The following is a 144,179-nucleotide window of genomic DNA, read 5'->3' as shown; positions in this document are numbered from 1 at the left end:
GTAAGGGCATCAAGGGATATGGCGATAGGACTGGTGAATGGAGTTGAGGCAGAAGATCAGCCATGATCTCATTGAATGGCGGAGCAGGCTCGAAGGGCCGAATGGCCTACTCCTACTCCTATTTCTGATGTTCAGTTTTAGGAGATCTAAACTGGTCTCACCAAAATGTCTCCCTCTGCTGGCGTACATGTCATCTCACAATAGATCTAAACTTTCAGTTGCTTCCATAGTTTTCTTGTCCTTTCTTAGTTCTGCCTTTTCTCTTTCACATTTCCTGGTTTGTTTTTGTTTGAATTATTGTTAAGGCACTTTTTCTGAATTTGTTTCAAGTTCTTACTGGATCCCACTAGTCTTACTATCCCAGTTTCATGGTTGTTTTCCTTCTCTTATCTCATTTGTTGCTCCGTACAGAATATTGAGCCATTCCTCTGCCTTTTGAATTTCCCTCCAGTCTTTCAGCTAGCTGCACCCAGTCTCAAAGTATCAACTTGCTAATCCCATCTTTCAGGCTCTCAATTTCCTGATCTAATTCTATCCTCCAGTGTCTCTTCACTTCCGAATTTAACTGATCCCTCTATTTTTGTTCTCTTTTTTTCACCCATTTTCTCCCCTCCTGACAGCTTTGACTCTTTGCTGCAGTAGTTCCACGGGTACCGGGTCCCAGGCACCTACCCAAATGCCTATTATTCATACATCAGGCTTGACAGCGAACATCGGCTGTCTAAATTCCACTCCTGATATTGGCAAATCTGCAATGAGTTTCATTCAATGCATTGAAACCAGTGAGTTTGGAGATGTCCAGTTACACCTCTCTGGGTGAGTTGGACAAGATATGTAAGTGGGCAGAACAGTGGCAGATGAAATTTAATGCAATAAAGTAAAGAAAGGAAAATGGTTGGTGTATGCACTCCATGAAAAGTGTTGAAATAGCTAAGGATGAAGTTAAAAGAGTCCTAGGCATCTTAGTAGACTCGACATGAAGTGCGTCCAACCAGTGCACAATGGCAATCATCAAAAGCCAGGAGATTCAATCATTCTCATATTTAGACATAGAAGTTGCAACACAGAAACAGGCCATTCAAGAATAGTAAATTTTACATTAACGGCATTGTGGGTCCTGAAATCTGCCTTCTCCTACTTTCTATCTTGACCTTCACAGTGGAGGCAAAGGCAGCTTGTATCCTCTGACGAGCTCAGTGATCCAAACCTTCTCATTTGTTTTCAATGCTTGCTCTCTCGGGTTTCAGAGCTGGTGGATGTAGTTCAGAGTGTGCCTCAATCAAACCAGGTCCCCATCAGTAATGTAATTTTCCTGACAGCAAGATTGCCAGGATTACAAAAAAATCCTTCTCAGAGTCCATCCAATAAGTAACCTGGAAATGTTTTTCCTACTGAGCTTTGAGTTGTAATACAACCAACTTGTTGCGAGTACCACAAGCAGGTGTACAAACAGGGCATTGAATCAAATGTTGTTTTTACATTTCAAAATTGAGCAATACTGCAATTGCTGAACACTGAAAGTAGATTCTACTGTATTGGTTTGTTGCGTAATGTAGTGTATGTAACGTTCCACCTTTAAGAGAACTATTTTAAGGGTTGCACTACTTTATCTTGGCTACTGTATACTGTAATACCGGTGGTGACCACACCGGTATATAAGTGCTGTGTAAGGATTTATTGGGCAGATCCGCCCTGACCTTCAACCAGTAAAGTCCTGTTAAAGTTTACTCTTGTGGTCTGTGTAGTAATTCGCAATATAACACACAGACTTAACAGTGGCGACGAGTTCGATCTTACCCTGCGGCAGAGATACATCCAAGGCAGTTAACGGGCGTCGAGAAGAGGAATCCGCCCTCGTCATTCTGCTGAGAGAAGACTCGAGTCTGCAGAGCAAGGAAGAAGGAAGAATTCTGACACGAAGCCTTCCATCAGCAACAGGCAGTGATCGTCCCTTATATCGCGGTGGTGGGTGAGCCGATCAGCGACGATAAGCAAGTCGGCCACGTTGACTGTGAGTAGGGGAGAAGTTTTTTTTTAAAACAGAGGATAAGGGCGGAGAACTCGACCACGGCCGGGGGAAAAAGAGCCGGACAGAAGTCGGGGCCAGAGGCGCTGAGACTGGGGCAGCGTAAGGCACGGAAGCCGCGGTGCAGGCAAACGCAGCCGGTGTGAGAGACCGGGCTGCAAGCGGGCTGGGAGACGCAACGGCGTCGAGAGCAAGCTCGACCGTGACCGGTAAACAAGGCCGGGCAGCTACCGAGGCCGCGAGGCGCAGCAACCAAGAACCGCTTGCGCGGGGGAAAATAAAACAAATAAAAGAAAACCGCGGAGAACTCAGCCGCAGCCGGGGGGCAAAGGACCGGACTGCAAGAGGGGCTGGGAGGCGCGATTGAAAACTGCTGGGGAGGGCGAACGCAGCAATACGGCAATCGCCGTCACAGCCAGCGGGAGAGCCAGAGCCCGAGCGAGCGGGAGAGATAGACCGAGCGAGTGAGGGCGAACGAGACCGAGCGAGCGAGGGAGACCGTGTGAGTGCGGGAAACCGCCATTTTCAGAGGCGGGGAAGAAGACAAGCGCGGGAAACCGCCATTTTTGGAGGCGGGGAAGAAGGTAAGCGCGGGAAACCGCCATATTTTTTTTTTTGAAAAAAAAAAGTTAAAGAAAAATTTCGTTGTTGTCTCTCAAAAAGATTGCGAAGATGCCTGAGCGTGGTAACATCAACGATTTCGATTCCGAGGTGGAAGATTGGGCCACGTTTGTAGAACGCATAGAGATATATTGTAAGTCAAATAACATATCAAATGATGATAAAGCAATAACCTTACTAAACTCAATGGGTGCGAAGACATACGGGCTATTGAAGCATCTTCTATCACCAGCTAAACCGGCGGATCAGACTTTCGCTAATATTGTTGCTGTCCTGAAGGATCATTTGAACCCCACACCGCTGATGTTAGCGGAACGATTTAAATTTTATGTGAGAACGCAACTGAAAGAGGAAAGCAACGCGGAGTACTTGGTTGAACTGCGTAGGCTAGCAAAATACTGTCAGTTTGGGGAAAATCTGACAGAGGCACTGAGAGACAAGTTCGTGTGTGGGATGTCGAAGGAAGGAACACAAAAGCGACTGCTCGAAGAGAATGATCTTACACTTGATAAGGCTGTCACTATTGCAGCATCGCACGAAGCCGCAGCGAGAGGCACTGCGGAAATGTAGCTGAAGGCAGCGGTACTCAGCGTAGATCAAATGGCTTCGGGTACAACAAAATGTTATCGTTGTGGGAAGACAAAACACCATCAGAACCAATGCTGGTTTAAAAACCAGGAATGTAGAAAATGTGGCAAGCTTGGTCACATAGCTAAAGTATGCCGGTCAGGAAAGAAGACCAGCAACAATAAGTCACCACAGGAGAAGTACAGAAAGGTACATAAGGTGACTGTGAAGAGTTCAGATGAACAGAATTCGGATTCAGACTCCAACAGCAAGGAACTGGGTAGTCTGAGAATTCACAATGTGAGTAAGGAAACTGACCGACAAACTATCTGGGTCACACTGCAGATTGCAAAAGTCCAAGTGAAGATGGAATTGGACACTGGATCGGCGTTGACGGTCATGAATAAGCAAGATTACAAAAAGTTATTCAAACATATTCCCCTACGGGATACGAAGATAGTATTGAAGACATACACGGGGCAAAAAGTATACCCCATCGGAAAGATAAAAGTCAAGGTGTTACACAAGGGCAAAGAACACCAAGGAATGGACATATATGTACTACCCGAGGGAGGTCCACCACTTCTGGGACGGGAGTGGATCAGGAAAATAAATATGGACTGGCACTCCCTAAACACGATAACGGTAGATTCCGGAAAGAAAGATGTCAAACCTGAACGATTGTCCAGAATATTGGATGAGGCTGAAGAGGTATTCCAACAGGGACTGGGAATACTGAGAGGAATTAAGGCGAAAATCAAGATTGCAGAACATGCAACCCCAAAATTTTTCAAAGCCATATCGGTACCTTATGCGATACGACCTGCTGTGGAGGCTGAACTGGAAGAGCTTGAACGTTCAGGGGTACTGTCTAAGGTGGACTGGAGTGAGTGGGCCATGCCCATTGTTCCCGTCATGAAGCATTCATCGAGTAACAAGCCAGGGGAACCGGGAAAGGTCCGCATCTGCGGAGACTTCAAGATCACAGTTAATCCGGTGCTTCACACGGTACAATATCCGCTTCCGCGGATTGAGGATATCTTTGCTTCATTGGCTGGTGGGAAACACTTCACCAAGATAGACCTGGCGAAAGCGTACTTACAGATGGAAGTTGAGGAAGAGTCGCGCCAGTATCTCACAATCAACACGCACAGAGGCTTGTATCGATATAATAGACTGGTTTTTGGAGTGGCTTCGGCTCCAGCAATTTGGCAGAGGGCCATGGAGCAGGTCTTACAGAGAATTCCAAGCACTCAGTGTTACTTGGACGATATCCTGATTACAGGAGAGGACGAGGAGGAACACCTCGCAAATTTGAAACTGGTGCTCACCAGGTTGAAGGAATATGGCCTTCGAGTTAATCGCCAGAAATGTGAGTTCTTCCAGAAACGGATCTCGTACTGTGGTCATGTCATTGACCAAGAGGGGCTGCACAAGTCACCTGACAAGATCGAAGCTGTTGTGAAGGCCCCCGCTCCGGAAAATGTATCCCAGTTGAGGTCGTTTCTGGGGTTGATTAACTATTACCATAAGTTTCTGCCAAATCTATCCACGGTGCTGCACCCGCTGAATGCTCTGTTGCGGAAAGAAGTACCATGGAAGTGGAGCGAGAACTGTAAGAAGGCCTTTCGCAAAAGCAAGGCATTGATCACCTCTGAGGAAGTGTTGGCTCACTTCAACCCAACGCTACCTCTTCGTCTAGCTTGTGATGCTTCCCCTTATGGTATTGGAGCAGTACTCTCACACAAGTTGCCAAATGGCTCGGAAAGGCCAGTCGCATTCGCATCCAGATCATTGACCTCCGCTGAGCGCAACTATGCTCAGATAGATAGGGAGGCTCTCAGCCTTGTGTGGGGAGTAAAGAAATTCAATCATTACCTGCAGGGCAAGAAGTTTACACTGCTGACAGACCACCAGCTGTTGGTATCCATATTCAACCCTAACAAGGCCGTTTCCACGATGACAGCGCAAAGGCTACAGAGGTGGTCCATTTTCCTAGGGGCACACCAATATGACATCGAATACAAAGGGTCCAAACAGCATGGGAATGCTGACGGGTTATCGCGCCTACCGTTGCCAACGGTAGAAGAGGCGCCTACAGTGGACCCAGTGGAGATGTTCCACTCAACCATAGTGGAATGTCTACCAGTAACCAATTCTACGATCGAAAAGGAAACAAGAAATGACCCGACTCTCTCACGAGTCTACGATTTAACGGTGAAGGGATGGCCAGCACATGGCGAACCAATGTTGCCAGCATTTTCGCAAAGAAGAGAACAGCTGTCAGTGTGCCGAGGAACTTTGATGTGTGGATCCAGAGTGGTGATTCCACCCAAACTCCAGCATAAAGTGCTAAAGGAGCTTCACGAGGGGCATCTGGGTGGAGTGAAAATGAAGAACCTAGCCAGAGCGTTTGTGTGGTGGCCAGGTATCGATGGAGACATCGAAGAAATGACCAAGAGCTGTCTAGGATGCCAGAAGGTCCAAAACGCCCCACCACAAGCTCCTCTGCATCCATGGGAGTGGCCCTCATCTCCATGGCAAAGGGTACATATCGACTTTGCTGGTCCATTTATGGACTCAATGTTTTTAATCGCGGTGGATGCACACTCCAAGTGGCCGGAGGTAATAAAGATGTCCTCCACCACCACGGAAAAAACCATCACAGTATTAAGGACCATATTTGCCAGGAATGGGCTGCCGGAACAGATCTGTTCTGTTGATGGACCGCAATTTGTGTCCGAAGAATTCAAGAAGTTCTTAAAAAGCAATGGGGTTAAGCACTACACATCCGCCCCATACCATCCCGCCACCAATGGATTAGCTGAAAGGTTTGTCCAGACCTTCAAGAAGGCCATAAAGGCCATGGGTAATGAAGACATAAAGCTACAACATAAGGTAGATAACTTCTTGTTGGCGTACAGGAATGCAACACATGCGGTCACAAACCAAACTCCCGCCATGATGTTTTTCAATAGAAGACTAAGATGCCGGCTGGATTTGATCAAGCCAAACATCAGAAGGGACGTAGAGAACCGGCAATTTCAAGGCATGAATGAAAAGCCAACTAGAACCTTCCAGATAGGTCAACAAGTTTTGGCCCGGGACTACCGTACAGAGAAATGGCAGCCTGGAACTATTTGCAAATGGCTAGGACCGCTGATGTATACCGTGGACATTGGGGAAAGCATAATAAGGCGCCATGTTGACCAGATCATAGAGTCATCCGAAAAGGGCCAATCTACTCCACAACTCTATACGCCTAATGTTGAAGCAGAGATACCCAGGACATCTACCTCCGATCCGGTAATACTGGAATCAGATGAACCTGACACTGGCCTGCAAGCAGAATCGACCTTGCCAGAAGAACCTACTACACCACCAAAAACTACTACACCACCGAGGCGTTATCCGGACCGAGTCAGGAAGCCTCCAGAGAGACTGAATCTGTGAACTGTTTACATGAAGTTGTGTATATATGTTATGATGTTATGTTTAATGGGAATATATACTGTTAACCTAAAAAGGGAGGATTGTAGTGTATGTAACGTTCCACCTTTAAGAGAACTATTTTAAGGGTTGCACTACTTTATCTTGGCTACTGTATACTGTAATACCGGTGGTGACCACACCGGTGTGTAAGTGCTGTGTAAGGATTTATTGGGCAGATCCGCCCTGACCTTCAACCAGTAAAGTCCTGTTAAAGTTTACTCTTGTGGTCTGTGTAGTAATTCGCAATATAATGTGTTTTTAGTTTTAAAAGGAGTTACATTCTCTTGGAGATGTGGGTGAGAGTGAAGCTTGACTAAATCCTGTTCATATTGTTATTTGAAATTTGCCTGATTTTTATTCCAGGTTTCCTTTAGTCAACTGAAATTATAGGGGGATATAATGCAACTGCTGGAAATCGCAACCAAAAGCAGAAAATGATGAAACTCAGCAAGTCAAGCAGCATCTGTAAAGAACGGAAAATGCTGTCTGAGTGTTTCCAGCATTTTCTGTTATTGTTTGAGATAAAGAATTGGCCACCTCCGATTTCTCAGAGGCGGTGGGGGTCAGAGAGCGCACATCTCAGAGGCGGTGGGGGCCGGAGAGCGCACGTCTCAGTGGCGGTGGGGGTCAGAGAGCGCACGTCTCAGAGGCGGTGGGAATCAGAGAGTGCACGTCTCAGAGGCAGTGGGGATCAGAGAGTGCACGTCTCAGAGGCGGTGGGGGTCGGAGAGCGCACGTCTCAGTGGCGGTGGGGATCAGAGAGCGCACGTCTCAGAGGCGGTGGGGGTCAGAGAGCGCACGTCTCAGAGGAGTTGGGGATCAGAGAGCACACGTTTCAGAGGCGGTGGGGATCAGAGAGCGCACGTCTGAGAGGCGGTGGGGGTCAGAGAGCGCACGTCTCAGTGGCGGTGGGGGTCAGAGAGCGCACGTCTCAGAGGCGGTGGGGGTCAGAGAGCGCACGTCTCAGTGGCGGTGGTGATCAGAGAGCGCACGTCTCACAGGCGGTGGGGATCAGAGAGCGCACGTCTCACAGGCGGTGGGGATCAGAGAGCGCATGTCTCACAGGCGGTGGGGATCAGAGAGCGCACGTCTCAGAGGTGGTGCGGATCAGAGAGCGCACGTCTCACAGGCGGTGGGGATCAGAGAGCGCACGTCTCAGAGGTGGTGGGGATCATAATACCCATCTTAGACTGGGTATTGTGTAATGAGAAAGGATTAATTAGCAATATTGCTGTACGAGGCCCCTTGTGTCGGAGCGATCATAATATGATAGAATTCTTCATTAAGATGGAGAGTGAAGTAGTTGACTCAGAGACTAGGGTCCTGAATTTAAATAAAGGAAACTACAATGGTATGAGACGTGAGTTGGGTAGGATTGATTGGGGAATGTCACTCAAAAGGTTGACAGTGGATAGGCAATGGCAAACATTCAAAGACCGCATGGATGAACTACAGAATTTGTTCATCCCAGTTTGGCATAAAAATAAAACAAAAAAGGTGACTCAACTGTGGCTAACAAGGGAAATTAGGGATATCATAAGATCCAAGGAGAGGACATATAAATTGGCCAGAAAAAGCAGCAAACCTGAGGATTGAGAGCAGTTTAGGATTCAACAAAGGAGGACAAAGGGATTAATTAAGAAGGGGAAAATAGAATATGAGAGTAAGCTTGCATGGAACATAAAAACTGACTGTAAAAGCTTTTATAGATATGTGAAGAGAAAAAGAATGGTGAAGTCAAGCCTAGGTCCCTTGCAGTCAGAATCAGGGGAATTTATAATGGGGAACAAAGAAATGGCAGACCAATTAAATAAATATTTTAGTTCTGTCTTCACAAAGGAGGACACAAATAACCTCCCAGAGATGTCGGGGAACATAGGGTCTGATGAAAGGGAGGAACTGAATGAAATCAGTATTTGTAGGGAAATGGTGTTAGGGAAATTGATGGGATTGAAGGCCAATAAATCCCCAGGGCCTGATAATCTACATCCTAGGGTACTTAAGGAAGTGGCCCTAGAAATAGTAGATGCATTGCTGGTCATCTTCCAACATTCGATGGAATCTGGAACAGTACCCATGGATTGGAGGGTAGCTAATGTTACCCCACTATTCAAAAAAGGTGGTAGAGGGAAAATGGGGAATTACAGACCGGTAAGCTTGACATCAGTAGTGAGGAAAATGCTAGAGTCCATTATAAAAGATGTAATAGCAGAGCACTTGGAAAACAGTGACAGGATCGGACAAAGTCAACATGGATTTACAAAAGGTAAATCGTGCTTGACTAATCTACTGGAATTTTTTGAGGATGTAACTGGTAAAATAGATAAGGGAGAACCAGTGGATGTGGTGTATTTGGACTTTCAAAAGGGTTTCGATGAGGTCCCACATAAGACTTGACTTGGATAGAGAACTGGTTGGCAGACAGAAAGCAAAGAGTTGGAATAAACGGGTCTTTTTCCGAGTGGCAGGCAATGACTAGTGGGGTACTGCAGGGATCGGTCCTTGGACCCCAACTATTCACAATATATATTAATGATCTAGACAAGGGAACTAGATGTAATATCTCCAAGTTTGCAGACGACACAAAGCTGGGTGGGCGTGTGTGCTGTGAGGAGGATGCCGAGAAACTCCAGGATGATTTGGACAGGTTGGGTGATTGGGCAGAAGCATGGCAGATGCAACATAACATGAATAAATGCGAGGTTATCCACTTTGGTGTTAAAAACAGGAAGGCAAATTATTATCTGAATGGCAATAGATTGTGAGAAGGGGAAGTGCAACGAGACCTGAGTGTCCTTGTGCACCAGTCGCTGAAGGTAAGCATGCAGGTGCAGCAGGCGGTTAAGAAGGCAAATGGTATGTTGGCCTTGTTATGTTCATTAATAACTAAACATTCTTATTATGAACACAGCTAGCTTTTGCTAGTTACTTTTATTGAGCATATGTGGACCGGTACAGTATCTGTAGAGGCTTCCATCTTGACTGTTGCCTTGTGGGTAGCCTAGTGCCTCATGTGTAATGTAGTCTTAATATATATACAGCTGGGTAGTGTAGTCTTATACATACAGCTATATCCAGCTCTACACAGCTCTACGGCTCCACCTAGTGTCCACCATTGAATGACATGTTATTGATCGTTACATCCCCCTTTCTTTGAGGTTTAGCAAAATCTATATCAATCAACTTTCAAGAAAACAATAAAGATAATATCAGTAACACTTTTGTTAGTGCTGTATAAACATAAACATTTTCAAAACAGTCAACACATTTTCAAAGCTTTATATTGTACTCAAAGATTAAGTCTATCAGGCTCTTTTACTTCACGTGTGGATCTTCTCAACACGGGTAAGTCTGATGTGTCTTCATGAGATTGTTCTGGCGGTGAATGACAAGATGCAGTTGCGGCATTGTCATCAATCTGCTCTTGTATAGATCGAGGTCTCCTTGCGATCTTTGCTTGGAGAGGGTTTCAGTGTTTCCTTCACTCTTCATGCCATAACTCTCAATGTAGTCAATGCACTCTCGAAAAACTGCTGGCAGCTGGATCCCATCATACAGCATAGTCCTCTCAGCAGCCTCGGCTAATGGAACACCAAAGATTGGCCCGAGGGAAGAAGGATTATCCACCGGAACTGCTTCCTGCTCTGGTGCAGGCTTCTTCTTTTTCTTTTTCTCTTTCCACTGCTTAACAACATCTGCTGCGGTTATATCTTTGGACTTTTTCTCCTTGTGTTTTTCCTCTTTGTGCTTTTCTTCCTTTGGCTTCTCTTTGACCTTAAAGTCTTTTTCTTTCTTCTTGGAGAAACTAGGCTTTTTGAAGACATGGATACCCTTTGGCCTTTTCATCCTTGATGGGCTCTCTGCTTCATCACCTGAGTCATCTGGTCTGCTTATAGCACAGTTTATACGGTAGACTCTCTTGACCAGTTCTAAGTCTTCACAAGCTTTGTCACCTGGTATCGAATCAAGTCTTTCAGCCACAACAGAAAACATGAGATGATGCACTTTGTCTTTGACTGTCACTTTAAGTCTGCATACACCTAAGCTATCTATTTTCTGTCCATTATAGCTTTTCAGTGGTACTGACTTTTTCTGTATTTTGGGCTTTTCTTTCATATTTTTTATGTCACTCATACTGATTAAGTTTGCTTTTGCCCCAGTGTCCAGTTTCAATGTAACTAATGCTCCATTTATCTGCAGTGGGATCATCCATTTGTCCACTTTTACTGCATTGACTTTATGTTCAGCATTGTCCATTTCTGAGGGCTGCACATTTTCTGTATCTTTTTTGATATCGTCACATGACACCATTCCTACAAAAAATGTTTCACTTAAATCAGTGTCCTCAATCACATTAACTTGTTGCCCCTTCATTGTTTTTACTTTTGAAAAGCATTGTTTGGCAAAGTGATTCTTTCCATTACACTTTGTGCACATTTTTCCAAACGCTGGGCATTGTCTTAACTGGTGTTTGTAACCACAGCGTTTTCAATTAAAAATTTCATCCTCCGATTGCTTTTCATTTCTGTTCTGCCCATGTTTCCTCCCCTTGTAGGACACAGCACTGACAGCAGCATTTTCACTCATTACAATCGCATCATTATTGATTTCACTGAAAGTCTTCGCGTGCTTTCGAGCTAGCTCGCTGGCTTGGCATATTTTCACCGCATTTTCCAAATTTAGTTCGGTTTCTCTCAACAGACGTTCCCTGACTTTTTTATCATGAATACCAAACACAATCTGGTCACGAATCATGGATGCTTTCAGCTCAGAGAAATTACATGTCTGTGCTTTCAGTTTCAGATCAGTTATAAAGCTAACAAAAGTCTCATTTTGTTGCTGTGTCCGAGAACGGAAGATGTATCTTTCATACGTCTCATTCTTTTTGGGAGAGCAATGTGCATCAAATTTTTTTACCACATCTTCTAATTTTTCTCTGTTCTCCGCTGGATTAAATACAAATGTATTAAATACCTCTATCGCCTGTGGGCCTGCAACCGTGAGCAGCAACGCTATCTTCCTTGCGTCTGGCTTCGTACCGAATCCGATGGCTGCAATGTAGAGTTCGAATTGCTATTTAAAAGTCTGCCAATTGTAGTCGATTTTTTCTGTGAGATTCAAACGCACTGGTGGCTTCAAATTCTCCATGTCGCTTTTCACAATTTTCAGCAGATCTTCACCACCCTGGTACCATGTTATGTCCATTAATAACTAGACATTCTTATTATGAACACAGCTAGCTTTTGCTAGTTACTTTTATTGAGCACATGTGGACCGGTACAGTATCTGTAGAGGCTTCCATCTTGACTGTTGCCTTGTGGGTAGCCTAGTGCCTCATGGGTAATGTAGTCTTAATATATATACAGCTGGGCAGTGTAGTCTTATACATACAGCTACATCCAGCTCTACACAGCTCTACGGCTCCACCTAGTGTCCGCTATAGAATGACATGTTATTGATCGTTACAGGCCTTTGTAGCGAGAGGGTTCGAGTACAGGAACAAGGATGTCTTGCTGCAGTTGTACAGGGCCTTGGTGAGACCACATCTTGAGTATTGTGTGCAGTTTTGGTCACCTTCTCTGAGGAAGGATGTTCTTGCCATGGAAGGAGTTCAGTGAAGATTCACCAGGCTGATACCTGGGATGGCAGGAATGACGTATGAGGAGAGATTGGGTCGATTGGGCTTATATTCGCTGGAGTTTAGAAGAATGAGAGGAGATCTCATTGAAACTTATAACATTCTGACAGGACTGGACAGACTAGATGCAGGAAGGATGTTCCCGATGGTCAGGGAGTCCAGAACCAGGGGTCACAGTCTAAGGATAAGGGATGAGCCATTTAGGACAGAAATGAGGAGGAATTTCTTCACCCAGAGATTGCTGAACCTGTGGAATTCTCTACCACAGAAGGCAGTAGAGGCCAATTCATGAAATATATTCAAGAAGGAGTTGGATATATTTCTTAAGGCTAAAGGGATCAAGGGATATGGGGAGAAAGCAGGGGCAGGGTACTGAATTTGGATGATCAGCCATAATCGCACTGAATGGCAGAGCAGGCTCAAGGGACCGAATGGCCTACTCCTGCTCCTATCTTCTATGTTTCTATGTAGAGGCGGTGGGGGATCAGAGAGCGCACGTCTCAGAGGTGGTTGGGGATCAGAGAGCGCACGTCTCAGAGGCGGTTGGGGGTCAGAGAGCGCACGTCTCAGAGGCGGTGAGGATCAGAGAGCGCACGTCTCAGAGTGGGTGGGGGTCAGAGAGCGCAAGTCTCAGAGGCGGTGGGGGTCAGAGAGCGCACGTCTCAGAGGCGGTGGGGGATCAGAGAGCGCACGTCTCACAGGCGGTGGGGATCAGAGAGCGCACGTCTCACAGGCGGTGGAGGTCAGAGAGCGCACGTCTCAGAGGCGGTGGGGGTCAGAGAGCGCACGTCTCAGAGGCGGTGGGGGTCAGAGAGCGCACATCTCAGAGGCGGTGAGGATCAGAGAGCGCACGTCTCAGAGTGGGTGGGGGTCAGAGAGCGCACGTCTCAGAGGCGGTGGGGGTCAGAGAGCGCACGTCTCAGAGGCGGTGGGGGTCAGAGAGCGCACATCTCAGAGGCGGTGAGGATCAGAGAGCGCACGTCTCAGAGTGGGTGGGGGTCAGAGAGCGCACGTCTCAGAGGCGGTGGGGGTCAGAGAGCGCACGTCTCAGAGGCAGTGGGGGATCAGAGAGCGCACGTCTCACAGGCGGTGGGGATCAGAGAGCGCACGTCTCACAGGTGGTGGAGGTCAGAGAGCGCACGTCTCAGAGGCGGTGGGGGTCAGAGAGCGCACGTCTCAGAGGCGGTGGGGGTCAGAGAGCGCACGTCTCAGAGGCGGTGGGGGTCAGAAAGCGCATGTCTCAGAGGCGGTGGGGGTCAGAGAGCGCACGTCTCACAGGCAGTTGGGGGGTCAGAGAGCGCACGTCTCAGTGGCGGTGGGGGTCAGAGAGCGCACGTCTCAGAGGCGGTGGGGGTCAGAGAGCGCACATCTCAGAGGCGGTGAGGATCAGAGAGCGCACGTCTCAGAGTGGGTGGGGGTCAGAGAGCGCACGTCTCAGAGGCGGTGGGGGTCAGAGAGCGCACATCTCAGAGGCGGTGAGGATCAGAGAGCGCACGTCTCAGAGTGGGTGGGGGTCAGAGAGCGCACGTCTCAGAGGTGGTGGGGGTCAGAGAGCGCACGTCTCAGAGGCGGTGGGGGTCAGAGAGCGCACATCTCAGAGGCGGTGAGGATCAGAGAGCGCACGTCTCAGAGTGGGTGGGGGTCAGAGAGCGCACGTCTCAGAGGCGGTGGGGGTCAGAGAGCGCGCGTCTCAGTGGCGGTGGGGGTCAGAGAGCGCACGTCTCAGAGGCGGTGGGGGTCAGAGAGCGCACATCTCAGAGGCAGTGAGGATCAGAGAGCGCACGTCTCAGAGTGGGTGGGGGTCAGAGAGCGCACGTCTCAGAGGCGGTGGGGGTCAGAGAGCGCACATCTCAGAGGCGGTGAGGATCAGAGAGCGCACGTCTCAGAGTGGGTGGGGGTCAGAGAGCGCACGTCTCAGAGGTGGTGGGGGTCAGAGAGCGCACGTCTCAGAGGCGGTGGGGGTCAGAGAGCGCACATCTCAGAGGCGGTGAGGATCAGAGAGCGCACGTCTCAGAGTGGGTGGGGGTCAGAGAGCGCACGTCTCAGAGGCGGTGGGGGTCAGAGAGCGCACGTCTCAGAGGCAGTGGGGGATCAGAGAGCGCACGTCTCACAGGCGGTGGGGATCAGAGAGCGCACGTCTCACAGGTGGTGGAGGTCAGAGAGCGCACGTCTCAGAGGCGGTGGGGGTCAGAGAGCGCACGTCTCAGAGGCGGTGGGGGTCAGAGAGCGCACGTCTCAGAGGCGGTGGGGGATCAGAGAGCGCACGTCTCACAGGCGGTGGGGTTCAGAGAGCGCACGTCTCACAGGCGGTGGAGGTCAGAGAGCGCACGTCTCAGAGGCGGTGGGGGTCAGAGAGCGCACGTCTCAGAGGCGGTGGGGGTCAGAGAGCGCACGTCTCAGAGGCGGTGGGGGTCAGAGAGCGCACATCTCAGAGGCGGTGGGGGTCAGAGAGCGCATGTCTCAGAGGCGGTGGGGGTCAGAGAGCGCACATCTCAGAGGCGGTGAGGATCAGAGAGCGCACGTCTCAGAGTGGGTGGGGGTCAGAGAGCGCACGTCTCAGAGGCGGTGGGGGTCAGAGAGCGCACATCTCAGAGGCGGTGAGGATCAGAGAGCGCACGTCTCAGAGTGGGTGGGGGTCAGAGAGCGCACGTCTCAGAGGCGGTGGGGGTCAGAGAGCGCACGTCTCAGAGGCGGTGGGGGTCAGAGAGCGCACATCTCAGAGGCGGTGAGGATCAGAGAGCGCACGTCTCAGAGTGGGTGGGGGTCAGAGAGCGCACGTCTCAGAGGCAGTGGGGGATCAGAGAGCGCACGTCTCACAGGCGGTGGGGATCATACATAGATACATACATAGAGATAGGAACAGGAGTAGGTCATTCGGCCCTTCGAGCCTGCTCCGCCATTCAATGAGATCATGGCTGATCTTCGTCTGAGATCATAGCTGATCTTACCAGTTCAGTACCCCGTCCCCGCCTTTTCTCCGTAACCCTTTATCCCCTTAGCCTTCAGAAATATATCCAATTCTCTCTTGAAAATATTTATTGAATTAGCCTTCACAGCCCTCTGTGGCAGGGAATTCCACAGGCTCACCACTCTTTGAGTGAAGAAATTCTTCCTCATCTCTGTTTTAAATGATTTGCCCGCTATTTTTAGACTGTGGCCCCTGGTTCTGTGCTCCCCGGCCATTGGAAACATTCTCTCTGAATTCAGCCTGTCCAGGCCTGCCATAATTTTATATGTTTCGATGAGATCCCCTCTCAATCTTCTAAACTCCAGTGAGTACAAGCCCAAACTATTTAATCTCTCTTCGTAGGTCATTCCCGCCATTCCAGGTATCAGCCTGGTGAATCGCCGTTGCACTCTTTCCATGGCAAGAACATCCTTCCGCAGATGGGGCGACCAAAACTGTACACAATACTCCAGATGCGGTCTCACCAGCACCTTGTACAGCTGTAGTAAGGTATCCCTATTCCTATACTCGAACCCCCTTGATATGAAGGCCAACATACCATTTGCCTTCTTAATCGCCTGTTGCACCTGCATGCTCTCCTTCAGTGACTGGTGCACAAGAACACCCAGGTCCCTCTGCACTTCCCCATCTCCCAATCTATTGCCATTTAGATAATAATCTACCCTCCTGTTTTTACCCCCAAAGTGGATAACCTCGCATTTATCCACATTATAGTGCATCTGCCACGTATCCGCCCATTCCCCCAACCTGTCCAAATCGCACTGTAGCCTCCTGACATCCTCATCAGAGCCCACCCCTCCTCCTAGTTTAGTGTCGTCAGCGAATTTGGAAATATTGCATCCAATTCCCTGATCCAGATCATTTATATATATTGTGAACAGCTGGGGTCCCAGGACAGATCCTTGCGGCACCCCGCTGGTCACTGCCTGCCACTCCGAAAACGAGCCGTTTATTCCAACTCTCTGTTTTCTATCCGCCAGCCAGTTCTCTATCCACGTTAATACTTTGCCCCCAATCCCATGAGCCTTAATTTTGCATGATAATCTTTTGTGTGGAACCTTATCGAAGGCTTTCTGGAAGTCAAGGTACACCACATCCACTGGCTCTCCCCCATCTATTTTACCAGTTACTTCCTCAAAAAATTCCAGCAGATTAGTCAAACACGATTTACCCTTTGTAAATCCATGTTGACTCTGCCCGATCCTTTCCCCATTTGTCAAGTGCTCCGCTATTTTATCCTTAATAATGGACTCTAGCATTTTGCCCACAACCGATGTAAGGCTTACTGGTCTATAATTCCCTGCTTTCTCTCTACCCCCCTTTTTAAATATTGGGGTAACATTAGCTACCCTCCAATCCACGGGTACTGTTCCCGAGTCAATGGAGTTCCGGAAGATGATCCTTAGAGCATCTGCTATCTCCAGGGCCACCTCCTTAAGTACCCTAGGATGTAGTTTATCAGGCCCCGGGGATTTGTCGGCCTTCAGTCCCCTCAACTTACCCAACACCATATCCCTAGAGATACTAATTTCTGTCAGCTCCTCCCTCTCATTAGTCCCTATGTTTGCCGATATTCCTGGGAGGTTATTTGTGTCCTCCTTTGTGAATACAGAACCAAAGTATGAGTTTAATTGGTCTGCCATTTCCTTATTCTCCATTATATATTCTCCCGAATCGGACTGCAAGGGACCGACTTGGGATTTTACCAGTCTTTTCCTCCTGATATACCGATAAAAGCTTTTGCAGTCTGTCTTTATGTTTGCTGCAAGTTTACTTTCGTATTCTATTTTCCCCTTCCTGATTAATCCCTTTGTCCTCTTTTGCTGTATCCTGTACTGCCCCCAATCTTCCGGTCTGGTGCTTTTTTTTGCCAGTTGATATGCCCTTTTTTTTGATTTTATGCTGTCCCTAATTTCCCTCGTTATCCACGGTTGAGTCACCTTTTTAGGTTTATTTTTATGCCAAACCGGTATAAACATGTTCTGGAATTCTTCCATTCTATCTTTGAATGCTTGCCATTGTCTATCCACTGTCAATCCCCCCAGGAACACCACCCAATCAATCTTACCCAATTCCCGTCTCATACCCTCGTAATTCCCTTTATTTAAGTTCTGGACCTTAGTCTCTGATTCAATTTCCTCACTCTCCATCTCGACTGAGAGCTCGATCATATTATGATCGCTCTGACCCAAGGGGCCTCGTACAAGAAGATTGCTGATAAGTCCCTTCTCATTGCACAATACCCAGTCTAAAATGGCCTGATCTCGAGTCGGCTCCTCGACATATTGGTCCAGATAACCGTCCCGAAAACATTCCAGGAATTCCTCCTCCTCAGAATTTTTACTAATTTGGGTAGTCCAATCAATATGTAAATTAAAGTCACCCATGATGACAGCTGTGCTCTTATCGCACGCTTCTCTAATTTCCCTTTTTATGCCTTCCCTCACCTCCATATTACTATTTGGAGGCCTATATATCACACCCACTAACATTTTCCTCCCCTTGCTATTTCTCATTTCTACCCATACAGATTCCGTTTCATCCGAGTTAATATCCTTCCTTTCCATTGCATTAATCCCCTCCTTTACCAGCAATGCTACCCCACCTCCCCTACCTTTTTGCCGATCCTTCCTAAATATTGTATATCCCTGGATGTTAAGTTCCCAGCCTTGCCCACCCTGCAGCCACGTTTCTGTAATCCCAATCAAATCATACTTGTTTACCTCTATTTCCACAACTAATTCATCCACCTTGTTCCTAATGCTTCTAGCATTAAGATACAAAGCCTTCAGGCTTGCTTTTTTCACACTCTCATTATGAATTAGTTTGGCCCTTTGTGTTTCTCTCCTTTGCTTATTGCTTCTCACCTTTCTACCATCTATTTCTGACTTCATATGACTTCCCTCTTTTCCACTACCTAGGTTCCCATCCCCCTGCCAAATTAGTTTAAATCCTCCCGAACCGCCCTAGAAAATATTACCCCGAGGACATCGGCTCCCTCACAGTTCAGGTGTAGACCGTCCCCTTGGTACAGGTCACTCCTCCCCAAGAACTGGTTCCAATGCCTCAGGAATTTAAATCCCTCTCCCTTGCACCACTGCTCAAGCCACGTATTTAGCTTATCTATCTTACTCTCTCTAAACTTATTAGCTCGTGGCACTGGTAGCAATCCAGAGATTACTACCTTTGAGGTCCTACTTTTCAATTTAGCTCCTAACTCCCTAAATTCAGCTTGTAGGACCTCCTCCCTCTTTTTACCTACATCGTTGGTACCTACATGTACCACGACAACTGGCTGATCCCCCTCCCCCTTCAGAATGCTCTGCACCCGCTCCGAGACATCCTTGACCCTTGCACCAGGGAGGCAACATACCATCTTGGAGTCTCGGTCTCGGCCACAGAAACTCCTATCTATCCCCCTTACAATTGAATCCCCTATCACTATAGCCCTATCCCTCTTTTTCCCGCCCTTCTGTGCAGCAGAGCCAGTCATGGTGCCCTGAACCTGGCTGCTGGTGCCTTCCCCTGATAAGTCATCTCCCCCAACAGTACCCAAAACGGTAAACCTGTTTTGGAGGGAGATGACCGCAGGTGACTCCTGCACTACCTTCCTGCCTTTACCCTGCCTTTTGGTCACCCATTTACTGTCTGAGCTAGCCTTTACCTGCGGTGTGACCAACTCACTGAATGTGCTATCCACAAGATCCTCAGCATCGCGTATGCTCCAGAGTGAGTCCATTCGCAGCTCCAGCGCCGCCATGCGGTCCGCTAGGAGCTGCAGCTGGACACACTTCCTGCACACATAGTTGTCAGGGACAGTGTCCCTGATTTCCCACATGGCACAGGAGGAGCATGGCACGGGTCCGAGCTGCCCTTCCATGACTTAACCCTTACAATACCCTTTTGTTTACTACGATTTAGCTTAATTATTGAATTCTACTTAGAATAAGTTTGTGAAAGTACTCACCAACCAGTCACCTACCTGTTTTCTGGTGTTGTATTTTCACTGCCGCCTCCTGTCCTGGAACCTTTTCCACCTAGGTTAGGCTCCTGAAATAAAATAAATTGAACCTACCTTTTCAACTTCCCCTAACCCCTAAAAGGTTAGAGGAGGTGGAAGGGTGGGAGACACTACACTGTAGTGTTTCGGGTTTAGCAACAGCTCCACCTATATAAGAGTTACTGGCCTCCTGCTCTCCTGATGGCACCAGCTGTGAAAGAAAAAGCCCGCGAAAGGTGAGCTTTTAAGCTCTCCCGCCTCGGGCTGCTCAGAGAGCGCACGTCTCACAGGTGGTGGAGGTCAGAGAGCGCACGTCTCAGAGGCGGTGGGGGTCAGAGAGCGCACGTCTCAGAGGCGGTGGGGGTCAGAGAGCGCACGTCTCAGAGGCGGTGGGGGTCAGAAAGCGCATGTCTCAGAGGCGGTGGGGGTCAGAGTGCGCACGTCTCACAGGCAGTTGGGGGGTCAGAGAGCGCACGTCTCAGTGGCGGTGGGGGTCAGAGAGCGCACGTCTCAGAGGTGGTGGGGGTCAGAGAGCGCACATCTCAGAGGCGGTGGGGGTCAGAGAGCGCACGTCTCAGAGGCGGTGGGGGTCAGAGAGCGCACGTCTCAGAGGCGGTGGGGGTCAGAGAGCGCACGTCTCAGAGGCGGTTGGGGGTCAGAGAGCGCACGTCTCAAAGGCAGTGGGGATCAGAGAGCGCACGTCTCAAAGGCAGTGGGGATCAGAGAGCGCACGTCTCACAGGCGGTGGGGTCAGAGAGCGCACGTCTCAGAGGCGGTGGGGGTCAGAGAGCGCACGTCTCAGAGGCGGTGGGGGATCAGAGAGCGCACGTCTCACAGGCGGTGGGGTTCAGAGAGCGCACGTCTCACAGGCGGTGGAGGTCAGAGAGCGCACGTCTCAGAGGCGGTGAGGATCAGAGAGCGCACGTCTCAGAGTGGGTGGGGGTCAGAGAGCGCACGTCTCAGAGGCGGTGGGGGTCAGAGAGCGCACGTCTCAGAGGCGGTGGGGGTCAGAGAGCGCACATCTCAGAGGTGGTGAGGATCAGAGAGCGCACGTCTCAGAGTGGGTGGGGGTCAGAGAGCGCACGTCTCAGAGGCGGTGGGGGTCAGAGAGTGCACGTCTCAGAGGCAGTGGGGGATCAGAGAGCGCACGTCTCACAGGCGGTGGGGATCAGAGAGCGCACGTCTCACAGGCGGTGGAGGTCAGAGAGCACACGTCTCAGAGGCGGTGGGGGTCAGAGAGCGCACGTCTCAGAGGCGGTGGGGGTCAGAGAGCGCACGTCTCAGAGGCGGTGGGGGTCAGAAAGCGCATGTCTCAGAGGCGGTGGGGGTCAGAGAGCGCACGTCTCACAGGCAGTTGGGGGGTCAGAGAGCGCACGTCTCAGTGGCGGTGGGGGTCAGAGAGCGCACGTCTCAGAGGCGGTGGGGGTCAGAGAGCGCACATCTCAGAGGCGGTGGGGGTCAGAGAGCGCACGTCTCAGAGGCGGTGGGGGTCAGAGAGCGCACGTCTCAGAGGCGGTGGGGGTCGGAGAGCGCACGTCTCAGAGGCGGTTGGGGGTCAGAGAGCGCACGTCTCAAAGACAGTGGGGATCAGAGAGCGCACGTCTCAAAGGCAGTGGGGATCAGAGAGCGCACGTCTCACAGGCGGTGGGGAATAGGATTGCCAACTCTGGTCGGATGTATTCCTGGAGATTTCATCACGAGACCTTCTGCCTCCAACCACCCCACCCAGTCAAGCAGCTTTACTTCCTCTTATCCAATATTTTTATAACTAATAAATGAAAGTGCTCAAAGGAAATGTAAAAAACACACATTGTTTTTAATGCCCCTATGGCTTTTCTCCTGGATTGCTCACAGCAGTGTCTACGAGGTTATTCTTTAATTCCAGGAGACCCCAGGGCAATCCTGAAGGATTAGCGACCAATGTTCCCGCTAATTATTTTGGCCTGCGCAGCCCCCTCAATAGGCTGCATGGGCCATTCAAAATTCCGCGCATGCGTGCGGTTTTTCTATTTAAAAGCCAGCTCACCAGAGGAGTTGGGGATCTGCAGAGCGCTAAAGGGAATATTGTTAGCAACCCTAGGGATCCATTCATGGGGGCACTTGGGAAATTTCCAGATACCCAGTCTCTCCCTACCAATGAGCAAAAACTTTTTCTTAGACATACGGTGAAGGAAGACACTGAACTACAAGGCTCAACCTTTAAATGCAATAATATTTGCAAACTGTGGACAAGTGTCACATGATCAAACCTCCAAGAATATGCCCAATCAGAGTTGACAACCCTACATCTAGATACGAGCAGTGGAGACAAAAACCTGGAATCATTTAAGAAATTAAAAGATTTTTTACAATGGAGTAGTGATATGAGCTATCTGGATGGATTACATAGAATTTCAATGGCCCAGAATTTGTGGTTGTAATGACAGCAAAATAGTCAGTGTTCACTGTCATTACAACTGTGAGTCTGACAGCAAGTTCTGGTGTCCGCACATGTGCAGTAAAGGCGGAAATCCAGAAGTTGCAGTCAGTCATTCCCTGCTTCTCCACAGGGCGCACTGTTGAGCTCCCCTCAGCCAGCAATAAATTGAAATCACTGAACTGATGAGAACTTAAGCTTTTACGCTGGAATCTCGCTGTTAAAAACTCCTGAAAAGGTTAAGCCTTGTTGAATGAGGTGTAACTGTGTTTCTAAATGGTGTACTGAGTCATAATTACTGCTGAACAACTGTTCTGGCCCTGAAAAACTAATTTTATATCTGTGGAAATATTGTGAAATTTTTCCATTATGATAAAAAATTCCATGGGTTTTTATAATTTTTTTAAAAAGTTTGTTGAAGATATTTCAACTTCTACTTTAATCCCATGTATATGTCCCAATCTTTATTTCGCTCTCTGTAAAATGATTAAAAAGTGAAGGATAATCAGTGCTTTTTACTTCTTGGTTTGCGGGCTGTGAGAATTCTTCAATGTGATTGGCTGCTTAGCAAGCTCGATGACATCACTTGCAGGACGCTGTCGAACCCCTAGACTTGGCGTCAGATACAAAATAACATCGGGAGAGCTGAAATCCAAGCCACAGAAATTGCGCTTTCTTCAAGGTCTCTTCGCTGCTGACCGCAAAATAAGGGCCATAGAATTTACAGCACAGAAACAGGCCATTCGGCCCAACTGGTCAGAGCCTCCTCCCACCCCTCTTCATCCTATGCAGATCCTGCTATTCCTGTCTCCCTGGTGTGTTCCTCTCGCTTCCCTTTCAATGCATCTATGCTATTGTGATGCTGGGCTGAACGTCCTTCCTCCTCTGTCATTATCCTGTGAGGCTGAGGTTGCGGCAGGCAGAAACTGCAGTCGCCTTGGCAACAGCCCGGGCCTTGCGCACCGCGATATTGTGTCCGGCCGGACAGCTGGAGGCGGCGCCTGAAATATTAATAAATCGAGGGGTGAAGTAAAGCACGTTAGCCGCCGCGTTAGCAGAGCGGGAGGCGGCTTTCCAATCGGGAGGAGATTATAACAACGAAACGATGAAAATAAAGTAGTCTTGTATCGTTTAATTAAACAACCATTTTTAATTGTTTTTCCGCGTATTTTCTCCCTGAAAGCGGCGATAATAATCTCCCGCACTACTTAGAATCGTCTGAATAAGTAAATAAACGCACAGTGAGTGAGAGAAGGGGGGCCCGGCTGTCTCTCGGAACCAGTGGGCGGTTGCCTGTGGAGGCCGGACGGGAGTCGGTGGGCGCCGGGTAGCTGTTTCCGCTCACGTTGTCTCGGTGCGGCGGCAGCAGCAGCATCATGGCCCGGGACCGCCGAGCTGAATCCGAGACCATGTCGGACTCCGAGGGATCCGACCTGTCCGACTTGGAGGTCAGTGTCATCGCGGGGCCGGCGCTGGGTTTATTTGTCCGGGAGCCGGAGACACGGGCCTGGTTCACCAGTGCCGCCTGCTCGGAGGAGGGGGAGAGCGGGAGCAGTGCCCGGGCTGCAATTGTTCACCGTTTGAAGGTCGCCTGCTTCTCGTAAAGGGGGCACGATGAGTAAATTATCTGTGAATGAAAACTTCCCCCACCTCACAAAGTTTTCCTATCATTTAAATTGGTTCAGGACCCCAATTCCCTGAAATTCATTCTTATCTGAGGAAGGATGTTCTTGCCATGGAAGGAGTGCAGCGAAGATTCACCAGACTGATACCTGGGATGGCAGGGATGATGTATGAGGAGATGGAGTTTCGAAGAATGAGAAGGGATCTCATTGAAACTTATAAAATTCTAACGGGACTAGACAGACTAAATGCAGGAAGGATGTTCCCGATGGTCGGGGAGTCCAGAACCAGGGGTCACTGGCTAAAGATAAGGGCTAAGCCACTTAGGACAGAGATGAGGAGGAATTTCTTCACCCAGAGAGTGGTGAACCTGTGGAATTCTCTACCACAGAAGGCAGTGGAGGCCAATTCATTAAATATATTCAAGAAGGAGTTAGATATATTTCTTAAGGCTAAAGGGATATGGGGAGAAGGCAGGGACAGGGTACTGAATTTGGATGATCAGTCATGATCCCATTGAATGGCAGAGCAGGCTCGAGGGGCCGAATGGCCTACTCCTGCTCCTATCTTCTATGTTTCTATACCTATTCACAAATTACAGTGGTTGGTTGGTGGGGGTGGATTATTTTTGTGCACTGGTGTAAGTTAGTTCAGTGGTGCAAATCTTGCCAGAGCGGCTTGTACACTCAAATTCTGTTGGTCACATTAATCACAGCCATAGATTGCAATTTGGACACAAGACTTATAGGAGTTGAAGATTGCCTCCCAAGTAAAATTTAAAGGGATACCAGGCATGAGAGGTGCTCGCTGCCGACCCTGCTAGTATAAGTACCTACAGACAGAGGTGACCAGATCGCTCATTTGCAGGTGATTAATACCTGTAGAAGTTCCTATTCCCAAAGAAAGCTGGGCCACCAATAGCATCAGTGTAGAATTGCTTGACTTACTGTAATATTGGACAGTACAGTACAGTTACTGATTTTTTTTAAGCTTTATTTGAACATAGTACAACAGCAAAAAGAAACATCCAAGTAGTGGATAGGACAAATCGGCTATATTAGTAACTTCATACAGCATATTGATTTGTAATTTGGCATTGCAGAAATGTTATTGTAATCTTCATAGCCATAATAGCACTTGAAAAATATCCCACAGGTTATTCTGTGAAAGGATGTTTGAGACCTAACCTCATAAATCACTTGAAAAAAGTTACTTCAAGTATTCTTTAGACTGTTTATGATTTGTTGTGAAAATGAACTTCAATAATGGCTTAATTAATAACATTTAAGTATTCATCACAAAAGCTCTATAGTACTTGTCCAAAAATGAATCCATAACTTTTGTTTTAGCTCCTACGATAGATCAATAAAAAAATGTATCACAATGTATCTGGTCATTCATACTTCATTGATAGAACTTGGAGTGAATTGTGTTCAGGTTTGCATTGAGAGGCCTCATTCAGGACACAATCTGAGCTGGTGGGGTTTTGTTAGAGGCATCACTATATGTGAGCAATTTTCTAACCTAAAAACATTTTTTAGCTTTATTCCCTAGGGGGAACAACCAAATATGGCATTGCCCTATTTTCAAACAGTTAACATTTTGCCATTACCATGGAAGATGCCTTTCTTGCAAACCTTTTGAGTATCTGGATATGTGTGTTCACTAAAGTAGATTTAGATGCAGAATAATGAAGGGCAGAAATTAAAAGCTATTAAACGTTGTTGTTCTGTCAGCATCCTCCTTTTATCTTTGCCCATACTCTAATGGGGGTTTGGTTTAACTTCCCACATCTCAGCAGTGAAGTTTGATTGACATCTGATGTAAAGCACTTGGGTTTTCACTTAAACCAGTTATATTAAGTGTTCATTTTATTACAGCTTCAAGATGCATATTCAAAGGGTTTGCTCAAACCTGGTTTGAACGTAGTGGAGGAGTTAGAGAAACAATGTGTCAACAACGTGGTAAGGTTTCTTTTTATTTTCTTTTACATTAATCTCTTAATTTTTGCACTATGCACAGTAAATTTGAATATCTGTCAACCAGCAGCCTGAGCCCTAAGGTAACTGAAACAGTTGCCATAGTTTCCTAATGCAGCAGAGATTTAGCACAACTCGTGGTGCAAAACTGATTTGGTCAACTATAGCCAACAAGGCTTGAAAGTCCATTAGAATTAGATAAATCCATGCTTTAAGTTTTAAAATGGGAGCTTCTGAAACAATAATCCAATCCTAATAGTTGCAGCTTAAAACAATCCTTTGAAACATCTGCATGAATGTGCATTTTTGTTGATTTCCTTGCTATGAATTTAGTTGAGCAAGTCCAAAGGAACTAGGGTGTTTTTACTCTATTATTGTAACTAGGTTTTTGGTTATTGCCCAATTATTCTGCTGAAAGGAGCAGTCAGAATATCCAAACATCGTCCCCATAGTTGGTATGGATTGCACTCATTATCCTACTGAACCAAATTGATTTTGCAGTAGTTAATGTGTTACACACAGCAAGTTTGTAACTAACTTGCAGAGAAACATATTGGGAAAGCTAGCATATGGTGGGGGGACCATTTCATCCTCTTCAGAAAAGTGAAACTTTTGTAAACCTCTTTCTCGTCTCCTCCTTCAACGTCCCCCCATTCCTAACTTCCTAACCAGAAACCAATGGCTACCCATTGTATGCTTGCTCCTCAATAGTACCAAGCTGTTTACATAGTAATACTCAGGAATATAATAGTTTCCACCGATGCATAGACCAATCCACAGAAAGAAGTGATTTACTTCGCTTCCGGCTACTGATTTTTATGGAGTTTACACAGTCACAGCAAATTTGTAACAAAACTAAATTAGATGTAATACCTGGAGAACACTGCCACTTTCACTGATGTGGTGAAATCTTAGCAGAGCCTTTACTTTCTATATGAAAGTGGTTATAATGTCCCTGAAATATGGTTGTGATTACATATTTATATATATTTTTTGAATCTTCAGGTGGGCTTGAAACAATGCTTAGAAGACTTCAAGAAAGACCTGGAGTGGGTGGAGAGGCTGGACATGACGAATGGCCCAGCTGCTGACATCATAGCAAAGGCTGAAGGCAAACCTGTAGGACAGGAACGTTCAGATATTGACCCAGATGATGACTTTCAACGTGAGATGTACTTGTAGGTATAAGGTTTAACAATTAACTTCAAGCTGTTGGGGATATATATGTATCTGTAAGAAGCTTTTCTTATGGAGTTTTCAAAAGAAATATAAAAGGCTACAATTAATCAAAGTTGGATGATCTCGCCATTTTTTAAGTTAAAATTACTCTTTTTCATTGAAACATCTATTAAACAGAATGTTTTCACAATTTGCAGTAATATTCTTATTTTGTCAAGGTGGACTCATTCCTCCAATATACCTCGTCCCTTGGAGATTTACAGCGCGCATATCTTGTTGCATTAAGGTCCAGACATTGCCCGTATGGGCACAAAATACTTCTTGCTGAAGGATGGTGTAATGGCGTTGCATTTGTATCGTGATGAATTTCTGGCACAACGTGGCAAAATGACAAGTACAAGTGTTCCCTGTACATTGTGTATATATATTTCCTATCTTTAAAAAAAAAAAATTAATTGAAATTTTCAGTATTTACACGTACACATTTTTGTGGAACCATTGTACATTTTGAAATGCACGGTGCGCAATGCTTTTGGGAGTGGGAAGAATACATTGATATATTGGCTTTCTTGGCATTACTACAGCCTTCACTGGGAGCAATGCACTTTTGAAAGTTGAGGCTAATTGTTTGGACTTGGTCTTGGTCCTCTGTTCCATTTACCTAGGTGGGATGGAAACAGGGGTTCTGTTTAGCTAATGGTTCTATTGGGGGTGACTGACCATGTTCAAAGAGGTTTACCACTGTTGTCCTTTATCCAGATTATTTTCAAAGAGTACTGCACAGCACTGCAATGTGGTGTGGAAGGCAAAAAAAGAATAAGTTTGGTGCCAAAAGCATTCTAATGTATTGCGAGTTTAAAAGGTTAGAGATTACAAACAGGAAAAAAAATAGTAGTAATGAAATGGAAGTAAATTAAGATGTCATTGTAAGTAACAGGAAAAAAAGGTTTTAAACTAAGGCTAATTGTATACTAAAAGGACTGGTATGAATGAGTTATCTTGTCTGGCCCCTGGCTTCTTTTCCCCTCCAAGTTGCAGTTAGTTTTGAAAATAATTTAGAATTAAATACCAAGAATTGAAATTGTGTAGTTTTGCATTTCATGACTTGAGATGAATTGATTCTTTTGCATCCATTTCAAAGTAAATATTCTTTTTCAGTGCAGCTTCTGCCAAACTGAATTTACAAAGTCCTTCTATTTTCTTTTAATAATTTCACTTTTTGTTTAGTTATCGCCAGGCACAGGCCACCGCATTGGATGCATTGCCTCTTCTACAGCAACTGAAAATTGCAACAAGGAGACCAGATGACTACTTTGCAGAGATGGCCAAATCAGACCAGCAAATGCAGAAGGTGAGTAGCTATCCGTCTCTCTTTACATATTAGAGCGATTTAGCTTTAACTGAACATTGAGGGTTAATGTAGGAATCTGTCGTGCAATTTCTTAGTACAGTAAGTACTTGATGTAAATCAAAGATACTTTTTCAAGGCAACTACTTATCCCAAAATTTTAGACCAGGAAGAGATGGAGAATGTCCAGGAAACAATCTGTAACATTGCTCAAATATGCTTCATGGCAGTTCACCCACACAATAATGTTTGAGGTGCATTTGGTAGATCAACCTACCATTCCTAGCTTAAGAAATTAGCATGGATGCCAATGGCTGGCTCAGTGGGGGGTTTGAAACATAGAAAGATAGGAGCAGGAGTAGGCCATTTGGCCCGTCGAGCCTGCTCCGCCATTCAATGCGATCGTGGCTGACCATCCAAATTCAGTACCCGGTCCCTGCTTTCTCCCCATACCCCTTGATGCCTTAAGAAATATATCCAACGCCGCCTTGAATATATTTAATGTATTGGCTTCTGCTGCCTTCTGTGGTAGAGAATTCCACAGGTTCACCACTCTCTGGGTGAAGAAATTCCTCCTCATTTCTGTCCTAAATGGCCTACCCCTTATCCTTAAACTGTGACCCCTGGTTCTGGACTCCCCGACCATCAGGAACATCCTTCCTGCATCTAGTCTGTCCAGTCCTGTCAGAATTTTATAAGTTTCAATGCGACCCCCTCTCATTCTTCTAAACTCCAGCGAGTACAAGCCCAATCGACCCAATCTCTCCTCATACGTCATTCCTGCCATCCCAGGTATCAGCCTGGTGAATCTTTGCTGAACTCCTTCCATGGCAAGAACATCCTTCCTCAGATAAGGCGACCAAAACTGCACACAATACTCAAGATGTGGTCTCACCAAGGCCCTGTATAACTGCAGCAAGACATCCTTGTTCCTGTACTCAAACCCTCTCGCTACAAAGGCCAACATACCATTTGCCTTCTTAACCGCCTGCTGCACCTGCATGCTTACCTTCAGCGACTGGTGCACAAGGACACCCAGGTCTCTTTGCACTTCCCCTTCTCCCAATCTATTGCCGTTCAGATAATAATCTACCTTCCTGTTTTTACCACCAAAGTGGATAACTTCGCATTTATCCATGTTCTATTGCATCTGCCATGCTTTTGCCCAATCACCCAACCTGTCCAAATCATCCTGGAGTTTTTCGGCATCCTCCTCACAGCACACACGCCCACCCAGCTTTGTGTCGTCTGCAAATTTGGAGATATTACATCTAGTTCCCTTGTCTAGATCATTAATATATATTGTGAATAGCTGGGCTCCAAGGACCGATCCCTGTGGTACCCCACTAGTCACTGCCTGCCACTTGGAAAAAGAGCTGTTTATTCCAACTCTTTGCTTTCTGTCTGCCAATCAGTTCTCTATCCAAGTCAATACCTTGCCCCCAATCCAATGTGCCTTAACTTTACACGCTAATCTCTTATGCGGGACCTTATCGAAAGCCTTCTGAAAGTCCAAATACACCACATCCACTGGTTCTCCCTTATCTATTTTACCAGTTACATCCTCAATAAATTCCGGTAGATTAGTCAAGCACGATTTACCTTATGTAAATCCATGTTGACTTTGTCCGATCCTGTCACTGTTTTCCAAGTGCTCTGCTATTACATCTTTTATAATGGACTCTAGCATTTTCCGCACTACCGATGTCGGGCTTACTGGTCTGTAATTCCCCGTTTTCTCTCTACCACCTTTTTTGAATAGTGGGGTAACATTAGCTATCCTCCAATCCATGTGTACTGTTCCAGATTCCATCGAATGTTGGAAGATGACCAGCAATGCATCTACTATTTCTAGGGCCACTTCCTTAAGTACCCTAGGATGTAGATTATCAGGCCCTGGGGATTTATCAGCCTTCAATCCCATCAATTTCCCTAACACCATTTCCCTACAAATACTGATTTCTTTCAGTTCCTCCCTTTCATCAGACCCTATGTTCCCCAACATCTCTGGGAGGTTATTTGTGTCCTTCTTTGTGAAGACAGAACCAAAATATGTATTTAATTGGTCTGCCATTTCTTTGTTCCCCATTATAAATTCCCCTGATTCTGACTGCAAGGGACCTACGCTTGACGTCACCAATCTTTTTCTCTTCACATATCTATAACCGCTTTTACAGTCAGTTTTTATGTTCCCCGCAAGCTTACTTTCATATTCTATTTTCCCTTTCTTAATTAATCCCTTTGTCCTCCTTTGTTGAATCCTAAACTGCTCCCAATCCTCAGGTTTACTGCTTTTTCTGGCCAATTTATATGTCCTCTCCTTGGATCTTATGCTATCCCTAATTTCCCTTGTTAGCCATGGTTGAGTCACCTTTTTTGTTTTATTTTTATGCCAAACTGGGATGAACAAATTCTGTAGTTCATCCATGCGGTCTTTGAATGTTTGCCATTGCCTATCCACCGTCAACCCTTTGAGTGACATTCCCCAATCAATCCTACCCAACTCGCGCCTCAGACCATCGTAGTTTCCTTTATTTAAATTTAGGACCCTAGTCTCTGAGTGGACTACTTCATTTTCCATCTTAATGAAGAATTCGATCATAATATGATCGCTCCGACCCAAGGGGCCTCGTACAACAAGATTGCTAATTAATCCTTTCTCGTTGCATAATACCCAGTCTAAGATGGCCTGATCTCTGGTTGATTCCTCAACATATTGGTCCAGGAAACCATCCTGTAAACACTCCAGGAATTCCTCCTCCACAGTATTGTGACTAATTTGGTTAGCCCAATCTATATGTAGATTAAAGTCACCCATGATGACTGCTGTGCCCTTATTGCACGCTTCTCTAATTTCCCTTTTAATGCCATCCCCAACCTCCGCATTACTGATTGGAGGTCTGTATACCACACCCACTAATGTTTTCAGCCCCTTGGTATTTCTCAGTTCTACCCATACAGGTTCCACATCATCAGAGCTAATATCCTTCCTTACAATTGTGTTAATCCCTTCTTTAACCAGCAATGCTACCCCACCTCCCTTTTTGCCTATCTTTCCTGAATATTGAATAACCCTGGATGTTGAGTTCCCAGCCTTGGCCACCCTGGAGCCATGTTTCCGTAATCCCATTCAATCATATTCGTTTACTTCTATTTGCGCAGCTAATTCATCCACCTTATTACGAATGCTCCTCGCATTAAGACACAAAGCCTTCAGGCTTGTTTTTTTAACGCTCTTAGACCTATTAGAATTATTATTTACTGTGGCCATGTTTGATTTAAACCGTTGATTTCTCTGACTGACACTTTTGTTTTTCTCCTTCCTATCTTTTGCTTTTATCCTTGTTTCCCTTTCCTCTGTCCCCCTGCCATTTTAGTTTAAACCCTCCCCCAGAGCACTAGCAAACACTCCCCCTAGGACATCGGTCCCGGCCCTGCCCAGGTGCAAACCGTCCAGTTTGAACTGGTCCCACCTCCCCCAGAACCGGTTCCAATGTCCCAGGAATTTGAATCCCTCCCCCTTGCACCATTCCTCTAGCCAAGTATTCATCTGAAATATCCTTCTATTTCTGCGCTGACTAGCACGTGGCACTGGTAGCAACCCTGAGATTACTACCTTTGAGGTCCTATTTTTTAATTTACCTCCACCTCCCTATATTCAGCTTTTAGGACCTCATCCCGCTTTTTACCTATATCGTTGGTACCTATATGCACCACGACAACTGGCTGTTCACCCTCCCCTTCCGAGATGTTCTGCAGCCGCTCTGAGACATCCTTGACCCTTGCACCAGGGAGGCAACACACCATCCTGGAGTCTCGTTTGCGGCTGCAGAAACGCCTATCTATTCCCCTTACAATAGAATCCCCTATTACTATAGCTCTACCCCTCTTTCCTCCCGTCCTGTGCAGCAGAGCCACCCCTGGTGCCAGGAAGTTGGCTGCTGCTGCCTTCCCCTGATAAGCCATCCCCCCCCCCCCCCAACAGTACTCAAAGTGGTGTATCTGTTTGAGAGGGGGATGTCCACAGGGGACCCCTGCCTGTGCCTAGTACTCTGTCTGTTGGTCACCATTCCCTTTCTTCCTGACCAACCTTTGCCTGCGGTGTGACCAACTGATCAAACGTGCTATTCACGACGTCCTTAGCCTCGCGAATGGTCCAGTATGTATCCAATCGCAGCTCCAGCACCGCAATGCGATCTGCCAGTAGCTGCAGCTGGATACACTTCCTGCACGCATAGTTGTCAGGGACACAGGAAGTGTCCCCGAGTTCCCACATAGCGCAGGAGGAGCATACCACGGCACCGGGCTGTCCTGCCATGACTTACCCTTTAATTAATTGCAATTAAATTAAATCAAATCAATCCCACCAGTTACACTACAGTTAAATGGTATATTTAAGGGCCCTGGTTTATAAACAGTCCCCGCTACACCACAGACACTTTAGAAACTATAAACCACAGAGTTAAAGTTTATAAAGAGAGAAATACCAACCAATCACTTACCTGCTTTCTGGTGACGTCACACTTCGATTACTTTTTACTTCTCTCCCTCTCTGAGATTGGAGATTAGTACGCTCTGAGGCCTACCTGAGCCTCTGGGGCCTTTTTATATCACCGCCGCCGCCGAGATTCCTCCCGCTGACGCTTTAAGCAATAGGGCCTTGTATAAATCTCGGTTAATCTAATGATTTTTATTGAGAGCCACAGGATGCTGCATCTAGAGTGTGTCTTTTGTATTCTTGACTCAGTTGGTAGCAGTCTCACTGCTGAATCAGAAAGTTGCAGGTTCAAGCCCTACTCCGGGTCTTAAGTACGTAATGTAGGTTGACACTTCAGTGCAGTACTGAATTGCCAGAGGTGTTCTCCTTCCAATGTAATGTTAAGCAGAGATCCTGCCAGTCTCTTCAGTGGTTCAAGTGGATGTTAAAGATTCCATATGACTATTTGAAGAAGAGTATGGTGTCTTAGCCAGCATTCTTCCCTAAAACAACACTACTAAAAACAAATTAACTGGTTAATCAGCTCATTGTTGTTTGAGGCACATTTGCCTACATACCACTTTGAAGCAGTTCACTGTATGTGAAGCACTTTGGGACATTTCTGATCGGTGTTATATGAATACATATTTTTTTCCTTAATTTTTTTGGTTTCTGTCAGATTCGAGAAAAAATGATATCGAAGCAGCTCTCCATGGAAAAGTCTGAAAAAGCGAAACAGCTCAGAGCATTGCGAAAATACGGCAAGAAGGTATTTGCTTTTTTTTGTGTGTGTGAACATCCAGAATTTGACTCTTCCTGCATGATTGTTGTATGATTTTCATCTTCAGTGGAGAATATGTTAATTCATGCCCCCTGACTTATCCTGGGAAAGTTGGTGGTCGCAGTTTTGTGCTTACTACTTGATTTGCTTTAGGAATACTGTAAATGAGCGTACCTTGGTTTTGTAAATGTTTTATTTCTACCGGTTGATAAAATTCAGTTACATCTGCAAAATATTTTTGAGGTCTTGCAAGAGTAGGCAATGGTGCGTAATTTGAATCCAGAAGCTTTTAGTGCAGCGTTGATTGATGGCTATCTCTTGTCAAAGAAGCTGTGTTCGTGTAAAAGCTCTAAGAATAGGTATCTTATTCTAACTGAATTTTAACGGTCATTTGATTGAGGCTTTTAGGATTTTGAAAGGAATTGATAGGGTAGATAGACAGAAACCTTTTCTGCTGGTGGGGGAGTCCAAGACAAGGGGACATAACCTTAAAATCAGAGCCAGACCATTCAGGAGAGAAGTTAGGAAACTTATTCACGCAAAGGGAATTAGGGGTTACGGGGAGCGGGCAGGAAATTGGACATGAGTCTAGGTTCGGAATGGTCATGGCCCTGTGGGTAGTGGAGCGGGCCCAGGGGCCGTGTAGCCTGGTTCTGCTCCTACTTCTTGTGTTCTAATTCTGTATTAGATTTCAGGAGATGGTTTTATTCCTGTTCCTGGCTGGGGCGGAGATCGCCTTTACAGAAGGTAAGTACTGTAGAAAATATAGGGACAGAGTGATCTCCTGGAAGAGTTTCGATCGCCTAGATGGGTCAGAGAGGAATTTCCCAGATCTTTTCTCCCAAATTGGCCATTGGGTTTTTTATCTGGTTTTTCGCCTCTCCCGGGAGATCACATGGGTTCGGGTGGGATGGAGAGTGATAGAAGATTTGAGGTTAGGATCAGATCAGCCATGATCTTATTGAATGGTGGAGCGGGCTCGAGGGGCCGATTGGCCTACTCCTGCTCCTATTTCTTATGTTCTTATGTAAAGTGTGGAACTCTCTCAAACAAAAGCAATAGCTGCTAGCTCGATTGATCATTTTAAATCTGAGATTAATTTTCTTTTGCTAGCCCAGGGTATTAAGGGATATGGAGCCAAAGCGGGTGGATGGAGTTAGGATACAGATCAGCCATGATCTCATTGAATGGCGGAACAGGCTCGAGGGGCCTACTCCTGTTCCTAATAGTGTTAGAACACAGTTTTGTTCAAACAGCAAGTTTATCATCTTAACTGCATTGGAGATGCTGAGCAGAGGATAAATGCTTAAGATGGAGAAAACTGAAGGGATAATTACCCTTGTCGGCTATCCAGCAACTGGATTTATAGCAGCATTGGAAAAAGGTGTTCTGTTTGGTAGTGGCTAGGTCATGCAAGACTCAAGGTGACCAAAGGAGAGAAAATAAGTGGTGCTATTTGTAATGCATTTGAATGTGGCCATACTAATTGGGAGATGCAGTTGTTCGATTTGAGAATGAGGATATTTAGGGGTGCTTATTCTAACTGAATATTTCAGGGTTGGGCTGGTCGTGTGTTGCACCTATCTGGCTGGACATGCTTTGTCTCAACTTTCACACTCTGCCTAGTAATCACTTTGATTTTATTTCACCTTTTCAAACTGAAACTATTTCTGGTTACTATGTTTAGGGAACAATATTTTTTTTCTACAGGCTAGTTTTAAAAACAAAGTAGCACCAAGCTGCCAGCTTGACAAAATGCCTCCTGAGAGCCTCAGTGACTCTTTGAAAGAGCTGATTCAGCTCTCAAATTGATAAATTGGAGAAATTTAATGTGCCGTACCTTAACAATAAGGCATTCGAATATATTCGACATGTCAGTTTGTAATATGCAATGCATTATTAAATATATGTTACATAAAGGAGTACTAACTTGGTCAAATATGCGAAGTGTCTTGTGACTAAAATATAATAACTCATAAAACTCAGAATGCAATTGTTGGACCGATAAAGGCCAATGCGCTGTTCCTGGATTGCAAAATATCTTGTGATGTAATATGTTCTTATCTACCATGAAAATAGCTATTAGCAATTTGTTGAACTACAGCAATGATTGTAATTATCTATATGAAGGACTGGCCATTTGTTTCACCTTAGTTCTCTGCAAACTCGTCAAATATTTATTCTATTGTATTCCCATGTGTTCTTCAAAAAATAAAAAATAAAATTATTCATTCATGGGATGTGGGTGTTGCTGGCAAGGCCAGCATTTATTGCCCATCCCTAATTGCCCTCGAAGGTGGTGGCGAGCCCACTTCTTGACCCGCTGCAGTCCGTGTGGTGAAGCTACTCCCACAGTGCTGTTGGGTAGGGAGTTCCAGGATTTTGACCCAAAATCTGGTTCTCTGTTAACACAATTTTTCTGGCTGCTATGTTATCTAAACTGGATTTTTTAAAATTTAATGTGTAGATATGTAAAAATAAAATTACACAATTTTCCCTAGTCTCCCAGCAACAGTTAGTGGCTTTGGGATAATATGCCATGGAGGCCAATAGCCTTCCAGTAGCTGGTCCAAGTGGCAGTTCTTCATATGTGAGCCGAGGCAGTGAGTGCTGGCCCTCTATTCAACCACAGAGAGTATCAGAGTGGAGCCTGATCCTGTCCTCTCCAACATCCACACAAATGTATTTTCCAGTAGGAGTCACTGAATAACAATCAGGAGCTGAGTTCCTGGTTGTGCTTTGTTTCCTTCCCTCCCTAGCACAGGAATGTCCAGCAGGATACTCGTAGTTACAATGTTGATGGAAGCTCTTTTCACATTTACATTATTCACAATTTTTTATACATCCATGCTTTACTTATATGAGAACATGGATTATTCATGAAAGCATCTCTTTGTTGCAGATTATTCATGAAAGCATCTCTTTGTTGCAGACAATGTCATAGTGCAGTGATTGGGAGGGGAATGAAAAAATAGAGGAAAAAGAGGCAAGCTGTTGTATTTTAATATCTAAACAAAACACCAGGGAAGGTACTAGCACCAGCAAAAAGTTGTGAACCGCAATCTTGAAACAATTATACATTGCTAGAAACATTGAGGGGAGTTTTAACATGGGGGGGCGGGTGGGGTGGGGTTAAGTGGCCAAAAAATGGGAGTGTGTCGGGAAGCCAGTTCCAACCCACCAACTTCTGGCTTTTACTGAGACGGGAAAAGGAGCAGGCAGCCAAGCGGGTTGGCATTTTAAATATGTTAATGAGGCTGGAAGCCTCGGATTTAGCCTGCTTTGCGGGTTTAACTGTGACCGGGCCTCTGAACACGGCAGCTGTAGGAAGGCGAGGATAGCTTTGGGGTGCACTCCTTGTGGGCCAGGAGGAGCAGGAGTGCTTCCTCCGGGCATTCCCCCCCACCCCACCCCACGGGGTAAGGGTTCAGACCTACCTGGCCCTACCACCTCTTCTCCAGCATTGACAGGCTTGGCTTCCAGTCAGGCAGGCAATCAGGCTGACTTCCAGGTGGGGAACTCCACCTCGTGCGGGGAAACCCGGTAGGAGCGGCATCCAACATTGAAGAAACCCTCCCTTGTAGTGGGTTTGCAATATAAATGCACCACTAGTATTCCAACCACCGGCATAAGCTTGGATATGCGCTTAAAGTGCCGTAACCTACAAAGCTATGGACCGCCAAGAACTGGAAAGTGGGATTAGGCTGGTTAGCTCTTTTTCGGCCAGCACACACACAATGGCCTCCTGTGCCATAAATTTCTATCATTCTATAAGCTTGTTCATTCGTGATTTAGTTTTGCAGATGAAGAAAATTTGACATTGGTAGATAAATATTCAGCTTCAGAATTCAAGCTCTGCTGAAATAAGTTTGCGTATATACTGATATCTGAAAAATGCAACCGTTCCTTAAAGTATAAGCATTGCGTGGCTCATTTTTACTTTTCAATCTAAGAATGTACTGCCCTTTCTGTCGAGGTGATTTGCAACTTGTCAACGAATTCTATTCTTTTGGCCATAGGTTCAAATAGAAGTTATACAGAAGCGTCAAAAAGAAAAGAAAGCCATGATGACAGCAGTGAAAAAGTACCAGAAAGGTTTGTTTTGTGTTTTTGTACCTACGTGTCAGTAGATTTGGGATTTTTGTCGCAATTTTAACCCTGTTTCACCAGAACTCAAGAGGTTGGAACAAACCAGATGTACGTGGAGGTGTTTTTGTTTTACTGTTTACTCACTAGTGTAAAAGTACAGGTGAATGAGATTTTGATTCTGCATTCTTTGATCTTCAGGACTTTCTGACAAGCTGGATTTCCTTGAGGGTGATAAGGCTTCTTCAAAAGCAAAGAAAGAAGGTGGTGGAGGATTACCAGGTGGAATTGCACAGCAGAAGAAAGGGTAAGAGATTATATTGGTGAGAAGTTCACCCTCAATCTTTGTTGTGTTTCTGTTACCAGGCGCACTTGAGCAGAAAGACTGAAAGGGCTGGCAGGTAACCTTTCACTATACACATTTGGAGTCAGTTCACGTAATGCCATTAAACACAGTTTTAAAAAATAGTTTGCAACCTCCTGACTGAAGGTTGGAAATCAAAGTCAGCAACGCAAGAACCTACCCTTTAAAATGGTGGGGGAGGGAAGTATATGTTGCACCCCTAGGGACAGGGACCATAAAACCCTGTATGACTTGTATAGCAGAACTTGAGCTTTTTTTATTAATATATAATATCTGGAATAGACTGGTGCCGCATATGTATTCTTGTGTGCCAATTGGTAGCCAGTTCAAGATTGCTTTTCATAGGAGGCCTAGGACCAGGTTACATGCTTGTCCTATAGGAATGGTGTTGCCACATGATGGACTTAAATAGAGGACGAACCTTCAGAAAAGAAAACAATCCAGTAACCCACCCACAGGTTATTTTATGCATCTGTGTGAATTAGTCCTGGACTTGTCGAGGTGAGAGTTTAAGTAGCCCATAACTATAAAACTGTAGGACCTACTAAATTGGTTATTGACAGCCAATTGTTCATTTTTTAAACCCAGAACAAATGTGAAGAGGAAATATAAAAATGAGAAGTTTGGTTTTGGAGGAAAGAAGAGAGGCTTAAAGTGGAACACCAGAGACAGTCACAATGATGTCTCCAGCTTCAGATCAAAAGTTGCACATTCCAAAAACAAGAGTTTTGGAAAAGGAGGAAAGAAAAATGCAAATGTGAGTACATTTTCTATGAATATTACAGTTCCTGCAATGAGGTGTTTACCATTAATAAAACAATATCTATTAATAGCAAAGTCGCCAGTTCCTCATGAATGTTCTGTGTGTATGTTTACATGCATTCTGCCAATTTAATTCATTTTGTCTATGCTTGCTCTTTGCTAGAGCAATCCAAAGTTTAATCCCACTACCCTGCATTCTCCCCATTGTCCAGATCTTCCTCTGCTTCAAATATTTATCCACTGAGCACTGACCTCTTTTAGTACAGCAACAGTCAAAATCTGACGAGTGAAATTCTAGAACAGGGATGTTGGGGAGTCTATTTCCCTTCTGAAAAGCATCATTCAAATAAAGAAAATTTAGAAACTTTTGGGAATGGGGCTGACTTTTCTAGTCTTCCTATTTTATCAGATATCAATACTTCTCCATGAATATCCTCATCCAATGCATGTCAAATTGGGAACTGAGGGAAACAGAACTGGAAGATTTGTCTATTCCTACTATGTTGGTGCTAAGAGTTAGTGCACTTAGAACAGATTTTAAATGGAATGTAAATCTTATTGATGGCATTTGTAGTTGTGTTTTAGGTAGTAAGCTGAACCATTCATTTGAGGTATTTAGGTTCTATGCTTAGACAATTTTAATTAAATCTATTGAGGAAAACACTGACTATTTTAAGCTCTTCCAATGACTACCCAATATTGCCAAGACCAGTTTCTTTTGCAATGAGGACCTAGGCTTCCCATCATGATTTTGTTACAATAATGCAGTGACTTGCATTTTTTTTTATTTAAAGAAAAGTCTTACTGGAAAATGCTAAAGACATCTACAATGGTAACATGGGGGGTGGGTATTAGATACTAGAGGACTATTGGCACCATGGAACCAAACTGAAGCCTGAGTTGCTGCCTTTAGTGGAGGAGCAGAGAAATCAGAAGAAAAACTCTTTAGTGAAGCTACACTTACAGTATATATGTCCTCTTCACTTTGATGTTTCTGTCTTTTGGAGTAGCTATTGTTCCTTCCAATCAGATCACAATTTTTCTGTTCTTTTTGGGAGGGCAGAGAAGAATGGAAAAAACCTGCTCTTTTAAAATGTGAATTAGTTTGTAATACTGTATGTCTTTTTTTCATTTGCAGAAGCGTCCTGGCAAAAGGAATAGACAGAAGATGAAAAACCAGGCACGATAATGAACTGAAAATACAGAGATGGATCTTGCTATCCTGTTTCCCCACAGTGTGGGGTTTAATGAACTTGGTTTTGCTCTTTTGTATCCGTATACAGATTTTTACATGAGGATACTGAATGTCACCTCTAGAAGAAGAAAATCTGCTTTTGATTATTAAGATTTTACAACATTATTGGTTGAAGCTTGTTTGGTTTGGATGGTATCAATGTCTGGAAATTGTTGACTTATTAAATGTAGGTCAGAAATGTTTTTGTAATCACTTCAGAAATTACTGTTAAAAGTAAAGGTTTCTACCTATGACCAGCTAACTTTAACCGTGGACAGATTGCAACGTTTACTTATCACTAGGTATCTTGTGTTAAAATAACTTCCAAAATTGAGTGTATGAAAGACCAGTGACTTGTTGGTATTGGATCCTAGGATAAGCATGTACATTTATAGTAATCATAGGACTGTTAATGCAAAAATAAATCCCAACATCTTTTCCATCTTTTGGCCTGAGTGTTTACATAATGTAACGTTTACTTTGGATGCAGTGCAGAAAAAGTGGTGCTTGAGCATTTGGAATCTGTTGCCCTCTAGGGCAGGGGGATTTAGATTAAATCTCTCCTACCCTCACTAAGAACCTTCATGGTGGCCACAGGAAATTCTATGACGGATTCTCTTCAGTGTATCAGGGTGACGAAGAACAGCACGAGGGTAGTAACTGAGTAAACAAGCTAGCCAAATCATTCCATTAGTAATTCTCCCACAATTTACATCCTCTGGACAATTTTTTGTAAAGACTCCAGTGAAAGTAAGAATAACAATTTGTCAGGGACCAAACTTAACATTTCTTTCTTTGTTGTTTTCATCTTCTGTTTTCATATAGCTTATTCTCTTTAATCAGTTTTTTATTTCATGCCCATTAATCCAGTGATCCAGAAATGCTGCCGTGGGAAGGAGTGGGTGAGTGAGTGTGAAGGCTAGTAATGGTGTGTTGTTATGAGTCCAGATTAGGAGAAAAACAAGTGTTCATTAACTGTATTTATATTTATGGTACTGTATCATGATACAGGAAACTCGCTTTACCGGCACCTAAATAACCGGAAATCTCTGTTAGCTGGCAGAATTCAGGAGTAAGTTCAGGTAAGTTTTACTTCATATTAGTGGCCGTTCCTGGATCTGTGGCTGTGTAACCGGGGTTCCTGCACCTGTTGCTAAGCAACAGGGACGGCTGGATCTTGTGGCCGGGGTTCCTGCACGTGTTGCTAAGCAACAGGGACGCCTGGATCTTGTGGCCGGGGTTCCTGCACCTGTTGCTAAGCAACAGGGAAGCCTGGATCTGTTGCTGTGTACGGGGCTCTCGTACCTTTTACTATACCTCTCTGTAATCCGGACTTTTTGATAAACCGGCGTCACGCCGGTCCTGTCGGTGCCGGATTAAAAAAAAGTTTCCTGTACTGGCCCTTTCCCCATAGCCCTGCAAATTTTTCCCCTTCAAATATTTATCCAATTCCCCTTTGAAAGTATTGAATCTGCTTCCACCACCATTTCAGGCAATGCATTCCAAATCAACTCGCTGTGTTTTTTTTTTAAATAAAAAAAAAATTCTCATCTCGCCTCTGGTTCTTTTGCCAATTAGCTTTAATCTGTGTCCTCTGGTTACCAACCCTTCTGCCACTGGAAACAGTTTCTCCTTATTTACTCTATCAAAACCCTTCATGATTTTGAACACCTCTATTAAATCCCTTAATCTTCCCTACTCTAAAGAGAACAACCCCAGATTTTCTAGTCTCTCTACATAACTGAAGTCCCGCACCCCTGGTACCATTCTAGTAAATCTCAGCACCTTCTCGAAGGCCTTGACATCCTTCCTAAAGTATGGTGCCCAGAATTGGACACAATACTCCAGCTGGGGCTAACCAGTATATTTTACAAAGGTTTAGCATAATTTCCTCGCTTTTGTACTCTCTGTCTCTGTTTATAACACCAAGGATCCCATATGCTTTTTTAACAGCCTTCTCAACTTGTCCTGCCACCTTCAAAGACTTGTGTATGTACATCCCCAGATCTCTGTTCCGGCACACCCTTTAAGATTGTACCATTTAGTTTATATTGCCTCTCATTCATCCTACTAAAATGCATCATTTCACACTTTCCTGAGTTAAATTGTATCTGTCATGTGCCTGTCTATGTCCTCCTGAAGTCTGTTACTATCCTCCTCATTGTTTACTCGTTTTCTGAGTTTCATGTCATCTGCAAACTTTGAAATTATATTCTACATACCCAAATCTAGATCATTAATAATATATCAAAAAGAGCAGTGGTCCCAATACCGACCCTTGGGGGACACCACTGTATACTTCACTCTTGTCTGAAAAACCACTGTTACCACTACTCTGTTTTCTGGCTCTTAGCCAGTTTTGTATCCATCCTGCCACAGCCCCTTTAATCCCATGTGCTTCAATTTTGCAAAAGTCTATTATGTGGTACTTTATCAAACACCTTATGAAAGTCCATATACACATCAACCACACTACCCTCATTAACCTTCTCCATTACTTCATCAAAGAACTCAATCAAGTTAGTCAAAGACGATTTGCCTTTAATTAATCCATGCTGGCTTTCATTTATTAACTGTCTAAAAGAAGCCTGACTAGGACATCACAACCACCAGCATATTCTGCACAAGAGTTTTGCAATAAATAGAATAAACAGGTATAGTGCGGGAAGGAGGGAAGTCTTGCCTAACAAAATTTGCCTGTGAATAGAGCTGCATCAACGTGACGAGGTCACCAAAGGGACAATGGTTGGTGCTGGGGCCATTGTGGTTAAGATTGATTTAGAGCTGGAGACAGGAAAAAAAAGCTGTCTGCTTTTGTAGAACTCTAAATACCAATTTAGAGTGGAGGTCAAAAAGTAGGGAACAAGTATAAACTCAATAAAAAGGGATCTGGATTCTTGTGAAGAACAGCTAATTAGTGACAAATTGCATTTAATGTGGTCAAATGCATGGTAATGAGATTAGAGTAGGGAATCTAAACTAAGTTAGCTATAGGCTAGAGGACAGGGATCTGGAAGTATTGGTGGATAGTTCACTGAAAAGCTCTGGCAACAGGAAGGAAAGCTTCCAGTTGGAAGATATAACCAGAGGGCTACAGCACAAATCCCAGGAGGTGATGGTGAGTATGTACCAGACACTGGTACTACCAAGCAGCGTGTGCATTTCCAGGCATGGAAGGCAATGCAGCAAAGCACAATTAATTCCTCGTTTATGGTATTTGGCAATGAGGAGAGGTTGAAATGCCTGGGATTGTTTACTGTGGAAGAAGGCTCAGAGAGATATTACTCAAGATTCTTAATGGCCTAGATAAATTGAACCCTGATATGTTTAAAGTTGCCAGAAGCTCTAGAACCAGGAGACACAATCTCAAGCTTGGCAGAGGGAAGGGGCGCCAACAGTTTAGATTACATTTTTGCAGACGGTGATAAATGTGAGAAATGGACTGCCCAGGGAGACAGAGAATGTGGAAAATTTATACAGGAGAATTGGATAGATATTTGAGGGAGTGGGGTCTTGAGAGTTAATTGTTTTTAGGACCAGCACGATGGACTACAGAGTCTTTTCTAGTGCTGTACTTTCCTATAATGATTAATGGAAGGGGACGAGTGCTGGAATGCACCTTTTTTTAATAAAGTACTGCATATGTTGACCATATTGCAGCAGATTTTGTTCTGCTCCTTTAGTTTCCAGACAGCATAATTGTATATGGTATGTTTAGTATCCGGGTAATGTAAACAGTGCATCAGCGGGCCAATGTGGCATTATCCACAGAAAAAAAACACTCATTTTTCATTGACGGTGATTGTGGTCATTACCCAAAACACACTGAATAAAGAAGCAGGGGCATGCCACCAGTGCAATACTAATGCCCGAGTTATGCTGGCACATACCCAGAACATTTGGCAAAGGATGTAAACTTGAATTTTAATTGTAACCTTAATTCTGCTTTAAAATTGCTGAGATTTTAGCACACAAACAAAAAAATTTCCATCACAGTTTGTGATGATGTGGGATCTGTATGGGTAGAACTGAGAAATAGCAAAGGGCAGAAAACATTAGTGAGAGTGGTGTATAGACCCCCAAACAGTAATGCAGCGGTTGGGGATGGCATTAAAAGATAAATTAGAGAAGCGTGCAATAAGGGCACAGCAGTCATCATGAGTGACTTTAATCTACATATAGATTGGGCTAACCAAATTAGTAACAATACTGTGGAGGAGGAATTCCTGGAGTATATACGAGATGGTTTCCTGGACCAATATGTCGAGGAACCAACTAGGGATCAGGCCATCTTAGACTGGGTATTATGCAATGAGAAAGGATTAATTAGCAATCTTGTGCAAGGCCCCTTGGGTCGGAGCGATCATAATATGATAGAATTCTTCATTAAGATGGAGAGTGAAGTAGTTGACTCGGAGACTAAGGTCCTGAATTTAAATAAAGGGAACTATGATGGTATGAGACGCGAGTTGGATAGGATTGATTGGGTAATGTCACTCAAAGGGTTGATGGTGGATAGGCAATGGCAAACATTCAAAGATCACATGGATGAACTACAGAATTTGTTTATCCCAGTTTGGCATAAAAATAAATCAAAAAAGGTGACTCAACCGTGGCTAACAAGGGAAATTAGGGATAACATAAGATCCAAAGAGAGGACATATAAATTGGCCAAAAAAAGCAGCAAACCTGAGGATTGGGAGCAGTTTAGGATTCAGCAAAGGAGGACAAAGGGATTAATTAAGAGGGGGAAAATAGATTATGAAAGTAAGCTTGCAGGGAACATAAAAACTGACTCAAAGCTTTTATAGATATGTGTGAAGAGAAAAAGATTGGTGAAGTCAAGCGTAGGTCCCTTGCAGTCAGAATCGGGAATTTATAATGGGGAACAAAGAAATGGCATGATGCATTATTAATTACTCATAAAAGACGGAGAGTTAGGAGAGTAACTAAAAGGCTTTTATTAACAAAGAACAGAGCATGCCTCTCGTGGTTGACTGGTTTCCAAGAAGGCAGGGGGCTGCAGAGCAGTCACCTTTATACCTGGGCATGTGGGTGGAGCCAGGGGCGGAGCCAGCTGAGGCATGCATAGATACAACAGTGTGCAACAACAACAACAACGGTGAACAACAATAACCGTGGTTTACCACATTCACCCCTTGTTTAGAATTGAGTCCGGCGGGGTGAAGTGTACTAAAGGTTCGTGTAAGTAAGTCTATCAGGTGGCCTTGTATGCCGTCCTGATCGTCGTGGTGGCGGCGGTGATGGTGCAGCATCCAACGTTGAATCTGGCATCTCATTGAGTGGTTGGGTGGTCAATGACGGGTCCTGGGGCTGCGGCATGCCGTCTACAGGGGTTGGGTTGTGGATGGCAATGGTAGTGTTTCAGGGGCACCCGAAGGTGCGAGGTCTCGTATGGAGACTGTATCCTCCCGCCCGTCCGGGTACGCCACGTAAGCATACTGGGGGTTGGCGTGGAGGAGGCTCACCCTCTCGACCAGGGGGTCCGTTTTATGAGACCTCACGTGCTTCCGCAGTAGGACGGGTCCTGGAGACGTCAGCCATGTCGGTAGCGAGGTCCCCGATGTGGACTTCCTGGGGAAAGTGAACATTTTTTCATGGGGGGTGGCATTGGTGGCCGTACAAAGCAGTGACCGAATGGAGTGGAGCGCCGCAGGGAGGACCTCCTGCCAGCGAGAGGTCGGAAGGCCCTTAGATTTTAAGTTTAAGAGGACGGCCTTCCAAACCATCGCGTTCTCTCTTTCCACCTGGCCGTTCCCCCGGGGGTTGTAGCTGGTGGTTCTGCTTGTAGCAATACCTCTCGTGAGCAGGTACTAATGGAGTTCGTCGCTCATAAAGGATGAGCCCCGGTCGCTATGGATATAGCTAGGGAAGCCGAACAAGGCGAAAAGGTCATTCAGACCTTTAATGACCGTGGTACTGGTCATGTCTGGGCAAGGGATGGCAAACGGGAAACGGGAGTACTCATCAATTATGTTGAGGAAGTACACGTTGTGGTCAGAGGAGGGGAGGGGCCCTTTAAAATCGATGCTCAGGCACTCAAAGGGGCGAGTGGCCTTGATCAGGCTTGCTCTGTCTGGCCTATAAAAATGCGGTTTGCACTCGGCACAGATTTGGCAGTTCCTGGTCATGGTCCTGACCTCCTCGATGGAGTAGGGCAGGTTACGGGATTTGATGAAATGGAAGAACCTGGTGACCCCTGGGTGGCAGAGGTCATTGTAGAGGGTCTGCAGTCTATCAACCTGCGCGTTGGCGCATGTACCACGTGATAGGGCATCTGGGGGCTCATTGAGTTTCCCGGGCCGGTACAAGATATAGTAATTGTAGGTGGAGAGTTCAATTCTCCACCTCAAGATCTTGTCGTTCTTGATTTTGCCCCTCTGCTTATTGTTAAACATAAAAGCTACTGAACGCTGGTCAGTGAGCAGGGTAAATCGTTTTCCGGCCAGGTAATGCCTCCAATGCCGCACCGCTTCCACAATGGCCTGGGCCTCCTTTTCGACAGAGGAGTGTCGAATCTCGGGGCCCTGGAGGGTCCTTGAGAAAAAGGCCACGGGTCTCCCCCGCCTGGTTAAGGGTTGCAGCTAGGGCGAAGTCGGATGCGTCGCTCTCCACTTGGAAAGGGATGGACTCATCCACTGCGTGCAGTGTGGCCTTCGCAATATCTCTTTTTATGAGTGAAGGCTGCACATGCCTCTGCTGTCAGGGGGAAGGAGGTGGACTTGATGAGGGGTCTGGCTTTGTCCGCATAGTTGGGCACCCACTGAGCATAGTAAGAGAAAAACCCTAGGCATCTCTTCAGTGCTTTTTGGCAGTGGGGGAGGGGGAGCTCCATAAGGGGGCGCATTCTGTCGGGGCCGATGACTCCGTTCTCCACTACGCAGCCAAGAATGGCGAGGCGCGTGGTGCAAAACATACATTTGTCCTTGTTGTATGTTAGATTCAGCCGCTGGGCCATACGGAGGAATTTCTCTAGGTTAACGTCATGGTCCTGCTGGTCGTGGCCGCAGATGGTGATGTTGTCTAGATAGGGGAAGGTGGCCTGCAGCGCGTTCTGGTTAACCATTCGGTCCATCTCCCTTTGGAAGACCGAAACCCCGTTGGTGACGCCGAAGGGGACTCGGAGGAAGTGGTAGAGACGACCGTCAGCTTCAAAAGCTGTGTACTGGCGGTCCTCAGCCCTGACGGGGAGCTGGTGGTATGCCGACTTCAGATCAATCGTCGAGAACACCCGGTATTGTGCTATCTGATTGACCATGTCAGATATGCGGGGGAGTGGGTATGCATCTAACTGGGTGTAGCGATTGATCGTCTGGCTGTAGTCAATAACTAGGCGCTGTTTTTTGCCAGTCTTCACTACCACCACTTGTGCTCGCCATGGGCTAGTGCTACCCTCAATAATCCCTTCCTTCAGGAGTCTTGCTACTTCGGATTTAATGAAGCTCCTATCCCCGGCACTGTACCGCCTGCTTTTGGTAACATTTCGGGCCCTTGGACATCGCTGCAGCAGTTGGTGCCGGGGGTGGCGGTCCCATGACCCAAGGTTGCGGCGTCCACGGTGCGGAGCGGTTAGGGGAGAATGCGTCCATATTCCGGTGGGCCGCGTCTAGCAAGAGCGCGAGGGACACTGCCTTCTTCAGGTCGATTTCGCCCTTCTCCAGCAGTCTCTGCCGGGAGTAGTCGGACTTGAGGCCCGCAACGAAAGCATCTCAGATAAGTCCCTCCGTGTGTGTCGCGGCCGATACCTCTTTACAATCGCAGGCTCGGCCAAGTATCTGTAGTGCCCGTAGGAATGCCTCCACCGATTCCCTGGACTGCTGTTTGCGGGATCCCAGGAGGTGTCTGGCATAAACCGTATTTACCGGGCGTGTGTATTGTCCTTTTAGCAGATCGATAGCCGCCGCGTAGGTAGTCGCGTCCTGGATGAGCGTGTAGACTTGGTGGCCCACCTTGGAGGCCAGGATTTTTAGTTTGTTTCCATCTAGTGTCACGGCTGAGGCTTCCAGGTAAGCTTTGAAGCAACGCAGCCATTGTGCGAACTTGGTAGACGAACCCGCCTCTTGAGGGTCTAGGTCTAGGCATGTTGGTCTGAGGGCATGCAGCAGCGCCTGCTGCTCAGCGTTTGGTGCCGTCATTTGCTGCAGCGCCTGCTGCTCAGCGTTTGGTGCCGACATTTTGTTTTTGTTAATAAAATTGATGCGCTATTAATTACTCATAAAAGACGGCGAGTTAGGAGAGTAACTAAAAGGCTTTTATTAACAAAGAACAGAGCATGCCTCTCGTGGTTGACTGGTTTCCAAGAAGGCAGGGGGCTGCAGAGCAGTCACCTTTATACCTGGGCATGTGGGTGGAGCCAGGGGCGGAGCCAGCTGAGGCATGCATAGATACAACAGTGTGCAACAACAACAACAACGGTGAACAACAATAACCGTGGTTTACCACATGGCAGACCAATTAAATACATATTTTGGTTCTGACTTCACAAAGGAGGACACAAATAACCTCCCAGAGATGTCGGGGAATATAGGGACTAATGAGGGGGAGGAACTAAAAGAAATCAGTATTTGTAGGGAAATGGTGTTGGGGAAGTTGACGGGATTGAAGGCCGATAAATCCCCAGGGCCTGATAATCTACATCCTAGGGTACTTAAGGAAGTGGCCCTGGAGATAGATGCATTGCTGGTCATCTTCCAGAACTCGATAGACTCTGGAACAGTACCAATGGATTGGAGGGTAGCTAATGTTACCCCACTATTCAAAAAAGGTGGTAGAGAAAAAGCGGGGAATTATAGACCGGTAAGCCTGACATCGGTAGTGGGGAAAATGCTAGAGTCCATTATAAAAGATGTAATAGCAGAGCATTTGGAAAGCAGTGACAGGATCGGACAAAGTCAACATGGATTTACAAAAGGTAAATCATGCTTGACTAATCTACTGGAATTTTTTGAGGATGTAACTGGTAAAATAGATGAGGGAGAACCAGTGGATGTGGTGTATTTGGACTTTCAGAAGGCTTTCGATAAGGTCCTGCATAAGAGATTAGCTTGTAAAATTAAGGCACATGGGATTGGGGGCAAGGTATTGACTTGGATAGAGAACTGGTTGGCAGATAGAAAGCAAAGAGTTCGAATAAACGGCTTTTTTTCCAAGTGGCAGGCAATGACTAGTGGGGTACCGCAAGGATCGGTCCTAGGACCCCAGCTGTTCACAATATATATTAATGATCTGGACGAGGGAATTGGATGTAATATCTCCAAATTTGCAGACGACACAAAGCTGGGTGGGAGGGTAAGCTGTGAGGAGGATGTCGTGAAACTCCAGTATGATTTGGACAGGTTGGGTGATTGGGCAGAAACATGGCAAATGCACTATAATGTGGATAAATGTGAGGTTATCCACTTTGGTGGCAAAAACAGGAAGGCAGATTATTATTTGAATGGCAATAGATTGGGAGAAGGGGAAGTGCAAAGAGACCTGGGTGTTCTTGTGCACCAGTCACTGAAGGTAAGCATGCAGGTGCAGCAGGCGGTATGTTGGCCTTCGTAGCAAGAGGGTGCGAGTACAGGAACAAGGATGTCTTGCTGCAGTTGTACAGGGCCTTGGTGAGACCGCACCTTGAGTATTGTGTGCAGTTTTGGTCGCCTTATCTGAGGAAGGATGTTCTTGCCATGGAAGGAGTGCAGCGAAGATTCACCAGGTTGATACTTGGGATGGCAGGAATGACGTGTGAGGAGAGATTGGGTCGATTGGGCTTGTACTCACTGGAGTTTAGAAGATTGAGAGGGGATTTCATCGAAACCTATAAAATTCTGTCAGGCCTGGACAGACTAGATGCAGGAAGGATGTTCCCGATGGCCGGGGAGTCCAGAACTAGGGGTCATAGTCTAAGGATAAGGGGTAAGTCATTTAGGACTGAGATGAGGAGGAATTTCTTCACCCAGAGAGTGGTGAACCTTTGGAATTCTCTGCCACAGAAGGCAGTGGAGGCCAATTCATTACATATATTCAAGAAGGAGTTGGATATATTTCTTAAGGCTAAAGGGATCAAGGGATATGGGGAGAAGGCAGGGACAGGGTACTGAATTTGGATGATCAGCCATGATCTCATTGAATGGCGGAGCAGGCTCGAGGGGCCGAATGGCCTACTCCTGCTCCTATCTTCTATGTTTCTATGTGCTCCCATATCATTCTTTTATGTTTTTTTTAATCAAAGATGATTTTCCAATTCCTGGTGCTAGTTGCTTATATTCCTCTCTTGCTGCATATCCCCAGGCCAATATCAGTTTACTGAACCTTACATTCAACTGAAGACAGATTTTACCTAATTAGCTATCACAATGTTACAGCTTTATACTTGTTACTAGGTAGCCAACGCTTAATGAGTTCCTTGCACATCAACTATGTTTTGCTGCTGATCAGGCAAAATAATTAGCATGCATTGCTACCTTAATTTCTTCATTTTCCTGTTATATTTATTTTTAGAGGGGCTGTAAAATGTGCTTAGATACCATAAATTAAAAAGCATTATTAGCAATAGGACAGCTCACTAGTTTTGGCTTCCAACAAGCATCCCAAACCCAATTCCTAATCATGTCTTTCATATGACTGCCTGTTCTTATTGGGAAAACATCATCACGTTCTGAGTGCTCCATTTGAAGGAAAGGGAGGAGACTGTTCTGGATTGGTCCAGATAACTAATATTAGAACTGGTATCTTTAAAGAAGACCATAACTATTTGCTTGTCAAAGTGAGGGATGTGAATGCTGGCAAAGTTTTTTTTTAAAGTCCACATTTTTGACCCAGCTTCTTTATACATTACCAAGCCAGATACAGCACAGGTAAGCTCAGGGTAAAGCTCCTTCTACTTTATCCTCCAAAGTGCTTTAATACTAAGTTCAGGGCAGTACTACTTTACCAGTGTTGGGCATTACAATTTCACAAACCAGCCATCCATGCTACACTTCTAAGTAAGCCTGCCAATTTAGTGCCAAATTATGCTCAGATTGTGCTGTGGTCTTGCAGCTATTAGGAGAGATGAAAAGACAAGTTTTGTATTTTGTAAAACTAATTTTATGTTGGCACGGTCAATTATTGTTATATCAGTTTGTGTTTTTTCTAATCCTAATTAGTGGATTTCCTGTTGGGTAGTTTTTAGTCTGCAGCAAAATGATGTTTAGCTCCTTACCTGTCCCCTGAAGGCCAAGCTGAAGTATTGCCTGCGAGAATCCAGGCTATTATAGCTATTTATGATTGGCAATTGAGAGCAATTAGAGGTCAGTAAATTTTAGGTTCCAGGTCAATGATTGGCTTTTTTTCTTGGGAGATCAACTAGTAATAATATTATAAAAGCAGTACACCCGAATATGTTTCCTGTGAGACACCCTTTGGCAACATTCTTTCTTATATGCAAATTGTTCATATGCAAATTTCTTAGCGGTTTGGCTCAAATTTGATATTTGTAAAAGGTTGATAAATCAGAACTCTAACTCTAAGAAGTGATGAAATTCTATCAAAGAAAAACAGAAGCTGAACCAATTAAAAGACTCAACAGCTTTTCAAAAAACTTTCATCCACCATTTTTCTTTCTCACAAACTCAAATAGCAAGGGCTTAAAATAAGGTGTCTAACATTTTTTAATTACACATTTCATAACATCATTAAACTTGCCTATAACATTGTCGTTTGTGTCTTTGAGTACTTTATTGCCATTTTTACTCAATGGCCTCAGCCTTGCTCAAAAGCCTAGGCTTTGAGCTGATATTTTATTGGTGCTACCAACCCGTCAGCTGAGTAACCAATCACACCTGCGACAAGAGGACAACCTCACCATGAGCAATGCCATAGGAGATCTGCTAGTAATATGGTACATCACACTCAGTGCTGGGAAACCAACTTTTAAATGCAGAGACACCATTAAATTGTCAAGACTCTGGCTCAGTGTCAGAAACTTAGCAGGAACAGGCAAGGGCATATTTTGTGGGATAGCTGATGGTGGCCAGCAGAAGGCCTGAGGTCCTGAAGCACTTTAAATAAAGTGGGACTGGGAGGCCAGATGGTGGGAAGATGTGAGCAGGTAAAGAATGTATTTGAATTTCAGGGTGGAATGGAAGCACGATAGGGTAAACAGAATGATGGCACACCAGCCAAATGCTGCTGGAGAGAGACTGGTGGTGGAACAGGCTGAGCAGGCAGGGGTAGAGCAGCTGCAGAACAGAATGGGACATGGAGCTAGGAAAACCACATCGGGCGTTCGTGGCGGCCGTGCTTTCAGCTTTCGCGACCCCGCACTCTAGAATTCTCTCCCTCCACCTCCCTCTTTCAAACCCATCTCTTTGACCAAGCTTTTGGTCACCCCTAATTTCTCCTTCTTTGTCTCGGCATTCATTTTTGTCTGATTATGCTTCTGTGAAGCACCTTGGGATGTTTTTCCTTTGTTAAAGGAGATATATAAATTTAAGGTGTTGCTGTTGAGTGATGTGGGAAGAATGAGGCAATCAGTAGTAAACAAGAACTAGGGCTAAAAATTGGAAGTTTTAGAATGACAGAAAGTAGCCCCAGAAGTGTGTTACAGGAAGCATTGTTACACTGAGAGGAACTGTGTGCTATATACAAGACATGTAATACATGTCTTCCAAAATTCGATAGACTCTGGAACAGTACCCATGGATTGGAGGGTAGCTAATGTTACCCCACTATTCAAAAAAGGTGGTAGAGAGAAAATGGGGAATTACAGACCGGTAAGCCTGACATCGGTAGTGGGGAAAATGCTAGAGTCCATTATAAAAGATGTAATAGCAGAGCATTTGGAAAACAGTGACAGAATCGGACAAAGTCAACATGGATTTACAAAAGGTAAATCGTGCTTGACTAATCTACTGGAATTTTTTCAGGATGTAACTGGTAAAATTGATACGGGAGAATCAGTGGATGTGGTGTATTTGGACTTTCAGAAGGCTTTCGATAAGGTCCTGCATAAGAGATTAGCGTGTAAAGTTAAGGCACATGGGATTGGGGCAAGGTATTGACTTGGATAGCGAACTGGTTGGCAGACAGAAAGCAAAGAGTTGGAATAAATGGGTCTTTTTCCGAGTGGCAGGCAGAGACTAGTGGGGTACCGCAGGGATCGGTCCTGGGACCCCAGCTATTCACAATATATATTAATGATCTAGACAAGGGAATTGGATGTAATATCTCCAAGTTTGCAGACGACACAAAGCCGGGTGGGAGTGTGTGCTGTAAGGAGGAGGCCGAGAAACTCCAGTATGATTTGGACAGGTTGGGTGATTGGGCAGAAGCATGGCAGATGCAATATAATGTGGATAAATGTGAGGTTATCCACTTTGGTGTCAAAAACAGGAAAGCAGATTATTATCTGAATGGCAATAGATTGGGAGAAGGGGAAGTGCAACGAGACCTGGGTGTCCTTGTGCACCAGTCGCTGAAGGTAAGCATGCAGGTGCAGCAGGCGGTTAAGAAGACAAATGGTATGTTGGCCTTCGTAGCGAGAGGGTTCGAGTACAGGAACAAGGATGTCTTGATGCAGTTGTACAGGGCCTTGGTGCGACCACACCTGGAGTATTGTGTGCAGTTTTGGTCGCCTTATCTGAGGAAGGATGTTCTTGCCATGGAGGGAGTTCAGCGAAGATTCACCAGGCTGATACCTGGGATGGCAGGAATGACGTATGAGGAGAGATTGGGTCGATTGGGCTTATACTCGCTGGAGTTTAGAAGAATGAGAGGGGATCTCATTGAAACTTATAAAATACTAACAGGACTAGATAGACTGGATGCAGGAAGGATGTTCCCGATGGCCGGGGAGTCCAGAACCAGGGGTCACAGTCTAAGGATAAGGGGTAAGCCATTTAGGACTGAGATGAGGAGGAATTTCTTCACCCAGAGAGTGGTGAACCTGTGAAATTCTCTCAGAAGGCAGTAGAGGCCAATTCATTTAATATATTCAAGAAGGAGTTAGATATATTTCTTAAGGCTAAAGGGATCAAGGGATATGGAGAGAAGGCAGGGACAGGGTACTGAATTTGGATGATCAGCCATGATCGCATTGAATGGCGGAGCAGGCTCGAGGGGCCGAATGGCCTACTCCTGCTCCTATCTTCTATGTTTCTATGTTTACACTAAAAGGTATAGATAGAGAGGATGTTAGAATCGTACCTATACTATGTTGTTAGCATCAGTTTCAAGTACTGAACTGGTGATAAATTTTGTGCAGAGCAAGATTTCTATCGTTTGTTCGACAGATTTTCCATTTTTGCCTACATGAGCACATTTTGCAGTTATAAAGAGCAGGTAGATGTCCATGTAACACCAGCCGGACACAAAAAATGGCCTGTTCAGTTCCACGTCAAATAAGATTATAAACTTCAGAAGGTCAGTGTCACCTGTTCAATTATAGCAGATGTATTCAGAATTCAATGAAGAGAACAGAGCAGACAAACAGATAATGAATCAGCCTTTTTCCTGTGAAGAAAGTGAAGGTTGTACGTATCGGAGAAAGTCATCAGAAGGACATTGACGATAGCGAGAGGAATCATTGGAAAACTGAGTATGGGAATTGATGATAAGTGGAGGAAGTCACTAATAGCTAGAAAGAACAGGGCTAGACATCAGACAGTGCCCTAAAGAATGCCTGAATTCATGGTAAGGACTATAAAAGGGTATGGAGCCAAGGCAGGTGGATGGAATTAAGATACAGATCAGCTATGATCTCATTGAATGGTGGAACAGGCTCGAGGGGCTGAATGGCCTACTCCTGTTCCTATGAAGAGTTTGAAGCTGAATCTTTGTGTTGTTATTGGATTTACTATAGTTACAAACAAAAATAGTATGTGATTCACTGCTAGCCAGAACCAATTGCAAAACATGTAATCAGTCATTTTAGCATTTAAAGTCTCAAAATGAGTTGCAGGGATAATGATGGGTTAATTCTTTGATCTAGATTTTCCACATCATTTTTGTAGATATGTCAATGTCGAATCAGGGCAGGTAACTTTTTTGGCAGCATGATGAAACAGAAGCCATTTACACCAGTTTTCCGTTCCAAAATTGCTCCTCCCGGATTTTCTTAATCATTTTGGACATTCCTGAAATCCACCCACTAAGTCCCGAGTGAGCTCATTTACATATATTATAATGACGGTCAGTGGCTCAACAGCTCTGAGTTTCTTGCTTTTACCTTTGTAACATGCTCAGGGTAAGTTAGAATGAGAATCCTATGATTCCGTCGCCAGGATCAGAGACAGGTGCAAGTGAGGGTTTTATGAGCAGAAAGCGTGTGGAGATTAGTGATTTCTGCAGCTGGGAACAAACTTTTGCAGTGACTTTTTGGTAATCTGTAAACAGACTTGGATTTACTTCTGACTGTTTCTGAGAATGTGAGACTACTGGGAGATTTTGACTCCAACCCATTACACAGGAGCAGATATGGCATTCCCTTTGGGCATACCCTTGTATGCCATTATCATGGAGGAGAATGAAGAGCAGCACAGGATGAATATTTAAGGAAGGTGGGCACTGCCAGATATTACCCACCCCGCAGAGAATAAATAGGCAACGCAGGTCATAAGAGGACCATAGTGAGATGTGTACATGAAGTGTGCACTTCACCAAAGCGGCAATCAGAGAGCTCTGTTACAATAACGCAACTTGCATTTATATAGCACCTTCAACATAGTAAAACATTCCAAGGCGCTTAACCTACCACATCAGGGCCTACAGTCTCTGTGGCTATGAAGGTGATGACTGCACTCAACGTTTAAGGTACAGGGTCATTTCAGACAGCCATGGAGGATTTATGTAATATTGACCAGAGTGTAATACGGCAAACATTCATCCGGTAGAACTGAAGTCATTCACAGAAGAGCTGAGGATTTCATCACAGTAAAATAGGATCATCCAGTTTTACAGGGTTGCTGGCATTCCAAAGGTCTAGGGTGCAATAGTTGGAATCAAAGTTCCTCCATATAAAGGGGCTTCCACTCCCTGAATACACAGATTGTGTGTGGCAAGATACATTGGATCATACGTGTTAACATGAAATATGCTGGAAGTTGTCACAATTAATTCGTGTTTAAAATTTGGCCCTTCCTGACCTCTTCAGGGAAGAAAATCATGTCAACAGATGGCTTGTGGATGACAAATCTTACTCCCTGTTCCCATGGATAATGACCCAACTAAAGTAGGCCAAACAGCAGCAGAGAAGCATTACAAAGAGGACATGTCTCCACAAGAGTGGTTATCAGGATCTTAAAGGGGCTGCTTCATTGCCTAGACAGGTTGGGAGAGGCTCTGGTGTATGCTCTACCTTGTATGTCATGGACAGTTATAGCCCCCTGTGCCCTGCATAAATGTGCCATACAAAAAGGCCTGGACTTGGACAATCCTGGGGAGGGGGCACTTGCTGCTTTGTATACAGAATTACATGGAGAAGAGCATCACAGTGACCTGCACTCAGAGGACTCCTGAGTGACAGCTGCAAAGGATATCGGAGCACATTTCATCACTGAAGCTTTCTCTTCTGTTTAGCACAATCTGCCTTTGACACCAGCGCCATATCTCCTCCTAACCCACCTTCAAATAAAGGAACAATCCATACTAAAACATTACAATATTCAGAACTCTTTTGTCGCTACGGGACCATGCCAATAATAATCACAATTCAATTCATTATCAGAAAATAAGTGCATCTTTTCCTGTATGATTCTAAGCTCCATGAATAACAACGTATGATATAAATGCACATTCTATTAAAATACAACAAAGTCCAAAGTGAACACAAGCCCACCTACACTTTCTTAACACCATGCGTCCCCTGGATGGCTACATGTGTCTTTCTTTTCCCTATTCTAGTGCTTCTTTTCCCTACTGCCATCAGTGCTGCAGTCTGTGCTTCCGTGAAGGTTGAGGCACTGACTGTTCCCTCACTGCTTCTTAGGCGGGGGGTCTGCTGCTGATTCCAATGAAGCTGGCACACACTCGATTGATGTTTGCGATAAAGAAAATGCTTCCATGATGTTGCCACATATGAGAACTGTAAACTCGAGAATTGCGCCTGTCAATTTGCCGTACATCCTCAGAGACTGACCTCAGAGCCTGCACGTAGGTGTGATGTTCTTTGAACATTCTTCTTTTCAGACGAGTACCTATGAGTTCTGGGCCCCCCGACTCCACAGCTATGAGCAGCCTTATCCACAGAAAGGTGGAACATATTCATCACTCTTCCAGCTATTGTGTGCTCTGCGAATTACGCAGTACTGCTTCCTTGCTATCTAATTCCTCCAGATGAAAGTATTTGAGTTGGTTTGTGGGAGTAAAGAAGCGAGGAATGCAAAGGTTGAGGCAGGGAAGTCTCCGCGTGAACTCATGGGTGGGCTTGAATCCAACTTCATCTCCTTTTCTAGTCCTCCTCGTCTATCTCATCATTATAGTTGCTCAAGAGGTAGCTGTGTCTCTATTCCTCTTCATCATCACAAGAACATAAGAATTAGGAGCGGGAGTAGGTCATACGGCCCCTCAAGTCTGCTCCGCCATTCAATAAGATCATGGCTGATCTTTGATCTCAATTCCACTTTCCCACCCGATCCCCATAACCCTAGAGTCCAAAAATCTATCTATCTCAGCCTTGAATATATTCAATGATTCAGCATCTGCAGCCCTTTGGAGTAGAGAATTCCAAAGATTCACAACCCTCTGAGTGAAGAAATTCTTCCTCATCTCAGTCTTAAATAGCCGACACCTTATCCTGAGACTATGCCCCCTAGTTCTAGACTCTCCAGCCAGGGGAAACAACCTCTCAGCATCTACCCTGTCAATTCCCCTCTCAATCTTAAATGTTTCAATGAGATCACCTCTCATTCTTCTAAACTGCAGAGAGTATAGGCCCAATCTACTCAATCTCTCCTCATAGGACAACCCTCTCATCTCAAGAATCAATCCAGTGAAGCTTCATTGCACCGCCTCTAAGGCAATATATCCTTCCTCAGATAAGGAGACCAAAACTGTGCACAGTACTCCAGGTGTGGTCTCACCAAAACCCGGTACAATTGTAGCAATTCATCATCTTATTTCTTTCCTTCTCCTGTGCCCCCTGATGCTATTGTGGATTTGCAAGAAAGGAGCGTACACACTAAGAGTGAGTCAGCATTACAGCCTTGGGATTAAGGAAACAGAGAAAGGGATGGAAGTTTGTGGCTGTGTGGTTCTTTACAGGGACACCATGGTGACAGTGTAGGTGTTCAGTTACTAACCTGCACTAGCACCATGGCCCCAACCTCGCCATCTCTCACAGCAAGACAAGAGGGCCTCTTCATGCCTCTCGGTGGCCTGCTCCATAAGGCGTGAGGTGTTTCAGATTGGCGATGCATCCTCTGATGGCCTGCCTCTCTTGGGCATTGTGCACCATTTTCTCCTGCAACAAGATTGAGTAGCTGGGGTGAAGACAAGCCATTGAGGAGTGTATGCCAAGTGGCATGGGAGAGCTGAGGTAAGGGATGTGGCAGTATCACCTTGCTAGAATGCAGGAAGGTGTTTTAGGGTTGTGCATCTAAGTAATTGTTCTTACAGGAGATGGGGTAGCCATATTGGATCCCAAGTTATATCAATAACTCAAAAGACTGAGATTAAGCGAGTAATTAACAGGCTTTTATTAACAAGAGAATGAAGGTGTGCCTCGAGTGGTCGACCGGTCCAGAATACAAAGGGGCTGTGGAGCAGTCACCTTTATACCTGGATTCGTGGGAGGAGTCAGCCGAGGCATGTACAGGCATGTACACAGTGGAATACAAACAGTGGTTTACCACATTCACCCCTTGTTTAAAATTGAGTCCGGCGGGGTGAAGTGTATTAAAAGTTAGTGTATTAGAGTCTCTCTGGAGGTCTTGTCTGCCGCTGTGATCGACGTGGCGATGGCAGGGGTAGTGAAGCTTCCGGCGTCGAGTCCCGCGTAGGCTGGGGCACTGGTGTGTAGTCCTCGTAGATATCGAGCGGGTCGCGGGGCCCAGGCCTGCCGTCTGCTGGGGCTGGATATCGGATCGTGGGGGGGGGGTGGTAGTGGGTAGTGGGTTACTGCGGCCCCCGAGGGTGCGAGGTCTCTTATGGAGACTGTGTCCTCCCGCCCGTCCGGGTACGTAATGTAAGCATACTGGGGGTTGGCGTGGAGGAGGTCGACCCTCTCGACCAGGGGGTCCGTTTTATGGGTCCTCACGTGTCTTCTCAGTAGGACCGGCCCTGGGGACGTCAGCCATGGCGGTAGCGATGTCCCCGATGTGGACTTCCTTGGGAAGACAAACATTTTCTCATGAGGGGTGGCGTTAGTGGCAGTGCAGAGCAGTGACCGAATAGAGTGGAGCGCATCGGGGAGCACATCCTGCCAGCGGGAGGTCGGAAGGCCCCTAGACTTTAAGGCAAGCAGGGCGGCCTTCCAAACTGTCGCATTCTCTCTTTCCACCTGTCCGTTCCCCCGGGGGTTGTAACTGGTGGTCCTGCTTGTGGCAATACCCCTAGCTAGCAGGTACTGACGGAGTTCGTCGCTCATAAACGATGAGCCCCGGTCGCTATGGATATAGCTGGGGAAACCGAACAGGGTGAAGAGGTCGTTCAGACATTTAATGACCGTGGCACTGGTCATGTCCGGGCAGGGGATGGCGAATGGGAAACGGGAGTACTCATCAATAATATTGAGGAAGTACACATTGCGGTCGGAGGAGGGGAGAGGCCCTTTAAAATCAGCGCTCAGGCGCTCGAAGGGGCGAGTGGCTTTTATCAGGTGAGCCCTGTCTGGTCTATAAAAGTGCGGTTTGCACTCAGCGCAGACTTGGCAGTTCCTGGTCATGGTCCTGACCTCCTCAATGGAGTAAGGCAGGTTGCGGGCCTTGATGAAGTGGAAGAACCTGGTGACCCCCGGGTGGCAGAGGTCATTGTGGAGGGCCCGCAGTCTATCGATCTGCGCGCTGGCGCAGGTGCCACGCGATAGAGCATCCGGGGTTCATTGAGCTTCCCGGGCCGGTACAAGATCTCGTAATTGTAGGTGGAAAGTTCGATTCTCCACCTCAAGATCTTGTCGTTTTTGATTTTGCCCCTCTGCTTGTTGTTAAACATGAAAGCAACTGAACGCTGGTCAGTGAGCAGGGTAAATCGTTTTCCGGCCAGGTAGTGCCTCCAATGATGCACGGCCTCCACAATAGCCTGGGCCTCCTTCTCAACAGCAGAGTGTCTGGTCTCCGGGCCCTGGAGGGTTCGTGAAAAGAAGGCCACGGGTCTCCCCGCCTGATTGAGGGTAGCGGCCAGGGCAAAGTCGGACGCGTCACTTTCCACCTGGAAGGGGATGGGTTCGTCCACTGCGTGCATGGTGGCTTTGGCAATGTCTTCCTTGATACGGTGGAAGGCTAAGCGGGCCTCTGCCGTCACGGGAAAAGAGGTGGACTTGATCAGCGGACAGGCCTTGTCCGCATAGTAGGGGACCCACTGGGCGTAATAAGAGAAAAACCCCACGCACCTCTTCAGGGCCTTGAGGCAGTGGGGCAGTGGGAGTTCCATAAGGGGACGCATCCAGTCAGGGTCGGGGCCGATGACTCCGTGTTCCACAACACAGCCAAGGATGGCGAGGCGGGTTGTGCGGAATATGCACTTCTCCTTGTTATACGTCAGGTTGAGGAGTTGGGCGGTGCAGAGGAATTTTTCAAGGTTTGCGTCATGGTCCTGCAAGTCATGGCCGCAGATGGTCACATTGTCCAGATATGGGAAAGTGGCCTGCAACGCATTTTGATCGACCATCCGGTCCATCTCCCTTTGGAAGACGGAGACCCCATCGGTGACGCCAAAGGGAACCCTAAGGAAGTGATAGAGGCGGCCGTTTGCCTCAAAGGCAGTATACTGGCGGTCCTCAGGGCGGATAGGGAGCTGGTGGTACGCTGATTTCAGGTCAATGGTCGAGAAGACGCGGTACTGCGCGATCTGGTTGACCATATCAGCTATGCGGGGGAGTGGGTAAGCGTCCAGCAGGGTGTAGCGATTTATTGTCTGGCTGTAGTCGATGACCAGGCGCTGCTTCTCGCCGGTCTTAACGACCACAACCTGGGCTCACCAGGGGCTGGTGCTGCCCTCAATAATCCCTTCCTTCAGGAGCCGCTCCATTTCGGTTTTAATGAAAACCCTGTCCCCGGCACTGTATCGCCTGCTCTTTGTGGCGATGGGCTTACAGTCGAGGGTGAGGTTAGCAAACAGTCGGGGGGGGGGTGACTCTGAGTGTGGAGAGGTTGCACCTGGTGCGCGGCGGGCAATTTGGAAGCTGCTGGCTGCGGACTGTGAGTGGGGGGAGGGGTCCACCGTACGCCATCGTAACACTTTTAAGGTGGCACTGAAAATCTAACCCCAGTAGAACGGCAGCGCAGAGGTCGGGCAGGACCAGAAGTTTAAAATGATCGTACACAGTCCCGTCTACTACGAGTGTCACCACGCAGTAGCTGCCAATGTCTGCCGACTGGGACTCGGAGGCCATAGAAATCCGCTGGTGCGCAGGCAGGACTGGGAGAGAGCAACGCCGCACCGTGTCGGGGTGGATGAAGCTCTCCGTGCCCCCAGTCAAAAAGGCAGATTGTTTCGTGACCATTTACCTTAATGTCCATTGTGGAACTGGCCAGCTGGTGCGGTCTCGCTTGGTCCAGTGTAACGGAGGCCAGCGTAGGGGTCGGTGTGTCGCTGCGGGTATCAGATGAGGCGGTGTTGGGGGCCTGCTGCGTCCCGGCTGTCGTCCAAGATGGCGGCATCCATGATCCCCATGTGGCTGGAGGCGTCCAAAATGGCTGCTGTTCCGGTGGTTCGCACATGGCTGGGGAGACCCAAGATGGCGGCCCGCACGGCCCACACGCGGCGCTGCTGGGGTTCGGTGTGGCTTTGGCCCTGCAGACGCTGGCGTAGTGTCCCTTCTTCCCGCAGCCCGAGCAGATCGCATTTTTCGCCGGGCAGCGCGCTCTGGAGTGTTTGGCCTGGCCACAGAAGTAGCATTTCTGGCCTTGGGGCACTGCTGTCTGGCCTTGGGACACTGCTGCGGTAGTTGGGCCGTTGCTGGGATGTGGCTGGGGTGGCACGGCGCTATGAGACGGTCCTACCGTGTCCCAGGCTGTCGTTCCCCGCGGCGTCCACGGTGCAGAGGAGTAGGCATCCATGCCCCGGTAGGCTGCGTCCAATGATAGTGCGAGTTCAGAGGCCTTGTTGAGGTCGAGGTCACTCTGCTCCAACAGTCGTTGTCGGGTGTAATTGGACTTGTGGCCCGCTACAAAAGCGTCCCGGATAAGTTCCTCTATGTACACGGCGGCCTTTACATCCTTACAACCACAGGCCCGGCCAAGCACAGACAGTGCCTGAAGGTATTCCTTGGTCAATTCCCCAGGCTGTTGTTTACGACTCCCCAGAAGGTGCCTGGCGTACACTTCATTCACTGGGCGCGTGTACTGGTCCTTGAGGAGCTTGATAGCATCCGCGTACGAGGTCGCGTCTTGGATGACCGAGTACACTCGGTGGTTCACTTTGGAGGTCAGGACATCCAGTTTGTCCTCGTCCGATTTGATTGCAGCAGAGGCGGTCAGGAATTTTTCGAAACACCTAAGCCAGTGAGTAAACTTGGTGGATAAGTCCGCCTCCCGATGATCTAAGTCCAGGCATGCTGGTGTGAGGATCTTCTCCATTATAAAAATCTTGTTAATAAAATTGATGCACTATCAATAACTCAAAAGACTGAGATTAAGCGAGTAATTAACAGGCTTTTATTAACAAGAGAATGAAGGTGTGCCTCGAGTGGTCGACCGGTCCAGAATACAAAGGGGCTGTGGAGCAGTCACCTTTATACCTGGATTCGTGGGAGGAGTCAGCCGAGGCATGTACAGGCATGTACACAGTGGAATACAAACAGTGGTTTACCACAGGCATTGTGCACCATTTTCTCCTGCAACAAGATTGAGTAGCTGGGGTGAAGACAAGCCATTGAGGAGTGTATGCCAAGTGGCATGGGAGAGCTGAGGTAAGGGATGTGGCAGTATCACCTTGCTAGAATGCAGGAAGGTGTTTTAGGGTTGCGCATCTAAGTAATTGTTCTTACAGGAGATGGGGTAGCCATATTGGATCCCAAGTTAGTGGCCCCTTTAAGGAGAGTGTATGGTAATGAGTTAGCAATACAGCTGTTACTCTTATAGGGTGCAGAGTGTGCAGGTGCTGAGGGTGTCCAAGAAAGAAAAAGGAGTGGTAAGGAAAACAAAAATCAAAATGGCAGCAGTTATTCCCAAATGTGTGCTCCACTTAGGAAGAAAGAATTTGCATTAATATAATGTGTTTCATATCTTCAAAATGTCCCAAAGTGCTTCACTACCAACAAAGTATTTTGAAGTAAAAACAGAAATGCTGGAAATACTTAGCAGGTCAGACAGCATCTCTGGAGAGAGGAACAGAGTTAATGTTTCAGCTCGATGACCTTTCGTCAGTTCTGAGTATTTCCAGCATTTTCTGTTTTTATTTCAGATTTTCAGCATCCACAGTATTTTGCTTTGGTAAAAGTATTTTGAAGTGTCATCACTGCTATGTAGGCAAAATGCAGCAGCCAATTTGTGCACAAAATGGCCAACTCATAGCAAATGAGACAAATGGCACAGTATGCAGAAAGCACTGCTTCGCTATAAAGCAATCGTGGCACCGTCATCGGGTGGTTATACAGCAGAACCAAGATCAAATCTGCAGATTCCGAGATTTTCAGACATAAACTCAGGGAAAAAGAGAGATAAATGGAGACTGAGAGAAAAAAGTAGTATCTCCCACACTCCAGCTCCCCCACTCCCCTGCACCCTCCTCCCCGCACACCCTCCCCCTCCCACCTCATTTCCTCCCAACCCCCTTACCCCGCTCCTCCCCCAATCCCCCTCCTCCCCTCCACTCCCACCCCCCTCTCCACACCCATCCTCTTCCCAACCCTTCCTCTCCCCCACCTCCACCCCCACCATTCTTCTCCCCACCCCCTCCCCTGTAGTGTATGTACCCGTCTATCTTTAAGGGAACTATTGAATGTAACCGTTCACCTTTAAGGGAACTACTTTAGGTGTGGCACTATTTGTTTGGCTTCTGTATATTGTAATACCGACAGTGACCACACCAGTATATAAGTGTTGTGCCAGGAGTTATTGGGCAGATTCACCCGGACCTTCGAATAGTAAAGACCTGTTTTGTTTGTTACTTCTGAAGTCTGTGTATTTATTAACTGCACAACCCACAGACTTTACAGTGGCGACGAGTCCGATCGTACCCTGCGGCAAGATTACCAAAAGCAACGAAGAGCGTCGAAGAGAGACAACCGCCCTCGTCGTGCTACCAAAAGAAAACACGAGGCTGCAACAACAGAAAGCAGGAAGACTAACAACAAAAGCTGTATCAGCAATAGGCACTGACTACCCTTCTGCCACGGTGCGGAGTGAGCCGACCAGCAAGAAACAAGGCGGCCGAAGAGACTGTGAGTAGGGGAAGGGGTAGAAGTATCCGGAGGATAAGGGCAGAGCACTCGACCTTGGTCGAGGGGGAGCTGTGCCGGCCAAAAGTCGGGTCCAACGGCGTCGGGTGACAGCCGGACCGCGATCGGCGGGAAAAATCCGGGCAGCGACCGCAGCCACGAAGCGCTGAGCCTGCGAGTAGGCGCGGGAAGAGAAACCCAGCCACAGCCGGGGAGGGAAACACCGGTCTGCGAGAGGGCTGGGGAGGCGAACGGGAACCGTGCGGGTGAGAGCCGGGTGCGGAGAGAGAGACTGCGAGGAGCCAGTCCAGCGGCTGAGCTGTTCTCCACCAACGGGGTACTCAGAGCCGGCAAAACCGAACGTGCGGGAGTGGGTGAGAGACACAGCCGAAAACGGGGTGAGAGACTGCGCGAGAGCCAGTCCAGCGGCTGAACTGTTCTCCACCAACGGGGTACCCAGGGCCGGTAGCACCGAACGTGCGGGTGAGAGAGCGACAGAGCCGGGTACGGAGAGAGAGACTGCGCGAGAGCCAGTCCAGCGGCTGAACTGTCCTCCGTTAACGGGGTGTACCCAGCGCCGGTTGGGCCGTGCGGGCGGGAGGAAAAGACATAGCCGAGTAAGGGGAGCTGTGCGGAAGCCAGCCAGCGGCTGAACCTGTCCGCTGTGGGGGAAGCGTACCCCTTCCACCGGGAAGAAACGCGGGAAGCCGCCATTAGGCGGAGAAGACGCCAGAAGCGGGAAACCGCCATTGAAGTGGGCGGGGCGAGAAAGGAAGAGCGGGAAACCGCCATTTTCACGGGAAAACCTCCATCTTGATTGACATACCGCCATTGAAGTGGGCGGGGAGAGAAGGAAAGAGCGGGAAACCGCCGATTCCGCGGGAAAACCGCCATCTTAGAAACAAACAAATAAATAAGAATACTTAAAGAAATACTGGTGCTGCTCCCGAGGGAAGAAAAATGCCTAAGCGAGGGAATATTAACGACTTTAATTCGGAAATAGAAGACTGGGCCACGTACGTGGAACGCATAGAGATCTATTGCGAAGCCAACAAAATAGAGGAAGACGACAAGGCGATAACATTGCTAAACTCGATGGGGGCAAAAACATACGGGCTCTTGAAGCATCTAATAGCACCAAATAAACCAGCGGATCAGACCTTCGAAGAGATTGTGGCTGTGCTGAAGGACCACTTGAACCCCACACCACTGATGCTGGCTGAACGATTCAAATTCTACGCAAGAACGCAGAAGAAAGACGAAAGCAATGCGGAATACTTGGTCGAACTGCGTAGGCTAGCGAAATACTGCCAGTTCGGAGGGAATCTGACAGAAGCGCTGCGGGACAAGTTCGTATGCGGATTGTCCAAAGAAGGGACGCAGAAGCGACTACTGGAAGAGAACGACCTCACACTGGACAGGGCTGTCCTTATAGCTGCATTGCACGAAGCCGCAGCAAAAGGAACGGCGGAAATGCAACTAAAGGCGGCGGCACTTGGGGTGGACCAAATTACTTCAAGCACAACAAAATGCTACCGTTGTGGGAAGACCACGCATGACCAGAATCAATGCTGGTTTAAGAACCAAGAGTATAGGAAATGTGGCAAACTGGGTCACATCGCAAAGGTATGCCGGTCCGGGAAAAAGACCAATAATCAAAGGAAGCCACCACAAGAAAAGTACAACAAGGTACACAAGGTGGCTGAGAAGAGTTCAGACGAACAGAATTCAGACTCAGACCCAAACAACCAGGAGCTGGGTAGGCTGAGAATCCACAATGTGGGTAAAGAAACGGATCTACAGGCCATCTGGGTCATACTAAAAATAGCTGGAGTCCAAGTAAGAATGGAGCTGGACACTGGATCAGCTCTATCAGTCATCAACCGAAGGGACTACCACCGGCTATTCTCTCACATACCTTTAAGAAATACCAAGTTCGTATTACAGACATACACGGGGCATAACGTATACCCCGTGGGGAAAATAAGAGTCAAGGTGAGAGATAGGGGTAAAGAACACCCAAGAATGAACTTGTACGTATTACCTGAGGGAGGACCACCACTTCTAGGACGGGAGTGGATTAAGAAAATAGACATGGAATGGCATTACCTAAAAGCCATAATGAGGGAGGACTCGGTGCAAGCTATTAGCTCAGATTCTGAAATGGATGATGATAAGACCAAGTCGAATATGGAAGACAAGGCTAAAAGGGGCTTGCCGACGATGGGAAAGAAAACGAAGACATGCAGAAGGACTTATGGTACCAAGAAGAATAAAGCTGCAGAGCAGAACTCCAGGTTGACAGAGAATTCTGAGCCTGTTCAAGCAAAGGATTCATCCATGACGGAAGAACACCGAGCTCGGACGCAAACTTATGTCAAAGTACGACAACAATCAGAACAGTTGAGTGACCGTCTCGTACAAGAGATGAAAAATATGGAAAGGTTCTGGGACACCGAATGGGAGAACCTGGAAAGACTACAGAGACAGCTAGCTCAAGCAGAGAGCGACCATAGAGCCATCGTGGTCAAATACCAATCACATTCCCCTGATGCTGTTCAGGAACTAGAATATTTACAGAATGAACCAAAGGAAGAGGAATCTTCAGGGAGCCAGGATTTTATTCCAGTTCTTCTCTACGACTCCTTACAAGCAGAGTGTGAGAAGTTGAAAGAACAGTATGAACAGGCCCAGGCTACAATTCTGGAGGGGGTTATCTCGGCAGCCTCCGAAAAGCTAGTTTCAGTAGAAGCATATGAACAACTAAAGGTTGAACATGAGCAAGAAGTCCAAGAACTTATAAAAACATTGAAGGACACCCAAGACAAATATGAGGCGGCAATGACCGAGGTTCAACAACTTGAAGAGCAGATTCAACTGGGAATCCTTTCAGTGGAAGAACAGGACACTGTAAGGATGGTCCCTGAACATGAACTAGAGAGCATCAGGGCGCAACTTTTCCGAGTGCTGAAAGCCAAAGTTCAAGAGGAACGTAAGGTGGAAGTATTGGAGAAAGAGGTGGAGGAAATGGAGAAGACTCTGATCCACCATGTTCCCAGGGAAGAGTTAACGGTCAGCCAACTCCTTCATATGCTGAAGGACAAGACTCTGCAAGGGGAACAATCTGAACACGAGCTTCAATCTTCAGGGGGAACGAGTTCGGAGCTCTCAAAAGTCACGGAGATAGCTGAGGTGGCAACACAAATTTTACAAGGATGCCAAAAGTACGTTGAATCACGTCAAGGTGAACAGAAGAATGTGGAAACCGTTACTTCAGTAGAAGGGTTAAATAGCCTGATAACGCAATTACCGATGGAAAGGAAGGTATTGAACTCACAAATGAGGTCCGTCGTGAAGGAATGGCAGATAACCCAGGAAGAGCGGGATGAATATGAATGCATGAAGAAGGCTTTTCAAGAAAGATGTTTAGGGAAGGAACCACCGTCAGCTAACGTCCAGACGGGTGAGGAGGAAGAAGAAGTCTCTCTCGCTGGCCTAACTCAGGACGAACCCGAATATTACCATGACCTGTTGAGTGACACTGAATATTACGAGGATGTGGTCTGCCCAGCTTGTGATGAGAACTCTCAAAGTGCTGAAATCCGGAGGAAGCACTTAAGGTCTAAGGAACATAAAGAGTTGGTGGCGCTACAGCTGGCAGCCGAGAAAGGAGCTCCGAGAGTTTCAAAAAGGCAGAAAAGAAAAAGAAGAAGCAGAAGATAATAACTGTCTAAAATATTAGCACTTCTACCATTCCAGGCGGGACATTACGAAAGGAGCTAAATTAGTTGAAAAACTGGAAAATGTCAAGACAGCCAGTTGGTTGTAAAAGTCCGCACTGCTGGTTCAACAGGACGAAGGTTCAAGCTGTTACGTCAAGAAAAAGGCTATGGAGGAGTCACGCTAGCCAGGTAATCCGGCTACACCAAAGAAATGTTGTTCGGAACGAGTCAAGATCAGAGACTGAATCTATGAACTGTTTCCGCAGAGACCGAACCTGTGAACTGTTTCCACCGAGATTATATTTGTAAATTGTTTTATATGACATTGACTCCACCGAGATTATATCTGTAATTTGTTTTATAGGAAGTTGAAGATATGTATGTTTAACGGGGACTCTAAGTAATAAGCTAAAAAGGGAGGATTGTAGTGTATGTACCCGTCTATCTTTAAGGGAACTATTGAATGTAACCGTTCACCTTTAAGGGAACTACTTTAGGTGTGGCACTATTTGTTTGGCTTCTGTATACTGTAATACCGATAGTGACCACACCAGTATATAAGTGTTGTGCCAGGAGTTATTGGGCAGATTCGCCCGGACCTTCGAATAGTAAAGACCTGTTTTGTTTGTTACTTCTGAAGACTGTGTATTTATTAACTGCACAACCCACAGACTTTACATCCCCCACCATTCTTCTCCCCACCACCTCCTCTCCTTCACCCCCTCCTCTCCCACAACACCACCCCATCTCCACCACTCCCTACCCCCTCCTCCACTACTCTCCCCAACCCCTCCCCTCCTCTCCTCTCCCCAACCCCTCCCCTCCTCTCCTCTCCCCAACCCCTCCTCTCCCCTCCTCTCCCCACCCCCTCCTCCCCCCTCCCCACCCACTCCTCTCCCCTCCCCACCTCTCCTCTCCCCTCCCCACCACCTCCTCTCCCTCAACCCCAGCCCCCTCAACTACCTCTCCCCCACTCACTACCCCCTCCTCTCCTCACCCCTCCTCTACCCAACCCCTCCCCTCCTCTCCTCTCCCCACCCCTCCTCTCCCCACACCCTCCTCTCCCCTCCCCACCCCCTCCTCTCCCCTCCCCACCCCCTCCTCTCCCCACCCCCTCCTCTCCTCTCCCCACCCCCTCCTCTCCTCTCCCCACCCCTCCTCCCCTCTCCCCACCCCACCCCCTCCTCTCCCTGCCCCCTCCTCTCCCCACCCCACCCCCTCCTCTCCCCACCCCCTCCTCTCCCCCACCACACCCCTCCTCTCCCCCACCCCTCCTATCCCACCTCTCCCCTTCCTCTCCCTCCTCTTCCGACTCCTCCTCTTCCTCACCCCGCCTCTCCCTCCCCCCCTCCTCTCCCAAAACCCCACCACCCTCACCACCCCCTCCTCCTCCTTACCCCCATCCTCACCCATTCTCTCCCCGCCCCTCCTCTCCCCACCCCCTACTCCCGCACAACCCTCACCCCCCTACTCCTTCACCCTCTACCTTCACCCTCTACCTTCACCCTCTTTAATCACCCCCCCAACCTCACTCCCCAACCTCAACCCCCCACCCTCACACCCCCTACTCCCCCATCCTCACCCCCCTACTCCCCCACCCTCACCCCCCTACTCCCCCACCCTCACCCCCCTACTCCCCCACCCTCACCCCCCTACTCCCCCACCCTCACCCCACTACTCCCCCACCCTCACCCCCTACTCCCCCACCCCCTACTCCCCCACCCTCTACTCCCCCACCCTCACCCCCCTACTCCCCCACCCTCAACCCCCTACTCCCCCACCCTCACACCCCACTCCCCCACCCTCACCCCCCTACTCCCCCACCCTCAACCCCCTACTCCCCCACCCTCACACCCCACTCCCCCACCCTCACCCCCCTACTCGCCCACCCTCACCCCCAACTCCCCCACCTTCACCCCCTACTCCCCCATCCTCACCCCCCTACTCCCCCATCCTCACCCCCTACTCCCCCATCCTCACCCCCTACTCCCCCATCCTCACCCCCCTACTCCCCCATCCTCACCCCCTACTCCCCCATCCTCACCCCCCTACTCCCCCATCCTCACCCCCCTACTCCCCCATCCTCACCCCCTACTCCCCCATCCTCACCCCCCTACTCCCCCATCCTCACCCCCCTACTCCCCCATCCTCACCCCCTACTCCCCCATCCTCACCCCCCTACTCCCCCACCCTCACCCCCCTACTCCCCCACCCTCACCCCTCTTACTCCCCCACCCTCACCCCTTTTACTCCCCCATCCTCACCCCCCTGCTCCCCCATTCTCACCCCTCTTACTCCCCCATCCTCATCCCCCTACTCCCCCATCCTCATCCCCCTACTCCCCCATCCTCACCCCCCCGCTCCCCCATTCTCACCCCTCTTACTCCCCCATCCTCATCCCCCTACTCCCCCATCCTCACCCCCCTACTCCCCTATCCTCACCCCCCTGCTCCCCCATCCTCACTCCCCCTACTCCCCTATCCTCACCCCCCTGCTCCCCCATCCTCACTCCCCCTACTCCCCTATCCTCACCCCCCTGCTCCCCCATCCTCACTCCCCCACTCCCCCACCCTCACTCCCCCACCCTCATCCCCCACTCCACAATTCTCACCCCCCTACTCCCCCATCCTCACCCCTCCCACTCCCCCATCCTCACCTCACCCACTCTACTCCCCCACGCTCACCCCCCAACTCCCCCACCCTCACCCCCTACTCCCCCTCCCTCACCCCTACACCCTAACCCCCCCTCATTCTCAGCCCCCACACCCCCTCCTCTCCCCAAGGTATGCAGAAAGCACTGCTTCGCTATAAAGCATTCGTGGCACCATCATCGGGTGGGTAAACAGCAGAACCAAGATTAAATCTGCAGATTCCTAGATTATCAGACATAAATTCTGGGAAATAGAGAGTAGATACATAGAAGATAGGAGCAGGAGTAGGCCATTCGGCCCCTCGTGCCTGCTCCGCCATTTAATGAGATCATGGCTGATCGTCCAAATTCAGTACCCTGTCCCTGCTTTCTCCCCATATCCCTTGATCACTTTAGCCTTGTAGGGGGTTTTGCTCTGCCCAATTACAGGGGTCTTTAGTGCCTGTTAATGTATTGGGCCTCTGTCTCCTTTATACCCTTGCAGCTTATGTTAGCCTGCAGGTCGGGTGTCACTAAACACCCTCTAAGGAGATAGAGAACAACAGCTTATAGAGGAGGACTAGAATACGGTGACGACCCGCACAGTTTATACCTAATCTGCGGGGTACTCCTGAGCCCAAGGGCTCCTATAGTCCTCTCTCTTTTTCCCTAGCCGGCTGTTCCCTTGTTTGGTGGGTTCGAAGCACCCTAATGCCCCTATCTGGTTCTAACTCCAGAATTTGGATGGAGAATGATGCACTTTAAATAGACACTCGGAGACAAGTAGTCCTTGGAAAAAACAGGTGAGAACCAATTTTATTTGGTTCTACCACGAACGTAATAAACACACACACTCTATAACTCTAAATAAAATATGAGAGAGAACGGACATAATGAGAATGTTTTACACTGTTTTAACTTTACCAAGTCCAATCCCACCAACCCACTTTCCTACCTAGACTAGACTGACAGTTGCAGGCCCTTGGATTATACTCACAGCCTATTTTGAGTGCGGTTGCTGGGTTGTTGCTGTTGTTGGTTGGTTTGTGCTTGATGGAAAAGGCTCCCGAAATAGCGGGAGTGAATGCCGTCTTCCACAGCCACTTCGGTCGTTGGTGTCTTCTTGTTGATGTCCCCGGGACGGGAGTCGGTATACGGTGCGGTTTCTTGCAGTGATGTTGCGCCGTCTGGTAGCGGAGTAAACTTTCAGTATGCCAATTGAGTCTGGGGCCTGATGGTGGATCTTCTCATCAGCGTGGTTGGAGTTCTTTAGATGGTAGTTCGTCCCAGCTCGTCTCTCCCTCAGCTTCTTAACTCGCTCTCCTGCTCTTTCTTTTCTGGTCCTTTTAATAATCTCTTGGTTCTGTATTTTATACCCAATTCCATTTCGGCCTATTCGCGCCCAATTAAATTGGTGTTTACAAGTGTGAGGGCAGGGGTATTGTTTTGAGTGCACAGTGGCTCCTCCAAGCCTGCTGTCCCATTGTGTTAGTCCTGGGACTTGATTATTTTGGGCCACCTCTTAACTGTAGTGATCCCAAAACTATTGTCCCTAGTCCGAGTTGATTAAGGTGATGATGGCCTGTACTCATAGCTCGATTAGGGGTGAGTCACATATTCAAACCTGGGCCGGGTCGTCCCCATTGGCCGGGGATTTCCTTGCATCAGGCCTGACTCAGTCCCCTGATTGGCCTTTGAGAATGCACTTTGTTTTGATTGGCCGACATCTATGGCTCGCTTCTGAGCCACAGTCCCCTGTATTCAGATATCCCAGCCTGCTTTTCGGGACCACTGCATTGGCCGAAAATGTTGGTTTTAAACTGTATAGGGCAATCCAATTTTGGTCACCTTGCCCTTAGAGGGCTCCAATAAAACGTGGTTGTGGATTTTCAAACCCTACAGCCTTAAGAAATATATCCAACTCCTTCTTGAATATATTTAACGAATTGGCCTCTACTGCCTTCTGTGGTAGAGAATTTCACAGGTTCACCACTGCCTGGGTGAAGAAATTCCTCCTCATCTCAGTCCTAAATGGCTTACCCCTTATCCTTAGAATGTGACCCCTGGTTCTGGACTCCTCCACCATCGGGAACATCCTTCCTGCATCTAGTCTGTCTAGTCCTGTTAGAATTTTATAAGTTTCAATGAGGTCCCCTCTCATTCTCCTAAACTCTAGTGAATACAAGCCCAATTGACCCAATCTCTCTTCATACATCATTCCTGCCATCCCAGGTATCAGTCTGGTGAATCTTCACTGCACTCCCGCCATGGCAAGAACATCCTTCCTCAGATAAGGCGATAAATGGAGACTGAGAGAAAAAAGCCCCCACACCCTCTCCTCTCCCCAAGGTGGCATTCCCCTTTATGTCATTGTCAGATATATAATCACATGAACCTGCCTTCCCCCACCCCAGGAATGTTGTATTAATGATAACATAAGATGCCAAAAAATGACAAAACACTTACCTAGGTCATCACAAATGTAAACAGAAGTAATTCAGCAGGTGAGCTGCAATTACTTATTTTTAATTTAAAATAAAAATTCATTTTAATTTTAAATAAATAACGACTAGGATTCATATTATTTGAAGGGGTATTATCTTCAAGAAAAAAATGTTTTGCAAATCCTTATTCGTTTGTGTGCATAATGTGTCAAAACACATCACAGCTTGCGTGACATCATAACGAGACAACATAGCTCTTCTCCCTCCTCCCCTCCCCCACTTGTCCAACGCAATTTCAAGACAATGATGACCGTAACACAGAAAGTTTAGCTAAGTGCATTCATGCTTTCCCACAATTTTATTTGTTGGAAATTCACAAACGTCAGGGTTTGGGTGACGTTACAGGATTTCATCTGGATTCTGGAGCCTCTGGTTAGCTGCACTTGCCTCGTAATTCACGAATAACCACTACTCGTCATTACCAGCAGGGACATTGAAAACACCCGTTGAGACACGATGTATATTTAAGACGGTAATGTTTCTTCTAAATGAATACAGGCGATTGCAAATACACCCCCCCCGTAAAATATTTCTCACTCGCAGAGTACGGATCTGTGATGAAATGTAACCCTCCCTTTTATGGTAGCCATTCCCATAGTGCTGTGCACTTTCTTGCCACGGAGCCATATTGAGTAGGGATTCTTCATAAACAGGCTGAATGGGAACCCGAGGTTTTTTTATTTTGTCATTTTAAATGAGGTTGTCGGCGATTGATCAGTTTAAGCATTCCGTGTCGAAGGAGCATATTATTTTACCAATACGATGAAAAGGTAATAAAACCTAAATATTAGGAAACTCTGTCCTGACAACTCTGCTTTAATAGTAGTCGGCATTATTGGCAACAGAAGTCGAAAGACGTGATCGAGAGGCATTTTGCTGCCGAATGTTGATACATTTCGTTACAATGTTTCCATTGTGTTCCCGGAGATCCCGTATTGGTCATTTTGAGGCGACGCGTTCCATTTTCGAATGTTTTGGATTTTGTTGTGGTGTGAAATTGACACAACTGCCTGGTAACCAGGGTTGTTACCTATCAGCCTGGCCTTGTCCCACCATGTAGTCGGCAATTACACTTTCTTGTGATTTTTCCAGCAACTTTAATTAAAACCTCGCAACATATTTGACTTGTAATCGTTTTATTCTCTGACAAGGTAGACTTGTCTTCCGGATCTGTTTCCGAATTTGTGTGTGTGTGTGTTTACAATTTTTTAAATTTGATGTGTATATATTTAGTAGTCGTAGCACAACTCCCTTCTTGAGTGCTGGGAACTTTTTCGAAGGGTTTGGAGCGGCTAGTTGAAGACTGAGAGAAGTACATGTGTGAACGTTGAGCTAATTACGAACGTCGCTTACCAGTCTGTTTGGTTAGTGGACCCTGGGAAGGAAATACTCATGTTTCGTGCGAGCGTTTGAATTGAAAAAAAAATTCTGGCGTGTGGAAAGTAAGATGGTTACATCTCGAATTCTGGACATTGGCTATTACTTACTGATCTTTTCAATTCCATTTGTGGCCGGATTTCCAGTACATTCTGGGCTTTGACGCTGTCATTTTATATTTCGCCACTTTTCTTTATTCTGCGGGTATTTAATTGAATTTTAAAATATTGGCAAAGCACATTTTAAGATTTCCTATCTGCCTCTTTAAGGTAGCTATACCATTGTACCATACTACTGAATAAAGTATTAATTATTAATTGTTTATAATATATGCTAATTAGTCAATCCAGCTTCATTTGCGTCAGGAATTGTTGTGTACTTATGAGTTATTTTAACTTTAGATGGCCTATAAGCATAAAGAAAACCTCTCAATTGGGCTCTGCGGCCAGTGACGTCTCAGTTTTATTATTTACTAACAGATCTCTTGTACATAGGGAGTCAAGTAAAGTCTGCATGTGAAGTGGGGCTAGGGGCGAGGGGATAATTGAACCAGAGTGTGCATCTGTAATTCAGTCCCCATTTTAAAGTCGTACAGTTTTTGTTTTTCTCTTTTATATTCCTGTCCACATTTATAATGACAACTGCATATGTAAACTTGTCACATTGTAATTACAGCCCCTCACCAGTTGTGGTGCTAAAGTGCCATCACTAACAGGAGGGTGTAATTACAGCGGGACAAGTTTACAGATAGTTTCCATTACAAATGTAAGAAGTCACACAACACCAGGTTATAGTCCAACAGCTTTATTTGAAGTCACAAGCTTTCAGAGCGCTGCTCCTTCGTCACCTGACGAAGGAGCAGCGCTCCGAAAGCTTGTGACTTCAAATAAAGCTGTTGGACTATAACCTGGTGTTGTGTGACTTCTTACATTTGTCCACCCCAGTCCAACTCCGGCATCTCCACACCATTATAAATGTAGACATAGGAATTTAAAATGGAAAAGCTAGACCAGATATGCATGCAGATGTAGGAATTTTCATATAGGCGTGGAGGAAAAATGTTTCCAATTTTAAAGTGTACTATGTTATGTGGAGGAGAGCTAGTTGATATGGTTTGTCAGAGTCCCATGTATCTGCAAATATTTCTTTGATTATAACTCCCACTATTCATAGCAGGGAATTCAGTAAATAAAAATGGAATGGGGTGGAATGAGAACCAGGAAAACTAAACTGAGATGAGAATGGAAGAGGGAGAGATGAGAAAGAGGGACTGCATACAGTGAAAGAGTGATTGGAAAGAAAGTGAGTAACTGCCAGCTGAGAGGTTCATTGAGGCTGGTTGGAGCATACAGAATAGAGTTGCACAATAGTGGCACATGAACCCAGTAAGTTATTGCTGTAAGTTTATTTGTCTACCAAATAGCAGTAGGAATAATTAGAACTGGTACTGACTACTCCTTAAGCTGCCCTCCTCCCCCGTAATGCTCAGTGAGCTTATGTAGATTCGATGACTGGACTTGGCTGCATTAACTGAATTCGACTGTGATGGTGATAGTGGCATTACAGCTGGCCTCCGCACTCTTGGGCTAGGGAGGGGGAAATCATTGTGGGTTCCTGCTCCTGATTACTACATTGCTGGCAGTGCCCCTGTGAGCACATGATTAGATTAGATGTTATGCCCCTCCGTCGAGTAGCTTGGCAATATGTATGGATACTACAATACTGCAGGAATAATTGCCCCTTGGGTGAGATACTGAAGGGCTGTAGGCACTGTGAAATCATACCACACTAAGGAGTCAACAGCTTTAAGTGTGGGGGGGGGGGGGGGGGGAGGAGAGAGAGAATTGCCAGAGAGAAAATATCAATGCCCACTTTAATTTTTTAAAAAAAGAGACTCTCTTAAGTGATTTTCTATCTCTCTGACTGAGGCTCTGCTCCCAGACCATTGCCAGTTCCACTCTAAAACAAGCCTCTAGGAAATGCATGAGTGCCCTGGTGCGACGACACTCCCTTGAATTTTCCCTTTTCTCCTTTTGTAGAATTGCCTGGGTACTGTGCTGATGCGAGAGCGTAGAGTGGTGGTCCAGTGCGCTAGACAGTCGCACTGATCATGCAGCTCAACTCTTGGACTGATTAAGCATTACAGTATATATATGTGTGTGTAAAAAAAAAAAGGCAAACCTCACGTGACACTAGCGATTAGAAAGATCTTTTTCCCCCAGAGTAATGACATAGAATATATACCTAGTTACTTATTGCAACATCAGTACATTTTTTAGAATGAGCTAGATAAACATCTGTTTAGGAATGGGATTGTAGGTTATAAGATGGTGAAATATTTTGCGGCACAAAGTGCTTCATGTTGCAGAGATTTGGAATGTCATTGGTCAAAATTGTATGTGTGGATTTTAAAGTTAGAATAGCATCCTGGAGTTGCTTTTGATTACTTTTAGGAATCGGGGAGAAATTTCACAGTATTTTATCTTCTTGGAGGTTTATTTGTGATTATTCTGAAATTGAATAGATTTGAGTAGTGTTCACGATAGGTGGGTAGAGTCAACGATATGACAGTGTACACAGTCTGTGGAAGAAACAGGCTTGATGACCTGAATGGTCCTTTCTCATGTTCTTAATTTGTGTATAAATGCTAAATGTGAAACCATATACTGTAGTGAGAATATGGAATGTTTCCTCTGTGGCCACATTGATTTGTATTATGAATCCTCTTGTATACAATAGATCAGGACTGAGAAGATAGTTACATAGAAGAGAATAGCTATACCATTGCCCTTTTATAGTCCGTAACCAATTAAATATGAGAATATTGGAAATTTGTACATCTGCTTAGATTTATGATTTTACTGTACACAAACTATTCGAAGATACTGGACATGATGATATAATTTATTTTGGTTATTTGAGGTTTTGCTATGTGAAGGCAATATCCAAAAAGACACTTGCATTTCAATTTAAATGCCTGTGCTTTATAGAATTAATTTAAGTGATGCCACAAGGTGAACTTGTGCAATTTAGGGATAAGCACGGTGAAGTGCACAATCCGGGCAAAGAGTCATTATTTTTATACAAATTAATACTAGTGTTGAAAATGGAATTGTATTTTATGTTTCTTTGCACTTAAATGGAGTTAACCATGATTATATAATGTCCATAGTGAAAGGGTTTTTTCCCCCTCATTTAAGTTGATTCTTTTATCACAGAAGTCCAGGACATCAGTTCTTGGAATAGTGTGTGTGCGCTCTTTCATTTGAATTAAATAAATTATTTTTGGCCTTTCTTTGGATTAAGCAATTTGAATGTTGTGCAAGATCATGTCCCAGTTAAAGCAATGATCCAGGAAGGCCATCTGTACAATGTCAAATATATTCCATAATATTTAATTTCCCTGATTCATTGTATCATTTTTTTTATATGTATCTAGCCTCCTGATTTGAACTACCATTTTCTCATCATTCACATGCTGCAGGACAGATGATCGAGAGTGATGCCTCAGTGCCTAGCACAGGTTATGTAGTGTTTTCTTTTTAACTTGCTATTCTGTAGTCAGAATAAAGGGTTTAAATGGCATAAAATTTACAGAATTATTTAAACTTAAAAATAACTCACATTATGGTAATATGGGCAAATCCTGCACTAAGTGAGGTAGGATTCTGTGACTGTCCAGTGTAAATAACAACCAGATCCAGTAGAAGATTACATTATTTTGTGCTGCAATAGAATTTGATTTAATAATGCTGGCCACTTTGAAATGTTATTGTGAGGCCAATTTTATATAGAATAGTCTGACTGACTAACTACACTGGGGCTTGTGAAACTTTTCATTATAAAGGGAGTTTTCATTATAACAGGCTTTCAGTAACAGAAAACTGTTAGAATGCAGTCTTAAATACTTCATGATTATCGGCTATGAACATCCTGGTAACTCCAGTAGCAGAACACTGAGAACCATTTAAAGGACCAGAGTTTGCACTCCCAACTTCAAGTGGCATCCAGATTTGTCTTTCTTTTATAAACAAATTTTAGTCAATTTTTTTCCACAAATTGCTCTATCTTGGTGGGGGTAGGGGAGAGGAAGAGATGGAAAGAGTTGTCAAGGGGGCTTAGTCCCACTTTTGAGTGATTCTGCTGAGCGATGATGGGACCAACAGTGATAATTCTAGAACCGACTGCTGCCCAAACTAGCCTGGACTCTCGACTGACTGAGGACAGTTTTTGCAAGAGGGAAGATGGTGAAAGGAGAGAGAAGGAGGAAAATGAATTCTAAACCAGGCAATGAGTAGTAAATGTTGCTATTCTGATTACAAATTATTTGCAAGAGTGAATTAAACATTTTAAAGTACTGCATTCCTGAATGGTATTGACCCCAACCAGTAGTAACCAGAGACTAAGCATACCAATTATTGTACTGCTGCGCTTTATACTCGAGTGTGTGAAGAGAATCGAAAAGGCAAGATGTAACGGTGAATCTATGTAAAACATTAGCAAGGCCACTGTTGGAGTACTGAGTCCATTTTTGGGCTCCAGACTATAAGAAGGATGTTAAGGCAATAGAGTAGGTACAGCGCAGATGCACTATGGTGCTGCCTTATTTGAGGAGATACAAATGCAAAGAAAGATTTGGAAAAATTGGGGTTGTTTTCATTAAAACCGAGGAGAATAGGGGGTAATTGGATAGAGTTGTTTAACTTTATGAAGGGAAGGGACAGATTAGATCGAAACTGACTGACTGTTTCCAGTAATTGAGGGGCCTGGAATGAAGGGAACATAGATTATAGCATTAGATGCAAGAGATTTAGGACAAAGAGCAAGAATGCACTACTGGAGTTTGTGATTGAAGTAGAGACCATGTCAACATTTAAGAATGGGTTGGATATGGTTGAAGGAAAGGGAAATAAAGGGATGTGGGAACAAGGCAGGCACATAAGATTATGACTGTTGCTTGTATGGAGGATAAACGCCAAATGGATTGGTTGGGCCAAGTGGCCTGTTTGTTGTAATTTCTATGTAGACGGTGGAAATGCACATACACCAAGAGGTGTCACTTTATACTGAACTTGACCTGAGTATCACTGGCTTAGTTTAAGTGGCTTACTTCTGAAACTGGTATTTTCTGGCGTATGAAAATAGTTGACACATGTGCATACCTCATTACAGCAAGACTCAATCTAACATTTTCTATTGCAATGAATTGCGACAGCGTCCATCTATGAACAACTACTGTAGTAGAATACAAACGTTGGCCACTACAAGCTATGTGCATCTGCCTTCACACTGAAACTACCAGCTGCTACAGGACCACTTCCTTGTCTACATCAGATGCTCCCCAAGTACATTCAAAAGCTTCTCTTTGTTGGAACTTTTCTTTCTAGTTCGTGAAACACTGGACCCGGAAGCTTAGAACATTAATTCAGAAGGAGACGGCTGATTCGGCCTGAAAGTGTCCGCTTGGCTCAGTGGCCGCACTCTTGCTGCTGAGTCAGAAGGTTGTGGGTTCAAGCCCCAGTCTAGGACTTGAGCACCTAATCTAGGCTAACGCTTCAGTGTAGCAGTGAGGGGGTGCTGCTTTTTGAGATGCTGTCTTTCAGATGAGATGTTAATCAAGGCCCAGTCTGCCTGTTCTGGTGGAAGTAAAAAATCCTATGGCATTATTCAAAGAAGCGCTGCGGGTCTCCCAGTTTCCTGGCAAACATTTATCATTCAACCAACACCACTGACACAGATTATAACTGGTTCTGTATCTCATTTGCTGTTTGTGGGACCTTGCTGTGTGGAAACTAGCAAGTCATTCATTGGCTGTGAAGTGCTTTGCGATGTCCTGAGGGTGTGAAAGATGCTATATAAATGCATGTTTGTCCTTCCTTTGAGATAAAAAAAGGCTAAAAGGGTCATCTGTACAACAATTCACATTTGGGAAGTGGGGGAGGGAAAGAGTGTTTTTGTTGAAGATTCGGACTCTGCTCCACTGGGAGCACTGCTGAAGCAGTGATTGCCAGATCAGGTACATGATGCTCCTGCCAATATTTGAATTCTTGGACATCCATCCCACCTATTTGCATTTATAATGGGAGCATCAAGCATAGCTGAAGTGTGCTTGCAGGCATCGGGACTGATGGCTGCATCAGCCATTTTTATGGGAAAGGCCCCTTTAGGAGCACTGTGCAGCTGCCGATAGCATCACAGCCTTATAGAGTTAACTACTAAGAATGACTACACTCCAGCAGGCTTATTTATGAGTGGGCCTAGATTGAGAAGACGCATGTTTTTACCTACCATCGTTGTTGTATCAAATGACTCCCTTATGGCTGTGCAGCTCCCTAGTGAAGCAAATGAGCCCAAGAAAACCTGCTGAGCAAGAGGAGCATTTTCAGGCCAGTGATTGCTAAACTCCACCGTGTGCAGCATCTCACGAGATTTTCCTAGGCTGTCGGCCTACTTTACAATACTGCAACAGCATTTAATTTAAATCTACATTTTCACACAAAAAAACTGAGACTAGTACCACAGCATTCTGCATCAATCCAAAAAGTCTGTGCAGAGTATCAGTGGAGAAGCTTTAGACACTGCTCCATAACATCATTGTTTTTTCTCCCCCCCCCCCCCCCCCGCAAACACAGAGGCTGGACCGTGTTTGTATGTCTTCTGCATTTTGTGCAACGTTCATTTTGGTCATGTTGTAAACTGAACAATGTCAGCACGTGGAAAATCTTGTAGGGTCGCAATTGTGTTTCAAAACCAATATGTATTTATCCAAAAAGTGACGATCTTTATTAGTTTCGATGCATAATTGTGTTTTCTTTTTGCAGGAATGCAAATTAGGAAAGGCTGCAGGGTGACTGGGAGTTCATATCCTCTAGTGACTGATAGTGTTATCTGCTCTGGTGCTGCTGATTCCCTACTCTATTCACGCTGTCACACATATACCACAGAACTATGGACCAAGAATATGAGCGGAGGCTTCTTCGACAAACACATTTCCAAAATGTCTCTGACAATATGCTTTCCCCGGTAAGTGAAAATGGAAATGGAGTTATGATAAGTTATAGTTAGCCTCAAAAGAGAGATTCATATTTCACTGCTGGAGAGATGTACTATGTGCTTGTAGTTTGAAAGTTAATTTATTTTTCCAGCACATCATTAGCAGAGTAGAGATATATATTTTTTCAGTACCCAGGATAAATTAACCAGCAAGGTTGACATGTACTTGGGATTCTCACAGAAATGTCATAGTTTTGGTATTTAACATTATGAATTGTGCTTTTGTAAAGTTGGGTTTTGCAAGATAAAACCAGTATTCTGATTCCTCACTTTGCCACAACCCTAACGTAGAATATACGCTTGTAGCTCACCTTCTGATAGAAACCATTTCATACAGTTCTCCGTGATTAAACAATCCCCAAAGACTGGATGGGATCCTCACATGCACCTGAACCATATAATTAATCTGAGGGTGTGGCCATCATATTCTGTGGATGATCTGAACTGCATTCTCCCTGGAATTTTTTTGTTATTGTAAATTGGTGTGTTTTTGTGCATTTTGAAAGAAAGCATTTCTATGCCCCTCGGATGCCTTGGTGAACTTATCCAGTTGAGCAGTTGAACCATACAGAGCAGGACACATCCAGTTGTGATCTCTGGTTTGTGCCGAGTTAGTTTGCCCTGGTTAGACCACATCTGGAGTACTGTGCACAGTTCTAGGCATCGCACCTTCAAAAGGATATATTGGCCTTGGAAGGAGGGCAGCGCAGATTCACCAGAATGTTACCAGGGCTCCAAGGGTTAAATTATGAGGAGCGATTACATAAAACTCTTTCAAAAATGCACACCAATCAAGTAAATCTTGGAGTTGTTCTAATACTTGCCAGACTTTATGAAAGACATTCTCTGGAATATAGTAGGTTAAGGGGTGATTTTGATGGAGGTTTTTAGGATTTTGAAAGGAATTGATAGGGTAGATAGAAATAAACTTTTTCTGCTGATGGGGGGAGTCCAGGACAAGAGGAGATAACTTTAAAATCAGAGCCGGTCCATTCGGGAGAGAAGTTAGGAAACACTTCTTTACACAAAGTTTGGCAGAAGTGTGGAACACTCTCCCACAAGAAGCAGTAGATGCTAGCTCAATTAATAATTTTAAATCTGACATGGATAGATTTTTGCTAGCCAAGGGTATTGAGGGATATTGAGCCAAGACGGATGGATGGAGTTGGGATACAGATCAGCCACGAATGATGAAACAGGCTCGAGGGGCTGAATGGCCTACTCCTGTTCCTGTGATAGCTGATCTAGACCAGGGTAGCAGTAGAGATGCTACAGTTGGCCTAAGTAATCCCGGCTTACAAAGCAGCAAACCAGCTAACACTCCTGTTTGTGATTGCTTTTCATCAACTCCTGCTGGAATTGCACATGTGTGATATGTTGGGTGAGAAGAGAATTGGGTTCAGCTTGAGGTCAAATGCCCTGCTGATAATTGCTGTAAAATCTCACCTGAATATTGGCTACTTTGGTGAGATACCCGAGGGTGTAATTGGTGAACATGGAACTGCACTCCAGCAGAGTGGCTTCAGGAGAGCAGGAGAGAAAATTTCCGAGTTGGAGCAAAATGTTTCTGAATCAATGATGAGCTTTCCAGCGGGAGCCCGGAGCATGAGATTGTAGTCTCGTGCGTGTATGCATTGTGCTGGTAGCATGTCTCTCGCTGAAATGGGTGGGAATATCCCATCGTCCATCGCAGTAGTGAAAGCCCACTTCAGAGTAGCTTTAATAGAAGACTTTCACTGCTGCTGTGGATGTTGGGATACCCCAGCCTTTGCAGCGCTCTCCTGCTCGCTGTCGTTTACCAGCAAGAAAATGCAGGAGAAAACCTTTGAGCCTCAAACACAGGTGAGCTGTAATGAGAGAATGAGGAGGGAAAATCTGAGAAGGCGGCCAAGAGAAAGAGGGAAAAATACATTCATGGTACTCGGCCGCCAGCTATGCTTCATAGGCTTCAAATTAAGACACCAAACAATTTCTTTTTGATACAGATAATGTTTTTACATTTGGAAATATAATTTTGTAATGTCAGTTTTTTTCCAAAATAGCAATACTTGAAATCTTTAATTTTCTTTGGAAGAGAGCTTGTACACACTCTGCAATCAATATGTTTGTGAATGATAGTTTGTTATGTGAAGTAAATATCTATTAACTAGGACATAATTATTCTTGCCACTCCATTATTAAAATTAATGTTTTTGCCTTTACCTGATTGCTTGCCTCAATGCTACTTTCACACTTGTGCCCTCCCCCTCTTCCCACCCCCACACCAACGTTCCCACTGTCAGTCAGTCACAGCACCTGCGCCCGATACTGGGACAGACCACATCTGCCACATGTTTAGCACCACTTCTCTCCCTGCCACCCCCCCCCCCCCCCCCCCAATTTTGATTCAGAATGTGAAACCTTGTTTCATTTCGGTCATTTGCAGCTTTTAGCAAGTGAGCAAATACCAAAGTCACTGGCCTCTGTAGCTGATTTTCTGTGATAGTGGATTGGCGGTTAGGATCAGATCAGCCATGATCTTATTGAATGGCGGAGCAGGCTCGAGGGGCCGATTGGCCTACTCCTGCTCCTATTTCTTAGTTTCTTATTATAGAAATAAGAAACTGAGATAGAGGCAGAATTTCAGAAGGGTGTTTGGAAACCTCTGAACTGCACTCCCACTCTCTTTCTCCTGCCCACCTGCCCACCTACACACTGGCCTGCTTGCTGGAATTTTGAGGGTACTTTTACTTTTCATCAGTAAAAAGGTGAAATTCCAATTTTGTGCAGTTCTATTGCAGATTATTACAGAATAATATTGATCTGAATTGTAATGTGTGCGTCATGTAAGACTACTAGCCGTAGAAAAGAACAGAAGCTGTATTTCATTTCCGGTAAAGTGGCAAAATGTTTGATAGCTCAGTATTCCTCACACTATTACCATAGAAACAATCTCCATGCACATTAACCACAGCATCAAACTTGAATGCCATGGTAATATCGAGGCCGGTGCTGGAAATACAAGTGTGCAAACAGAGGTGTTTTTTTTGTTTCCATTTTCAAAGTGTGTCGTCCATTCTAAAGCTTTTTTGAACAATCCAGTTTAAAATAAGTACAAACCTCCATTTCCTGCAGCCATCTTTGGTATTTGATTGACCGCTCTCAGCAGCATGTAACCTTCTCAATATGCTGCTGTCTAAATGCCACGTGACTGGGGATATCCAACTCCAAATGAGAAATTACTGATCGCACTGTCCTTTAAGTGAGCTGGTGCATCATCCCTGTGTGTTGCTGGGCTAGGAAGGACTGAAGAGGGGCTATAAGCTTCACCAGTTACAGTTTTTATCTTTTGTCTCAATACTTTTTTTTTCTCTCAGTCTCCTAAAAATCGGTGTCAACCTAGGAGAGTTTGCATTAGGTTTGTAATTTGCAGTTGACCATTTTACATGGTTTTTGTTCATTATTCTCATCATCACATTTGGACATGCCTTGTGAATTGTTTCTGGAACCACCTTCCCCCGCCACTTGTGGGATTTTTGTGAGCATTGTTCACTGTTCCTGTTTTGGATGGAGCAGTGCTGGCGAGCGGGACGAGGCAGGTTTAAGCTTGTAGTAATTAGCATTGTGAATTCCCGATATCTGCAGTGATGTCAGGGGAAGGGTCTGAAGGAAAGACTGGTGCACTGCAGAGAGGTGACAACCAAAAGAGCAGAGGAAAAATAACCAAAACTTGTGTGCAGGTCAAATTTCAGTGGTTCTGTGGCTAAGCAGACGATTGCTGTTGCTTTCCCTCTGGGCTGATGCAATTGTGTGTATCCAGTGGAAACCAAATAAAACTTTTCGAATCAAATGGGTACTTTAACATACTCGGTGACATTAACCATTCAGATCTTTTCAGGGTTTGACTGTCCCTTGTTATGTAGAGTGGCCTGGGCTTTCGACAGATCATAAGTGGATGGACAATCCCATCTGCCAAAAGTGTGCTCTGCTGACCCCGAGCTGTGTTCTGGGGTCAGCTAACTTGAATATCGATTGGTGGACTCCTGTCCGAGATCTACCCGTCATTGGCCAGGAGCGTATGGTGGGCAGGGAACATGTGTCTGGGAGCGCTATTTAAATGTTTGCGGACAGAAGAGCCAACAGCAGGCAAAGGAGCTAGATGGAGAAGGTGCCCAGCCAAAGGAGAGGAGGAAACTGGTCTGGAAATTTCAGGGAGAGAGCTGGAGGTATGGCTGGGAGAAGAAGGGAGAGTTTGTTTGGAGGAAGGGAGAAGCGTGCAATTTCGTCAGTGGCTGCAGCGAAATGGAAAGAGGTGGCATTAGCTGTTGTCGTCCTCTCCAACACTTGCACAGCATTTCAATGGCATACGGAGTTAAATTAAGTTCAGAATTCAGTGGTGAGGCCACAGTTGCAAATAACGTGCACTGTTTTGGTACACTATTTTAGGAAGGTCATGGAGAGCTTTTAGATAAAGTTCACAAAGATGATACCAAGGATGAGGAGAGACTGGAGAATATGGTGCTTTTTTCATTAAAGCCTTGATTGTGATTAGTGGCTGCGAGGGGTATTTAGTTTAACCTGAACTTTATTAACTAGCCAACTTCTTTTGACTTTTTACTGAAAACATTTGAGTCTAGACCAATGCGTTTCAGTGAACACTGGACCCAGAAGCAAAAGTTGCACAACAGTAAAGACTGAAGACTATGGGGGAGAAATTCAGCATCGTCCCGTTTGGGGCGCAATTATCGGCCGGGTACAAAATATAGCGCCTGGCGCTAATTATTGCCTCCGACTGCAAACTTGGCTTCTATCACCCCTGGAGGTGATTGGCGTGCTAAATCAGGCACTTCACACCTCTCTTAAGGCGCTAACGCCGAGGAGCGAGGCGCTACCTCAGAGTGCTGGCGAAGCTCATGTGATGTCAGTCAGTAATGGAACACAGACACAATGCCAGTTCTTAAAGGGGAGGGTCGATCTTGCTCTCCATCCACACCTTGCTCATTGCAACCTTGAATCACGGCCTGGAGAGACCTGTACATCAAATCTGCTGGAAAGAACAATGGAGAGGCCCAGGAAAAGAGCTCGGAGTGCAGCCCCCACAGTCTCTTCTAAATCGATGCAAGGAAGATCAAATCAAAATGAACCTGCAAAGTGCTGCTCAGTACCCAAAACTCCTCAACACAGCGTTGAATCTCTCCCGAAGTCTTTCTCTCTCTCGCAGAATGCGTGGTGCAAAAATGTCGCAGACAAAAAAGGCAGGAAGCGGTCGCCTTTAAATAGCGCTCCCCCAGGCCCTTCCCGACTACAAAACGCTCCCCTCAACCTGTCGTTGCTAGCGGCAGGCGGTAAGGCGGGGGCACCACTCAATATCTGGCCCGGGACACTACCCGGGTGTTGCACACTCGACTGACGTCACGATCTGCGGGCGCAAGAGATCGTGGCGGTAGTGTTTAGCACTGCCACAAAATGTCTGGTCAATTTTGCAAGTGGCGCAAACTTCGCTGCACCCGGGCGCTAGTCTTTGCGTCCCATTCGCGAGGGCGCTAACAGAAGGCGTAAAGCAACCAAATTTTTCCCCCCTTTATCTTAACCTCTATTTTCTTTTTTTATATTCGTTCCTGGGATGTGGGTGTCTTTCTTGTAAACTAAATAAAGTAGATAAAAAGGTGCTAATTAAATATCCAAAGTAAACTTTGTCCTGGGGAATTACATGAATTATTTATATAACACTATGTAAAATGTACCCATATGCATGAGGAAGCCATAACTAATATGTTACATTTGAGGGTGTAGGTATTGGAAGAGGTTTTATATTTTAAGATTTTGATAAGTGTCTTTAAGCTGATGTTTAGCACTGAATGGAATCAATAGTTGCACTGCTGTTAATTGCTCTGTGTTCAGTGTATTATAGTTCACTGATTCATTCAGTTCTTCCAAATGCAAATACTTTCTATCTATAATGCTCAGGATCTGATGCATTTTGAGATCATTTCTACCTCTCTTTTAATAATCTGCTGATGTGAACATATATTTTTTTTAAACAGTCTGCCTTGAGCACAAGACCTGTAACCTCAAACTCGCCAGCAACCCTTCCTCGCAAGACAGGTGACCGGTTTATCCCAACCCGGGCCAGTTCCAACTGGAGCATCAACTTTCATACCATAAATGTAAGAGAATGATGATACTCTTGTTATAAAAATAAGTTACAATGATTGAAACAGTATCATAAATGATGTAAGTCAGTGTAGTAGACCCTCTGTAAACTGATGATGAGGGTCACTGTTTATAAATATTGACATTAGTAATGACTTTTTAAAACAAAACTCCTAATGATGTTGACACATTGACCTGTGAGAACTGGTCTTGAATCCAGCCCAGACTGGTTGGATCAGAGTTTCCAGTCTCTATTGGCTGTAAAGATTGTTGGTGAAGCAAGTTTTGACAGCTCAACCTGTTCCAACTGGGCACAAGAACAACCATAATTTAGCAAAAATTGACAGTAAATTGGAAATCTCACTCCCGTCACAAGCTTAACATGTTTGTCCATCTTGTGGCCACTGTGCTTTAGTGAAGTTTTCCACTTTGGAGGGTTTGGGAAATGGCACTACATGTCTTGGTCAGTTTTTAAGTTGTGCCATTTTGCAGAAGACCAAGTCTCAGATCTGCCATCTGGCATTGTGCATTACATATGATTGTGTCAAGTGGCTGTAACTGGCACAAAATGTCAGGGAAATGCATGCTAAAACAAATATGGGAAATAAAAACATTTATGCCAGTGCAGTTAGGGGTTTAAGGCAGTGGTTCTCAAACTTTGGGTCAGTGAAACATTGACCAATCATTAGTTGGTAAAGGTTTCTGGTTCATTACAGTCTGCAATTTTTCAATGAGGATTGGGGAGGAGGCAGGACCAGAGTGTTCACGTTCGGGTTCCTTCCAATTGGGGGTTCACACGGGTCCGTAAGAAGATTTCAAAGGGTCCACCAAAATAGCAGGCAGAGCAGTGCTGCTCCTTGGTGTTAGTCCGGGGATTCCCAGTGCCGGGTCAGTTTGCCTCTTGTGATGGGCGACAGGGGCTGATGTGTGAATGACAGGAAGAAACAGGATGGTTACGGGGGCACGCTCTGTGACTGAGTGAACTCTGCTCTATTCAGCACACGGCTCTGACAGCGCGGGTGTTCAGCTTTTATATAATGCAGGGAGAAACTTTAAAGCGTAATGGTTTGTAACTCAGCAGAGAGTGGGACTGAGCTCTGCAGGGCAGCGATTGGAGCCATCTGTCCATTTTAATGTTCACTCATCAGCCCTATTTTACCATCTGTGCTCCTGTTCCAGGCTCTACAGTCATTTACTTTCAGTTTCACTGGAGGCCTAGTTTATTAAACCGGGGCAGATTACAGTCTGCATCAGATCCCAGGGAGGGTACTGAACCGGGTCATAATGCAAGGGATGGTCCGGGATATAAACTCAGGGGAATGTACTGAACCAGGTCATAATACAGGGATGGTCCGGGATATAAGTAAAACAAAAATAATAATGAAATATTTATGTTTAATTGCATAACTAATTTTTATACAGAAAAAATACTTCTGTTGTTACAGGGGATCTGTCGAATTGTTATGACACTGGGGGTGGGTGCGCACTTTCATATTGAGTATTATAATTTAGATGGGGGGGGGGGTCCATGATTACTAATCAATTTTGAAAAGGGGTCCTTCAGCCAAAAAAGTTTGGGAACCACTGGTTTAAGGTACCTTGTTGGGGCAGAGTTAGTAAAACTGCTTGTATTACACATGACCTGGGCTGGGACAGTGAGGGTGGGACTTTCAACACCCCACACCACAGGCAGTTTTCCATCTATTAATATTAATGGATGGAAAATTGCTCAGCTCACCCGTGATTTTCCAGTGAGCCGCCTGCTACTTGCAAGGACCCATCGATGACACGGGGCCTCCGAAAATCCTTTTGTTAAAAAGAAAGGACAATTTTTTTAGTGACATTTAGTTTTGTGAGAACTTTTAATTAACTTTTAAAAATCATTGAGAAATTCTGATTATTGCCTCTAAATTCAAGTATCATCTTCTTTGAAACTTTTCACAAATTGCATTGCAAAAGCTGCTGCAGACTCTAATTCATCACAATAAATTTGTGTTGCTAAAGATTCTTGCATTGTGACCAAGCACCTTAAGCCTTGCTGATAATTGCAATAACATATCTGCACTACTATTTAAAACACATCTGTAATTTAGCTTCAAATAATGCTGGAGAGTGTTACCTGCTCTAAGGATCCTTTATCGTTTTTGCTGGTTCTCCTGTATCAATTGTTCACATTTAACACATGTTTGCATCAACGTTCCCTCTAATTTTTTTTTTCCGTGGTCACTTTAGTGGGGCCGCACATGCCCAGTATCTCTTCCAGCTTGTGAGCAGCCTGCGCGGGATCTCTGGATTGCTGCATGCCCACACAGCTTACGGGGAACATTGGTTTGGATGCATACAGTGAGAGCGAACGTGTATCTAGGAAGACGCCATGGTGGCACAGCAAGTTGGTGTACCAACCTATTGTGCCACAATCAATCAGTGTGATGATGGCAGGGAAGGAAGGGGGAACAAGTCAGTCCTGTCACTCATTCCAAAAATACCAATGAATGCGGAACAAGCATTCATGATGGGAGGCATACCTTTGTCACTATTCAACAACACATTTGATCCCTTTAAATTGAATTACAACCTTGTAATAAACACTCCAAGCTACCTATTAGTCTATTACTAATAATGTTCTGGCATTAACTATACTGTGTTAACATTTTTCACTAATTTGTGTAATGTATGGAGAGAGGGAATGTTCACTCAGTAAAGACTTTGCTGTGTTTTTGGTCTTTATCAGGAAAATGGAAAGTCCCCCAACCAGAATCGAAAAACAAAGGAAGCGAACTCTGATAATGGGAAAGGTACGGTACATGTCTATCCTGTTGTGTTTTTGAGCTTTTGCAATGGATATTTCTTTGGGTTCAGTGTCACTCTTGTAAAGGAACCTCGTGTCCCTATGACCCAGAGTGCATTATTATCTGCCTGATATCTTGGAAACTGTAGCAAGACCCAGGGGTTGAATAGAGAAACCTTTCTGTGGCTGACTGAAGTATATCACGTACCATAACATGACCTCCTCAACTTTGGAAGATGGAAGGACAATCATTGAATGTTGGAAATTAACTTTGTCCAGCTAGCTATTGTTGACAATGCTGGATAGAATGACCCATGACCCCATTGATCCTGCATTCAGCAGATAATAGCATATTGAGCCCCCTTTTGTTTAACAAGAATACACCACAGATGCATATTAATATTTTCAATAAAACAGACTGCAGTGTATATCCTCTACAACTTGGGGGAGAAAACAGTTAGCAGTGATTGTCTTTTAGCCCAATGTGTGCTGTGATCAGCAAGAGTAAAATCCAATAATTAAACCATCATAAATAAAAATATTTCACTTTTGTCACAGTTGTATTATACTGTACTAATTAACAGCATAGTTTCATTTGTAATGTAATACCAGGGGCAAGATTTTCTCTGTGCTAGTTATAACAAAATTCTAAACATGCTCCTTATGAATGGGTTATGTATAGTGCATAGAGGAGAGATTCCGCCTCAAGGTTTAAACTTTTCAGAAAGAGAATGATTTAAATCTTGTCCCATTAATGCAGTTTGGTGACCCAGTTGTAGCGACCTTGACCCAAACCCAGCCAGTTACAATACTGAGTCCCTAGAGTGCGCCTGGCTCAGTTGGGTGTGTTTTGTCCATCTGTATTGTATTGTGCTTTTACATCTTGGGAAATGCCATTGCAAGCCTTGCCCAAATTTTACGCTGATGCTAATCGGAGTGACATTTTGCAGAAATCCATCACTCGGATTTACCAATGGGCTTTGGATATGGTGGTGGCAGCTGGCCTCTACAAGAGCAAAATGGCAGCAAAATTAATCCTAAAATAAATTTGTGTTTCGGTTATTCTTGTGTCCTTGGGTGTTGTAACGCAATCAAATAAGATGACTGAAAAATTATAGAGTTATGAATAGTATATAGAAAGAGCTAATTGAATTGTCTGGCAAGGTGTCATGTATTTCAATATGCAGTCATTGGACATTGACATTTGCTATCAGGAGGATGAATTCCTAAGGGAATTTGCACCTGCATTACATTCTTCTCAACTTCCTTCACTGGTTCTGTTTTTCCAAATAGTAACATTCTTATAATGAACCTGTTTCAGAGTTCATATTAGTCTAAGATTAAATAGAAAATATATATACAGTATACAGCAACTCTCTGCAATTTGGCTAATGTTAAAAGAAATCCATCTTCACTGCTTTCTGTTTAAAGAAATCTGCCTCTGTCTGTTAGCTAATTGACACATTGTCAGATACTGATAAAGGAATGTCTCAAATATTCACACTTAAACTGATTAGAGAATCCTAGAACGTTACAGCACAGAAACGAGCCATTTGGTACAGCAAGGCCTTCACATGAACCACCCATTCTAATCCCCACTCTCTGGCTTGGTTCCTATACCCTTTAATGTTCAACTTTTCAAGCAACTGTCTTAATTTTTGTTTTTAAAGGAATTGATGGACTTTCCTTCCAGTAACAATTTGTGGCAGAAAATTTCACATTCTAAGCACCCTCTGTGTAAACACAATTTTCTAACTTCCCCTTTAATTATTTTCAAATTGTATATCTTGATTTTTTTTTTCCTCCAGACTGCCATCTGGCACAATGCTATTCTGTTTGAGCTGAAACGGTTACCATTGCATGAAGGTGCAGCTGGTCTGTGACCATAGCAACTGAATTGTGTTCTTGAATGTCAATTACCCTGGCAGCTCCCATGATTCCTTCATCCTACGGTAGTCAATGTGCCAACGTTATTTTAAGGGCCGCAAATGTTGCAGGGATGGCTGATTGGGGCCCAGGAATATGCACTGCAGGCGTGGTTGATGACATCCAAAAACAAGGCCTGAGGAGAAGTACAATTTGGTGCATGCTTCCACCAATGGGGAGCTGAGCTCGCAGGAAGCGTGGGCGGAGAATCAAGACGACAGTGTTGTAGACTTATTTCTGGCCAGCACTGCTAGTGAGCGCGGCACCGTGTTAGTACAGGATCACAGAGTTACCCATTGTAAGTAAGTGGTGCCCCCCAGGGTTCGGTGTTGGGACCACTGCTCTTTTTGATATATATTAATGACCTGGACTCGGGTATACAGGGCGTAATTTCAAAGTTTGAATATGACACGAAACTCGGAAACATAAACAGTGAGGAGGATAGTAACAGACTTCAGGAGGACATAGACAGACTGGTGAAATGGGCAAACACATGGCAGATGAAATTTAATGTAGAGAAGTATGAAGTGATTCATTTTGGTAGGAAGAATGAGGAAAGGCAATATAAACTAAATGGTGCAATTTTAAAGGGGGTGGAGGAACAGAGAAACCTGGGGGTGTATGTACACAAATCTTTGAAGGTGGCAGCACAAGCTGTGAAGGTTGTTAAAAAGGCATATGGGATCCTTGGCTTTATCAATAGAGGCTTAGAGTACAAAAGCAAGGAAGTTATGCTAAACTACTAAACACTGGTTAGGCCCCAGCTGGAGTATTTTAGCCAATTTTGTGCACCACACTTTAGGAAGGATGTCAAGGCCTTGGAGAGGCTGCAGAAGAGATTTACTAGAATGGTACCAGGGATGAGGGACTTCAGTTATGTGGAGAACCTAGAGAAACTGGGGTTGTTTTCCTTAGAGTAGAAAAGGTTAAGGGAAGATTTGATAGAGGCGTTCAAAATCTTGAAGGGTTTTAATAGAGTAATAAGGAGAAACTATTTCCAGTGGCAGAAGGGTCGGTAACCAGAGGACACAGACTTAAGGCGATTGGCAAAAGAACCAGAGGCAACATGCGGAAACATTTTTTTTTACGCAAGTTATGATCTGGAATGCACTGCCTGAAAGGGTGGTAGAAGCAGATGCAATAACAACTTTCAAAATGGAATTAGATAAATACTTGAAAATGAAAATTTTGCAGAGCTATAGGGAAAGAGCAGGGGAGTGGGACTAATTGGATTGCTCTTTCAAAGAGCTGTCACAAGCACGATGGACTGAATGGCCTCCTTCTGTACTGTATCATTCTGTGATTGTATCGCTCAAACTTACTCTTAGTACATCAGGTTTTCTCCTTCCTCAAAATTGAAATTATTCAAAACGTTTAGTGAGTCTTCTCTAATCATTTAGAAAAATGAAAACTTCTGTCTTTTCGCCTTTCACATCTGCTCCAATAGATGCAACAAACAATTAAAACAATTTTCAACACCTTTTTTGCCAGTTTTTGCAAGACTTTAGTGGGCTGAAGATTGCAACCTCCTTGGTTATACTCTTGATTTTACTGCATGAGGTTTCGCTTTTCTTTTACTTACTATGATTATTTACTCTTGGTGTCTTTTCTCTATATCTGCCAGAAAGTTGTGTAAAGGTTTTTTTTTAAATTTTGAATTAGAATCTCCTTAAGCAGAGAAGGTTAAGAGGAGATTTGATAGAGGTGTTTAAAATCATGTAGGGTTTAGATAGGGTAAATAAAGAGAAATTGTTTCCAATGGCTGAAGGGTCGATAACCAGAAGGTACAGATTTAAGGTGATTGGCAAAAGAACCAGAGGCGACATGAGGAAAACGAGTGGTTAGGATTTGGAATGCACTGCCTTCTAGTGGGGTGGACACAGATTTAATAGTAGCCTTCAAAAGGGAATTGGATAAATACTTGAAGGAGAACAAATGACAGTGCTCTAGGGAAAGAGCGGGAGAGTGGGATAACTGGATTGCTCTTCAAAAGAGCCGGCACAGACTCGATGGGCCGAATGGCCTCCTTCTGTGTTGTATGATTCTATGTTTCAGGTTTCTTTTGTAATTCAAGACTGAATAAAAAAGAATAACTAAGGTTTGGCCCGGTGGGCATGGGGAAGGAAGGGAAGTGGCAGAGGCAGCTGATCGGATGGTCTCAATCTTAGAGACAAAGAAGTCCATGAGCTCCTCATACTTGTTGGAGGTGAGGGTGGAAGAGACTGGAGAGGAGTTTAAGAAGACTGTTAGCAGTAGAGAATAGAAACCGGGGGTTATTTTTGCATTCCACAATGATCCTGGAATAGTGGGTAGTTTTGGGAGACGCGAGCAGGACCCGATAATGCTTTACGATCGCAAAATACTGCAGATGCTGGAAATCCGAAATAACAACAGAAAATGCTGGAAAAACTCAGCAGGCCAGGCAACATCCGTGGAGAGAAATTAGAGTCGACGTTTCGGGTCTAACCCTTTTTCAAAACTGGAAAGGAAATGAAATAGATTGAAAGGCAGGGCCCCAAACACCCCTTCCAGGTGAAACAGCGATTTACTTGTACTTCTTGCAATCTAGTAAGCTGTATTCGCTGCTCACGATGTGGTCTCCTCTACATTGGGGAGACCAAACGCACATTGGGTGACTGCTTTGTGGAACACCTCCGTTCAGTCCGTAAGGGTGGCCCCGAGCTTCCGGTCGCCTGTAATTTTAATTCACCGCTCCATTCCCACTTGGACCTCACTGTCCTTGGCCTCTTGTATTGTTCCACGGAAGCTCAACGTAAACTCGAGGAACAGCACCTCATCTTCCGATTAGACACTTTACAGTCTTCCGGACTCAATATCGAGTTCAACAATTTCAGATCATAACCTCGGCCCCTATTACATTTTTACTTATATTTTTTATCCACACCTTTGTTTTGGTTTTTCCCTCCCCCACCCCCCCCCTTTTTTTTTCTCTCTCCCACATGGCAGCTGTCTCATTCTGCCAGAACATTTCACACCTAATCTGAGCCGTCCTTTGTCTCCACTAGTCCTATCACCATCTCGTCTCGTTTTGAATACCTCTTAATGTCTCTTCACTTCTTTTGTTCTCTTGCAGCCCTGCCTTTCGATCTATTTAATTTCCTTTCCAGTTTTGAAAAAGGGTTAGACCCGAAACGTCGACTCTAATTTCTCTCCACGGATGTTGAGTTTTTCAGCATTTTCTGTTGTTGTTCCCAATAATGCTTTATGTGGTCCAGTCAGATCTGGCGGTGATATCTGTCATATTGGGCAGAAACAACAAAAACCCAAAGCAAACTCAATTGCTACTTGGCCCTAAACAGACAATACAACATGGCTGATTACCTGACCATGGTAAAGGATAGCAAACTGAGAAAAACCTTGACAATGTACAGACTTAGTGAACATAGCCTGGCGATCGAAAAAGGTAGACACAGGCAGACCTGGCTACCAAGAGAGGACAGGATATGCTCTCACTGCAGTCAGGGAGTGGTGGAGACAGAGATGCACTTCCTCACAGCTTGTAGAAAATATCAAGGCATAAGGGAGAATTTCTACCCAAAATTCACAAAAATATGCCCGGAATTCAGAAATTTGAATGACGACCAAAAACTCCCATACCTACTAGGGGAAGAGAGAAATTGTGTAACATTAGCGGCACACTATGTTACAGCTTGCCATAAACAGAGGGACAACCACTAAATATAAGAAGAGTATATAGAAATTATATGAATGTACATTTATACACTCGGAGATATCTGTTTATACACTGTATGGATAGATCTGTATTTTTGTGTACAACCATGAATGTTTTTCGATGCTTTGGCAACATAAGATGTATCTTGTCAATAAAGCGATTTGAATTGAATTGAATTGAAAATTGAATGGCTAAGCCAGTTGTCCGCCATATCCGTTCAAGTCTGCGTCCCTTGGACTTAAGGGAGTGAAGATGAGGGCTCTACCAGGGGGAACAACCAGGGTGAGGGAGAGTAATGGTTTTAATGGGGACTAGGGCATCAGAGGTAGTGGTGAGGGTGTGGTTGAGCAGACCGGTAGCTGCAGAAATGTCACGGTGAATGGAGGGCCAAAGGCTGGACAGTTGAGATTTCGTAAGTGCAGTTGTAAAAGAGTTGGGAGAGAGTTTTTTTCCAGGGGTGGACACAGAAGGAAGTAGGGGGGTGGGGGGAAGGGGGATGTGGGTGAAGAGTGATATGAGGAAGTGGTCAGAGCTGGCCCTGTCTGCGATTGACATGATGGGAGTAGCGAGGCCATGAGCGATGACAAGATTGAGGGGGTGGCCGTGAATATGGGTTGGGGAGTTTACATGGAGGGAGAGATTAAGGGAGGATAGGAGGGTAGCGAACTCGGAGGAGAGAGACATGATGAATTGAGATGGTGGTTGAAATCACCGTGGATGAGAAGTCGCTCGGTGCAGAGACTGAGAGGAAAGCAGTGAAGATGTCTCGGTGATAACATTTTTATGGTACTTGGGTGGGCGATAGAGAACGAGAATTTTAAATGAGGTGAGGGGGTGGAACAAGGTGAATTGCTCAAAGGAGGAGTAAGTGCCGGAGGAGTAGGGGGACAGACCAAGGTGTGATTTGGTGATGAGAGCCACACTGCCACCACGGTGGTCTGAGCGGGGCAAGTGGTGGAAGGTATAGCCAGGTGGGGAAGCTTCATTTAGGGGTAAAGTATCATCAACCCTCAGCCAAGTTTCTGTCCGGGCTGTGATGTTGAGGCAATCATCCATAATAAGCTCATAGATGGCAAGGACCTTGTTCACAAGTGAACGGATATTCTGGAGGGAGATGCAGAGAGGGTCGGTAATGGCTGCCCCACTGCCAGCATCCACAGGGTCAGCACTGGGAGGGTTGAGTTGGATGGGGAGAAGATTGATGAGATTTGCCCCCAGCGGGCAGGAAGGTCGGTGAGAGAGTAGCATGGGACACTTGGGGTTGCTGCTTGTGAGGAGGCAGCAACGAGTGCCACGGTGGACCCTTCGGAGGATGCCAAGAGAGGCACAGAGGGAAGCTGTAGCCTTATCTAAGAGGGAGTCAAGCCTGGGACGGTGGCAGGAGAGTAGGAAGGTCAAAGAGTAATGAAGGGTTGGGAAGCAGAGTACCTGAGAGGAGAGATGAAAGGAGACATGACGACAGGAGAGAGCGGTCAGGGAGGGATAGAGAGAAAAGAAAAATGGGGATTAAAAAGTGGAAATAGAAGTGATCAGCTCGGGTCCGGAGCGGTAGCCAAAATGCGCACACGAATGGACACACGAAGGAACTCGTTATGTAGGCCTGGTTATGCACCAATTATTGTGATACATATTTCCTGGTAGTAATGGGATAGGTTGGAGACAATAGTAGGGACGGTACACACATACTGCAGTCACAGAACGTGATCTCTCCATAAATTAAAGTGCCTCAGTGAGTTCACCCATTCTACTGGTTGAAAACAGGAGACTGACACCCCTCCCACCAATCGGAACCCACCCACTGCATAGCCACGCCCACTTTATTGACTGATCGCAGGGCAGTTCAGGGTCACGCGGCTCCTGATTTGAACATGCACCTCGGGGATGAGTTTGCTAAACCGGGCCTCTTTCCCTCATCCGGGGTCTGTCCCCGTAAAATGGGGACGTATGTGTAAAGTCTGTGGGTTGTTTAGTTAATTAATACACAGACTCCAAGAGTAACTTAAAACAGGACTTTACTATTCGAAGGTCAGGGCGAATCTGCTCAATACTTCCTGACACAGCACTTATATACCGGTGTGGTCACCGTCGGTATTACAGTATACAGAAGCCAACAAAGTAGTGCAACACCTAAAGTAGTTCTCTTAAAGGTGGACGGTTACATACAATAGTTCTCTTAAAGGTAGACGGGTACATACACTACAATCCTCCCTTTTTAGCTTACAACATACTGATTCCCCATTAAACATACATTATAACATATATACAACTTTATGCAAGACAGTTCACAGATTCAGTCTCTCTGGAGGTTTCCGGACTCTGCCCGGATAACGCCTCGGTGGTGTCGTAACTTCCGGCGGGGTAGTAGGTGCTTCTGGCAAGGTCGATTCGGCTTGAAGGACAGTGTCAGGTTCATCTGATTCCAGTATTACCAGATCGGAGGTAGGTGTTCTGGGTATCTCTGTCTCAACATTAACCGTGTAAGGTGGTGGAGTAGGTTGGCCATTTGTGGCTGACCCTATGATCTGGTCAACATGGCGCCTTATTATACTGTCCCCAATGTCCACCGTATACATCAACGGCCCTAGCCTTTTTCCGATAGTTCCAGGCTGCCATTTCTCTGTACGGTAGTCCCGGGCCAAAACTTGTTGACCTATCTGAAAAGATCTAGTTGGCCTTTCATTCATGCCCTGGAATTGCCGGTTCTCTACGTCCCTTCTGACGTTTGGCTTAAGCAAATCCAGCCGGCATCTTAGTCGTCTATTAAAAAACATCATGGCGGGAGTTTGATTTGTGACCGCATGTGTTGCATTCCTGTACGCCAACAAGAAGCTATCCACCTTATGTTGTAAGTTAATGGCTTCATTACCCATGGCCTTTATGGCCTTCTTGAAGGTCTGGACAAACCTTTCAGCCAATCCATTGGAGGCGGGATGGTATGGGGCTGACGTGTAGTGCTTAACCCCATTGCTCTTTAAGAATTTCTTGAATTCTTCGGACACAAATTGCGGTCCATTATCAGAACAGATCTGTTCCGGCAGCCCATTCCTAGCAAACATGGTCCTTAACACTGTGATGGTTTTTTCCGTGGTGGTGGTGGACATCTTTATTACCTCCGGCCACTTGGAGTGTGCATCCACCGCTATTAGAAACATTGAGTCCATAAATGGACCAGCAAAGTTGATATGTACCCTTTGCCAAGGAGATGAGGGCCACTCCCATGGATGCAGAGGAGCCTGTGGTGGCGCGTTTTGGACCTTCTGGCATCCTAGACAGCTCTTAGTGATTTCTTCGATGTCCCCATCAATGCCTGGCCACCACACAAACGCTCTTGCTAGGTTCTTCATTTTCACTCCACCCAGATGTCCCTCGTGCAGCTCCTTTAACACCTTCTGTTGAAGTTTGGGTGGAATCACCACTCTAGATCCACACATCAGGGTTCCTCGACATACTGACAGCTGTTCTTTTCTCTGCGAAAATGCTGGCAGCGTTGGTTCGCCCTGTGCTGGCCATCCCTCCACCGTTAAATCATAGACTCGTGAGAGAGTCGGGTCATTTCTTGTTTCGTTTTCGATCATCGAATTTGTTACTGGTAGACATTCCACTGGATGAGTGGAACATCTCTACCGGGTCCACTGTAGTTGCTTCTTCTACTATCGGCAATGGCAAGCGCGATAACCCATCAGCATTTCCATGCTGTTTGGACCTTTTGTATTCGATGTCATATTGGTGTGCCCCAAGTAACACGGACCACCTCTGTAACCTTTGCGCTGTCATGGTGGAAACGGCCTTGTTAGGGTTGAATATGGACACCAACGGCTGGTGGTCTGTCAGTAATGTGAACTTCTTGCCCTGCAGATAATGATTGAATTTCCTTACGCCCCACACAAGGCTGAGGGCCTCCCTATCTATTTGAGCATAATTTCGCTCCGCGGAGGTCAATGATCGGGACGCGAATGCCACTGGCCTTTCCGAGCCATTTGGTAACTTGTGTGAAAGTACTGCTCCAATTCCATAGGGGGAAGCATCACAAGCTAGACGAAGAGGTAACGTTGGGTTGAAATGAGCCAACACTTCTTCAGAGGTAATCAACGCCTTGCTTCTGCGAAAGGCCTTTTTACATTCCTCACTCCACTTCCATGGTACTTCTTTCCGCAACAGAGCATTCAGCGGATGCAGCACCGTGGATAGATTCGGCAGAAACTTGTGATAATTAATCAACCCCAAGAATGATCTTAACTGTGATACGTTTTCCGGAGCGGGGGCCTTCACGACAGCTTCTATCTTGTCAGGTGACTTGTGCAGCCCCTCTTGGTCAATGACATGACCGCAGTACGAGATCCGTTTTTGGAAGAACTCACATTTCTTGCGATTAACTCGAAGGCCATATTCCTTCAACCTAGTGAGCACCAGTTTCAAATTTGTGAGGTGTTCTTCCTCGTCTTCTCCCGTAATCAGGATATCGTCTAAGTAACACTGCGTGCTTGGAATTCCTTGTAATACCTGCTCCATGGCCCTCTGCCAAATTGCTGGAGCCGAAGCTACCCCAAAAACCAGTCTATTATAACGATACAAGCCTCTGTGTGTGTTGATGGTGAGGTACTGACGCGACTCTTCCTCGACTTCCATTTGTAAGTATGCCTGTGCCAGGTCTATCTTGGTGAAGTGTTTCCCTCCAGCCAACGAAGCAAAGATATCTTCAATCCGTGGAAGCGGGTATTGTACCGTGTGAAGCACCGGATTCACTGTGATCTTGAAGTCTCCGCAGATGCGGACCTTCCCCGGTCCCCCTGGCTTGTTACTTGGTGAAGACTTCATGACGGGAACAATGGGCGTGGCCCACTCACTCCAGTCCACTTTTGACAGTACCCCTGATCGTTCAAGTTCTTCCAGTTCTGCCTCCACAGCAGGTCATATTGCGTAAGGTACCGATCTGGCTTTGAAAAATTTTGGGCTTGCATGTTCTGCAATCTTAACCTTTGCTTTAATTCCTCGCAGTGTTCCCAGTCCTTGCTGGAATACCTCTTTAGCTTCGTCTAATATTCTGGACAACCGTTCAGGTTTGACATCTTCCTTTCCGGAATCTACCGTCATGGTGTTTAGTGAATGCCAGTCTATCTTTATTTTCCTGATCCACTCCCGTCCCAGAAGTGGTGGACCTCCCTCAGGCAACACATACAGGTCCATCCTTTGGTGCTCTTTGTCCTTGTATCTCACCTTGACTTCTATCTTTCCGATGGGGTATACTTTGTGCCCCGTGTATGTCTTCAATACTAGTTCCGTATCCCGTAGGGGAATATGCTTGAATAACTTTATAATCATGCTTATTCATGACCGTCAACGCCGATCCGGTGTCCACTTCCATTTTCACTTGGACTTTTGCAATCTGTAGTGTGATCCAGATAGCTTGTCGGTCAGCTTCATTACTCACATTGTGAATTCTCAGCCTATCCAGTTCCTTGCAGTTGGAGTGTGAGTCCGAATTCTGTTCTTCCGGACTCTTCCTAGTCACCTCATGTACCTTTCTGTACCTCTTTTGTGGTGACTCATTATTGTTGGTCTTCGTCCCTGACCTTAGCTATGTGACCAAGCTTGCCACATTTCCTACATTCCTGGTTTTTAAACCAGCATTGGTTCTGGTCGTGTGTTGTCTTCCCACAACGATAGCATTTCGTTGTACCCGAAGTAATTTGCTGCACCCTGAGTGCCGCTGCCTTTAGCTGCATTTCCGCCGTTCCTTTCGCTGCGGCTTCGTTCGATGCAGCAATAAGGACAGCCTTCTCAAGTGTAAGATCGTTCTCTTCGAGCAGTCGTTTTTGTGTTTCTTCCTTCTACATTCCGCACACGAATTTGTCTCGCAACGCCTCTGTCAGATTCCCTCCAAACTGGCAGTGTTTCGCTAGTCTACGCAGTTCGACCAAGTATTCTGCGTTGCTTTCGTCTTTCCTTTGCGTTCTCGCATAGAATTTGAATCGTTCCGCCAACATCAACGGTGTGGGGTTCAAGTGATCCTTCAGAACAGTCACAATCTCATCGAAAGTCTGATCCGCCGGTTTAGCTGGTGCTAGTAGATGCTTCAAGAGCTCGTATGTCTTCGCGCCCATCGAGTTTAGCAAGGTTATAGCTTTGTCATCTTCTATTTTATTGGCCTCACAATAGATCTCAATGCATTCCACATACGTGGCCCAGTCTTCTACCTCAGAATTAAAATCGTTGATGTTACCCCGCTTAGGCATCTTCCTCTCTTCCTGATAACACCACGAATTATTTCTTTAATTTTTTTTTTCCAAGATGGCGGTTCCCGCGAAAATGGCGGTTTCCCGCGCTTATCTTCTCTCCCCGCCCACTTCAATGGCGGTTTCCCGCTTCTGTCTTCTTCCCCGCCTAATGGCGGCTTCCCGCGTTTCTTCCCTAGCGGGAGGGGTACACTTTCCCCCACAGGCGACGGCCGCTGGCTTTCAGATTCACAGCCTGCGCGTCGGCTTCAGTGCTTTCCCTTTTCTCGGCAAGGCAACCGGCGCTGGGTACACCCCGTTGACGGCGAACAGGTTCAGCCGCTGGGCTGGCTCTCGCTCAGTTCCCCTTGCTCAGGCTCGGTCTCTCTCCTGCTCTCTCGGCTCTACCGGCGCTGGGTACACCCCGTTGACGGGGAACAGTTTCAGCCGCTGGACTGGCTCTCGCGCAGTCTCCCTTGGTCGGCGCTGCCTCTCCCGCTTGCTCGGCTCTACCGGCGCTGGGTACACCCCGTTGACGGAGAACAGTTTCAGCCGCTGGACTGGCTCTCGCGCAGTCTCCCTTGGTCGGCTCTGCCTCTCCCGCTCGCTCGGCTCCCAAACGCCTCTCCCAGCCGTCTCGCAGTCCGGTGCTTCCCTCCCCGGCTGCGGCTGAGCTTTTATATCTTCCCGCGCCTACGCTCCCGGTCGCAGCGCTTCGTGGCTTCGGTCGCTGCCCGGCCTTTTTCGCCGGTCGCTGTCTCACGACGCCGTTGCGTCCCCAGCCTGTCTGTACCGCGGCTTCCTTGCTCCACGCTGCCCCAGTCTCAGCGCCTCTGGGCCCGACTTCTGTCCGGCTCCTTTCCCCCTCGACCGTGGTCGAGTGCACCGCCCTTATCCTCCGGTTATTCTTTTTACTTTTCCCTTACTCACAGTCACCGTGGCCGCCTTGCTTCTCGTGCTGATCGGCTCACTCCTCACCGTGGCAGAAGGGACAGTCAGTGCCTGTTGCTGATGGAAGTCTTTGTCTCTGAATTCTTCCTCCTTTCCAGCTCTGCAGACTCGAGTTTTCTCCCAGCAGAATGACGAGGGCGGTTGCCTCTTCTCGACGCTCGTTAACTGCTTCGGAATTATTGTTGCCGCAGGGTACGATCGGACTCGTCGCCACTGTAAAGTCTGTGGGTTGTTTAGTTAATTAATACACAGACTCCAAGAGTAACTTAAAACAGGACTTTACTATTCGAAGGTCCGGGCGAATCTGCTCAATACTTCCTGACACAGCACTTATATACCGGTGTGGTCACCGTCGGTATTACAGTATACAGAAGCCAACAAAGTAGTGCAACACCTAAAGTAGTTCTCTTAAAGGTGGACGGTTACATACCAATAGTTCTCTTAAAGGTAGACGGGTACATACACTACAGTATGGTCACCCAGTATTAAGATGAGATTTGATTAGGACTGTTTTGGATTCTAACTGTTGCTCTGTGTGTTCACTTGTTGTCTGTAAGAGAAAGTAACTTAACTGTTCGTATCTGGCCTTGTCAGTAAAGTTGCACCCCGGGTTATGCTATCATGATTTGGATATTGAGCAGTTATTGTACACCCCTTGATATACCTTAAATAACTACAGAGACTGGTAGTTATAACTCAAACAGTTGGCTTTTATTAGCTTAGAACTGGACAGAACAGAACACACATGTTAGCTCACAGACCAGCTTCTCAGAACTGCCAGGAGGCGGAGCCAGGGGCGAAGTAATAGTATCAGGACAATCAATGGCACAGCAGAGTGGTATACAGTACATCAGCATTCCTGGCCAACCAAGAAAGCCGCAGGGTTACAATAGATTACAATAGGAAACTATACACAGGTAGAATAAGGTATATACTTATGACTTATTTCACCACACCCCTGAATGTAAGACACTCGGAGTGAGTAGAATCACTGAACCCAAAAAGATATCTAAAGCAGACCCAGAATTTGCAACAGTGGATCTGCCTGAGACTTTTCATTAAGCAATGATGTGTACAGAAAGTATTGTGGCTGGAATCTGGAGCAGCAGTGTGCTACATTGAGGCTTTCTAAACTGATGCTAAAAACTCATTTATTTTTCTGTTTCTCTGAGAATGCTGTAATAACAAAACATAAACCATTTAGTGATTTATTAATCAGGCTACTTTTAATAAGCAGGAGTATCACGGAAAATCCTGGTTCTTTTCTTGTCCAAAGTTCACGCAGGAGTTCCTGAATAGTGGTCGGGAATGTGAACCATGGCTGAATTTCTTGTATTTATAGAGTGCCTTTCACGACCTCGGGACATCCCAATGTGCTTTACAGCCGATTTAAGTACTTTTGAAGTGTCGTCACTGTTGTAATGTAGGAAATGTGGCAGCTAATTGCACGCAAGCTCCCACAAACAGCAATGTGATAATGACCAAATAATTTGTTTTTGTGATGTTGATTGAGGGATAAATATTGGCCAGGTCTCTGGGGATAACTCCTCTGCTCTTCAAAAATAGTGCCATGGGATCTTTTACGTCCACCTGAGAAAGCAGACGGGGCCTCGGTTTAATGTCGCATCCAAAAGACTGCCTCTCCGACAGTGCAGCACTCCCTCAGTACTGCACTGATTTTTGTGATCCAGTCTCTGGAGTGGGACCTGAACCTACAACCTTTTGCCTCAGAGGAGAGTGCTACCAACTGAACCACAGCTGACACCAAGTGTGATGGTGCATTTATCCACTGAGCCATCAGGGCTAGGACATCTTCTGTGTCAACACCTATGGCAGCCTCTGTTTTCCTCTTACTGACTATTTATCTTCTTAAAGAATTAAATGACCCGGCAATGGTTCAAAGAGCAAGATGACTTTTGAAGCACTGCCTTGCAATAGTTTTCGATGACTGACTCTGGTTTGTAGGTAGTAAGCTGTTGGGAAGGGAGTTTATCAGACTTGCCAACATTCCTGGAAGCTCTGTTTAAGATTGAATCTCCAGCCTGGAGTAAAACTTTTAATCTTGGTATCAGTCAGAAAGATTGTTGAGTTCTAGCTGTATTTTGAGCTTGTGTCCACGGAGAAGAAAAGGAGTACAGAGCTCCTTTCAGTTGTGGCATTTAGCTGTTGGAGGAGTGAACCTCCCTTGTGTTCAGATGTAGATTTCAAGTGGTGAGGAGTTAAAAAGATGATCTGAAATGACTGTGTTGCTGATCTTCATGGTAGGAATGGGATAGTTGCATTGCAGTAATGGAGTTTGTCCTGTCCAATGACAGACGGTGTAGCGTATGCTGCCTTGCTGAAGAATGAGCTACTGGGAGCAGGCATTGAAAAAGTGAGTGATCCTCAGACTGAAGATCGGAGATTCCAGATGCCAATGCAGGAGCGGCGGAATCTATTCAGAGTAAGTACCCAGTATGAACAAACTCGCCAATAATTCAGTTGTTTAATGGATTGGCTGAATTGGCTCCTTTTTTCTATAGACATCCAGATTGTTCTGTGCAAAATTGGAAAATATTTTCCCGAATTGTATCACTAACTTAACAGTAGTAAAATGAGAGTAGAGTTAGGAGGGCTGTCGGGAGTCACCATGTAGTTCAGTTCTCTGCCCCCTCCCCCACCAGTTCTGTTGCATACAGGATATATTCTGGGAAGAAAGTGACGAGTTTTGCTTGTCTTTCAAACAGCTAAAGAGTAATTCTAAAGCTTTCTCCTATTTGGGAGCCCTTCAGTTACAATAACTTTAGAAGCAAACCCCTACAGATAATTACATTCTGCCGCATGTTTCTTCTTCCTTTGCTTCTGAGACAGATGGTTGTGGATTCAAGCCTCACACCAGGACTTGAACGAATAACCTAGGCTGGCATGTTAGTGCAGTACTGAGGGAGTGCTGCATTGCCAAAGCTGCCAACCTTCAGATGAGATGTTCCAGAAGTTCAAGTGGATGCTAAGGATCCCAGGCACTCTTTGAAGAAGAGGCAGGACTTTTCCCAGTATCCTGGGAAACATTCTTCCTTCTATCAATGACATCAAAAATAGATTAACTGGTCGTTCATCTCATTACTTTGCACAAAATGGCTGCCTCATTTGCCAACATAACTATACTAATTGCACTTCAAAGTAGTTCATTGTATGTCAGTTGCCGTGGGATGTTTTAGTGATGTCATGAAGTCCTACATAAATGTAAGGTCTTTCTCGTTTTGATTTTTTTTATCCTATGGTTATTTAATCTCCAAATAGATTGTATAGGCTGGGGTTGTTTTCTTTGGAACAGAGGAGGCTGAGGGAAGACTTGATTGAGATGCATAAAATTATGAGGGGCCTAGATAGAGTGGATAGGAAGGACCTATTTCCCCTAGCGGAGAGGTCAATAACCAGGGGGCATTGATTTAAAGTAATTGTAGAAGGATTAGAGGGGAGTTGAGGAGAACTTTTTTCACCCAGAGGGTGGTGGGTGTCTAGAACTTGCTGCCTGAAAGGGTGGTAGAGGCAGAAACACTCATCACATTTAAAAAGTACTTGGATGTACACTTGAAGTGCCGTAACCTACAAGGCTACGGACCAAGAGCTGGAAAGTGGGATTAGGCTGGATAGCTCCTTTTCAGCCGCCACGGACACGATGGGCTGAATGGCCTCCTACTGTGCCATAAAATTCTATGATTGTATGATTCTGTGAAAGGGAGGCAGGTAAATTGAGATTCCTTGATGGTGAAAATTGTCCATAGGTCAGTGAAAGTAGTGGGCTTGCTGAGCCGTGTTGTACACATTCTTGTGCTCTTGTATTTCTCTTGTGTTTTGGATTTGTGAAGCTTTCAAGAGGTTTCTGTTTTCTTGAGCTGAAAGATGGACACACTGGGTACAAGTAATTGAATTTTTCTTGAATAACTGTTGATTTGCATCAGGCTGCTGAAGATTAGTGTGACCAAAGGCAAAGTGGTCAAATATTGTTAATTTCATATTGATGGCCGATTATCAAAGGTTCTTCATGAACATAGCACAAAATTAAAAACAACTGGAATAAATTCAGTAAACATTCCATTGCAATATGCCTATCTTGTGATTTAATTCTGCGGTACTTTACTCCTCTTCACTGAGTGCTGTTGATTGTGGCAGAACGTAGCTTTAATTCCACGTTTTAATCTAGCCTGCGTGTTGTCTTCTTTGCAGTATGCCTTGAGCACAAAGAGGTCTACCACTGAAAGTGGGAATGAGATTTCTCCATATTCATTGTCCCCCGTCAGCAATAAAAGGTAATTTGTGTCTCGCCAGGTTAAGGACCATTTTTAAAGAAAATAGTATAGAGGTTATAGATTAACTTTGGGAAGGAGTAGTATTTGCGCTCACTCAACTGGCCGCTGCTCCTTACCTCCAAGTTCCCACTAGTGTGAAGCTTCGACTGCTTTAAAAAAAAAAAAAAAAATGTATTTATATCTTTTAATGAGGGGTTCAAAGTTCACTTTAATGGTGAGAAATGAAATTTTTCATGGAATTGCTGAGAATTTAATTTTTTTAACTCGATTTTGTTGCTTCCAGCATGAACCATTATAACAAATATTTGTGACTGATTGATAGGAGAAGATGAATCTTTTTCAGATGAGGACAGGGCTTATTTGGACTGATTGAGCTCATCCTTGTTGGAGAACTCACTGAACAAGAGCAGCTACAGCACGAATAATATAATTGTGTATAATGATTATAAGGTGAAGGATTCTGGTGCTCGAATGGAGCTTTTTTGCACTAGCACTTTAAAATATTAAATCTCAAGGGAAAAACTTTTAAAACAGAATTAAGATATATGGCAAAAGCAAAATACTGCAGATGCTGGAAAACTGAAATAAAAACAGAAAATGCTGGAAATACTCAGCAGGTCAGGCAGCATCTGTGGAGAGAGAAACAGAGTTAACGTTTCAGGTCGATGATCTTTCGTCAGAACTGGAAAAAGTTAGAGATGTAACAGATTTTAAGCAAGTGCAGGGGCAGGAAATTTGGGAGGGGTGGAAAGAACAAAAGGGACGGTCTGTGATAGGGTGGAAGGCACGAGTGGTTAATTGCTTCAAATGGGGATGGCAGAAAAAATGGGAAAAAAAGGATAGAGGCAGAGGTTATGGTCTGTAATTGTTGAACTCTGTGAGTCCAGAAGGCTGTAAAGTGCCTAATTGAAAGATGAGGTGCTGTTCCTCGAGTTTACATTGAGCATTGTTGGAACAGTGTACGAGGCCGAGGACGGAGAGATCCGAGTGGAAATGGAGCAGAGAATTAAAGTGACGAGCAACCGGAAGCTCGGGGTCACACTTAAACTGAGCAGAGGTGTTCTGCAAAGCGGTCACCCAATCTGCGTTTGGGGTCGCCAATGTAGAGGAGACCACATCGTGAGCAGCAAATACAGTATATTAAATTGAAAGAAGTACAAGTAAATCGCTGTTTCACCTGGAAGGAGTATTTGGGGCCCAGGACAGTGGAAAGGAAGGAGGTAAAAGGGCAGGTTTGCATTTCCTGCGCTTGCACGGGAAGGTGCCGTGGGGAGGGGAGGGGGTGTTGGGGGTGATTGAGGAGTGTTCCAGGGTGTCGCGGAGGGAGCGGTCCCTTCGGAATGCTGGGAGGGGAGGGGAAGATGCGTTTGGTGGTGGGATGACAGAAATGGCAGAGGATGATCCGTTGAATGTGGAGGCTGGTTCCGGGAGGGAGGGAAAGGGGTGAGAGCAGAAGTGCAGGAAATGGAACGGTCGAGAGCCATGTCAACCACGGTAGAGGGGAATCCTCGGTTAAGGAAAAAGGAAGACATATCGGAAGCACTAGTATGGAAGATGACATCATCAGAGCAGATGCGACGGAGATGGAGAAAGTAGGAGAATGGAATGGAGTCCTTACAGGAAGAGGGGGTGGCGGTGGGAGGAAGTGTAAGATATAGGGCTATGGGTTTTGGATCGCTCTAGCAATGAGCCAGCATAGGCGCGAGAGGCAATTGGTCGTCTTCTGGGCTGTAAACGTCTATGGTTCTACAATGTCTCAAAGCACTTCAACCAGGTGCGAGTGACTGGAGGCCAGAAGTGGAAGGAGAAGGATTAGGGCTGGTGGCCAAAAGCAAAATCACAGAGCTAGGTTTGTGGAGCCATTTGAAGGAAAAGAGAGAGTTAAAGGCAATGGGCTTGATCCAACCACTCTTGGAGGACTGTTGTCCATTTGCACCTTTTTATCGCTCTCTAGCTGTTGCCAAGGTGCATAGCTGCCAGTCTCATTCAAAAATAACATGCTGTCCATTCCTAAATAAAGCAATTCTGAAATCCGTAAATAGTGTGTTGGACTTTGCCTTGGACTTGTTACTAAGGAGACTATGGCAACAAACTTTGCAACATATGTTACAAAATGGGTTGAGGCTGAGCTGGCTGTTTAAAATCTCATATTTTGTGTCTGATTTAAAGGGACAGGTCCAAACCAACCAAAACAGAACTTCAATATTTGTCACGCCTGCATTGTATAGAGTTAGCACACTATGCCTCCTCAACTAACTAAAGATCCAACTGTCTGCTTTCTCCCAATTTGAACAGTCAAAAGTTGTTGCGGTCACCACGGAAACCAACAAGAAAGATTTCAAAGATTCCATTTAAGGTTCTGGATGCTCCGGAATTGCAGGATGATTTTTACCTCAATCTAGTGGATTGGTCAGCAGCAAATGTTCTAAGCGTTGGTCTCGGTGCGTGTGTTTACTTGTGGAGTGCATGTACCAGTCAGGTAAGGTGTGGCTGGATAGCATGATAACCCCAGCAAAGACTGCTACATTTTCTGTTGCACATTTGAACTCTTTTTCCCTTTTCACTTGAGGCCCAGTTTTTGTTATGCCAGCCAATGTATTCCTGATCACCGAATAAAGCTTGTCCTGTTACACAGGATATTACTTTTTTTAAACACATAATGGGTGGATGATTGTTGGTTTTTCTTTTGCGATGGTTGTTACATATGTGATGCTTTCCTACGCCGTACTATGTCTCCAAGTATGCATGGTTTTGTGGTCTGTGTACCTTTTGCTCTTTGTCAGAGCACCAACTACAACTTCATAATATAAATCTACTTTCATTTTTATTTCTTTATTTTCTTAAATGTATTTTCTTCCCCCCCCAGCCTATGTTTGTATTGTCCTCATATATAATGTAATATATTGCACTCTGGCTGAGAATTGCAGCTGGAGTCACTCTCCGTCCTCTGTGGAAGTTGCAGTTATACAGCTGTCAGAGGATGCAGGGTTGCAGTGGCTATCCAGGCCAGCACAGATGGCTTGATTTTTGTTTTTGCAAAGGGGTGGGGGAGCAATGTCTATTTTTTAAATTTATTAGCTTCCTTGTGGCTGAGTGAACAAATGATGCGATACTGAGCCACGTAGACGAAGTAGTTCCAAGGTTCAGACTCCCGTCTGTGCTACGTTAACGGATCTCAGTTGGGGCAGTGGCGGGGTGGGCATTGGGAGGGGAAAATAAGCCGGAGCTCCCACCCTTGATCCCTGCTAGATCATGTGTATTTGCCAACATTGGGTGAGGACAGGATTAGGCCTGGCTCTGATGAGCCCGCTGCCAACACTCATCGGTTAGACTCGCATGTAAGGAATGACCACATAAAAGACATTGGGAGGCAACCAGTGCCTGTGAAACCACACCCTAGCAACAGTTACTATGTTCATGAAAAGGAGGGAAGGACATGGGGATGGGCAAACCCTTTAATGTGAATTTTGCATCTTCATGCAAAAAAAATTGTCTTGGTCTCTTCATGGGTCTGAATTGTTGGTATGTCAGCATGTTCTACCATGCAGTGGTAACGTTCCAGCTTCTCCTTGCTTTCCCCATGCATTGAGGCCCCAATCTTAACTTGGCAGTCTGAGAGAAGTTGGGGGAAGGAGGAATAAAGTAAATGATGCCAGCTCTTTTTGGAGTTTGATATTCAGAATTTATTGGCACATATTAAAGCAAGAACTTGGGAACATAGGAATGAGCAAAGGCCATTCAACCTATCCGTTTTTTCTTTCAGAAGTGATCCAACTATCTTTTCATAAGTCCAGAAACAACACAAATTTAGCACTGCTTATGCAGTTTCTTTCATAGATCTGCTTTTAATCACTTCCTTTTGGCTTATTCTTTGGATCTACTTCTATACCCCATAACTTAGTTTCCTTTGCAACTGCTACTCGTTACTCTGAAAGCACTTCCAATGTCTGCACTGAGACCTAGATCCTAACTTGCCCAATTTTATTATGAAACTGTTTTATAAACATATTGACATTTTAGTTATTTCCCAATATAAATGCCATATTGCTAGTGAAACAGTGGATTGCAGTTGTACTTGTGACATGATCGAAGCCCTGTGAAAGGACCTTGCATTCAACCTAAATACATCCTTCATTAGTGAATCGGATGGACTTCCATCTAACAAAGGAGTCTGGCCATTTGGGACAATTATTCTGCAAAGACACCTGAGTGAGAGGGATACCAAATATTCCTCGTCCCTAGAAGGCAGTGTCCCTTCATTTGCTGCTGTATCGTGGCATGTGTTGATTTTATATTTCAACTATGTGCGATGTCACCATTTCTCTCAGCATTAAATTGGGGAAAAAGTGTTGATTTATTGAGAGGCTGGACCTCTTTAAATAAAATGGAAACATATTTTGCAGTATTTTGTGCTTTTGTTTCCTAGGTAACGAGGCTATGTGACCTCTCCATAGATGGCGACTCTGTTACATCCGTTTGTTGGAACGAGAGGGTGAGTATAATCAGGCGCATGGTCATTGTCGGATGCATTTAATTCCTATGTTGCTCACTGATCAAAAATTGGTGAAATCAATAAGATTTTATTGTACAGTTACTTTCAAATGTTAATCATTTATTTTCTCAAATGTAGGCTGTTAATGCTATTAATTTCCTTGTGAATATTAAATTCAATATTGTGCACATTTAGCTTGAGTGAATAGGCTGTAATATGGGTAATCTACAATCTATGCAAAACGCTAATTGTTAACTGAATCATTTTAACTGCTGACTCTGGGCAAACAGAGTAAATGAATAGATAAAAATGGCTTGAGATTTTCAGTTTAAATAATCTGGCATTCATTTGAATGGAGCCTATTGTACAAGAGTTGAATTTTAAAAGGAAAAAGCAAAACCACAAATCCTAGAAACTTGAAATCTTAAAAATAGAAAATGATGGAAAGTACAACAGACCACATATCCTCACCATCACAAAGACCGCCTATTTCCATCTTCGTAACCTCACCCTACCCTGCCCCTGCCTCAATTCATCTGCTGCTGAAACCCTCAGCCATGCCTTTGTCTAGACTTGACTTTTCCAACGCTCTCCTGGCCAGTCTCCCATCATCCACCCTCCAAAAACTTAAACTCATCCAAATCTCTGCTGCCCGTATCCTAACTTGCACTAAGTCCTGTTCACCCATTTGTGCTTGCTGACCTACATTGGTTACCAGTTAAGCAACGCCTCAATTTTAAAATTCTCATTCTTGTTTTCAAATCCCTTCATGGCCTCGCTCCTCCCTATCTCTGTAACCTCCTCCAGCCACACAACCCTCCGAGATCTCTGTGCTCCTCCAGTTCTGGCCTCTTGCGCATCCCTGATTTTAATCACAGCACCTTCAGCTGCTAAGGCCCTAAGCTCCCTCCCTCCCCAAACCTCTCCGCCTATCTACCTCTCTTTCCTTCTTTAAGACGCTCCTTTTAAGATGCTCCTTAAAACCTATCTTTATTATCTGCCCTAATATCCCCTTATGTGGCTCGGTGTCAAATTTTATTTGATAATGCTTCTGTGAAGCGCCTTGGAACATTTTACTACATTAAAGGCGCTATATAAATGCATGTAGTTTTTATCAGTTAACATAAGAAAGAGAAAGATGATTAATGTCTTCATGGAATGATTCACTATCGATACCTGCCCTACCCACTGTAATTAGTGGAATTACTGTTACACAACTTGAATACAAGGGGGATGATGGGATACCTTGGGTATGACATCCAAGTAATATAGGCATTTCAGATCTGTAACTATCTTCATCTACAAGGGTTGTGGATGGTGCACTGTGGGGTTCTGTGGAGCGGAAGGGTGCATGCTTACTTCCTTCTTTTCTTCTGCCCTCCCTCCCATGTGGCTGAGTTCCTGATCTGCTGTGGGGTGGTACTAGTTGGAGGCTAGGACAGAGGGAAATTCTGAAGCAGGTTTTATCCCTGGCTGCTGTTTTGAGCTTCTCATGTGGGCGAATGCACCATAAGTGAAGCATGGGAGCAGGTCATCAACTGTTGTCTCACCCTGCAGGAGGTTCCATGGTCACAGCCTCAATAACAATGTAAACATTCTTTTAATATACTCAGGGGAATTTTGTGGCCGTGGGCACCCACAAGGGATATGTGCAGATCTGGGATGCGGCGGCTGGGAAGAAGCTGACCTCTCTCGATGGACATTCCGCTAGAGTTGGTAAGTACTTAAATTACTTAATTTTTTTTTGTGTTTCAGAATCAGATCTCAGTTGAGATTCACAGAGGAGCTTTTTTTTAAAAAAAAACCCAGAGGGGGCAGATCCATTTTTTTTTTTAAAAGAAAGACTGTGAGAATAGTTATAATCTGATGGTTAATTCATCACATAAAGTGAAAACCACTTTTTAAGTTTTCTAACTTGTTTTGAAGGTGTGTGATTTGAAGACATCTATGATTGGATTTTATGAGATGTTGGTGTATGTCATTGATTCAGCCATGTAGCTTTACTAGATGTTAAATTAGAGCTAGGCTGTTCAGGGGTGATTCAGGAAGTTCTTCTTCACACAAAGGGTAATGGAAATCTGGAACTCTCTTCCCCCAAAAAGCTGTTGAGGCTAGGGGGTCAATTGAAAATGTCAGAACTGAGATTGATAGATTTTTGTTGGGCTAGGATATTAAGGGTTGCAATGCGAGTAGATGGAATTAATATACAGATCAGCCATGATTTAGTTGAATTGCGGAACAGACTCGAGGGGCTGAATGACCTACACCTGTTCCTATGTTCTTAAAACAACTAGGCATAGATGTGTAAAACTGTCAGTGTAGGCAACACTCCGCAGTGGGATGGTTAGCAGCGTATTGTAAAAACTGTACTAATTTTGCACCATTTTCTGAAAGTTCAGAATGGTTAAACGAGTGTTACTGGTCCTACTAATTAATAAAGGATGGCCCTACTGAATCTCAATGTATAGTCCAGTCCATGTATAGTCCAGTTCCTTATTTGCACTGTCAGAATAGTAGGAGTATTTAGGTGGCTCTGAGGAAATATGCAACGGCAACGTATAGATTCAGACATTTACATTTCCTTCCCCAGCTTTCTTCATGCTGGGGGCATTCTGTGCCAAGGATACCCTAACACAGGGAGGATTTAGGACTATGCTGCCCTGAAATGAACTGCTAGCTGCTTTGGATGCATCCAATTTTTAATTTTGGCACAACTGAATTATCTAGGACAAAAGATAATGGCCTGGAATTTGCAGTCAGCAGCGAAACGACGGCAATCGCCGCTGACCTAGAAGAAAGCTGCCCACAAAGATCTAGCCATCTCTGGTGCCAATTTCAGTTCTCCCGACCTTAGTTTGAATCTGGGGCCAAATCAAGCGAATCAATAGCATCCAGCAACAGTGATGTCATCAAGCTGGCTAAGCAGCCAATCACATTGAGGAATTCTCAGACAGCAAACCAGGAAGTAAAATGCACACTATAATTTACTTTTAATACATTTTTACAGGGGCAAAATAAAGATTGGGACATACACATAAACTGAAATATCATTAAAAAAATATTAAAAACTTGTAGTTCTTAATCATATTAATGAAAAAATTTAACATTTCACAAATATAAAATTAGTTTTTCAGGGCCAGAACAGTGGTTCAGCAGTCAGCTTTTAACAGTGATATTCTATCATAAAAGAAGTTTTTGTCAGTTCAAGTGATTTTTGAATTGTTGCCAGCTCTGGGGAGTTCCACAGCGCAACCTGTGGTGGAGCAGAGAATGACTGACCGCAACCTCTGGATTTCCGCGTTTATCTGTGCATGCGCTAAATCCTGATGTTGCTGTCAGTTTCAGAGGGCAAATGACGGTGAACTCTGACAGTTTTGCCATCATTACCACTGCAAAATCTGGGCCATTAAATGGTGCGGCAGCCAAATGGACCAAAATGGTATTTTCCAGTCAGGCATATTCAGGAATTTTATGGTAGAATCCTACAAAATTTTGATTGTCTTGGTAGACCAGGACTGTTTGCTCGGTTGGACTTCAATTATTGTTGTACCCATTGTGTCCTACTGAAACATATGTGTTTTCAAGAGCACAGGGTTAGTAACAACGGATTAAAGTAGAAATCGTGTTTGCACAATGTTATCATTGATTAATGTTTGTTTCATGAATACAATGTAATGTAAACAGGAATTTAAAAGATTTGTCACCTATGTTACCCAGGTGTACTGCTGTGTTGACATATTTTGACCTTCGTTAAACCTGCCTGCCACAAACGTTAGACATTTAGATGTTACATTACTAAAAATAGTCGACAGTGGGATAGTTATAAGGTGGTGACTTTGAGTGAATAAGGCCATTGTTGCTTAAATATTTCACAACAGTTATGAAAGAACAGTGTAAAGGGACTGGAGCAATCTCTAATATAAAAGCTGAGCTTTTTTTAAATGTAGTTTTACTGTGTTGCTTGGTGTACAGGGGCTTTGGCCTGGAATGCTGATCAACTCTCGTCAGGAAGTCGGGACCGTCTCATTCTACAGAGGGACGTGCGAACGCCCCCACTTCAGATGGAGCGGAGATTGCAGGGCCACAGGCAGGAAGTTTGTGGTTTAAAGTGGTCTCCTGATCACCAGCACCTAGCTTCTGGGGGCAACGACAACAAGGTACCTGACATCTGTTCTGGTCATGTCCAAAATGTGTGCTGTAGTTCAAGCCCAGCCACTTGTAAACTGAACAAGTGCAGCAAGAATTTGCACTCGTACATCCAGGAATTAAAAAAAAATACATTGCAAATACTGGAACTCTGAAATGGCCTAGTGATATTTGCCAACACTTCTGCCACCATCACTCTTGATTTAGCGGCTAAACATGAGCAAAAGTTTGGAGGGAGGGGGTGGAATTTCTTCTGGGGTTTTAAAAAAAATTCCTTTTGGAACTTGGTCAAACTGTTTTATGACGTCATAAAGAAGCCTTTGTGAGGTCACAGTTGTTAGTGAAGGTTTATTTTTCATTCATTTTACAGCAGCATTTGATTTTTCTTCCAGCTATTTGTGTGGAATAATTCCAGTTTGAGCCCAGTCCAGCAGTACACAGAACACTTAGCAGCTGTAAAGGCCATTGCCTGGTCCCCTCATCAGCACGGACTTCTGGCATCGGGAGGGGGCACTGCCGATCGCTGCATTCGTTTCTGGAACACGTTGACTTGCCAGCCCCTGCAATGTGTCGACACAGGCTCTCAAGTCTGCAATCTTGCCTGGTCTAAGCATGCAAATGAACTGGTGAGCCTTTAACCTCAAACCATGTGAAAAAGGGAATCTTCCCTTTGCAGTGTGTTAATAATCAAGTAATGGATGTGTATCTTTGCTGCCCTTGCCCAGATTGAAGCAGGCTGGATAAAGGAAAATGATGACCCAAGGACATGCTGTCTTTTGAAAAGTTCACTAACCAAACTGCAGATTAACTGTTATCTGAAGAGACTTTTGAATCTTTTTAACAAAGATTTGTTTACACTGTTCTGTACTTTGGTTCTAACCTAGGAGTCGCGAGGCACTTTTATATTGGCTTATTTTTAATTCTTGCCTAGGGAGGGCAGCGGCACAGTGGAGACCTGATTAGATCTGATAATTATGAACCTTACCCAAGTATTCAACTATTATTGGTAGAGTTTAGAACATTTAGCAGCTTGTCTTTGGATCACAGACTTGATATTTTAACAAAAAAACCTTTATCCCCCTTTTCCCTCCCCCTCCCCCTCCCCATTTAAAAAAAATTGCTAAACAACAGACTGTGGCTGTGGCTCCGCGATTTGAAACAAAGGGAGCCCACCTGACGAAAGCGGGACTGCAGAACTATGCAGTTTGTAAAAAGAAATGGTCATTTGGAACGCATGGGACTGGCTCCCCACATTTACCTGGTTGTCACAGGAGGTGCTTTATCCAGCAAGAGACTCGGGCCCAGCTATTTGTGGAGGCTTACACGTGGAGTGCACCTTCTGTCAGCTGATTTATTGGATAAGCACCTTCAGGCTTCCTGCCAGTTGCCTGCTTGATCTGATGGTACATCCATAGTCCAACTTTATTACATTTCCTAGCTGGAAGTCTGAACATTTTGTTTATGCTGATCCTTTCTGACCCAATTCATAAACTGTCTGATTTTGGGATTAGACCTTATCGTTAAATCCAATGGATGAATTCTAAACTTCGGTTTAAACCCAGCAACATTTGAGCATGTCAAGCTGCTGCAGTACTGGTATGGTGCACACAGACACTTGCCCTGTTTGACATCGGGAGCACTCCATCTACTCTAAATAGAGTACACCTTTGGTCATGTATGTAGCATACATGCAGATGAACAAATTCCATGAGGGAAAAGACACTGAGAATGCAGCTAATGATGCACATTAACTTTTTTAGTATTTTATTTCTCCAATGTCCTTCTCGCCAGCCTCCCAAGCTCCACCCTACACAAACTCCAAATATGCCACCTGCATCCTGGCCTTGCGACTTCCATTGTGTCAATCGCAGATAAGGCCATCTCTGACCACTTCCTCGTATCGCTCTCCACCCACATCCCCCTTCCACCCTCCCCCAACCCTACTTCCTTTTGTGCCCACTCCTGGAAAAAACTCTCTGCCAACTCTCTTACAACTGCACTTATCAAATCCCAATTGTCCAGCCTTTGGCCCTCCATTCACCGTGACATTTCTGCAGCTACCGATCTGCTCAACCACACCCTCACCGCAACCTTTGATGCCCTAGTCCCTATTAAAAACAATTACTCTCTCTCACCCTGGCCGCTCCCCCGGTACGGCCCTCATCTTCGCTCCCTTAAGTCCAAGGGATGCAGACTTAAACGGATATGGCGAACAACTGGTTTAGCCATTCACCGCCAGGTCTGGCTGGACCACATAAAGCATTATCGGGTCCTGCTCTTGACTGCCAAAATTGCTCACCATTCCAGAATCATTCTGGAGTGCAAAGATAAAACCCAGCTTCTATTCTTCACTGCTGACCGTCTTCTTAAACCTCTCTCCTTTGTCTCTTCCACCCTCGCCTCCAACAACAAGTGCGAGGAGCTCATGGATCTCTTTGTCTCTAAGATTGAGACCATCTGTTCAGCTGCCTCTGCCACGTCCCTTCCTTCCCCTAGCCCACCAGGCCAAACTTCCTCTAAGGTTCCCTCCTGCCCGAGCCCTGAACTCACATGTTTCTCCAGTTTCTCTCCGATCTCCCCTCATGATCTCTCCGTGCGCATCTTGTCCATGAGACCCACTTCCTGCTCCCTCGACCCTATTCCCACCAAACTGCTGACTACCCAACTTCCTTTTCTGGCTCCCATGTTAGCTGACATTGTTAACAGTTCTCTCTCTCCTCTCCCTCAAATCTGCCATCATCACCCCTCTTCTCAAAAAACCAACCCTTGACCCCTCCGTGCTCACAAACTGCCACCCCATCTCCGACCTCCCTTCCCTCTCCAAAGTCCTTGAACGTGTTGTTGCCTCCCAAATCCCTGCCTATCTTTCCCGCAACTCCATGTTTCAATCCCTCCAATCCGGTTTCCGCCCTTGACACAGTACTGAAACAGCTCTCATCAAAGTCACAAATGACATCCTTTGTGACTGTGACAAGGGTAAACTATCCCTCCTCGTCCTTCTTGACTTGTCTGCAGCCTTTGACGCGGTTGACCACTCCATCCTTCTCCAACACGTCTCTACTGTCGTCCAGCTGGGTGGGACTGTGCTCGCCTGGTTCCATTCTTATCTATCTAATCGTAACCAGACAATCACTTGCAACGGCTTCTCTTCCTGCTCCGGCATCATTACCTCTGGTGTCCCCCAAGGATCTATCCTTGGCCCCCTCCTATTTCTCATTTACATGTTACCCCTCGGCGATATCATCCGAAAACCCACCATCAGTTTCCACATGTACACTGACGACACCCAACTCTACCTCACTACCTCTTCTCTTGACCCCTCCACAGTGTCTAAATTGTCAGACTACTTGTCTGACATCCAGTTCTGGATGAGCAGAAATTTTCTCCAATTAAATATTGGGAAGACCGAAACCATTGTCTTCGGTCCCCGCCACAAACTCCGTTCCCTAGCCACTGACTCCATCCCTCTCCCGAGCATCTGCCTGAGGCTGAAACACACTGTTCACAACCTTGGTGTCATATTTGACCCTGAAATGAGCTTCCGACCACATATCCGCAGCATAACTAAGAGAGCCTATTTCCACCTCCGTAACATTGCCCGCCTCCGCCCTTGCCTCAGCTCATCTGCTGCTGAAACCCTCATCCATGCCTTTGTTACTTCTAGACTTGACTATTCCAACACACTCTACCCTACTTTAACTTGAGGTGATCCAAAACGCAGCTGCCCGTGTCCTAACTCGCACCAAGTCTCATTCACCCATCACCCCTGTGCTCACTGGCCTACCTTGGCTCCCGGTTAAGTAACGCCTCGATTTCAAAATTTTCATCCTTGTTTTCAAATCCCTCCATGGCCTCGCCCCTCCCTATCTCTCTCATCACCTTCAGCTCCACAACAGCGCCACCCCCCCGCCCCCCCCCCCCCCCCCAAGATATCTGCACTCCTCTAATTCTGCCCTCTTGAGCATCCCTGATTATAATCGCTCAACCATTGGTGGCCGTGCCTTCTGTTGCCTAGGCCCTAAGCTCTGGAATTTCCTCCCTAAACCTCGCCGCCTCGCTACCTCTCTTTCCTCCTTTTAAGACGCTCCTTAAAACCTACCTCTTTGACCAAGCTTTTGGTCACCTGCCCAAATTTCTCCTGATGTGGCTCGGTGTTAAGTTTTGTCTTCTAACACTCCTGTGAAACGCCTTGGGATGTTTTACTATGTTAAAGGCGCTATATAAATACAAGTTGTTGTTGCTGTTGCTGCACTAAGTTACGCTTGTGCTTACCCATCACCGAAGCCCCCCCCCCTCCCCATTCCATCTCAGATGCCTCCCTGTTCCTGAATTCATTGAATTCAAAATTCTCATCTTTGTTTATGAACCCCTCCATGGCCCCACCCCACCCTAACTCTGCAACCTCCTCCAGCTTTATGTTGCAGTCAATGCCCTTCAACCCTCCTCTGACTCTACTTCTCTGAACATCTCCCCTCCCACCTCCACAGCTGGTAGCAGAACCTTGAGCAACTCGGCCCTACTCTGAAACTCCCTATCCAGACTCCTCCACCTTGCTGTTTCTCTTCCTTTTAAAAGCCTCCTCAAAGCTATATTTTCAACCATTCTTTTGGTCATTTCTACCTCAGCATCCATTTCTCCTCTGTCCAGCACCTCGGGACGTTTACTGGGTTAATGGTGCTTTTTAAATGATGATGTTATACTTTTGTGAAGACTGTTGCGTTTTGAAGTATTTTATTCCTTCCAAATTCATTTCCCTGACTAGTGATTTTGTAAATGGGGAAAACTCTCCACTTGCTAGTGTCATTCCTAGCACAAAGGAAGATGGCTGTGGTTGTTGGAGGCTAATCATCTCAGCCCCTGGACATTGTTGCAGGAGTTCCCCAGGGCAGTGTCCTAGGCCCAACCATCTTCAGCTGCATCATCAATGACCTTCCCTCCATCATAAGGTCAGAAGTGAGGATGTTTGCTGATGACTGCACAGTGTTCAGTTCCATTCGCAATTTCTCAGATAATGAAGCAGTCCATGCCTGCACGCAGCAAGACCGGGATGACATTCAGGCTTGGGCTGATAAGTGGCAAGGAACATTCGCACCACAGAAGTGCCAGGCAATGATTATCTCCAACAAGAGTCTAACCACCGCCCCTTGACATTCAATGGCATTACCATCGCCGAATCCCCCACCATCAACATCCTGGGGGTCACCATTGATCAGAAACTTAACTGGACTAGCCACATAAATACTGTGGCAACAAGAGCAGGTCAGAGGCTAGGTATTTTGCGGAGTGTTTTTCACCTCCTGACTCCCCAAAGCCTTTCCACCATCTACAAGGCACAAGTAAGGAGTGTGATGGAATACTCTCCACTTGCCTGGATGAGTGCAGCTCCAACAACACTCATGAAGCTCGACACCATCCAGGACAAAGCAGCCCACTTGATTGGCACCCCATCCACCACCTTAACCATTCACTCCCTCCACTACTGGTGCACTGTGGCTGCAGTGTGTACCATCTACAAGATGCATTGCAGCAAATCGCCAAGGCTTTTTCAACAGTACCTCCCAAACCCGCAACCTCTGCCACCTAGAAGGACAAGGGCAGCAGGCGCATGGGAACGCCCTTATCTCCAAGATCCCCTCCAAGTCACACACCATCATGACTTGGAAATATATCGCCAATCCTTCATCATCGCTGGGTCAAAATCCTGGAACTCCCTCCCTAACAGCACTGTGGGAGTACCTTTACCACACGGACTGCAGTGGTTCAATAAAGCACCTTCTTGAGGGCAATTAGGGATGGGCAATAAATGCTGGCCTTGCCAGCGATGCCCACATCCCAGGAACGAATAAAAATAAAAAATTAAAAAAAACTTTTTTTGATGGGAGAAAAAGAAACCACAAGGGATTCAACCTGAAATTTTCCCCCAGAATTCAGGAAGGAAAGAGTGCTGAAATAGGAAGGTTGACCAGCTCCATGCGCTCAACTATGGGATCATAGTGATGGCCACATTTGCACTGACCTCCAATACTCCCTTTTTAAAATTTAATTTTAAAAGGTTTCCTCTCCCCGGGTGCCATAGAGAATCCCCCATCCGAGATGGGGCCGACAGAAAACCTTCTCTTAAGGCCTCGACCAATGTGCTAACTGATGGGAGATGCACAAGAACAGTTGACTTGTATCAAGTTCTCAGTTTACAGGCCATAAGTGTTTGTCAGTTGATGAGTGTTTCAGGCTTCTTGATGGTGTTGAATATCAAGCTGTACAGTGAGCCACAAAATGTCTCTGGGCAGTGACGAACCCAGTTGTGTTGCATTATTTCATGCTGTGCATAATAAATTGCCTTTCAGCCGTATTTATGTTGACAATGATGAATTTGCCTAGTATACTGTGACCTTACTAACACTTCTGGTCCATTTAGTTAACTTGTAAACTCATAGGTTCTTCTATAGTGCAGGTGAGACTCATGAGATCTCGCCTCACGAACCTTTGAGTTCCTTTGAAATCAAGTGAAAAGAAACCTGCTCAATTCTGACCGTCTATCATATAACAGATTCCTACCTTGAACTGAAGTAACCCCATTGTGATCCAACACTGCAAGAAGGCAATGTTTGGCCAGGAATAGCATTTTTACTCTTGAATGATCAATGTATCATACAGTAAAAAGGAAGAATATGCACTGGATTACCAAACAGTTGCTGAAAATATTCTTGAATATTCATGTTACATTTTTCATTAAATAACATTTGGCTTTACATTAAACTGGCTGGACGGTAAAGTGAAGACTGACATTAAATGTACCGATCGATCGCAAGAAGGTCAGATCATGCCAAAGACGGGGCACATAATTTTGAGAAAAATCTGTCTGGCAGATCGTAGACTTTTGGTGAAATATCTTGTGCTCAAAGTACTTCTCTGAGTGAATGATGGACCAGTGTCTGTCTAACCAGTTCCTTGTATGTTGGGGTTATTTGTTGACCTTCATTTTATTAATGGCCATTATGGATGACCATATCAACAAGGATTTTTCTTTTGTAGCACTATAATATAAGATAGTGCTATTTAGAAAGTTCTACAAAGCAGTAACAGGTCAATATTGCTGGAAACACCTGACCAGTCCTGGATATAACTCCAATAGAGAGGCTGTGACACCAGCTGAAGGAGTGTGTGCGTGTTCAGAAGCCGGAATCCCTCCAACAATTGTGCCATATAGGGAAGATTAGAAGCAGTCCTGCAGCAACTGTACTGAATCCTAGTTTACTCTGCACCCAATTTAGTTGTAGACTAATCAGACAAAAATGACACCACCAGCTTTGGACTTCCCCAATACTTCAGGAGATACCTCACGTACCCTTGCAAAAAGTTACTATAATTTTGTTATGCTTTTTTTGTGTGTAGCGCCCATTAAAGGCAAGATACGGGAATTGCAGTGTTATTGGTTAGGAATGTTTATGGTTCACTGAGGTATTCATGGGGAAATAAAACAAGGGGGGAAATGGTGCTGATCGAGGATAGAATATTGGAGCTGAGGTGCATGACCTTACTGTGGGAGCTTGTGACTGAAGTGCTACTTACCAGTAAAGACTTCAAGGTATTGAGCCAGGTTCTAGCTGATATTCTGGACTTGAATCAGTTCAGTTTCATGTGAAGAAGCAAGGCCATATCTGATTCACGTCTAGTAAAGCTTCATTAAAGTGTATGTTTTGTTGTGACACTTTTTTTGCTTTGTTTTGCAGGTTAGTACACACGGCTATTCCCAGAATCAGATTTTAGTGTGGAAATACCCATCCTTAACACAGGTTGCCAAACTAACGGGGCATTCGTATAGAGTGCTCTACCTGGTAAGAGATTTGTTGCTGTGAGTGGTTACATGAGAGCTTCCTGCAACAGACACAATTCTTTAGTAACCATTTTTGTTACTTTGCAAAAAATACAACATTTTTAAATTCACTGTTTATATGATACATTCATTCCATAAGAATGACTAGTCCAGAAAATGCTTCACAAATTTTTGTTTAATATCGTAAGGATAATACCGTATTGTGACTGAATCTTGTAACTTCCCATTCTGACCCTATTGAGGAACCTTGAAGGCTGACTATGCTCCACCCTGCATTATTTGCCGGAGGTGATGGTGGTTATTTTCAAGCTGAAAAACCTTGAAGCATCTTTGGGCATTGTCTTCAAAATGTTACGCGGACTGACTGAATAATGTGGCCAGTAAAAGAGGAGGAAGATGAAGTGGTGATTTCATTCTTCAGTCTGCCTATTATTTCTCTATGCCCAATAGTGTGTGTGTACGTGTGTGTGTACGTGTACGCACCTGTAGTCTGTGTGTACAAGGACAAGCTGGTCTCAATTCTCACCTTATGAACCCAAACATCTTCAGATTTTGACTGGAAATCCTAAGCACATCTGTGCGTGTTAACGTTGGCATATCCGGTGGGAGCTGGAACATCTTTTGCAGGCACAGAAGATGTCAGCTTCTTTTACTTGCTGTTTTACCTAAAGTTATTTGCACACTAGTTAATCCTGTGATAGTAGGCTGTGAGCTTACATGTACTTCCCTATGTCCTTTGAAAGGGTTCTAACGCAAGTAAAAAAAGAAATCCATTAACTTCACATTGGACTTTTCAGAACAATGTAACATTTTCATGCCTATGTGCTTTATCCTTGTGTTTTTACTGGGGCCTGTCCCTCCCCAAAACTCACTTTGGAAATTCTAAGCTATGTTACATGTTGATTGATGAGTTTCAGGGCAGAGTCCATTCGACCCGAAACGTCAACTCAAATTTCTCTCCACGGATGTTGTCTGACCTGCTGAGTTTTTCCAGCATTTTCTGTTATTGTGAATTTCTGGACATCAGCCAGCAGGGGTTGTCTCAATCAATGAGCAATAGGGCTGGAGCAGACGACCGGCAGTGAGGCTGTGACTGATTTAGACATAAACTACGTAATACATTTTATTTATCAAGTTTGGCATCTATCCCGCCTCAAACTGTTAACAGGTGTTTGTTTTTCTTTGGGAATGAAAAGAAAAATACTTTCTCCTTTTCCAATTTGTTCCGAATCTGATGCCAGTTTCTACCTTTTTACCCGGCCTAGCCAAATTGGTTTTGTTTCTAAATATCGGGTAAATGAATGTTGCTTGAATTGGAGAAGCATTGGAAGTGGTATACCCTGGGGATCAGTGCTGCATCCACTTTTGTTCTCTGTATCTGTTAGTGCTGGCAAATGATTCAAAAGTTTCATCGTGATTAATCTCTCAATTAAAAATTTTAATCTTAATTTTTTTTATTGCATACCTAATTGATACAATTACTGCATTCATCTCATTCAAGTTTTGTTTTATTACTGAAGCCATTATCATCCAAAAAATAACCAGCATGAGCGAGTGGGGGGTTCAATACATCCTTAGCACAAAAGTAAAGTAGTAATAATGCATTTGTACAACACTATTTCCACTGGAGCAGAGAAGGCTAAGAGGAGAATAAAGAGGTTTTTAAAATTTAAGGACTTTGATAGTTGGGGAGTCAGTGACAAGGGGGGTCACCACTTTAAAATTGTCATGGCGAGGAGTTAGGAGAAATGTCTTTATGCAGAGGGTTGCTGAAGTGGTTGTGGCAGAGACCCATTAAAAGAAAATTTAGATAAATGTTTAAGCAGAGGAAGATACAGGGCTGTGGGGAAAGAACACGGCAGCAGGCTTAGTTTTACTTCGCCCTACAAAAGAGCTGGCTGAATGACCTCCTCGTGTGCTCTAAACTTCTATGGTTCTGAATCGGTTTTTTGACTTTAGTATGCACTAAGTAGATTGAGAGATCCAATGCATAATGGCCCTGAAATTCTGCCCTTTACACTACACTGGGGTACAGACCGTCTTCGGCTGGGGTTATGGTGGGACATTGAGAACCCCAATGGAATTTCAGTGCCACTATATATCACGCACACACACACAAGATCCTTTCTATTAATGGGTTGTAATTTTTTTTTCCTTTCATGCTCTTTAGGCCATATCACCCGATGGAGAGGCTATTGTGACGGGGGCAGGAGATGAAACTTTGCGGTTTTGGAATGTTTTCAGTAAAACCCGTTCTACTAAGGTACAGAGTGCTTTAATGCTATTTGCTGGCAGCGTTGTGTTGTAAACTTTGAGGTTGATTGAGAGAGTCATGTGTAAGTACACTTCCTATGGAAAAGTATATAATTTTTTGGCAATCATATGCTGATAAAATATTTTTAGTACCTGTTGCATGATGTCAAAATAGCTTCAGCTCTTGTGTCTCACTTGTTCTTGAGTCAGATTGATTTTACTGTTGGAGTTACAAACACATTTATTGCTGTGGTTGCATACGGCAGAAGGGTAACAGAGACTGTACAGGCAGGCATCTCATCGGGGCTTCCGGTGATATCGAAATACAGGACTTTAACTGGCTGAAGCAAGATTAAGCCCAAGAAAAGTTGAACTTTTAAAGGCAAAATCTTAATCCTGGAAAACTCATTGCCCCATTGGCAAAGTTGTGTGTGAGAAATTAGCTGCTCCCCTTTTTAAACCAAACCTGTGTCCTGTTGATATCTTATCTGAGTGGAAAGTGACAGAAAAAGACTTGTATTTATATAGTGCCTTTCATGATCTCCGGCTGTCCCAAAATGCTTCACAACCAATTAAGTACTTTTTGAAGTGTAGTCATTTATTAGGAAAACATGTCAGCAAATTTGCGCACAGCAAGGTCCTGCAACCAGCAATGAAATAAATGACTAGGTAATGTGCTTTAATGATGGTGGTTGAGGAGTAAATTTTGGTCAGCACACCAAGGGAACCTCCCCTGCTCTTCGAATAGTGCCATGGGATCTTTTACATCCATTTGAGGGCAGACAGGGCTTTGGTTTAACATCTCATGTGAAAGACCACACATTCGACAATGCAGCACTCCTAGGAACAGAGCAACATAGTATTACACAGGATATACGGCACAGAAACAGGCCATTCAGCCCAACCAGTCCATGCCGGTGTTTATGCTTCACTCGAGCCTCCTCCAATCTTTCCTCATCTAACTCTTATCAGCATAACCCTCTTCCCTTCTCCCTCGTATGCTTATCTAACTGTCCCTTAAATGCATTTATACTATTCGCTTCAACTACTCTCTCTGGTAGTGAGTTCCACATTCTCGCCACTCTCTGGGTAAAGAAGTTTCTTTGAATCCCCTATTTGATGTTTAGGTGACTATCTTATATTGATGGCCTCTAATTTTGCTCTTTCCCCCACAAGTGAAAACACTCTCTCTGTATCTACTCTATCAAAACCTTTCATAATTTTAAAAACCTCTATAGGTCACCCCTCAGCCTTCTCTTTTCAAGAGAAAAGAGAACCAGCCTGTTCATCCTTTCCTGATACGTATACCCTCGCATTTCTGGTACCATCCTTGTAAGTCTTCTCTGCACCCTCTCCAGTGCCTCTATATCCTTTTTGTATTAGGCGACCAGAATTGTTCCGCCATTCGATTTAAATTGTGGCTGATCTGTACCTCAAATCTAAACACAACTAGTGTAGCTGTCTAGCACCCAGTGTTGTGAGGAGGATGCAAACATAGAAACATTAGAAGATAGGAGCAGGAGTAGGCCATTCAACGAGATCATGGCTGATCATCCAAACCCTAGCACCCGGTCCCTACACCGACAACCATCCCACCCAAGCCCTATCCCCGTAACCCCGCGTATTTAATCCCCCCTAACACTAAGGGTCAATTTTTATCATGGCCAATCAACCTAACCCGCACATCTTTGGACTGTGGGAGGAAACCCACGCAAACACGGGGAGAATGTGCAAACTCCACACAGACAGTCACCCGAGGCCAGATTTGAACCCGGGTCCCTGGCGCTGTGAGGCAACAGTGCTAACCACTATGCTGCCCAAAGAGGCTTCAAGGTGATTTAGACAAGTTGAGTGAGTGGGCAAATACATGGCAGATGCAGTATAATGTGGATAAATATGAAGTTATCCACTTCGGTAGGAAAAACAGAAAGGCAGAGTATTACTTAAATGGTGATAGATTGGGAAATGCTGATGTACAAAGGGACCTGGCTGTCCTTGTACACCAGTCACTGAAAGCAAACATGCAGGTGCAGCAAGCAGTTAAGAAGGCAAATGGTATGTTGGCCTTCACTGCAAGAGGATTTGAGTACAGGAGCAAGGATGTCTTACTACATCCTTCGTTGATGGGTGTTTTTGTGACTGGAAGGCTGTTTCCAGTGGGGTTCCACAGGGCTCAGTACTAAGTCCCTCGCTTTTTGTGGTATATATCAATGATCTAGACTTGAATAGAGGGGGTATGATTAAGAAGTTTGCAGATGATACTAAAATCGGCTGTGTGGTTGATACTGAAGAAGGAAGCTGTAGACTGCAGGAAGATATCAATAAATTGGTCAGGTGGGCAGAACAGTGGCAAATGGAATTCAATCCGGAGAAGTGTGAGGTAATGCATTTGGGGAGGGCTACCAAGGAAAGGGAATACATATTAAATGGTAGGACACTGAGTAGCGTAGAGGAACAAAGGGACCTTGGAGTGCATGTCCACAGATCCCTGAAGGTAGAAGGCCAAGTAGATAAGGTGGTTAAGAAGGCATACGGAATGCATGCCTTTATTAACCGTGGCATAGAATACAAGAGCAGGGGGGTTATGCTTCAACTGTATAAAACACTAGTTAGGCCTCTGCTAGAGTACTGCGTGCAGTTCTGGTCACCACATTACAGGAAGGATGTGATTGCACTAGAGAGGGTACAGAGGAGATTTACAAGGATGTTGCCGGGAGTAGAGAATCTTCGCTATGAGGAAAAACGGGATAGGCTGGGTTTGTTTTCCTTGGAACAGAGGAGGCACCTTATTGAGGTGTATTAAATTATGAGGGGCCTAGATCAAGTGGATAAAAAGGACCTATTTCCCTTAGCAGAGGGGTTAAAAATCAGGGGGCACAGATTTAAAGTAATTGGGGGAAGGTTTAGAGGGGATTTGAGGGGAAATTTCTTCACCCAGAGGGTTGTGGGGGTCTGGGACTCACTGCCTGAAAGGGTGGTAGAGGCAGGAACCCTAACCACATTTAAAAAGTACAGGAAACTTTGTGTTGTCCGGAGGCTAACTGTCAGGAATGTTCGAGCCACTGGCAGAAATCAGGTGCCGTTTTAGGGGTTTTTTTCTCGTTGCTTTTTTCCTCAACAGTCAAGGTCTGCTGAAGCTGTTGCTAAGCTACAGCGACGCTTGGACTGTTTAGAAGTTGACAGGGTTTGTTGACAGATATGGAGCTCAGAAGCTTCTGTATCTTTCGACATTAGCGCTGGAGTGTCCGGCAACAGCTCAGTGCCGAATAGCACAAAGTTTCCTGTACTTGGGATGCTCTAATGTATAGGGCTATGGACCAAGTGCACATCCAAGAGCTCGGAAGTGGGATTAGGCTGGATAGCTCTTTGTTGGCCGGCACAGACACGATGGGCCGAAATGGCCGCCTTCCGTGCTGTAACTTTCTATGATTCTATACAGTTGTACAGGGCCTTGGTGAGACCACACCTGGAGTACTGTGTGCAGTTTTGGTCTCCTTACCTAATAAAGGATATACTTGCCATAGAGGGAGTGCAGCAAAGGTTCACCAGACTGATTCCTGAGATGGCAGAACTGCCATATGAGCGATTGGGTCGACTAGGCCTGTATTCACTAGAGTTTAGAAGAATGAGAGGGGATCTCATTGAAAAGTATAAAATTCTGACAGGGCTAGACAGACTGGATGTTTCATAAGAAATAGGAGCAGGAGTAGGCCAATCGGCCCCTCGAGCCTGCTCCGCCATTCAATAAGGTCATGGCTGATCTGATCCTAACCGCCAATCTACTATCACAGAACCATCTCCTGAATCTAACAGAATTAGACACATGAAATAGGAGCAGGATCAGGCTACACGGCCCCTAGGCCCGCTCCGCTACCCACAGGGCCATGTCCGATCCGAACCTAGACTCATGTCCAAATTCCTGCCCGCTCCCCGTAACCCTTAATTCCCTTCACTTCTAGGAAACTGTCTATTTCTGTTTTTAAATTTATGTAATGATGTAGCTTCTACAGCTTTTTGGGGCAGCATATTCCATGGACCTACCACCCTCTGAGTGAAGTAGTTCCTCCTCATCTCAGTTTTGAAAGAGCAGCCCCTTATTCTAAGACTATGGCCCCTAGTTCTAGTTTCACCCATCATCGGGAACATCCTCCCCGCATCCACCCGATCCAACCCCTTCACAATCTTATATGTTTCAATAAGATCGCCTCTCATTCTTCTGAACTCCAATGAGTAGAGTCCCAATCTACTCAACCTCTCCTCATATATCCATCCCCTCATCCCCGGGATTAACCGAGTGAACCTTCTTTGCACTGACTCGAGAGCAAGTATGTCTTTTCTTAAGTATGGACACCAAAACTGTATGCAGTATTCCAGGTGCGGCCTCACCAATACCTTGTACAACTGAAGCAATACCTCCCTATTTTTATATTCTATCCCCCTAGCAATGAAAGCCAACATTCCATTGGCCTTCTGAATCACTTGCTGCACCTGCATACTAACCTTTTGAGTTTCGTGCACCAGGACCCCCAGATCCCTTTGTACTTCAGTACTTTCCAGTTTCTTGCCATTAAGATAATAACTTGCTCTACGATTTTTCCTGCCAAAGTGCATAACCTCACACTTTCCAGTATTGTATTCCATCTACCAAATCTCTGCCCACTTACTTAGCCTGCCTATGTCCCCTTGCAGGTTTTTTATGTCCTCCTCACTCACTACTTTCCCTCCCATCTTAGTATCATCTGCAAACTTTGATATGTTACACTCGGTCCCCTCCTCCAAATCGTTAATATAGATTGTAAAGAGTTGGGGACCCAGCACTGACCCCTGCGGAACACCACTGGTTACTGATTGCCAGTCTGAGAATGAACCATTTATCCCAACTCTGCCTTCTGTTAGATAGCCAATCCTCTATCCGTGCCAGAATATTACCCCCAATCCCGTGATTTTTTATCTTAAGCAATAATCTTTTGTGTGGCACCTTGTCAAATGCCTTTTGGAAGTCTAAATACACTACGTCCACTGGTTCCCCTTTATCCACCCTATATGTTACTTCCTCAAAGAACTCCAGCAAATTTGTCAAACATGACTTCCCCTTCATAAAACCATGCTGACTTTGTCCTATTAAATTATGATTATCCAAATGTCCTGTTACTGTCTCCTTAATAATGGACTCCAAAATTTTACCTACCACAGATGTTAGGCCAACCGGTCTATAGTTTCCAGCCTTCTGTCTACTGCCCTTTTTAAATAAGGGTGTTACATTAGCAGTTTTCCAGTCTGCCGGGACCTTTGCTGAGTCCAGGGAGTTTTGGAAAATTACCAATGCATCCACAATCCCTACCGCCACTTCCCTCAAGACCCTAGGATGTAAGCCATCAGGTCCAGGTGATTTATCTGCCTTGAGTCCCATTATTTTACCGATTACCACTTCCTTAGTGATTTTGATCGTGTTTAGCTCCCCCCCCCCCTCCCTCCTCTCCCCCCCCCCCTCCTCCCCCTCCCCCTCCCTCCTCCCCCTCCCCCCCCTGTTTGTCCAGTGTTGGGATATTCTTGGTGTCTTCTACTGTAAAGACTGATATAAAATATTCAGTGTTTTTGCCATATTTCCCACCATTAATTTCCCGGTCTCATCCTCTAAGGGACCAACATTTACTTTAGCCACCCTTTTTCTTTTTATATAACTATAAAAACTCTTACTATCTGTTTTTATATTTTTTGCTAATTTGCTTTCATAATCTATCTTCCCTTTCTTAATCAATCTTTTTGTTATTTTTTGCTGTCTTTTAAAGTTTTCCCAATCCTCTATCCTCCCACTAGATTTGGCTACCTTATGTGCCCTTGTTTTTAGTCGAATACTCTCCTTAATTTCTTTACTTAGCCACGGATGGCTGTCTTTTCTTTTACACCCTTTTCTTCTCAGTGGAATATATATTTTTTAGAAGTTGTAAAATAACTCCTTAAATGTACACCACTGATCATGTATCGTCTTACCCTTTAATCTATTTTCCCAATCCACTCTACTCAATTCCGCTCTCATACCTTCATAGTCTCCTTTATTCAAGCTTAGCACGCTTGTTTGAGATCCAACCTTCTCACCCTCTAATTGAATATGGAATTCAACCATGTTATGGTCACTCATTCCAAGGGGATCCTTTACTAGGACATTTTTAATTAATCCTGTCTCGTTACACAGGACCAGATCTAAGGCTGCTTGCCCCCTGGTCAGTTCAGTTACATACTGCTCAAGAAACCGATCCCTAATACACTCAATGAACTCATCCTCAAGGCAGCCCTGCCTAATTTGATTTGTCCAATTAATATGATAGTTAAAATCCTCCATAATTACAGATGCTCCCTTATTACAAGCCTCAACTATTTCCTGATTGATACTCCGTCCAACAGAGTTGCAACTGTTCGGAGGCCTATAGACTACGCCCACTAGTGTTTATTCCCCTTATTATTCCTTATCTCCACCCAAACTGTTTCATTATCCTGATCTTTTGACCCAATATCATTTCTCTGTATTAGTGATTCCTTCCTTTATTAACATAGCCACCCCACCTCCCCTTCCTTCCTGCCTGTCCTTCCTGATCGTTAAATAACCTGGTATGTTTAATTCCCAGGCAGTGTCACCCTGCAGCCATGTTTCTGTAATGGCCACAAGATCATACCCATATGTAGTTATTTGTGCCATTAACTCGTCTATTTTGTTACGAATGCTACGTGCATTCAGATAGAGAATTTTCAAATATGTTTTGTGACACTTAGTTCCTGCTTTTGCCCTTTTTATTACTTTACCTTTTACTCCATACCTTCTGCCCCTTCCTGACACGCTCTGGTTTTTAATTTCCCCACTGCTACCTAAGTCTATGACCTTCTCTGTTGTCATTTTTATTATTTGCTCTCTAGGAACCTCCCCCCCACTAGTTAGTTTAAAGCCCTCTCTACAGCCCTAGTTATATGATCCGCCAGTACTCTAGTCCCAGCACTGGCCAAGTGAAGCCTGTCCCAACAGAACAGCTCCCTCCTGCCCCAGTACTGGTGCCAGTGTCCCAGGAAGCAAAACCCATTTCTCCCACACCAGTCTTTGAGCCACACATTTAACTCTCTAATTTTATTTGTCCTAGCCAAATTCGCTCGTGGCTCAGGTAATAATCCAGAGATTATTACCCTTGAGGTTCTGTTTTTTAATTTGACCCCTAGCTGCTCATACTCCTTTAACAGAACCAGCTTCCTAATCCTATCTACGTCATTTGTACCAACATGGACCACGACAACTGGATCCACCCCCTCCCACTGCAAGTTTCTTTCCAGCCCAGAGGAGATGTCCTTAACCCTGGCACCGGGTAGGCAACACAGCCTTCGGGACTCTCGCTCTCTGCAGCCGAGAGCTCTATCTATCCCCCTAATAATACTATCCCCTACCACTACAACATTTCTATTTACTCCCCCCCTCTTGAATGGCTCCCCGTTCCACGGTGCTGTGGCCAGGTTGCTCATACTCCCTGTGGGGACAGGAGCAGGGACTGCAGGGAGGAAGAACCTCGAATCTGTTGGACAAGAGCAAGGGCTGCGGCTCCTCCAACACTACCACCTGGATCCCCGTACCTGCCTCACTCGTCGTCACACCATCCTGTCCCTGACCATGGGCTACATCTGAATTAATTAACTTCAAAGGTGTGACCACCTCCTGAAACACAGAGTCCAGGTACTTCTTCCCCCTCCCTGATGTGTCGCAGTGTCTGAAGCTCAGACTCCAGCTCATCAACACGGAGCTGGAGTTCCTGTAGCAGCAGACACTTGTCACAGATGTATTCACTGTGAGCCTCAATGGGGTCCACCGGCTCCCACATCTCGCAACAGTAACACATCACCTGCTCCATTCTATGTAATTAATTAAATTTTGTGTTAGTTATGGACACCCTCTGCCCGATTATAGATGCTAGTATCCCCTTTAATTAATTGGATTTAAATTAAATCAATCCCTCTAGTTACACCAGTTAAATGGTTTACCAGTAGTCACTCTGCACCAGAAAGGCCTTATTAACTGCAACCCACAGAGTTAAAGTTTGAAAAGAGCACCTAACACCCCACTTACCCTAACTCACACTCAGTATAAAAAGACCAGTGCTAGTGCGAGCAAGCACTGTTTGTTTGTTTACAGCCAAATGAATCACCCCTGCTGATTGGTTAGAAAACTGGTTTCCACTGCCTGCTGTGCCAATTTACTCCTACTGCAGTGTAACCTTGTTTTACTCTTCTTAAACCAACAGAATCCCAAATATTTAACTTTTCCCCTTTACTTAAACTGCTTAAGTAATCTTATCAAGAATGATTTAAAGAGAAATAACAATTAAAGCACACTTACCCAAACTCACAGCACTCTCTGCTGACTGACTCCCCTGGCTGGGGGCTCTAGAACGAGGGGTCTCAGGATATGGGGTAGGACATTTACGACTGAGATGAGGAGAAATTTCTTCACGGAGGGTGGTGAACCTGTGGAATTCTCTACTACAGAAGGCTGTGGAGGCCAAGTCACTGAATATATTTAAGAAGGAGATCGATAGATTTCTAGACACAAAAGGCATCAAGGGGTATGGGGAGAGAGCAGGAATATGGTATTGAGATAGAGGGTCTGCCATGATCATATTGAATGGCGGATCCTCTTAGGGCGCTAACGGGAGGCGCAAATCAACCGAATTTAGCCCCCTCTGTTTCTAGATCTGGCTGGATCACATCAAGCACTATCGGGCCTTGGCTCTTCTGACAAAATTTCTCATTAGTCCAGGATCATCCTAGAAGTAAAGACAAGCCTTAGCTTTTATCCACCGCCAACTACCTCCTACACCTTCCACACTTGCCTACAACAACAAGTACTAGGAACTCATGGACTTCTTTGTCAATAGTATAAAGTTGTGAGTGTAAACTACTGACTACCCAACTTCCCTTCCTCCCCACCTACTGTCCCCCTCCACTTCAAAACTGCTATCACCACCCCCTGACCCCTCTGTCATTACAAACTAAATCCCTTCATGGCCTGCCCCCTCCCTATCTCTATAGCTTGCTCCATCCCTAGAACCCTCTAACAACTTTGAACACTTGTGCATCCCTTAGCCCCACTATTGGCAGCCATACTTTCAGCTGTCTAGTCCCTAAACATTAGAATTCCCTCCCGAAACCTCCCCCCCGCCCGCCCCGCCCCCCCCCCCACTTTCCTCTGTTAAAACCCATCTTTTTGACCAAGCGTTTAGTTACCCCGACTGATCTCCTTTGCTCAACACCGATCTTTGTCTCATTACACTGCCGTGAAGCACCTTGTGACATTTTTTTGACGCTAAATGCCCCATATAAATGCAAAATAAAAACAGAAAATGCTGGAAATACTCAGCAGGTCAGGCAGCATCTGTGGAGAGAGAAACAGAGTTAACGTTTCAGGTCGATGACCCTTCATCAGAACTGGAAAAAGCTGGAGATCAAACAGGTTTTTAAGCAAGTGCAGGGGCAGGGAAATGGGGGAGGGGAGGAAAAAACAAAAGGGAAGGTCTGTGATAGGATGGAAGGCAGGAGAGATTAAGAGACATTAAGAGATGGTGCAAGGCAAAAGGAGATGGTAATGGGACAAGTTAAGAAACAAAAGATGGCTCTAGATGAAGTGTAAATGGCAGAATGAAAGACAGCTGCCATGTGGGAGAGAGAAAAAAAAATGGGGAAAGAAAAGGATAAGGGCAGAGGTTATGGTCTGAAATTGTTGAACTCTATGTTGAGTCCAGAAGGCTGTAAAGTGCCTAATCGAAAGATGAGGTGCTGTTTGTCGAGATTACATTGAGCTTCATTGGAACAATGCAAGAGGCCGAGGACGGTGAGGTCTGAGTGGGAGTGGAGCGGAGAATTAAAGTGACAGGCGACTGGAAGCTCGGGGTCACCCATATGGACTGAACGGAGGTATTCCGCAAAGCGGTCACCCAATCTGCGTTTGGTCTCCCCAATATAGAGGAGACCACATCGTGAGCAGCGAATACAGTATACTAAATTGCAAGTAAATTGCTGTTTCACCTGGAAGGGGGGGAAGGTAAAAGGGCATTTGTTGCATTTCCTGCGCTTGCACAGGAAGGTGCAAGGGGAAAGGGTGGACCAGGGTGTTGCGGAGAGAGTGGTCCCTTCGGAATGCTGAAAGGGGAGGTATGGGGAAGATGTGTTTGGTGGTGAGATCATGCTGGAGGTGGCGGAAATGGCGGAGGATGATCTGTTGAATGTGGAGGCTGGTGGGGTGAAAGGCGAGGACAAGGGTAACCCTATTGTGATTCCGGGAGGGAGGGGAAGGGGTGAGAGCAAAAGTGCGGGAAATAGAATGGATGCGGTCAAGGGCCATATCAACCACAGTAGAGGGGAATCCTGGGTTGAGGAAAAAGGAAGATATGTCAGAAGCACTGGTATGGAAGGTGGCATCGTCAGAGCAGATGCGGCAGAGCCGGAGAAACTGGGAGAATGGAATAGAGTCCTTACAGGAAGCGGGTTGGGAGGAAGTGTAGTCCAGGTAGCTGTGGGAGTCAGTGGGCTTGTAGTGAATGTTTGTCAATAACCTATCCCTGGAGATGGAGAAGTCGAGGAAGGGAAGGGAAGAGTCAGAGATGGACCATGTGAAAGTGAGGGAAGGGTGGAAATTGGAAGCAAAGTGAATGAAATTTTCTAGTTCAGGACGAGAGCAGGAAACAGCACCAATACAGTCATCAATGTACCAGAAAAAGGTGTGAGGGAGGGGACCTGAGTAGGACTGGAACAAAGAATGTTCCACATATCCCACGAAAAGGCAGGCATAGCTGGGACCCATGCGGGTTCCCATAGCAACACCTTTAATTTGGAGGAAGTGAGTGGAGTCAAAGGAGAAGTTGTTCAATGTGAGAACAAGTTCAGCCAGGCGAAGGAGGGTGGTGGTGGATGGGGGCTGGTTGGGCCTCTGTTCAAGGAAGAAATGGAGCGCCCGAAGGCCATCCTGGTGGGGGATGGAGGTGTAGAGGGATTGGATGTCCATAGTGAAAAGGAGACATAACAATAGAAAATGCTGGAAAAACTCAGCAGGCCAGGCAACATCCATGGAGAGAAAACAGTCAACGTTTCGAGTCAAACTCTTTGCTATCGTGAAAAGGAGACAGTTGGGGCCAGGAAACTGTTAAAGTGGCGGAGGGCGTTGGAAGAGTCGCAAATGTAGGTGGGAAGAGACTGGACAAGGGGAGGAAAAAATAGTCGAGATAGGAAGAGAGAAAGTTCCGTGAGGCAAGAACAGGCTGAAACGATGGGTCTACCGGGGCAGTCCTGTTTGTGGATCTTGGGAAGGAGGTAGAAGCGGGCTGTGCGGGGATGGGGAATTATGAGGTTGGCGGCCATGGAGGGAAGATCTCCAGAAGAGATGAGGTCAGTGACAGTCTTGGAAATGATGGCTTGATGTTCGGTAGTGGAGTCATGGTCCAGGCGGAGGTAGGAGGAGGTGTCGGAGAGTTGGCGTTCAGCCTCTGTTCGGTAGATTCGCCAAACAACAGCAGCACCACCCTTGTCAGCAGGTTTAATTACAATGTTGGGGTTGGATCTGAGAGAATGGAGTGCTGCAAGTTCAGAGGGAGGTAGGTTGGAGTGAGGGGAGCAGAGAAATTGAGACGGCCGATGTCACGCTAGCAGTTTGCAATGAAAAGATGTTGCTGTTGGTACGGTGAAGATCAAACTAATGACTAAAGTTAAAACCATGATATAAAATAACTTTTTATACTGTTTGATTTCCTCAGAACTGCTGCCTTATAACTAACTCATTTATATAATATAAAATGTTTCATATGTTATAAATCGAACGTACCTCCTGATACCATTGTTACTAAATTGTTTAATTTCTCACTTTTTTAGGAATCCAAATCTGTCCTTAATCTTTTTACAAGGATACGGTAAAACTATCCTGAAGAACAGGCACTCCTTTAAAACGGATTCCCCTCAACCCAAACACAAACTGCAGTAAAGTTCATCAGAGCTAACATAACCGCCTCTTCACTGTTTTTGTTCAAGTGGTCAACGCACATTCATTTGCTAAGTTTTGAGGCTGATTGGACAGGAGAATGTTGGGACATTATTAACTCATCTCAGCGCCAAGGTGGATGAAAGAAATGCGAAAGGAGTATGGAGTTAAGGGAGAGCGTTCACTTTATATGTATCTATTGTACAATGTGTACAGAAGCTATTTATTGGACTGAGGATGAAACTTTGATGCTGTCTTAATGTTTGCATGGAAACAGGAGTGTGGGAATGGATCCAGAATGCCTTCTAATCTTTTGTATAGAAAAACATGAAAAATATTTACATATAGTGTGTCTTGGAGATCTGAAAAGGAAGGTACATTTTTTTTTTTTTAAATTAACCACCCCCATTCTATGTAATCATTTAGCAGTATCTGCTTCTAGAGCTGAGGAATTTAATTTTCTGTAATTTACATTACTCCAAATGAACAAGTTTCATAAGTGCAAAGTCATTACAAATGGGATCCATAATTAAAAATATTTAACATGGAAGTTTAATTTTGTTCATTCATAAAATGCCCACTGATTGTACTCAGCAAAGAATAAGCAAAGAATAATCAGCAATTATATATATATATATATACATACACACACACACAAACCTAGCATCACCCACTCTGATTGTCCTGTATTACTGGTGAAGTTCACAGCAAACCTCATCGTATGAGACTTGGGCTCCAGGACTAAACTCGCCTATAATGCTTAGGCGGTTGGGTTAATTTGTCGTATTTAAAAAGTGTCGCTCTAGCCCACGTGCTCATTTTGGGTGATCCTTGCCAAACTCATCCTGCTATAAAATGGCACAGATACAAATCTTGTCCTTTCCCTTTTTATTGGACCAAGTTGACTAACCAAACATTCCTAATCGTTAAAGGAAAGCCAAAGCCAAGTTGAAGAAATCTTTGCGGTGTAGCTTCAATGTAGTTAGCAAATAGGTACGCTGAAAATATAGAGGGAACAGGTCCACTTAAAATAAATGCATTATTATTGGGGGTTCCAACTTTTGAGAAGTAACTGATAAAATGCTATTCGATAGAATAAAAAGTATAGTTGGTGCTTACTTCAGTTAACATGGATAAGGTCCTACAGCAATGAACTGGAAATATTAAACTCAGTCAGTTACTGTTGATGGGAAGAGTATTATAGCTTATTACAGATCCTTCCCCAAGCTCCTAACAGCATTATGTTTGCTCATGCAAGGCCTCATTCATCCTTTTGGAAACTGTCCTTTTTAAAAAAAAATCACAAACAATTATCAACTTAGTGAAAACTTAAAATATATCAGCACTGAGATCTTAGGCTACCGTCCCTCTGCTTTTTACATAGAATTTACAACACAGAAACAGACCATTCAGCCCAACTGCTGTTTATTCTCCACATGAGCCTCCTCCCATTCTATTTACTTCATCTCACCCTGTCAACATATCCTTCTACTCCTTTCTCCCTCATGTACTTATCTAGCTTCCCCTTAAATGCATCTACTGTATGCTGTTCGCCTCAACCACTATGTGTTACAACCAGGTCTTTGTCCTGAGAGGCAACCTCCTCTTGGTGCCTCAGCGGTGTTCTCAGTTAAATAGTGCAAGATGCCAAATGATGTCATTATTGGCTGCAACCAGCTTTCCTCCATTGCCTCTGGCTGTGGGTAAGTGCAGTCTCCCTCCATGCAAACAGAGTGCTGGGTGTAAGTAGGCTGTTGTTGCACTGACCTCCAGTGACAAGCTGCCAGTTTGTACATCTTTGTAATTTAGTTCTTGCACCCCAATATATCTGGGATTTTTGAACTTTGCTGTTATAGTAAGTGCACAATGGGTGGCCCAGTTTTAGAAGAGGGCACCACCATTTACATTTGAGATATAAGATGACCACAACCTACAAGCACTTCTGGCTGCTAGAGAGATCAGCCAATACAGAAGAAGACCTACACCACCACCACCCCCCCATATTGCCTATCGCTCCTGCAGGATATCTATCAACCTTATCGAAAGGCAGTGCTTTTGAAGTCTATGGTTCAAGAGGGAGGTCGTCTGAATGTTTTGCATTCTGTTGCAGGAACATTTTTAGCTACACTCCAGGTAAGTACAGTACTTGGCCCCTATCACAGTTAAGGTGATCACTGCTTAAACAGTTCCCCTGCAGGGTCAAGCCAGGGGGCCAGTGATAATATCTGCAAAATATTCAGTCTGCTGTGCATTGTTATATTCACCAAATGATGGATACCTTGTTCAGGAGTGATCACCACATCAAGTTTCCCCAGGGAACTACAGTTCCAAGCACTAGGCTTCTTCTGGATGGCAGGATTCCCCAACATGGGATATATGTTCATGGCAGGAGTGATCCTACCTGAATCAGCAGGGCTACTAATCCATTAATGTCCAACTGGTAGTGACCAAATTCCCAGGCAGCACTCATGATAAGTGAAGGGCTGGATCCTTGGGGATCAAGGCTGCCAACTGCTGTTTTGGCTGATGATGCCTCTGTACCATTCAAACACAGCAAGGGTGGAAATATAATATAACAGCATTTCCACTATCTTGACAGGATGGAAAGGCCCCCAGCATCAGGGGGCCAAAGTTGTGCAGATTTTGTGGTTTGCTGCATGTTGTATTATAGCCATTGAAAGATGAGCTACAGCTGGAGGAACTGTTTGAAAGAAAGACTTGTATTTATATAGCGTCTTTCATGACCACCAGACGTCCCAAAATGCTTTACAGCCAATGAAGTGCTTTTTGAAGTGTAGTCACTGTTGTAATGTAGGAAATGCAGCAGCCAATTTGTGCACAGCAAGCTCCCACACCAGCAATGTGATAATAACCAGATAATCTGTTTTTGTTATATTGATTGAGGGATAAATATTGTGCTAGGACACTGGGGATAACTCCCTTGTTCTTCTTCAAAATAGTGCCATGGGATCTTTGAGTAAATGGGGCCTCGGTTTAACGTCTTATCCGAAAGACAGCACCTCCACCAGTACAGCGCTAGAGTGTCAGCCTAGATTTTTGTGCTTAAATCTCTGGAGTGGGACTTGAATCCACAAACTTCTGACTGAGGCAAGAATGCTACCAACTGAGCCACTGGCTGACACACTACAGAGGAAGTAGCTCAGGAGAAGCTCGTAGCAGCTGACAGACAATACAGATCTTAATTCAAAATACCTTTTACATAAACAAACCAAGAATGCTCACCACTCTTTACATCTTCGCCTTCAGTAAAAGTCAACCATCACGAATCAAAGTACCCCGTACTTTTCTCCCAGAATCACCATTCTTTGCTGCAGTTTTCTGACCCCATCTGATGTAACTGTCCACATGCCATAACAGCTGTGCACAAAATCATTTAGCTTCCAGCATGTCAAGTGACCGTATCTTGTTCTGGCTACCATGGCGCTTACTCTTCCCTTGAGTTGTGTTGTGCTGGACCAGCTATTCAAGTGATTCTTCACAGTGCAACAATGCCTGTGGCTGGAGCCTAGCAGTGAGTGGGAGAGACTCCGTTGGGTTGGCTCTCAGTTTGTGTGACACTCTATAGGCACCCGTTTCAGGCTGCTACAGTTCTGATGGTACAGGAGCAGTTTGGCCCACCCTGCTTTCTGACCCCTGAGAAATGGTTGTGGGTGGAAGGAGTGGTACTGGTGTGGATGTGTTGCTATCAGGAAAGACAACATCTGCATTCATCATCAGCACCAGCCAGCCCCTGCTCCATATCAGTGTGCCCACTGATCTGTGGGACAACAGACCCTGTTGACACATGCCATAATTGAATTGTCAGGAGTTGACAGTACTATTTGGAGCAGAGTAAAAAGAGGGGAGGGTGCACCTGCCGACAGCCTCTGTGCAGTGCTGCTGGCATGGACAACATCTGCTTTGCCCACACTTTCGAAGACATTGTGGCCATGGCAATGAAATAAAACTGTCCTCCTGTGCTGCACTTACTGCAGCAAGACCTCAACAAGGTCCTCCTCAAAACAGGGGGCCCTGCTTCTTCCCCCAGTGCTGCCTGCCATACGTCCCTGGGGGAAACACTTGCCAAGTCAGGACACCACATAGACTAATGGAAGAATTAGAAATACAGAAAAACGGTAGAGCAACAAATCACCCAACACCAAAAAGACCACCACCATGTAGGCATTTGTGTGTGTTTAATGAACAATCTTCGTATTGCTAGAATAACAGCCCTCTGCGGCTCTACTCTGAAGCTTGTAATAACATACCTGGTGGCTTAAAAAGATTAAACATTGTACAAATGAGAACAGCGTCTGAATTTAGAACTAGTTGCATCACTGGCTAATTTTAATTTTCCTCCACAATCCTCACGCTAAGCAATACGATAAATAAACAAAATGGTATTCAAGTTAACAATTCTGACTTTTTTTTTAAAAAGTGACTATCCTTACAGCTTTAGCCTAAAATTCAAAAAATGTTCAGTTGAAACTCTGGACACACTGCACACCTTGAGTCTTGAGTGAACCATGTACTGAGGTCTCTACCTTTCATTTCACACAGTTTGAGATAACAGCCAATTTCATTTTTTACTTCTGAATGATGTTCAGAGAGTTAAAATCCTCTCAATCTTCTACATAAAGTGGAACTTGGCAAGAACGCACTTTAAATCCGAATTTGGAAATCTAGAGAAAAAGAACAAATTTGCATTTATATAGCCCCAGCCACATCATCTGGTTGTCCCAAAGTGCTTCACAACCAATGAATTACTTTTGAAGTGCAGGCACTGTTGTTATTAGACAAACATAACAACCAAATTGCGAACAGCATGGTCCCACAAACAACAATGAGATAAATGACCAGTTAATCTGTTGTGCTGCGGTCATTGATTGAAGGATAAATGTTGCCCCAGACACTGGAGAACTCCTCTGCTCTTCTTCAAATAGTGCTATGAAATCTTTCATGTTGATCTGTACAGGCAGAGGCCGAGGCCTCAGTTTAACATGTACGGCATGAAATATCAGACTAGATTACGTGCTTGAAACCAAAACCTTCTGAAGAAAACGATCGGTTTTGGCTTTCTTAAGAAATTATAAGTCTTCAATAAAATACATCATATGGCAACAAACATATAAAACGCGAAGCGACTGATTCAATCTTACAACCTGTATTTAGCACTAACTCACCCATTCGAAACGTGAATGCAAATTTGCTGTTTGCATTAGGCATCAGTCACCGTGCTAATATTTTTATATTTAGACTGGTGTATAATTCTGATGCAATTTACTGCTTGGGAATAAATTGCCATATAAATAATCTAATTATGTCTATTTTAATATTATTTTAAACATCAAACACAAAAATCACAGCTGTTAAGATCTCAGGGGCAATTATTCTCCCACTTTTCAACCTCCCCCCTCAAAAAATAACACCTTGACAGTCACAATCGTTTTTTTTAATGCATTTTTTGCACCAAAATATCTAAAATGCACTAATATCTTTACCCTAGTCCACCCCAACTGAATCCAATATTATTGCTGTCATTAAAAAATGACCATTAAAAAGTAGCTTGCTATCTTACTTGAAGTTCTACCTATATCATTCAATTTGCTTCAGTTTTTACACAGCGAATTGTTGTGATCTGGAATGCACTGCCTGAAAGGGTGGTGGAGGAAAAATTCAATAACATTCAAAACTGAATTGGATAAATACTTGAAGGGAACTGTTTGCAGGAGAGTGGGATTAATTGGATAGCTCTACCAAAGAGCTGTCACAGGCACGATGGGCCAAATGGCCGCCTTCTGTGATAATAGTGTGAGGTTTAAGAGGCTCTTCTGCCAAAAAAAAAACACAATTTTTTGCACAATAATATCCCTGTTTTTCACACAAAGCTGAGTCCATCTCATGAAAGAATGAAGCTGGCTTGAGCAGCACGTGTAGCTCAACCGCTGGGTATGAAAAACTGTCAGAAATCAGAGAATCATAGCAGGTGTTTCAAGTGGGACCATGGCAAAGTATTGGCTGGTTCCGAGAATGTGCCTTCAAGATTTTTTTTGTTGACAATCCAGTTGACAGAATTGACAAAATGGCAAAGGAACCATTAAGTC

At 45.2% G+C, this 144,179-nt stretch overlaps 3 protein-coding genes across 15 annotated transcripts in view; 2 read left to right on the top strand and 1 right to left on the bottom strand.

Annotated features, from left to right (window-relative positions):
- Positions 1–22,983: 22,983 nt before the first annotated feature.
- Positions 22,984–40,005, top strand: ebna1bp2 (EBNA1 binding protein 2). The gene is made up of 9 exons (XM_085983000.1): positions 22,984–23,176; positions 25,232–25,315; positions 26,336–26,508; positions 27,737–27,860; positions 33,014–33,103; positions 37,135–37,210; positions 37,403–37,508; positions 38,154–38,322; positions 39,466–40,005. The coding sequence occupies exons 1-9, from the start codon at positions 23,105–23,107 to the stop codon at positions 39,514–39,516; spliced, it is 945 nt and encodes a 314-aa protein (XP_085839126.1). The 5' UTR covers positions 22,984–23,104; the 3' UTR covers positions 39,517–40,005.
- A 33,185-nt stretch (positions 40,006–73,190) lies between these two features.
- On the top strand, positions 73,191–138,625 carry LOC147122167 (fizzy-related protein homolog). 8 transcript variants are annotated; one of them, XM_085982986.1, is made up of 15 exons: positions 73,191–73,405; positions 77,750–77,833; positions 81,132–81,333; positions 87,387–87,509; positions 90,227–90,290; positions 105,382–105,509; positions 107,273–107,355; positions 109,651–109,834; positions 111,782–111,847; positions 113,461–113,563; positions 115,820–116,004; positions 116,386–116,619; positions 123,724–123,828; positions 125,998–126,090; positions 137,970–138,625. In XM_085982986.1, the coding sequence occupies exons 3-15, from the start codon at positions 81,259–81,261 to the stop codon at positions 138,009–138,011; spliced, it is 1,485 nt and encodes a 494-aa protein (XP_085839112.1). In that variant the 5' UTR covers positions 73,191–73,405; positions 77,750–77,833; positions 81,132–81,258; the 3' UTR covers positions 138,012–138,625. The 8 variants fall into 8 exon arrangements, with proteins under 8 accessions (XP_085839112.1, XP_085839116.1, XP_085839117.1 ...); XM_085982985.1 differs by lacking the exon at positions 73,191–73,405 and adding an exon at positions 73,443–73,703; XM_085982987.1 differs by lacking the exon at positions 73,191–73,405 and adding an exon at positions 73,737–74,084.
- Positions 138,626–142,254: 3,629 nt separating this feature from the next.
- The window catches only part of LOC147122166 (AP-1 complex subunit mu-1-like), a 95,006-nt gene continuing 93,081 nt past the window's right edge, over positions 142,255–144,179 (bottom strand). For all 6 annotated transcript variants that reach the window (XM_085982996.1, XM_085982997.1, XM_085982994.1 and 3 more), the window contains one exon: positions 142,255–142,757. In XM_085982996.1, coding sequence (XP_085839122.1) covers positions 142,738–142,757 — 20 coding nt within the window. In that variant the 3' untranslated portion in view covers positions 142,255–142,737. The remainder of the gene's footprint in view (positions 142,758–144,179) is intronic.

Source organism: Somniosus microcephalus, chromosome 3 (genome assembly GCF_052327205.1).
Source record: "Somniosus microcephalus isolate GS21.2 chromosome 3, FLI_Smic_1.0, whole genome shotgun sequence".
Lineage (NCBI taxonomy): Eukaryota > Metazoa > Chordata > Chondrichthyes > Squaliformes > Somniosidae > Somniosus > Somniosus microcephalus.
This window is presented reverse-complemented; position numbering and strand designations above follow the sequence as displayed.

Excerpts from the sequence above, each read along its gene's own strand:
- LOC147122167 (XM_085982990.1), top strand. The coding sequence starts at position 81,259 with ATGGACCAAGAATATGAGCGGAGGCTTCTTCGACAAACACATTTCCAA. Across the intron at positions 111,848-113,460 it reads CCGTTTGTTGGAACGAGAGG|GGGAATTTTGTGGCCGTGGG; the intron begins GTGAGTATAATC and ends TAATATACTCAG. Across the intron at positions 126,091-137,969 it reads GTAAAACCCGTTCTACTAAG|GAATCCAAATCTGTCCTTAA; the intron begins GTACAGAGTGCT and ends TCACTTTTTTAG.
- ebna1bp2 (XM_085983000.1), top strand. The coding sequence starts at position 23,105 with ATGGCCCGGGACCGCCGAGCTGAATCCGAGACCATGTCGGACTCCGAG. Across the intron at positions 25,316-26,335 it reads AACAATGTGTCAACAACGTG|GTGGGCTTGAAACAATGCTT; the intron begins GTAAGGTTTCTT and ends TTGAATCTTCAG. Across the intron at positions 37,509-38,153 it reads ATTGCACAGCAGAAGAAAGG|AACAAATGTGAAGAGGAAAT; the intron begins GTAAGAGATTAT and ends TTTTAAACCCAG.